The following is a 142,734-nucleotide window of genomic DNA, read 5'->3' on the forward strand; positions in this document are numbered from 1 at the left end:
TGTTGTCTCCCTAACACCAACTCCCATTGTATTTATAAACCAAGACTGTTGTATGCTTTACATTGGGTTGTTCTAGTTCTCCCCCGCCAAGAGAATTGGATCAGTCCTGTTAGTTTCGCGGGCCGCTTGGCCCCACCCCTAGGAACCCCGCCAGAGTTCCAGAGTTCCAGAGTTAGAGGGTTTCAGAGTTCCTGAGTTCGAGAGTAAGAGAGAGTGCTTGTGCCGCAGCAAAGAGACAGCAGAGTTCTGTTTGGTGATTAGTTTGGTTTAGTTTATGAATCGTTGTTCCTGAATAAAGAAATACAGCTTCCCTGCCCAGCCGTTGTCTCCGCGTCTCTGTTACCCGCCCGTGAAGCTAGCCGGGCCAGCAAGAGCTGCCGAATTTTAACAACACAAGACTTTCCTAAATATGAACCATTAGGAACAAAGCCAGCAAGCAACTGGGTCAACACCTTATTTTCCGATGCTAAGTAATTTTCTTCTATACATTGGTTGCTATTATCTGACAGAAACAAATACAGAATTGGTGATGTCACTGATGCTATTTGTTGTCCTAAACACCAGCATGGAGGGGCAAGAAAAGACTGAGGCAGAAGTCACAGCTTCTCTAGTCTTTACTGGCCCCAGGGGACCTAGGCAGCATGTGGTACCCAAGGTAAAGAAACAAAGAAGACACACAGCCATTGTTTTAAAATATAAATTCTTTACTTTCTTCCTCTGTTAACTATACTCAGTCCAGGTGCAGTGGTTCAGGTGACCAGGTTTTTAATATTCTGACTCCCTACAGGAGCTAATTCTGTGCTAAGCCTGGGTCTGGGCACAGAAAACTCACTTCTTTAATGCCAAATACTGAGTATGATGTAATCAATATCCAACACATGGGGACATAGTTGTTTGGTGGTCACTGCACAAGCTGTCAACAATGCAGGCTCAGAAAATAAGATGTAAGTAACAAGGCCCTTTTCAAAAAAAAAGTATCTTAGGACACTAAGCTTACCCTTAAATGAATTCAAAGTAAATGCTCTAGCAAAGTAAAAGCACTAGCTCCTGTGAGGAAAAGTGCATGCAGACACAATGAACTTGCATGTGTGGCTAGCTATAACAGAAAGCTTCTGAAATCCCAGTAGTGCCTCCTCACAGAGTCAATTCCAAGTGTGAGGATGAAAATGAGAACAACTCAGAGTTTAGCCAGGCTGTGGGACTTCCTGCTTCAGTAGGGTTAGGAGTTCAGTGCAATTTTCAATTGTTTCCAACAGAAAGGAGAGTAGTGGTATTTTTTTACTGCCCACTTTTCCCAAGGTGTGAGGCCTGGAGCTGATCAAGGAAGTATAATTTTCTGGTTTGAGCAGATGGAACTCAGGGTTGCTGCTAGTCTGGGGACACAGATTCCTTCACACTGCAGCATCCTTTGTGGTGAGGCTTTTCAGCCTTCCCTCCTTACTGGTAATGCTGAAAGCATTTTCATTCTAATAAAAAAAAGCTTCTTCTGCTTGAATCTCAAGCCCCCTCCCCCCCTTCATTCATTTATTGGGAGGGGGGTGGGATGGGGGAAGGAGAAAGGGAGAGAGAGAAGGAGAGAATCCCAGAGGACTACTCTGGCACATGCAATGCTGGATAAAACTTGGTACCTCATGCTTTTATGTTCAAAACACTAGCGACTGTGCTGTCTCCTGGACTGCACAGCCCTCACTTCTTAACCCCATTCTCCTTCTCCTTCTCCTTCTTCTTCTTTTTAACCAGAGCACTGCTCAGCTGTGGCTTATGGTGGTGCTGGGGACTGAACCTGGGACCTCTGGTGCCTCAAGCATGAAAGGCTTCTTGCATAATCATTATGCTATCTCCCCAGGCCCTTAGCCCCATTCTTATCATGTCTCCAATCTGTGCTGATGTTTACAGAGACAGCCCAGTGCTGCACGCTAAATTCTGACAGCAAGAATAAGCTTTACCTAAAGCATTCACATGTGATCAGGAACCTTCCAAAGGATGTGGGCAAGAGGAAAATACTTATTCTACCACTATGCAGACATCCCATCTAAAACATAACCTGGGAAGTTATAACAACACTCTGGACAGTACCAAATAGATCAAACTAACTTTTAACCGAAAACAAATACAATTCCCTTGAGGAAAATCAGATGTGAGTGGTGTGGTCTGCTAGGTAATAAATAAAATAATACCACCAGTGTTAATAAAAACTGATACTAGGCTCCCTCTCCCCACAGCTAAGCAACTGTCCCCAACTAGTTCCCAAGGTCGCACTCCTTACCTCTGAACCCATCTCCTGACCATGCAAAATGCCCACATGCTGAACCTGCTGAACACGTCTGCCTGCATCATGTTTATGCACATGAAAGGAGAAATTCTAATTTGGAAGTCAATTTTAATGTAGACTCTCTTTCCAACAGGAACTGTCCTCCCATCCTGAAGAAAACATGGAAGGTAGGTTCTAGTCACTGACTGATCCTTTCAGGTGCAGATTCCTAATAAGATGAGCAGTTCAATCCTGGCAGCTTGCCTCTGCAGGAAGCCTTGGCAACCACTTACCTCTTCCTTGTTACCAGTGGGAAGGACTTGGAAAGATCTTGTTTCATTTACAAAATTGATGTAGAGAGGGTCTTGCTACCTAAAATAAGGGAGAGAGGGTAGGGGAGGGGGAAGGTGTCCCGAGTGGATGCAGAACTGCCATAGGATGACTATGGGGTGATAAGAGTGGGGGGAGGGGGGGAGGGGCATCCTCAGGAAAGATTTTGCTTTACTATCCTGGTTAGAAATCACCTGAGAAATGGGGATGATCTCACACTTTGCACTTGATAGTCAGCCTAGCCAGTCATATGACCCAGGTCAACCATTCTCCCTCTCTGGACCAAAGTTCTCACTCATAGCAATGGGCAAAACACATCTTTAGAGCTAGAAGTAGGCTAAAGTAAGAAAATATTGGGTTGTCAGAAAAGTCATGATGAAGGGCCAGGTGGTGGTGCACCTAGTTGAATGCACATGGTACTAAACACAAGGACCACACAAGGATCCAGGTTCAAGCCTCCACTTCTTCACCTGCAGTGGGGACACCTCACAAGTGGTGAAACAGGTCTGTAGGTATCTATCTTTCTCTATCTCCTCCTCCTCTTCCAATTTCCCTCTGTCTTATCAAATAAAATGAAAAAAAAATGGCTGTCAGGAGTAGTGGATTCATAGTGCCAGGACCAAGCCCCAACGATAACCTTGGAGGCTAAAAAAAAAAAAAAAAAAAAAATCATGATGCATTTTTGCACAGAAAAATATATCATGACTTTTCTGACAACCCAATAGATGTCAGAGCCCCCTGCTTCATACTAGGCACTAAATAAATATTGAATTCATTATGAAAAACATTTCTTATAAAAAACTATAGGGTACTGGACTAAACAAAGTGATTGCTGGGGCCAAACCAGATGCCCTCAGGCATGGAATGAGAGTTTTCCTCTTTCATCTTCTCCTAGGCTTAAGCAAACAGCCCTGCTGGCTATCATGCCATCTCTTTGGCTTCCTCACTATACTCTGTGGGGCATAGGGACTCAGCTCAGTGTGATCCTGCAAAAAACCCAGATCCATTTTCTGGGTTCCATGATAGAATGGGGGACCTCCACTGAGACGCTGAGACTCAATCATGTATTTACTCTTAACAGAGGTTAGACGAATAGAAAACTATTGACTACAAGGTTGGGGAGATAGCATAATGGTCACTCAAAAGGATTTCAAGCTTGAGGCTCTGAGGTCCTAGGTTCAATCCCCAGTACCACCATAAAATAGAGCTGAGAAGTGCTATGGTATAATAATAATAATAACAACAACAACAACAACAACATCTTAAAGAGATAACAGTTGACTACAATAATTTTCATTTCTCCACATTTCTCTTAGAAAAATGGAAAGTTGAGTAGGAGCATGCTCAAAAGACTAAATCTTGGGAGAACTGCTATATTTAGCGAAGGGAGAGGTATACAGTGCTGTACACTGTCAAGCTAATATTAATGGGATCCAAAGACAGCTTAGTCTTATGAAGTGTGAGGCTCTGGGCTTAATACCAGGCACCACATGGGAGAACCATGGATAGCGGAGTGGTGCTTTGGTGTCTTTCTTCCTTCTCTTTTTGTCTCTCTCCAAAAACACAGAATACGAAATTAGACAGTATTATCAACATGCATGAGGTCCTGGGTTCCTTCCCTGGTGCTGCATTAAAAAAGAACAATATTAAGCTGCTTTGTCTAAACTTAGGAGTGAATGGACTGGGAAGTGAGTGAAAATGGAAGGAGGGGGGGCTGGGCGTTAGCGCAGTGGGTTAAGCGCCTGTGGCGCAAAGCACAAGGACCGGCGTAAGGACCCCGGTTCAAGCCCCTGGCTTCCCACGTGCAGGGGAGTCACTTCACAGGCGGTGAAGCCAGTCTGTAGGTGTCTTTCTCTTCCCCTCTCTGTCTTCCCCATCTCTCTCCATTTCTCTCTGTCTTATCAAAAAAGAAAGAAAGAAAAAAAAAGAAAATGGAAGGAGAAAAACATGGATCTGCCTGGGAAGTTAGTTTTGAATTACACTGAGAGGCAGCATAAGCCTGGAGCAGTGGCACTGAATCCATCACTTTGTTTGAATTCAGTTTAGACAAACTGTTGCTCAGTCCTGCAGTAAGCCCCCAGGAAGCATTCTGTGGTAGCAAGTTTGCTCTGTGCTCAAGTACCTTCAACTCTGCCCATGAAACAAAGTTAGCAAATTGTAAAATGTTGATTATTTCCTAATTCTGTATTATAAAATGGAGTTAGGAGCATAAGTAGTAACATGTAGCAAAACCCCGACCCTGAGTAGAACTATTGTCCTCTCAGGCACCTCTGCGTAGGCCAATCAGTTTGGAAAGTTTTTCACAGTTTTCAAGTTTCAGCGACTCTGCTTTCTGTTTCAGTCGTTCATCTCTGTACAATCCTGCCAAATTTGTCAATTCTGACTCTGAAAGATAAAAGAGGTAGTCAGTTCATGAACAGCATCGAGCTCTTGGCTTTATCTCAGTATTCCTGGGATCAAAATCAAAGCTCCTTTTATTTTATTGAATGCTTTTTATTTCCATTATTAGAGTTAATTAACACTCATTTGGGGCAAGGCAGTAGCACAGTGGGTTAAGTGCATGTGGCTCAAAGCTCAAGGACTGGCATAAGGATCCCAGTTCAAGCCTCCAGCCCCCACCTGTAGGGGGGTTGCTTCACAAGTGGTGAAGCAGGTCTGCAGGTGTCTATCTCCCTGTCTTGCCCTCCTCTCAGTTTCTCTCTGTCCTATCCAACAATGATAGCAATAACAACAATAGCAACAATAATAACAACAATGATAAACAAGGGCAACAAAAGGAAAAAAATGGCCTCAAGGGGGAGGGTCGGGGGTGGCTCAGTGGGTTAAGCGCATGTGGCGCAAAGTGCAAGAACTGGAGTAAGGATCCTAGTTCCAATCCCCGGCTCCCCACCTGCAGGGGAGTCACTTCACAAGCGGTGAAGCAGGTCTGCAGGTGTCTATCTTTCTCTCCCCCTCTCTGTCTTCCTCTCCTCTCTCCACTTCTCTCTGTCCTATCCAACAATGACATCAATAACCACAACAATGTTAAACAACAAGGGCAACAAAAAGGGAAAATAAATAAATATATAAAAAAATTAAAATAAAATAGCTTCCAGGAGCAGTGGATTCATAGTGCAGGCACCGAGCCCCAGCGATGACCCTGGAGGCAAAAAAGAAAAAAGAAACACTCATTTAGCAGCTACATTACACCTAGTTCAGAGGGTTAAAGAACACCCTGTATTCAAGGAGCCTTATAGTCTCTGTGCTCCACTGGAAAAGCACTGGACTTAGTTCTTATCAACAGAACATTTGGTACCAGACTTAGGAGACCTGCATGTGTGTGGTAAGAGGAGCCTCTTTCACAGTCTTCTTGTGAATGGTATTCAGATGGCAGTTGGAGAAAATGGAGCCCAACTGCCTGCTCCTGTCATCTGAAATAAAGACAGCTGCTTCATTCCTGCCCCTGCGTTGCTGGACCATAAGTCACACAGGATCATGGACACAGAGCCTACCTCCGGTGGCAGACTTCTATAGAAGGCCAGGTTGCTGTTGGCGTTTGTCACCCCTTCACCACAGGTGGAGTTCTGAACTCAAAGGCCAAAGGCAGCTGGGCTCTTTTAAAAGTGAAATCATCTGGATCTGGTGACCTCTGTCTCCTTCACTAAGTGAATTTCATTTTCTCTCCATTGTGGAAAGGTCATTCTATTTTTAGCCTGAATATAATCTCTATCTCCTGAGACTCAAAGATGGTTTGGCTGCCTTTACTTTTTAATTCTTTTGTAAAGTTTCTGAGACCTTTTTGGGAAGGAAAGCCTGAAAGCCGCCTCCCCTCCACTGTGTTGTGTACAGCCGGATGGCACGCTTGGATAGCTGTGCTGCTGTGAAAGCCTCCGACAGCAGGCAGCCACTCATTGTTTAAAGGACCATACTTGTGAAAATGCTATTTTAGTCATTTTGAAATATGTCTATCTATTCTTAATCATCTTGTGGGCAGATTTTGTTTTTCTTGGTGGAATGAGAGGCACCTGTCTGATTGATCAGCAGGCTGCCTGGAGAAAGGAATTAATACATAGCCGGGGGAACAATGGGTATTGGGTCCTGAATGAGTTTCTATCAACACAAAACACTGTGTGGGATTTCTGCTCACTGAGAAAGACCCAAAGTGCAGATTAAGTGCGTGCAGGATGCCAGTGTGAGGGGTGGATATGCATGAAAATCTCTCCTCTACAAAGGAGGTTCAGAGGCTGGGTCCTAGCCTGGCAGTTGCTTGGCAAGTGGCGGGTCTCCTAGGCTCTAGAACAATGTGCTCTCGCCCCTTGGTACAGTGCCTGAAGTGCCTGCTAGCCAGAACGTGCCTTGGCACAGTCATGCTTGCAGGTTATGTACTTCATGGGGGTCACGTGTAGCACCCGGATGAAAGCCCACTGCTCCTGCTTAGATCTCAACACTGACTCCATTTCTCTGGCTTCTTTGGTGTGGGAAACCTGTCCAGGAGACCTCTGTGAAATCAGTTTACACCGTTGGTCCTCTGGAGTCATAGTTATTCCAGTATGTGGAATAGAGTCAATGGCTTTGCTTTCACTTGAATTCTTCTTCTTCTTCTTTTTGTCTGTGGAATATTTCTAAGTGTCTCATTACCTGAAATCTCATTCCAGACGACACTACACACTTAGTGAATTTTACTATTTTCTATACTGAAGACCACCATAACAAGCAGATGAAAGACAAATGCACTGGTATGATTGCTATTCTAAAAACGCTAGTTTTTTTTTACGAAGTTCGTTAGAACTAACTTCAAATGCTATATAGCAGGAGTGTGGAATACCCAGCCTATGGCCTGTAAACAGCTTGTATAATCACTTTTGGTCTGGTCCCACTAAGGCAATTGCAGACAGGACTCAAAATTCAGTAAGTAACGCGAAGTGCTAATTTTTAAGTTAATAATTAAACAATGACAGCAACAACAATAACAACTAGATCACTGCTCAGCTCTGGCTTAGGGTAGTGCTGGGGATTGAATCTGGGTCCATGGAGCCCCAGGCATAAAAGTTTTCTTGCATAACCATTATACAATCTTCACAGGCCATAGCTGATAATTTTGTATAGCTATGAATGATGTTATAAATATCCAGGTGGCCCTTGGCAGAAAAAAGTTTCCCCACCCCTGCTCAAGAGGCAAAGACCCCTGTTTCAGAGCAATGACCTTACATAGGTCAGAGCTTCATGGAACTAAGTTCCACTTTCCCACTACCTTGTTTAGTGAAACTTCTTCCCACACTGCTAGTGAAGCCTTTCACCCTTCAATGAATAAAAGGTCAGTTCAATGAATATGCTGTTTTTGACAAGTCCTGTTAATATTCAATGATTTCTAAGTAACTGAAAAAATTTGGAAGGGACAGGATGAAGAGAACATCTCATTTAGCAAAATGTTTCCTTTACCCTGAGTGCGGGTGTTAAGATGTGGACCAAGCACTGAGTCATTAGCATAAAGTGACTTAGGAAAATTGCCCAGATAAGTACATTCCAGATCCCTTCACCAGAACACTGCACAAGAGTCCAGATCAGAGTCTTGACAGCAGGAAGACCCCCAGAGACCCTAACATGCTCATGATGCAGGCCCATGAGAGTGAGACCAGGCACGGCTGGGACTCTTCTAGGGACCAAAAGTCATTTGCTGTGTCCAGATCCTGCTGAACATGTTAAACTCACTCGACCTTCTAGTCCATGGCACCTCTCCAGGAGGAAGTCCATTTTATCTCCACCACACCACAAAGCCCAAGTTAGTTCCTTTCCCTTCCCTTCCCTTCCCTTCCCTTCCCTTCCCTTCCCTTCCCTTCCCTTCCCTTCCCTTCCCTTCCCTTCCCTTCCCTTCCCTTCCCTTCCCTTCCCTTCCATTCCATTCCATTCCCTTCCCTTTTGTCCCCTTCCTTCCTCCCTCCCTCCCTCCCTCTCTTTCTTTCTTTCTTTTCCTCCAGGATTATCACTGGGGCTCAGTGCTCGAACTACAATTCCACTGCTCCTGGTGGCCATTTTTTTTTCCCATTTTATTCCATAGGACAGAGAGAAAGTTGGGAGAGGTGGGGGAGACAGAGAGGGAGAGAGAAAGACACCTGCAGAACTGCTTCACTACTTCTGAAGCGTCCCCCCTGCAGGTGGAGAGCTGGGGACCTGAACCTCAATCCTTGCGCAGGTCCTTGTGCTTAGTACTATATGTGCTTAACTGAATGTGCCACTGCCCAGCCCCCCAGAGCTCAAGTTTCTACCCACTCTACTATTCTGCCCCAGGACATGGAAAGAAGTACTGAGTTGTTGGAAAAATTATGACATATTTTTCTATGCAAAAATGCATCATGATATTTCTGATAACCCAATACTTTTCTGCCCATCCAAATGAGGATTTTAGCTCAGCCCACAAGACCAGGAAGCAGTTTTTGCTTGTTAACTTGTCCATCCCAGCCCAGTGGCATGGATACTTCCCCTGGCACACACTTTGCTATTTAGATGCAGCTGTGAGGGAGTAAACAGGACAATTAGTGTTCATAGTAAGGGATTACTCATAGAAATCCACCCAGACTCAGCATTCTAAGGGAGAGCAGAGAAAATACATGAACAAAAGATTAAAAAAAGACAATGGCTAATTTTGCAAGCAAAACAAAACACCCCCCTAGCCCCCAAAAAGGAGCAATTTTCATTTGGTATTTTGCTAAGAGGGAACTTTGTTCTCAAATGGATTTACTTTGTTAAGAGGGAACCTTGTTCTCAAATGGATTTATTTTTATAACCTCCAAATGCTAAATTTAACCTTGTTGGCTGCACTTGCTGCTGGATCCGGAGGACAGATGCAGCTGGTTCTCAAATGGCACTTGTGTTGTGTGGAGGCTCCAGACAGCCACCATCCTTAAATGCCAGAAATAGATTATTAAGGGGTGTGTGCTGATAACCCTCTGTTTGGCAATTGTGGACACATGCATCATGCTTATCCACTGGATTTTTATTTGGAGAAAGCTAAAGCCCTGAAACTAGGTCTCCTAAAAATGGGGACTAAAGCCCAGAAGCCACCTTAGGCATAATATTTATCATGAGCATAGCTTTAAATGGGTGTGTATATGTGTACTTGAAAACTGTGAAGAGGGATAAAGAACAGAAAAGCCATCAGGGGAGGGGACTGGATGCGGAGTTCTGGTGGAGGGAATTGTGTGGAATTGTGCTCCTCTTGTCCTATGGTCTTGTCAATATTTCCATTTTATAAATAAATTTAAAAAAAAGAGGAAAATGTGAAATGCACATTGTCATCCAGTTCTTGGAGAAAGCAAGAAACCCTCCTAGAGAGCAAACCAATGGGGACATTTAGGACAAACATTGGCTTTCACTTGACTTGGATGGATGGATATATACACACACACATATACTTTTCTTTTTTTTTTTTCTCTTTTAGTCTAAGAGCTTTATCTTGCTACAAATTTCTTTCCTGATTTTTGGAACTTATAAAACTTAAGTTTAACAATGAGATAGGATATTTCTTGATCCTTTAGTCTTTTTTCTAACAACAAAGGAACCTTTTCTGTTTAATTCCTCCTTATATTCCACCAAGTTTCTAATGCACCTGTGAGTTTGGAGGCTTTTGTCCTATAGAAATAGAAGGCAAAAAAGGTGGGGTGATGGCACATCTGGTAGCACACACATGTTAACATGTATAAGGACCCAGGTTCAAATCTCTGGTCCCCACTTGCCGGGGGCAAGCTTTGTGAGTGGTGAAGCAATGCTGTAGCGGTCTTTCTCTCTCCATCCCTACCTCCCCCTTCCCTCTCAATTTCTGTCTCTATTAAAAAAAGAGGGAGAGAGAGAGAGAAAGAAAGAAAGGATAGGAACACTGGATTCATCAGTACAGATACCAAGCCCTAGCAATAACTGTGGCAATAAACAAAGCCTAGGGCTAGGGTATTAACCGTGATCTGAGATCCTCAATCCTCAGTATTTTCATTATTTCCATGTCCTGACAATCCTCTTTTCTTTTTTTTTTTTCCTCCAGGGTTATTGCTGGGCTCGGTGCCTGCACCATGAACCCACCGCTCCTGGTGGCCATTTTTCCCCCTTTTGTTGCCCTTGTTGTAGCCTTGTTGTGGTCATTATTATTACCATTGTTGATGTTGTTCGTTGTTGGATAGGGCAGAGAGAAATGGAGAAAGGAGGGGAAGACAGAGAGGGGGAGAGAAAGACAGACACCTGCAGACCTGCTTCACCGCCTGTGAAGCGACTCCCCTGCAGGTGGGGAGCCGGGGGCTCGAACCGGGATCCTTACGCTGGTCCCTGCGCTTTGCGCCACCGGCGCTTAATCCACTGCGCCACCGCCCGACCCCCTCCTCTTTTCTAAAGACATTTGTTGAGCACCTGTTCTGAAACATGGATTGTGCCAAGGGTCTAGGACATAAACTTACTAAGATATGGTTGTTGTCCACAGAGAACCCACAGCCCTGATGGACATGGAACTTCAATAATGTGACAACAGTACAGTGGTAGCAGGACAAACAAAGTACTTTAAGAACACAGAGGAAAGAGAGATTAAGTAGGGGGTGGAGATGGATCTTGTGGTGGGTCAGTGAGGGCTTAGTAGCACTGTGACTAAAGAGCTAATTTTACCACTGTTAAGATGTTTAGTAATTTGGAGTAATGCACCAAAGTAAAAGACTATGTCAGGGAGGGCCTACTATTGGGGGCAGGAGGTAGGGACACATGCTTTTGGTGGTGGGAATGGTATTAAACTATACTATTAACTTATAATCTTTTAAATCACTGTTTATTAAATATGTCAGTAGAAAAACAGATTGTCTCTTTAAATGCCTAGATTTCAGTTTTGAATATATATTCTTTTAATCTAAGCACTTAATGTTTCAAATTGGTAAACTGATTGAATTCTGACACTGGGCTTAAATTGTTAAAGCATTTCTAAAAATAACATTTTCTTTTTTTTTTTAATATTTATTTTTATTTATTTATTCCCTTTTGTTGCCCTTGTTGTTTTATTGTTGTAGTTATTATTGTTGTTGTCGTTGTTGGACAGGACAGAGAGAAATGGAGAGAGGAGGGGAAGACAGAGAGGAGGAGAGAAAGATAGACACCTGCAGACCTGCTTCACCGCCTGTGAAGCGACTCCCCTGCAGGTGGGGAGCTGGGGGCTGGAACGGGGATCCTTACACAGGTCCTTGGGCTTTGTGCCACGTGCGCTTAACCTGCTGCACTACCGCCCGAACCCCAACCATGGGATTTTAAAAGTAAACCGAGCTCCCAAATAACTTGGCTATAATAATAATTACCTATTGCTTTTTTTAAAAAATATTTTTTTATATTTATCTATATTCCCTTATTTATGCCCTTGTTTTTTTAATTGTTGTTAAAGTTATTACTGTTGTTGTTATTGATATCATCGTTATTGGATAGGGCAGAGAGAAATGGAAGAGAGGAGGGAAAGACAGAGAGGGGGAGAGAAAGATAGACAACTGAGACCTGTTTTACTGCCTGTAAAGGACCCCCCTGCAGGTGAGGAACTGGGGGCTCGAACCAGGATGCTTACACCCAGGATCCATACACTGGTCCTTGCACTTCGTGCTATGTGCGCTTAACCAACTGAGTTACCGCCCAATCCCTCAATTGCTTTCTTAAACTCTAAGACAGCAAGAAACCTTCCCCATTCTCTCTCTTTTAATTATTATTATTACTGGACAGAGATAGATAGAAATTGAGAGGGGAGGGAGATAGAGATGAGAAAGGACAGAGACACCTGCAGCCCTGCTTTACCACTCATGAAGCTTTCCCCCTGCAGGTGGGGGACTAGGGGCTTAAACCCAGGTCCTTGCACACTATAAGGTGTGCACTTAACCAGGTGTGACACTGCCTACCCCCACCCCACCCCATTCTCTTTAAAATCCATATTTCTCCCAGTCCTGGAACCTCTGGGACTTTGCTTGTATTTTCTTGACACTTCACCTCTTGATCCCTACCCTGTGGTACTGCCTCTGCTGACCTCAACGAAATCAATGCAACCAGTGCGGCCATGCCATATTTCACTTTGGACTGCCTCCAGAGATGCCAAGCCTGAGATATTAACCTTCCAACTCCAATAATCTGGTGAGACCTTCCCTAACACATGGGACTACCTAGTTCCATTTCAAATGGTGCATTCCCTAACAAAGTTACAGCCCCTAGATATAGACTAGGGCCTAAGGGACAGGGTCTATGTGCACAAGTATCTATAAGTTAGGGGTATATTTATACCTCAAAGTAAAAGTGCTCAATAGTCTGCTGTGATTAAACTTAATAAATTCAGCAAGCAAGTAAAAAGACCTAAAAATGACACCATAAAGTATCTAATCAAATATTTACTACTTAGGCCTAGACACCTCCTCTTCACTTCTTACCTCCACTTCACTTCCCTCAATCACTTTATCTACTCAATTAATTACAGAAAAAGAAAGTAAGAGATATCCCCTAAACTCTCTTGACAGCAACAGCATTAATGTCACCCTCTTGATAATTTTTAGAAGAAACGCTGTATACAACTGGCCGAGATATACTAGCCAAAGTATATCTATCAACTAAAGGACACTTATTGTCCCCTATGACAACCTCTATCATAATCATCAAACAAGTAAAATGCAGTAAAACTTAATGCTGGGACAGATGCTTAATGGTTATGCAAAGAGACTCTCATGCCTGAGGCTCCAAAGTCCCAGGTTCAATCCCCTGCACCACCATAAGCTAGTGCTGAGTAGTGCTCTGGTTAAAAAAAAAAAAAAAAATGCAGTAAAACTTAAGGTTAACTGAGATCCCACTTAAACCCTAGGTATACTCCCTACCTAACTTGAGACCAGATGCCATAAACTCAATACTGGCTTGGATACAACAAATGACACTCAATGATTTAATAACGGAGAGAAAGTCTAACCTTGTCAGTTAAAGAAAGGACTACAAAATGTGGATAAAGGTAGGGCCTGGTGGTGGTGCACCTGGTTGAGGGCATGTTACAATACTCGAGGACCTAGGTTCAAGTCCCTGGTCCCCACCTGCAGGGGGAAAGCTTCATGAGTGGTGAAGCAGGGCTACAAGCATCTCTCTGTCTCTCTCCCTCTCTATCAACCCCTTCCCTCTTGATTTCTGGTTGTTTATATTAAATATAATTAAACAAATTTAAAAGCTGGATAAAGGCAAGAGACTTGCTCACTTAATGATGGTCTTTTTGGTCAATACCAGGCCACCCTATCATCTGGGGCTCTAGTCAGGGAATTCCTGTATTCCCACATAGATATGATGGGCCTACACCTCTAATAAGTCCCTGTCTCCATCATCACTGGTCACTTCTATCAGGAACGTCATCATAAGCTCTCCTGTAGGCCTCTTCAGGATCTTACCCTTACTACAGAGCAGCAATGGTAGAGGCTGCTCCATTCTCTGAAGGGAGGCTGGGTCAGCCTATTTTGTCACTTGAGGAAGATTGGTCCTGAAATGAGTGCAGCCTACAATGTCCCTTGCTGTGACCATGGACTGCAAGCTCAGACTGACAGGGACTCGGAGGCTGCACAGGCTCCTGTACTAAATATGAATAAATTGGTCAGATCAATGGGGGTAAACAGTTAATGGTATTTGGGGCCAGGGGGTGGCATACCTGGCTACCTTCTCACAGTATAATGCACAAGGACCCAGGTTCAAGCCCCTGGTCCCAACCTGCAGGGGAAAAACTTCACAGGTAGTGAAGCAGTGAAACAGATGTCGCTCTGTCTCTCTCCCTATTTCCCCTCCCCCTCTCTATTTTTTCTTCTTTTTTTGGAGGGGGAGGGGGCTAGTGGTTTACAGTTGATAGTATCCTCTCAATTCCTCTCTGTTATCATCCAATAGTAAATAAAGGGGACTGGGTGGTAGCACATCGGGTTAAGTGCACATAGTATCAAGTGCATGGACCTGCACAAGGACATGCACAAAGATCCCAGTTTGAGCCCCTGGCTCTCCACCTTCAGGGGGGTTCACAAGTGGTGAAGCAGGTTTGCAGGTGTCTTTCTCTCCTTCTCTATCTTCCCTTCCCCTCACAATTTCTGTCCGATGCAACGACAACAACAGCAACAACAATGGAAAAAAGATTCCTGCCAGGAGCAGTGTATTTGTAGTCCATGCACTGAGCCCGAGTGATAACCCTGGGGGCAAAAATAAATGAATAAACCAGTTAATGGTATTTATATTTTCTGCATGTTTAGGAGCTATTCTCTCCCCTAATCCAGTTTTCTTTCTCTTCCTTCCTTCTTTCCTTCCTGCCTCCAGGGTTATCATGGGGGCTCAGTGCTGGCACTATGAATCCACTGCGCCTGGTGGCCATTTTTTCCATTTTACTGGATAGGACAGTGAGAAATTGAGAGAGAACTGGGAGATACAGAAGGGAAGAGAAAGATACCTGCAGGCCAGCTTCACTGCTTGTGAAGAGACCCTCATGCAAGTGGGGAACCGAGCACTTGAACTCTGATCCTTGCATGGGTCCTTGTACTTAGTACTATGTGCGCTACCTCTCAACCCCCAATCCAGCTTTCTAGCCCTATTCTAAACTTTAACACCACCTTCTCAGACAATATTTTTAGTCCACCAAAATGTTTGCTCTCAGGCTTAGGCAAAAATCACTAAAGTCATGGGCCCCTTGGAATATACCTAAAATAGTCTTCCTCGTTTGTCCCACCCAGAGACCTCTAATTTCATCTGCTCTATTCCTACCTTTGGGTTCCTGTTTACTAAACAATTTATCCTGCTTTATATTTTACCACCTTTCAGCCACCAAGTTGCAGATACTACTATGACACCATCTTGACTTTCCTGGGCAGATGACCTCACCAATGTGTCCTGAAGTCTCACCTCTACAGAGTTCAACCTCAGTAGGAAACAACAGAAATAGCTGGGGGTATGGATCGACCTGCCAATGTCCATGTCCAGCAGAGATGCAATTACAGAAGCCAGACATCTCATCTTCTGGATTTCATGAAGAATTTTGGTCCATACTCCCAGAAGGATAAAGAATAGGGAAGTTTCCAATGGAAGGATGGGACAGGGGACTGTGGTGGTGGGAACTGCACAGAACTGTACCCATTATCTTATAATCTTGTGAATCATTATTAAATCACTAATAAAAAAATCTAAGCTAACAAAAAAAAATCTAAGTTTGCTTTCTGAAAATTTAACTAAACCAAGTTATAAGACACAATTAGTTGTGTGTATGTGTGCGTGTGCATGTGCATATCTGCTTAACTCAAATCGGATAAAAAGTGAGTATGTTGACTGAGAGACTGGCTCCCCTTGCTATCGGTGTTCCCCACTAACACTCACTTGAGTTAAGACAAGTGGCAGACACTGTCACTTCTACTATCTCCAGAGAAGAGAACAGAGTGGAGGGCTTGCTCGCACCCATACTAACTGAAGAGGCAATCCCTGGAAGGGTTACTTTTGTCCTTGGTGACCACAAGGAACGGGACAACTGACTCAGTATCAATAACGTATAAATCTTTGGTCTGGCTCAAGATGTTAGGGTGGATCAATCAGATTTTTCTCTAGAAAATCTTGAATTAAGAAACTTTGGACCAAACTAGTTAGCAATGAGAACTTAGAAGAGGAAGTTTATGATGTAGAAAGGGGTGAACAACTAGTGGAGTTGAAGAACTTGGGTGAGTGATTAGGAGGGAAGCAATTAAAACAAAGTGTATGGCAAAATAAGGACACGAAGGACGAAAACTTGAAGAAACATAGGAAGGCAGCTAGTACAAGAGAGTAACACTGATGGGCTGAGAGCAGTAGTAATGACTCAGATAAATAGGTAACTAGTCCTAAGTTTCTAAGAACCTATTTCCTGATATTTCTAAAATCTGGCCACATGAGTCCAACCTAACCACTCCCCTTTGGGGTAGGATTCTGAATGGGCCTTTGTTCAAATTTTACTCATATAAACACATGTGACCCAAACAAAGAGAGAGGAGGGATCAGGAAGCTAGGGATAACAGGTTGGGAAGCCCAGATGTCAGCTAAAAAGCCTTTTGGGAGCATCTTACTTTGTTGTTTCTCTTTCCAACAACTTGTCTGGATATAATCAATATAATCCTTCTCTATCGTCTTCTCCAGTTCACGCAGGGATGCTCCTCTGTAGGCCTTGTCAAAGTTTTTATCCACAAAGTAAGGCACCTGCAGGTTCTGAGTTTCTCTAGAAATGGTGTATCCTAAGGTTCTGAAACAAGCAGAGAAAACTAGATAAGCTTGCTATGCTGAGCACTATCAGTCTTATCACTATCTTCACAGATATCATTATCATCTTCACCACTGCATAGGGCAGGTGCAAAAATCACTTAAAAATTTTTAATTGTTGTTATTTATTGGGTAGCAATAGCAAGAAATCGAGTGGGAAGGGGGTGATAGAGAGAGAGAGAGAGAGAGAGAGACAAAGAGATATCTGCAACATTGCTTCATCACTTGCAAAGCTTTTCCTCTGCATGTGGGGACTGGGGATTTGAACCCAGGGCCTTGTACATTGTAACATGCGCTCAACTAGGTGCACCACCACTCAGCTCCCCCAACATTCACTTTCTAATACAATTAACATTTATTACTTCCCTGGTAAAGAAGAAAGTACAATGTTGTTACTACTGCAACTATATGAGCATGTTCATATAGTGCACTTGGTCTCTATACAGTTACTTTTTTCTCTCAAAGGAATTTGCCCTTTTATATGCCAAGGCTGAAAGTAAACCACTGAATGCTTGGAAAGTGTGTCTATTGTGTAGAACTTAGGATGGTCCCTTAGGCTGGTTGAATTAACTCATGTTACAGTACACTACCTATACATAACAAAATAGTTTATACCAGCCTAGTGTCAATTCTTAGGGCAATATAAAAAAGTACTTCACACACAAGTATGTGTGCAAGGATCCAGGTTTGAGCCTCCAACCCTCCCACCTACAAGGGGACACTTCACAAGTGGTAAAGTAGGTCTGCAGGTGTCTATCTCTCTCCCTCTCTATGTTGCCCTCCTCTCTCAAATTCCTTTTGTTTTAATCAATTAAAAAAATAAAATTAATAAAGTTTTTTTAAAAAGGAAAAAATGGCTGCCAGGAGCAGTAGATTCATAGTGCCTGCACCAAACCAAAACAATAACCCTGGAAGAAAAAAAAAATAGAAAGTACGTCACATATAACTGCTAAGTAAGAACTGCAAAAACTTCAGACACAAGTCTGCAATGATGCTTTGGGAGTAACTCTGAGTATAAGATACCTAATGCTACTTCTTGTTCAGAAACATTAAGAGATCTGGTTTAAATTCTTACCATACAGGGGAGCTCAAATTCAAATTAAGGCAATGAGCAAAGCCTAACCTGATTCTGTTTAAATTCCATCCTATACTTGAACTTTTCTCAGCCTTCTCCCTTGATCTTTTGATTGAGTGGTTTTGCTGAATATCTATGAGCTCAGATCATAACTGCATCCACTTCACTCTGGGAAGGTTTCAGCAGGGCAGATTCTTGCCTGCCTTATTGGGCAGACAAGAGAGAAGGTAGTATTATAACAGGGATAAACATGGGTGGTTGGGAAATAGAGGGAATCAGGCCAGGGTGACTTGCTAGCAGTAACTTCTGAGTTTCAGCTTTCCTCTCTGTAAAAGGAAGAGAGAGTCTAGAATTATAGTCTTCAGTCTACAGTGATCACCACCAAAGATCCTATTTTTGTATCATCTTGGAGTCCACATTTTATAAGATCTTTGTCTAGTAAAGTATAATAATGAGTAATGGCATGCTTCTCATAATAAATAATTAAGAATTAACTAGTGATTCTCAAACTTTTTTATGGACCAGAACTATTCAGAGGGCTCATGAAAACACAGAAGGCTAAATCTCACAGCCAAAGTCTCTGATTCACAAACTATAGAGTAAGGCCAAGAGTTTGCATTTCTAACATGTTGCCAGTTAATGCTGGTCTGGGGATGAAACTTTGAAAATCTAATTAATTGAAGAAATTTTAAAAAATACTATTAGGGCTTATAATTTGTATGCATTAGAAACATTACAATGAGTTTCTATATTTTCAGCAAGAGCAAAGAAGTGGGTGAACTAAAGTAGTGGTTTAAATCATAGCAACAGTTTGACTATGTAACCTTATGAATGCTGTCTTATGCATGTAATTCTTTGAATTAAAAATCTTTAATGATTCAATTACTATTCCCTTAGACCCAGAAGGGTTTGTTGATCTTACCACAAGCTCAACAGGGTCCTTTCTGACTCTAACATAATGTGATAAGGATTTAATCTGAACCTGGAATCACTCCATAGATCATTCAGAAGCCAGTAGTTGCTATTCTGCAGTTGACAGGTTGATGTCACTGTAGAACAAAACAGTCCATGTCCCGAGACACGAGGCAGACTGCCTACAGTATTTTTCAGTCTTGTCACTATTACTACCTGTTCCTTTAAACATAAAATCAGTGTTTTCTACAACAAAAGGTGGGGTGAAATGCCATATACCATCAAAATCTTCAAGTCTCCCTCCCTACTTTAGTAAAAGTTAAAATTGATACAATCTGAAGAGAAACCAGAGTCTCCCCTTCCCTATTTTAAGAAATATTTATACATATTTGACTTACGATTTATAGAACAGGCTATATGGGGGATTAGCAGCCAGCAGCTGAGTAATGACAGATATAATTACTATCACCAGAACTGGAAGTAGCTGAATGAAGGCAGAATATGTAGTCTGAAAAAGGAAAAAAACATGTATAAGTGTTCTTTATAAATATAAGGTTTACTGAAAAATAGGATAGTTCTCCTACATAAAATGAATGAACAAAGCCCACACATGAGCTACACAAAATTCAAGGTTTTTCTGGGAAGACTGTACTTTATGCTAAGAAACACAAAACTTGGGAGTTGGGCGGTAGAGCAGTGTGTTAAGTGCAAGTGGCGCAAAGCGCAAGGACTGGCTTAAGGATCCTGGTTCAAGCCCCCAGCTCCCCACCTGTAGGGGAATCGCTTCACAAACTGTGAAGAAGGTCTGCAGGTGTCTGTCTTTCTCTCCCACTCTGTCTTCCCCTCCTCTCTCCATTTCTCTCTGTCCTATCCTACCACGATGACATCAATAACAACAACAATAACTACAACAATAAAACAATAAGGGCAACAAAAAGGGAATAAATAAACCTTAGAAAAAGAAATACAAAACTTTTGTTTATTTTTAAAATATTAAAAAAATTTATTATCTTTATTTATTTATTGGATAGAGACAGCCAGAAATCGAGAGGGAAGTGGGGGATACAGAGGAAGAAAGACAAAGACACATGCAAAACTGCTTCACCACTCATGAAGCTTTCCCTCTGCAGGTGGGGGTCAGGGACTCGAACCTGGATCCTTGTACATTGTAACATATGCGCTCAACCAGGTGCGCCACCACCCAGCCCTTAATATAAAATTCTTGTTCTGGAAGTTGGGCGGTAGCGTAGCGGGTTAAACGCACATGGCGCAAAATGCAAGGACTGGCTTAAAGATCCCGGTTCCAGGCCTCGGCTTCCCACCTGTAGGGGGGTTGCTTCACAAGTGGTGACGCAGATCTGCAGGTGTCTGTCTTTCTCTCCCCCTCTCTGTCTTTCCCTCTTCCATTTCTCTCTGTCCTATCCAACAACAGCATCAATAACAACAACAATAACTACAACAATAAAACAACAAGGGCAACAAAAAGGAATAAATAAATATTAAAAAAAACAACTCTTGTTCTCCCTACTGAGAGGCAGAAGGAGCCCCACTCACAACCTGGACTGACACCTGCTAGTCCTTCTAAAGCTCCCATTTCTTTTTAAGATATTTATTTATTCCTTTTTGTTGCCCTTGCTGTTTTATTGTTGTAGTTATTGATGTCGTTGTTGTTAGGTAGTACAGAGAGAAATGGAGAGAAGTGGTGCTAGGGTGTGAACCCAGAGTCTTGCACATAGTAAGGCATGTGCTACACCAGGAAAGCTATCTTTTGGCTTGTATACCATATTCTGAGAGAGAGAGAGAGAGAGCAAGAGAGAGAGAGAGGCAGAGACAGACACCAAAGCACTGCTATACCATCTTTGAGCTTCATCTTTGGTACTGTCCTTGTGGAACACCCATGTGGTGCTGAGGGCCAAATTCAGGGTCTCATGTATGTCACATATATTTTACTGGGTCATTTCTTGGAGTCCAGAACATAGACATATAGGCACTGTGTGCTGGTTAGGTCATTTGCAAGGAAAAATAGAACAAGCCAGTCTTCTTAGAACAAAGCTGATACAGAGAGGCAGGAAAACTGGAAATGATTTGTCCCAAAGAAACATGAAGAGCACTGATACATGAGCACCTGCCAGAACTCCATTCCTGGTTCCCATTGGTCATGAGGCTTAGCTGTGTTTCCTGCCCTTGAACTTCAAAAGGCTTGCTTAATTCTTTACCTTAAGCCGTGCTAGTTCTGGATAATTTTTTCTTCTCTTATTTTATTAGTGATTTAATAATTATTTGCAAGATTATAAGATAAGAGGGGTATAGTTTTACACCACACTCACCACCCCTCCAATGATAAGCACCATAGTTCTCACAAAGTTGTAGAGATAGGTTAGTTCCTTTTCTTTTCTTTGCAAGTTCATGTGTTTCAATCCCTGATATTGCATATATGAGTGAAGCCATCTGACTGCTGTCTTTCACCTTTCTTTCTTTCTTTCTTTTTTTTTTTTTGTCTCCAGGGTTATCACTCTGGTTTGGTGCTAGTACTACAAATCCACAACTATGGCGGCCATTCCCCTTCCCCCTCCCCTTTTATTTGATAGGACAGAGAGAAACTGAGGGGGAAAAGGGAAATAGAAAGGGAGAGAGAAAGACACCTGAAGAACTGCTTCACCACTTGTGAATTGTCCCTGCCGCAGGTGGGGAGTGGGGCTCCAACCCAGGTCCTTGCACATAGTACTATGTGTGCTTAACCAGGTAGTTAAGCTGCCTGGCCCCCTGTGTCTTTCACCTCCTTATTGGTTCTGAATGTTCTGAAAGGGCTTCCTTTTTTTTTTTTTTTGTAATCAAGAAACCAAGAATCACAGCTAGAAAAGTTTCTCAGTGGGTCCTGGATTTGACTCCTGCCACCATATGTAACAGCATAGTGGTATTCTGGCCTCTGACTTTCATGAAATAATCAAGTAAAATTTCAAAAAAGGAAGGAAGAAAGAAAGATCAAGACAGTTCAAAAAAAAAATCTGATCAATGATTTAAATCAGCCAGGAGAAGTAGAATTATACATATGTGAGGCCTTAGCACCAACCTCCCCCCAAAACTGGGGTGTTAGGGATAGCTCACCCCGTAGAGTGCATACAACTGGGAGTAGCTGTACAGAAAAAGCTTACTAGCAGTATAGCAACACTGTATCTCTCCCTCTCTAGCTATCATTTATTTATTATTATTATTTCTTTAATTATTTATTTTTATTTTATTTTATTACCAGAGCACTGCTCAGCACTGGTTTATGGTAGTGCAGAGGATTGAACCTGGGACTTCAGAGCCTCAGGCATGAGAATCTCTTTGCATAACCATTATGCTATCTATCCCTGTCCCATTTATTTTTTTAAAAAGGAAGAATCCACTGGGAGTAATAGAATTGTGTGGGTGGAAAGTCTAAGTGAAAACCCAGATAGCAAAAGACTTTAAAAAAAAAAAAGTTGGGAGTCAGGCGGTAGTGCAGTGGGTTAAGCGCAGGTGGTGCAAAGCACAAGGAGCGGCATAAGGATCCCAGTTCAAGCCCCCGGCTCCCCACCTGCAGGGGGTTCGCTTCACAAGCAGTGAAGCAGGTCTGCTGGTGTCTATCTTTCTCTTCCCCTCTCTGATTTCCCCTCCTCTCTCTATTTCTCTTTGTCCTATCAAATGACGACATCAATAACAACAACAGTAATAACTACAACAATAAAACAACAAGGGCAACAAAAGGGAATAAATAAAAAAAAAGTTAGCCAATCAGGAAAACTAAGATTCTGAGAGAACCACTAAAAGAATGGGTAGAGAAAGAATACCATTCTGGTCTATTTGAGTTAATTATCTAACCCTTCCCATTTATATGCTTTCTTAAAGAACATTCTTTTTTTCCCCATCAGGATTACTGCTGAGGCTGAGTGCCTGCATGATACCACCGTATTTCATTACTTTTTTTGACAGAGCATGAAAGACAAAGAGAGGAAGAGACAAAGAAGAGAGACACCCGCAACACTGCCCACCACTTATGAAGCTTCCCCCCGAAGGTAGGGAGCAGGGATTTGAACTCTAAAAGAACATTTTAGCAACATATCCCAAGGTGAACTTCTAAAATCTGAGGGCTGCTTTCCACATGTGCTATGTCCAAGTAGTTCCTTCTTCCCTTGGTACCTGTGGTTTATCTTCTTCCTCTTCTTTTTGTGTTTGTGTCCTCTCGTGTCGGTGCCGCCGATGGTAATAGTGGGTGTCATCTGTCACGTTTGAAAACATATGAATATTTCCTGGAAAAGGATGAAAAATCAGTATTTTGTATGAGATAGGATAAACACTCATTCTTTGCCTCTTCCAATATCCTTGCTCCCAACTAGGTTCTCTGAGTATAGAGAATTGTTCCATTTTATCCAGCAGAAAAATAAGACATCAGGAAAACCAAGTAATCCAGCTAGAAATGAAATGTGATCAGGTCACCTGCTTTTATGTAAATACTCCTTTGTAATTAGTGAGTGTGAGAATCCCAGTGGCTAGTAGAGAAAGGATCTGGGCCAAGAATCTGCCTGACATGCTCATATTTGCTTCCTTGCTCAGTATTAGATTATGTCACTAGCATCCTTAGTAGTGATTCATAAATTACATTTACTTCCTTGTCATTCAACCATTCCATCTTCCAATTCTCTAGGGGCACTTTCCCAGCTTTTATCTTTATATAGCTGCTATTTTACAATAATGATACTAATTGGCATTTTATTACTTTATTTATAAAGTACTTAAAACATCTACTCTTCTACAGCCCCAGGAAGTGGTGCACTGGATGAAACATTGTCAGGTTCTGAGTACCATCCCTGGCATCACATAGACCAGAGTGACGCTCTGGTTCTCTCTTTTGCTCTCTCTCATTTCATTAATAAATAAGTCTTTAAAACACAACTGAATCCTCACAATAGCCCTGTGAAGTCTGTATCCTATCTCTATTTCTCTTTCTCTCCCTCTCCGTCTCTTTCACAGCTCTACTCAGCTCTGGTTATTGGTGGTGCCAGGAATTGAACCTGGGACCTCTCACATGTATGTCCTCTGTGCAACCATTGAACTGCCTATCCTCCTAACCCATGTGAAGTATTATCAGCTCCATTTTTCAGGATAAGAAAGAGGATCAGAGAAACTAAATAATTCAATCAAAATCATCCACAGCTATGGATTAAAGATACTGCCAACCCCAGATCATATATTTTATTTTCTTATTTTTAATTTTTCTAACTAGAATACTGCTCATCTCTGGCTTATGATGACGCTGGGGACTGAACCTGTGACCTGTGGTACCTGCAGCATCAAAGTCTTTTTGCTTAACCATAATGCTATCTTATTAGACCCATCAGCTCATTTGATTGCAAATCTTACTTTTTTTTTTTTTTACCATACTTTGGGTGCTCTATTCAAGTCCTCAAGCAGTAGTTTCTGAGAGTTGGGCATGTGTGTATGTTCTTTTAATTTTGAGGTATTAACCTGTAGGAAAATGTCCTCCAAAGAAGATGTTGAATAGCTCTTCCGGAGTGATGTCGGCTTCGAAGTCCCTATAATAATTATAAGGTCTTGCTTGAGGTGCAGTGAAAGTCACCTGTTCATCTCCATATTCGTCATAGCGGAGTCTCTTGTCAGGATTGCTCAGGACAGCAAAGGCATTTCCTATTGCTGTAACCAAAACAAAAAGCACCTGAGCACACAATCTTTGCTAAACTTGAGGATAATCACAAAAGTAGCAATGGAGAGATCAGAGTTGATTGGTGCTGGATGATTTCACAGGGGTCCTCAAAGAGGAACTTAGGCCTAGAAAATTCCACAAAGCACTTGTCCTTGGAATTTCCAAAGAGCTAGCTTGATAAGCCTGAATCAATGCTGGAACCGAGACACCAGAGAACTACTGTGGAAGTGAGAGGTAACTTTTAGTCAACAGTCCTTGGGTCATCCTTGATGTCCTAGCAATTAGGATTCCCCTTACCCCCTCCCCAGGCTGCCAATCACTGCAGGTCCCAGACATGTTGGGGAAGCGCCACCTGGTCAGCACTCTCATTCATCAAAAATGTGTTTGTATTTCCTTGAGCTTATGGTTGGATACAGTTTATATGTAAGTAGAGATATTTTAATTTGAAGTCATAGTCTCCTGAATAAAATAATCAGTAAAAACTCTCCTGCTTGGTTAAAAGCAAATTCCTTATTCATCACAGTCTTATTTCAGTTTACTTAATTTTTTCCTTTCTCTTTTTTAATTGGGGGATTAATGATTTATAGTAAATACAGTTGTTGATACATGTGAAAAATTTCTCAGTTTTCTGCAAAACACTCTCATCCCCAAAACACTTTCCTCCTCCATACTTAACTTTTTAAAAAAGATTTATTTTGAGGGGTGGGGGTAGAAGTGGTAGTTTGTTGGGAGGCTTACCCAGTAGAGCACACATGTCACCAACCTTTAAGGATCTGGGTTTGATCCTCAGGGTCTCACATATGAGGTCCTGCAGGAGGGAAGCTTGATGAGTGGTGAACAGTGCTCCCCTACTCTCTCTCTCTCCTTCTTCGTCTCTAATAACAAATAAATTGTAAAAAATTTTTAAAAATATTTTGTGGCTTATGAAGTGGCACCATGGATATAGCATTGGACTCTCAAGCATGAGGTCATGAGTTCAATCCCTGGCATTGAATTTGCTCTGGTTCTCGACTTTCTCCTGCCGTTCACCACCCCCCCATAAATGAATAAAGTTAAAAAAAAATTATCTCACAAGGTGGAAAGAAAGAGAGAGAGATGTCAGAGCATCACTCTGGCATATGTGGTGCCACAAATTGAACTTGGGACTTCATGCTTGCATGTCTAGCAATTTATCTCTGTATTATTTCCTGGGAATCTTTGATCATCACACTGAATGGGTTTGGTTTACAGTAGTGCCAGGAAATGAACTTGGGACCTTGGAGCCTCAAGTCTTTTGCATAATCATTATGCTGTCTCCCCAATTCCACAAAATGACTAGAAATTTATAGATGTAGCTTCAATGTAACATTGAGGGATAGACTGAATTGATTAACACATATTTACCAGCATTTGCCATTAACTCCTTTCCCTGTGTGCAACTGTGTAACCTTTGTTCAGTGTCACTTAAACACACAATTAACGCTGCCAATCAGGAGTCGGGAGACAACTCAGCTGGTAAAGCATGTGCTTTATCTTGCATGAGGCCCTGGATTCAAACCTGCGCACCACATGGGAGAAATATAGTACAGTGGGGAGTTTCACAGATCGTGGAACAGTGCTATTTCCCTCTCTGAAATAGAAAGAATGAAAAAAGGAATTAGCCTGTGGTTGGTGGAATCCTGCATGCATGAGATCCCAACAGCGAATTAAAAAAAATATCACCAGGCTGGGTGGTGGTACACCTGGTTGAGTGCACATGTTACAGTGCACAAGGACCCAGGTTCGAGCCCCTGGTCCCCACCTGCAGGGGGAAAGCTTCACAAGTGGTGAAGCAATGCGATAGGTGTCTCTATGTCTCTCTCCCTCTCTATCACCTCCTCCCCTCTCAATTTCTGGCTGTCTCTATTCAATGAATAAATAAAGAAAATTAAAAAAAATTACCACCAAAGATATCTCAAAAGTAAAAACACATTTTTTTTTTTTTTTTTTGCCTCTAGGGCTATCTCTGAGGCTCAGTGCCAGCACTGTGAATTTTTCTTTTTCCCCATTTTATTAGCTAGGACAGAGAGAAATTGAGAGGAGAGCAGAAGACAGACACCTGCTTCACTGCTTGGTATCGTCCCTACTGGAGGTGGGGAGCAGGGGCTGAGACCCAGGCCCTCATGTGGGTCCTTGCACATAGTACTATATGTGTTTAACTGGGTACACCACTGCCTCGACCCCAAAAACTATTTATTAACATGTTAATAAGAGACAAGGGGGAGGGGAGGGAGGGAGGAGGTGGAAAGAGAACCAGAGCATCACTTAGACACATATGATGCTTAGGATCAAACTTAGGGCATTACACTTCTTTTTATTTTATTTTTATTTTTCCCCTTTTATTGCCCTTATTGTTTATTGTCGTTGTTGTTATTGCTGTTGTTGTTGGATAGGACAGAGAGAAATGGAGAGGAGGAGAAGACAGAGAGGGGGAGAAAAAGACAGACACCTGCAGACCTGCTTCACCGCCTGTGAAGCGACTCCCCTGCAGGTGGGGAGCTGGGGGCTCGAATCAGGATCCTTATGCTGGTCCTTGTGCTTTGCGCCATGTGCACTTAAACCGCTGTGCCACTGCCTGGCTCTCGGACATTACACGTCTAAGACATTACACTTCTTGTACCACCTCAAGGGGTTTTTTGGACTGCTCAAAAAAAAAAAAAAACACACACACTTTGCAGATATCCCCATTTCCTAACTCTGATTTAATTAACATTATCAAAAACACAGCCAGGGGGTTGAGGTGGTGGCATATCTGTTAGAGTGAACATTGCAACACACAAAGACCCAAGGACTTAGGTTCAAGCCTCCAGTCCCCAACTACAGAGTGGAAACTTTACCTCTTGTGAAGCAATGCTTGCAGGTATCTCTCTTCCTCTCTCCTTCTCTGTCTCTCCCCTCCCATTCAATTTCTCTCTGTCTCTATTTTAAAAAGTCAGAAAAATTATTTATGAATTTAAAAAATATTTTTTACTTATTCCCTTTTTGTTGCCCTTATTATTTTATTGTTGTAGTTATTGATGTCGTCGTTGTTGGATCCACTGCTCCTAGATGCCATCCTTTTCCCCCTATTGTTGTTATTGTTGATGTTATTGTTGTTGGACAGGACAGAGATAAATTGAGAGAGGAGGGGAAGATAGAGAGGGAGAGAAAGATGGACACCTGCAGATCTGCTTCACCGCCTGTGAAGCGACTCCCCTGCAGGTGGAGAGCTGGAGCTCAAACTGGATCCCTGCACTGGTCCTTGTGCTTTGTACTATGTGCCCCTAACCTGGTGTGCTACTGACCAGCCCCACCCCTCCTTTTTAAAATTACTTTATTTTATTTTATTATTTTTTTTAATATTTATTTTATTTATTTATTCCCTTTCATTGCCCTTGTTGTTTTATTGTTGTAGTTATTATTGTTGTTGTCGTTGTTGGATAGGACAGAGAGAAATGGAGAGAGGAGGGGAAGACAGAGAGGAGGAGAGAAAGATAGACACCTGCAGACCTGCTTCACCGCCTGTGAAGCAACTCCCCTGCAGGTGGGGAGCCGGGGTTCGAACCGGGATCCTTATGCCAGTCCTTGTGCTTTGCGCCACCTGCACTTAACCCACTGCGCTACAGCCCAACTCCCTATTTTATTTTTTTAAATGTTGTTATTATCTTTATTTATTTACTGGATAGAGACAGCCAGAAATCGAGAGGGAAGGAGGTGACAGAGAGCAAGAGACAGAGAGACATCTGCAGCCCTGCTTCACCACTTGCAAAGCTTTCCCCTTGCAGGTGGGGATGGGGGGGTCAAACCTGGGTCCTTGAGCATTGTAATATGTGTGCTCAACCATGTGCACCACTACCTGCCCCCCCTTTTTAAAGAAAGTGTTATATTTCACTTCTTGATGTTACTGGGTCATTTTTTATTACTTTAAATTTTATTTATTTATTTATCTTCCCTTTTGTTGCCCTTGTTTATTGTTACTGCTATTATTATTGTTATTATTGCTGTCATTGTTGTTGGATAGGACAGAGAGAAATGGAGAGAGGAGAGGGAAACAGAGAGGGGAAGAGACAAATAGACACCTGCAGACCTGATTCACTGCATGTGAAGCGACTCCCCTACAGGTGGGGAGTGGGGGGCTCACACTGGGATCTTTAAGCCAGTCTTTGCGCTTCGTGCCATGTGCACTTAACCCACTGCACCACCTAAAGCTCCCCCCCTTTTTTTTTAACCTTGTCAAGTTTTTATTTGATAGGATAGAGAGAAATTGAGAGAAGGGGAGATAGGTAGAGAGAGACATCTGCAGCACTGCTTCACCACTTGAGAAGCTTCCCCTCTGCAGGTAGAAACTGGGGACTTGACCCCAGGTCCTTACACATGCTAAGAAGTGCTCTCAATCAGGTATACCACCACCAGGCCCCCTCCTTTTTTTTTGCCTCCAGGGTTACTGCTGGGGCTCAGTGCCTGCACTACGAATCCACTGCTCCTGGAGGCTATTTTTTCCCTTTTATTTGCCTTGTTGTTACTACTGTCATTGTTTTTGGATAGGACAGAGAAAAATCAAGAGAGGATGGGAAGACAGAGAGGGGGAGAGAAAGATATACACCTATAGATCTGCTTCGCAGCTTGTGAGGTTACCGCCTAGCAGGTGGGGAGGCGGGGGCTTGAGCCGGGGTCCTTAGATCGGTTCTTGCGCTTTGTGGCATGTGCACTTAACCTGCCGCACTATAACCTGGCCCCCTACATTTTCTTTCTTTAAAAAGTCAGAGAAGAACAGAGAAGTAGAGTCAGAGAGAGATAGCTGACACACTGCTCCACTACTCATGAAGTTTCCTCTCTGCCAGGTTACTGTGCACTTGACTAGGTGAGCCACTACCCAACCGCTAAATTCCAGGTTTGATCCCCACACCATCAACAAGAGCTGGTGGTGCTTTGGTAAATAAAAATCCAAAATATTTACAGCAGTCAAACAGAAAAAACCTGAACAGTTGAATAGACATTCACATCCCTAAAAATCTGGAAGTTTTCTTAGAAATGGTATTGGCTTATGAGACATTACTGGGAGTGAATTAAATATATGTGAATATTTTTGTTTGCTTGTGAAATTGAAAAGTGAACTAGATTGTGAAATTGAATAGTGAACTAGATTCACAATGACATATCAGCACAGGGAGACTGTACTTTGAGTAAATTTTGACTTAAGTTTTTCTCAGATCTGTTTTTACTTATTTCTAAAAATGCCATAACTACAGAAAAAAAGAACCAAATAGTACAGTAGAACACATGTGTACCTAGCAGACTGCCACTCTATTTCTCTCAATTCTATTCATTCACAGACATACATATACTATGTAGGCATTTATTTTGCTGAACCATTGGAAATCGTTCCCAGATATTATAACACTACTTCTTTTTATAACATGATTCACATAATCATAACCACAGTACCATTATCACAGTTGAGAAAATTAACATTAATTATCATCCAGTGAAACCATGCAAGGTTCAAATATTACATTTAGCTTTAGTCACTTTAGATTCTTTTGATCTAAAACAGTCTCTCCACTTTTTTTGTTTTTTGCTTTTAGTTATGTAAAAGCTATTTTTTAAAGGCTTATTTATTTCACATGGTACATAGTTCCACATGAGAGTGAGAAAGAGTGAAAGAAGTTAAAACACCACTCAAGTAACATATGCTGCTAGGAATCGAACCAGTCCAGTCCTGGACTCTACCAGATGAGTTATTTTGCTGGTGGCTCTATTTAAGTTTCCTTTCTTTTCTTTCTCTTCTGTAAAGATTTATTCATATTTAATAAATATTTACTAGATCAGTTTAGGATCAGACCTTTGAAAGCATCTGTTGCTCCAGGAGCACAGTTCTTGTCGGGGTGAAATTTCAGGGCCAGTTTTCGGTATGCTTTCTTTAGCTCCTCATCACTGGCATTTCGTGAAACTCCCAGAATTTCATAGTAATTTCTGCATTTCTTGATCCTAAAAACATACATCAGAAACACATATGTCTATAAAGGAGCTTTTTGTACTGTAGTTAACTGCAAAATAGTATATGAACTCTCCCTTCTATCTATGAGTCCAAAACAAACCTAAATTAGAATACATTAAACATTCAGATTATTTTTTTAAAATCATTTTATTACTTATTTATGAGAGAGATAGGAGGAGAGAGAAAAAGAGAACTGGAGCATCACTCTAGTACGTGTGCTACCAGGGATTGAACTTGGTACCTCATGCTTGACAGTCCAATGTTTTATCCACTGTGCCAACTCCAGGACCATTCAGATTACTTTTTGTTTGTTTTTTAAAGATTTTATTTATTTATTTATGAGGAAGATAAGAGGAGAGAGAGAAAGAACCAGCAATCACTCTGGTATATGTGCTGCCAGGGACTGAACTTGGGACCTGATGCTTGAGAGTCCAATGTTTTATCCACTGCTCCACCTCCTGAACCACCTTTTTTTTTCATCACGACCAAGTGGGATTTATTCCAGGAATGGAAGGCTGGTTCAATATACGAAAATCAGTTAATGTCATTCACCACATCAATAAAAGCAAAAATAGCTAATTAAGCCGACCGTGCTGCCCTCCCCATCGTGCCCAGTGTGCAGTGGCTGCAAAGAGCAGCCTCCTGGGTAGTGTATGCAGCCTGTTGCTTGTATAGGCTGCTCTAAGGGACCCTGGAGACGGCCCTTCCTGCTCTGTGTTCATTTTATGTCTGACCTCCTGCTGTCCCTAACCTTAGGCTCCCGACAGGGATGTGAGGTGCTTTTGGGAATCCCCAGGGCACCGTGGCCAGAGTCCACATTGGCAGGTCATCATGTCCATCCGCACCAAGCTACAGAACAAAGAGCATGTGATCGAGGCCATGCACAGGGCCAAGTTCAAATTCCTTGGATGCCAGAAGATCCACATCTCCAAGAAGTGGGGCCTCACCAAGTTTAAAGCAGATTAATTTGAAGACATGGTGACTGAAAAGCGCCTCGTCCCAGATGCTGTGGAGTCAAATACATCCCCAACGCAGTCCCCTGGACAAGTGGTGGGACCTGCACTCCTGAGAGCCTCAGAGCTGTCCCTTAATCAATTACAATAAATCAAGATCCTGCTTAAAAAAAAAAAAAAGCAAAGCCAAAAACAACATGATTATCTCAATAGATACAGAGACAGCATTTGACAAAATCTAACACCCATTCATGCTCAAAACACTATAAAAAAAGGGAACAGATGGAAAATTCCTTAAGATAGTGGAGTTCATAGACAGAAAACCTCCAGCCAACATCATATTCAATGGACAGAAGCTGAAAGCATTCCGCCTCAGATCAGGGACTAGACAGGGCTGTCTATTACAACCATTACTCTTCAACATAGTATTGGAAGTTCTTGCCATAGCAATCAGGCAAGAGAAAGGAATCAAAGGAATATAGACTGGAAGGAAAGAAGTCAAACTATCACTGTTTGCAGTGAGGTGATATGATAGTATACATAGAAAAACCTAAAGAATCCAGCAGAAAGCTATTGGAAATCATTAGGCAATATAGCAAAGTCTCAGGCTACAAAATCAATGTACAAAAATCAGTTTTGGGAGTTGGGCGGTAGTGCAGTGGGTTAAGTACACGTGGCGCAAAGCGCAAGGACTGGCATAAGGATCCTGGTTCCAGCCCCTGGCTCCCCACCTGCAGGGGAGTCACTTCACAGGCAGTGAAGCAGGTCTGCAGGTGTCTATCTTTCTCTCTCCCCCTCTGTCTTCTCTTCCTCTCTCCATTTCTTTGTCTTATCCACCAACAATGACATCAATAATAACTACAACAACAAAACAAGGACAACAAAAGGGAATAAATATTTTTTAAAAATCAAGTGTCATTTCTTTATGCAAACACTAAGTCCAAAGAAGAGGATATCCTGAAATCATTTACTATCACAGCAAAATCAATAAAATATTTAGGAATAAACCTGATCAAAGAAGTGAAAGACTTGTATACTGAAAACTATGAGTCACTATTCAAAGAAATAGAAAATGATACCAAGAAATGGAAAGATAGTCCATGCTCATGGATTGGAAGAATTAATAACATCAAAATGAATATTCTACCCACAGCCATATACAAATTTAATAAAATACCCATCAAAGCCCCACCAAGTTTCTTTAAGAGAATAGAAAAAAATTACAATAATTTATCTGGAACCAGAAAACACCTAGAATCGCCAAAGTAATCCTGAGGAAAAGAAACAGAAATGGAGGCACCATACTCCCAGATCTTAAACTATATTATAAGGCCATCACAGTCAAAACAGCCTGATAGTGGAACAAAAATAGGTACACAGACCAGTGGAACAGAATTAAAAGCCTAGAACTAAACCCCCACACCTATGGACATCTAATTTTTGATAAAAGGGCCCAAATTATTAAATAGAGGAAGGAGGGTCTCTTCAATAAATGGTGCTGGAAAAACTGGGTTGAAACATGCAGAAGAATGAAACTGAACCACTTTATCTCATCATAAACAAAAGTTAACTTCAAATGGATCAAGGACCTGAATGTTAGATGAGATACTATCAGATACTTGGAGGAAAATATTGGTGGAACACTTTTCCACCTAAACTTCAAAGACATCTTTAATGATACAAACCCAATTGCAAGAAAGACTAAAACCAAAACAAATCAATGGAACTACATCAAATTGAAAAGCCTCTGCAAGCAAAACAAGCCATCACCCAAATGAAGAGACCCCTCACAGAATGGGAGAAGATCTTCACATGCCATAAATCAGATAAGAGACTACTAACCAAAATATATAAAGAGCTCACCAAACTTAGCAACAAAAAAAGCAAATGACCCCATCAAAAAATGAGCAGAGGATAAGAACAGAATATTCACCATAGAAGAGATTCAAAAGGTCAACAAACATGAACAATTGCTCCAGGTCACTGACTATCAGAGAAATGCAAATAAAGACAACAATGAGATACCACCTTCCTGTGAGAATGTCATACATCAAAAATGACAGCAGGAACAAATGTTGGAGAGGTTGTGGGGACAAAGGAACCCTCCTGCACTACTGGTGGGAATGTAAATTGGTTCAACCTCTGTAGAGAACATTCTAAAGAACCCTCACAAGGCTAGAAATAGACCTCCCATATAACCCAGTAATTACTCTACTAGGGATATATCCTAAGGACTCCATAACACCTAACCAAAAAAATATGTGTATACCTATGTTCGTAGCAGCACAATTCGTAGTAGCCAAAACCAGGAAGCAAACCAGGTACCCAACAACAGGTGAATGGCTGAGAAAGCTGTGGTATATTTACACAATGGAATACTATGCAGCTATTAAGAACAATGAACCCACCTTCTCTGACCCATCTTGGATGGAGCTAGAAGGAATTATGCTAAGTGAGATAAGACAGAAAGACAAAGATGAGTATTTGTAGATCCCACTCATAAACAGAAGTTGAGAAAGAAGAACAGAAAGGAAAACTCAAAGCAGAATCTGACTGAGTTTGGAGTATGGCACCAAAGTAAATATCTCTGGGTGGAGGGTGACAGTAGATATTCAGCTTTATTGTGGGCGGGGGCACGACACAGACCTTTGGTGGTGGGAATGGTGTTAATATACACTCCTATTAACTCAGTCTCACAAATCACTATTTAATTAATATGAAAGGGGAAAAATGGATTGAATATCTCAAACTTTCTGATGCATAGACTATAGGCTGAGTATATGTTCCTTCAATCTAAGCACTTAAAATTTCAAATTGGTAATCAGATTGAATTTTAACAGAGGGCTCAAATTGTTAATACAATTCTAATAATGACTTTTTTTTTGAAATATTAAATCACCTATAAACTTACACTAGGGAGAACAGAAGCAACTGGTGGCATCACTTTATAAGATACAGCTATATGTAAACAACATTAAAGGACATAAATTATGTATGAGGTCTTGTATGATACAGCAAATCCTAACAGTGGGATTTTCAAAGTTAACCCAATTGTCAAATAACTTGGCTATAGCAGTAACTATCTATTGCCTTCTTTTTAAAAAATTTTTTTTATATTTATTTTATTTATTTATACCCTTTTGTTGCCCTTGTTGTTTTATTGTTGTAGTTATTATTGTTGTTGTCGTTGTCGGATAGGACAGAGAGAAATGGAGAGAGGAGGGGAAGACAGAGAGGAGGAGAGAAAGATAGACACCTGCAGACCTGCTTCACCGCCTGTGAAGCGACTCCCCTGCAGGTGGGGAGCCGGGGTTCAAACCGGGATCCTTATGCCAGTCCTTGTGCTTTGCGCCACCTGCGCTTAACCCGCTGCGCTATAGCCCGACTCCCCTATTGCCTTCTTAAATCCCAAACCAGCAGGAACCTTTCCCATTTTCTACAAAATCCATATTTCTCCCGTTCCTGGAACCTCTGGGCTGGGGCACATTTTCCTGCATGCTTCTCTCAATTCATACCAATTGATACTGTATCTGCTGATACCAACCAATTCAATGCAACTCGTACCTCCTCGACATGGTTCACTTTGGATCGTGTCCAGAGAGGTCAGGTGTGGAATGTCAACCCTTCAGCTTCATTACTCTAGTGAGACCTTTCCTAGCTCATAGGATTCCTTAATTCTATAGACCATGGCCCATGAGATAGGGCTTATGTACACATGTATCCACAAGTTAGGGGAAATATACACCTTAAAGCAATAGCACAAAATAGTTTTCAGTGAGTCAATAAATGCAGCATGCAAGTAGAAAGAGCTAAAAAAAACTTCATAAAGTACCTAATCAAATAGTTTCTACTTAGATCTAGACAACTTCCTTACCTACTTCCTACTTCACTTCCCTCAATCACTCCAAAGCTAACCTTGTCAGACAAAGTAAGGAATACAAAAGCTGAATAAGGGCAAGAGACTGGCATACTTTAATGATGACTCTTTAGTCACTACCAGGCCACCCCATCACCTGGGTCCCTAGTCAGGGAGTCCTGAGATTCCCACACAGACATGATGGACCTAGACCTCTAACAGATCCCTCTCTCCACTGCCACTGGTCATCTCCATCAGGCATAACATAATGGACTCCTTTGTGGGCCCCTACAGGATGTTGCCCTCAATGTGGATCAACAGTGGTAGGGAATGTTCCATTCTCCGAAGGGTGGGTGGGCAACACACTTTACTACTTGAGGAAGATGGGTCCCGAAATTAGTACAGCCTAGAATGTTCCTGGCCGTGACCATAGAATGTGCTCAGAACTACAGGGATGCAGAGGTTACATAGTTTCCTGTGCTGAACATGGGCCCCAGATCAAATTAATGGGGTTTACAATATTTATATACTTTCTCCATATTTGGGGGCTACTCTCTTCCCTAATTCAGCTTTCTAGTCCTTTTCCCAACTATGACATTATCTCCCCAGACAGTAACCTAAGTCCACCTGCATGTTAGCTGTCAGATTCAGGCAAAAACTAGTAAAGTCACGGGCCCCTCAGAATATACCTAAAATACACCTACTGGCTTTTTTCAAAATGAAGACCCCAAATATTCATCTACAATATTCTTGCTTCTAGGTTCATGATTAGTCAACAATTCATTCTGCTTTATATCTTAACTCTTTTTCAATTACCAGATTTCAGGTGCTACCATGATGCCAGCCTGACTTCCCTGGGCAGACGACTCTATCAATGTGCCCTGGAGCCCCACATCCCCAGAGACCTGCCCTCACCCCACCCCCACTATGGAAAGAGAGAGACAGGCTAGGAGTAATGGATTGACCTGCCAATGCCCATGTTCAGCGGGGAAGCAATTACAGAAGCCAGATCTTTCACCTTCTGTTCCCCATAACGATTCTGGATCCATACTCCCAGAGGGACAAAGAATAGGAAAGCATTTAAGGGAGGGGATGGAATAGGGAGTTGTACCGGTGGGAATTATGTGGAAATGTACCACTCTTACCAATATGTCCATATTTCCATTTTATAAATAAAAAAAAGTTTTAAAAAATATTGGATACTGAAGGAAAAAAAGAAAGAAAACAACACCCCCCAAACTCCACTGTATTTTTTTGTTTTTGTTTTTTAAAATATTTATTTATTTATTCATTCCCTTTTGTTGCCCTTGTTTTATCGTTGTTGTATTTATTATTATTGTTGCTGTTATTGATGTCATTGTTGTTGGATAGGACAGAGAGAAATGGAGACAGGAGGGGAAGACAAAGAGGGGGAGAGATAGACAGACACCTGCAGACCTGCTTCACCGTGGGTGACGTGACTCCCCTGCAGGTGGGGAGCCGGGGCCTCAAACCGGGAACCTTAAGCCGGTCCTTGCGCTTTGCACCACCTGTGCTTAACCCGCTGCACTACTGCCAACTCCCCAGTACATAATTATTAAGGAATGGCAGTGAAGAAGGCAAATGTGCTGCCAGGGAAATGGCTCAGCAGGAAGAGTACAGAACTTGCACACATGAGGCCCCAATTCTGATCCCCAGCACTGAATATGCCAGAGTGATCTCTGGTCTCTCTTTTAAAATAAGACAGAGAGAAATTGAGAAGTAAGGGGAAGATAGAGAGGGAAAGAGAAAGAGAGACAGAGCAACACCTGTAGCTCTGCTTCACCACTCACAAAGCTTTTCCTGTGCAGATGGGGACCAGGGGCTTGAACCTGGGTCACTGTGCATTGTAACGTGTGTGCTTAATCGGGTACGCCACCGCCTGGCCTGCCAGTTTCCTTTGAAAACACAGGTTAAGGGCCAGATTGAAAGTGTCTCTTGGTCTCTCTCCCTTAATATCTTCCCCTCCCATCTCAATTTCTGCCTTGTCAAATTTAAAAAAACCAACCAATTAACCATAAATAAAGGGGTTTATTTCTCGACTCTCAATTCTATTTGATTGAACTATATGGCTATCTTTATTAGTATATGGAGTCTTTATTACTGTGGCTTTGTTTTAAACTGGGAAGCTATTACTGTAACTTTGTCTTATTTTATTCATTTTTAAAAATATATTTTATTTATTTCAATTTTAATGAGACATAAAAAAAATGATACAGAGAGATAGGCAAGCACTGCTCATTTCTGGCTTCTGGCTGTATAGGGGACTGGACCTGGGACTCTGGAGCCTCAAACATGAAAGTCCTTTTGCATAACCAGTATGCTGTCTAACCCACCCACTGTAGCTTTGTTTTATTTCTTTTTCTAAATTTTAATCTTTCTCAATTTTTTTTATTTTTTAAATTTTATTATTGATTTATAAAAGTATGAGATAACATGGGTATAATTCCACACCATTCCCACCACCAAAATTCTGTGTCACCAGTAGTTTTGTTTTAAACTGAGAAGTGTGCTTGTTTTAAACTGCGGTGGGGAGTGGCTAAAGGATAGCTCACTCAGTAGAGTATATACCTTACCAAGCATGAAGTCATGGATTCAAATCCTGGTACTACATGAGAGCACCCTGGACAACATGGAGTGGTGTCACTTCCAGAATCTTACCTCTCTTCTTCTAAAATAATGAATGAAAAAAAAATGAATGAAAAAACTAGCTAGTGGAGGCCTCACTATGCAAGCAGCTCTGGTATCATGTTAAAAAAGGGGGGGGGGCAGGGTAACTTACCTGATAGTGTGCCTGCTCTGCCATCGTGCAGACTGGCCCTCGCTGTCCTAGAGGAAGCTTGGGCATTGTACTTCCCCATCCCCCCGTTTCTCTATCATTGTCTCTATCTATCTGAACAAGCTGACTTAAAGCAGTGAAGCACTGGCAATGACAAAAGGAGAGAGAGAAAAAGAAGTGTTAGTTTTTTTCAAAATTGTTTTTTGACTATTCTGGGTCCCTTGCGTTTCCACATAAATCTAGGAATCAGCTTTTTTTTTGGGGGGGGGGAGAAAGAAAGAAAAGACAGTTGTGAATTTGACAGGGTTTGTATGTCTTTGCTAATTTAATCCATCCACAGACTTACCTTTGTACCCCGAGCAGCTGCTCCTCAGTATAAATGGTATTCCCTTCACTCTGCCGAGCCTGACCCCACTCATTTTCAGACTTCTTTTCCTTTTGTGTCTTCATGCAGTTACAGCAGCCACAAAAATTATGACTTTCAGGAGGCCTGTCCTCTGGGTATTTGTTTCTTCTGACTGCATCAATGTAAGCTGCAAAGCAACAGCCCCTCCATTAGGCCTCAGTGTGACCTGCAAATCCACTCTGCTACCTCAGCTCATAGGCTGGGGCTGCTTGTAGCCATGAGCAAGTGACTATGAAAGCCAGGGTACCAGCAGCACGCTGACTTATAAACTGAAAAGCTATGTAATTTGAGAAGACAATACAGAAAATATGGAAGTAACCATAAAAAACAGTATGAAGCCAGAAATATGAAACACAGTAACAACCAGCATACCTAGAATGATCAGTTACCAAATAATCTTGATGCAAAGTTAGAAACGGTATTCAAAAGGTAACTAACTGCCCAGTGTTTTGTCTCCAAAAGTAGTTGAGCACTAGAGGAACCCTTAGACCGCTCGGCCACACTACCACTGACGACTAGAGGAACCCTAATTCTCTCATGAAGAAGTCAAATTCTCAGGAGTCCGGTGGTAGCGCAGCGGGTTAAGCGCAGGTGGCGCAAAGCACAAGGCCCAGCGGAAGGATCCCGGTTCAAGCCCCCGGCTCCCCACCTGCAGGGGAGTCGTTTCACAGGCGGCGAAGCAGGTCGGCAAGTGTCTATCTTTCTCTCCCCCTCTCTGTCTTCCCATCCTCTCTCCATTTCTCTCTGTCCTATCCAACGACAGTGACATCAATAATAACTACAACAATAAAACAAGGGCAACAAGAGGAATAAATAAATAAACAAAATTTAAAAAAGAAGTCAAATTCTCTGCAGTCCATGTCAGAAAGGATATTCTTCATAAAATAACATTTTTGTTGCAATGTCTCCCACTGCTAAGAAATAAAATAAAAGATGAGTTTAATTCTTTTTAGTGAACCCTTATAGAACCAATATTACAACAGTTGGCTAAAGCAGGTTAAGATCTACTCCTGACTATAAACAGGCTATAATTTAAAGAATTTTAAAGGAAAGGAATGTAATTAGTCTTAATACCTGCAGATGTAAAGCGGGTCATAGCAAATCTGTCAAAGAAAGGAGTGTGCCTGGGGTGGAGAAGTGACGCACCTGGTTGAGCACATGAACCTCCGTTTAAGGCCCCACCCCAGTACCCACCTGCAATGGGGGAGCTTCACGAGTGGTGAAGCAGAGGGCAGTTGTCTCTGTGTCTCCCTCAGTTCTCCTCCCCTCTCCATTTCTCTCTGTCTCTATAAAAAATAAATACTAAAAAGAAAACAGTGTTTATGTCCTGTCTTAAGTATTTGAGAAAGGCTTTAAAAAAATCTCTTTCCTGGGAGTCCGGCAGTAGCGCAGCGGTTTAAGGGTTTAAGCACATGTGGCGTGAAGCACAAGGACCAGTGTAAGGATCCGGATTCGAGCCCCCAGCTCCCCACCTGCAGGGGAGTCGCTTCACAGGCGGTGAAGCAGGTCTGCAGGTGTCCGTCTTTCTCTCCCCCTCTCTGTCTTCCCCTCCTCCATTTCTCTGTCCTATCCAACAACGACGATATCAGTAACAACAATAATAACTACAACAACAACAAAAACAACAAGGGCAACAAAGGGAAAATAAATCAGTTTTTTTTTTTAAAAAAAATCTCTTTCCTGCTGCGTGTCTCTTAGTGATGAGTCAAGGTGCCTTGTCCAGGTTTGTTTTTTTTTTTTTTTTTTACGATGCACCTACCCTGCCTCCGCAGCCTCATCTCCTATTGGTAACCTGCTCGCTTGCAGTCAAAACTACTTTCATGTCAATAATACTTTCTCTTTTCTCTGTGTCTTTGCAGACTCTTCCTTCTGCTTGCACCACTCTTCCTCTAAGCAGCCCAACTACCTCTGGGGCACCCCCCATATCATCCTATGTAACACTTTCTCCATGAAACCTCCTCCTGACACCCAGGCCAGTGCCTTGCCAGTGTGTTTCCTAAACTTACAACAACGAGTTTGCTGTATTGCACAAAGACTCGCTTTGTAATTGATTGTTTCCTTGTCAGATTCTCTCAGTGGGCCGAGAACTCTGTGAACTCAAGGGCCTATGTTTGACAAATCCCTGCTGCAAGATCAACAGAGCAGAACTGTACTCTGATCAGTACAAGATCTGGTTGTAGGATGGAAGAGGTCGTCCTAATGATCCTTACGCAGGCTGCAGGAACAAGATCAAATCAAGTCCGAGGGTCAGAGGGCCCAGTCTGATGTCAAGGATAAGGGCGAGGTAAGCAAGTTACTGTAGACATCCCCCTCCCACCACCAAGGGGCCGAACCTCTGCCAGGGGCCCTGGGAGGGCACATGCCGGGGGCTGTGCTGGGGGCCGGAGGCAAAACATCCTCACAGATGATTCTGGGTTGCAGCTCCAGCCAGTGGCCCCACACCCCCATCCGAAGCCCACTGGGTCTCAGCATCTTCTTCCAGGCCTCTATCCTTCACTCTGGGCCCAGGTTCTCAGCCCTCAGGCACTTATCAGGCTTCTCCCTGACTCCGCTCTGCCCCACCCTCCTACGAGGACCTGATACCTTCAGTCCAGCGCTCCCCACTGCCCAGAGTCGCAGCCATATCGGTTCCCACTCAGCAGGTCTGCAGAGCACTCCCCCGCGCTGGAAGCTGAAAGGGAAGGTGGGGGGGTAATTCAGGGCATGCTGGTCTTTGTAGTCTAACCCATAGGCGATTGCTGGGCGTTGAACTACAGCTCCCGATAGGCTCCGCGCGAGGGGACGTCGCAGATGCAGTGATGAAGGGGAGCTTGACTTTTGCAAGGGAGGCCTGTGAAAAGTATGTTATTGCTAGATGACTGTAGTTTTGTTACTGGCTCACGGCCGGCGGAAAACCGTGGCACCTACAAAACTGCTCTTTTCCTCATTTGTGGAAACTGCTGTTTTCCTCATTTGTGGAGTGAGGATAATGGCTTCAGCCCTGTCGTTAACACAAGGGTCATTATAGGAGGCGATGGGATTAGATTCTTTCTGGGACTGGCATGGTAAACAATGGAATGAAGGATGATAGCTTGCTTTTCTTCTCTGGGACACCTTTAAAAGATGTATGCTAATGGCTGTCCTGTGCAAGGTGTGTGCTAAATCCTGCAGAGACGAGTTGAATACTCCAGTCCTACTAAAGAGCCAATAAAATAGAAAAATAGAGTAGATTTATGTGGTTAGAAGGCACTATTTGGAGGCTCTTTCTCTTCCTGTTCCTGTGATACAACATCATTAGAGGGACCGATAGAGGTCAGGGGTAGAGAAAGAAAAAAAAAGAACAGTATAGCCCTTATCTTTGCTGTTCTTGCCCCTTGTTAATTCCATTGTAGTCCAGGGACCCTCTGAGGCTCTCTTCTACCCAGTCTTTTCTTTGGGCCTTTCTCCTCCACCTCCTTTTCCTCCTCTTCCTCCTCCTCCTCTTCCACCACCACTACCACCACCACCTTCTTCTTCTTCTTTTTTTAATATTTATTTATTCCCTTTTGTTGCCCTTGTTGTTTTATTGTTGTAGTTATTATTGTTATTGATGTCGTCATTGTTAGGACAGAGAGAAATGGAGAGAGGAGGAGAAGACAGAGAGGGGAGAGAAAGATAGACACCTGCAGACCTGCTTCACCGCCTGTAAAGCGACTCCCCTGCAGGTGGGGAGCCGGGGGCTCACCGGGATCCTTCTGCCGGTTTTTGTGCTTTGCGCCACGTGCGCTTAACCTGCTGCGCTACTGCCCGACTCCCCCACCTTTTTTCTTCTGAAAATGAAGAAATATACCTGCTTTTCTCTACTCAGGTTTTCATGGAAACTAGGAAATAAAAAAGCACCTAAATATATGAGTATGGTGTCTTTATTGACTCATGCCTGAAGGTTTTGCAAAAGGGAGACATGATCATGCTTATTCCCAAACCAAAAAATTACCTGGAGTTCATTGGACTCTTACCCAAGAAAACCAAATCAATTATGTCAGTTATAATATCAATAAGCAACTGCTGAGGCAGCTAGACTTGGGTGGGGAGATGTACAAGCCTAGACACAAACTGAAAGAGTAAAAGCTTCTGATGGTTTATAGTTCCAGTCATTCCCTCCAGTCACAGCCCTGGGATAGATGGGCATTAGTGTGCTCACAGAAAAGTCCTGAATAAGTCGCCTGTGCTCTGACAGACAAGGGAACTGATTAAGGACAATTACCAAATATAAGAAAGAAACTTATTTGGCATAGGGATATGGACAGGAGAAGGTGACTTGCAGTCTGGAAACCAAAGATTAGGTCTGGAGCTACTCACATGCCAGAGTATCATGAAATTAGGGGTATCTGATTGGCATTGGGGTGCTAGAGAACTATAGCAGGCATTTGCCTTGAGAAGGTACTATGAATTATTGGACTACTTAGGAGTAGAGTCCATGTTCAGGAATTCTGGGTAAAATTTGGTCATCTGGAGTCTCTTGGAGATGTCCTAGCAGACAGCAATATTTGTGTCATCTTCTGAAATCTAATATCCTTTTCTAGACAACTCACTTATTTCTAGATAAGTGAAGAATGAGTTAGCATTATGACCTCAGATATTGTCGTGCAATACACATTAGCATTTCCATATAGATTTTTATATGCATTAACATTTTTTCCAGGATTAACGTAGAACTCCAAACCTCAACATGTAGAATACTTCTTTGTCAACTTTTGCTTAATTACATGAACCATGGACTGCACATTTTTCCCATTGTAGGGGCACAGCATGTAACACAGTGGTACAATGCATATTTGACTCTGAATACAGTGGATTTTTGCTGGTGATACTGTGTTTTGTGCTGTGCCCTTCATGATTGAGATGCTACCTCATCTAATCCTGGAAGGAAGATACTGAGTAAATTACCCTCCTGTCTAGCAGGGCCTGTGTCCCTGAGCTGATGTGTTAGTTGCCCTCCTGTAGTGTGAGGGAAGAAACTGGGGAATATCAGCAGTAACCACTCCACCCCACCCCTACCACCTGCTCCTGCATTGGGACCATGAAGTCCTGTGATAGAATAGAGAGGAAGTTGTCTTGTAAATGTCCACCATCCTGTTGTCTAGACATGGAGGAAGAGATCTGATCACAGCAGGGGCTGTGAGGCTACACTCGATTTCCTGTCAGAGATGGGGACTTGTATTTACATAAGTAGAATCTTCCCGCAGGGCTCCCTCTAGTATAGTTTGCTAAGGAATATAATCCAGCATGAAATGAATTCATCCTCAACTCCTATTCAAAGGATGATAATATAGCAACAGAAAAATCCATGTGTCTCGTGTGGTACTGCAGTGTCTGTTTCAGGGCAAAAGCCTTTCAATCCCCTGTTCATATCCATTCACTCCTAAATATTACTTAGAATGAAATGAAAAGGTCCTTGACTTGATTAGTCCACTGTGATAAACAGCTTAACTAAGTGCCCATGGAAGTCAGAAAAACAGTCACGATCCTAACAGCATCCAGTACTTCTAGACATTGTTATGTCACATGGAGAGTTCTATTTCAAAAGCTGACTAATATATTTGTTTGCAGTGTATTTTTAATCAAATGTCTTATTAAAAATAACTATAGATGGACTTCCGGAGACGGGGCTATGGGCAGCAGCAGATCTGTCTGTCTCCTCTCCTCTCCTTTCCCGGATCAATTAGGAATACCAAAGGAGACCACCTGGGACCACAACAAGACAGGAATAGAATGACTACAGGAAGCCACCAAATCACCGGTGAGTGCAAACACACATTGCTGATGACAGAGAGGAGCCTAGGGAGAGACTAAGTGGCTGGTAACAGTCCGGCGGTTTATCAGTTGAGACACCACCTCCAGTCTGTTCCACCAACAAGGGGACAGCTGAAGGGAAGAGAGGACTCCCCAGAGACTCACCAAGTGCAACTCTGAGTCTCCATTTCTACTGACCTCAGAATCTAGAGTAGCAGCAGGGAGGGACACCAGGGGACAGAGATCTAACCAGGAAATTCAGGAGAAGACATATACCTCGGTGGCATAGCTGTGGGGCTGTGAAAGTCTCTTTGCATAACCACTGGACTATCTCTGCCACACCCTGCCTTATCTCTTGGTCAGGAGTCAGTGATAAAGTTAAGAAGCCTACTTATAGTTTAGAAACCCTCAGGCTCCCATATCCTACAGAGAAAAAAAAAAAGAGGCTTTTAAATCACTGAGCTCCAACTCAGGGATTAAAATACTATTGAAACAACTGTTAACTTCCACCACTGTGAACCCTTTAATTACCTTACTTAGACAAAAGTCAATTCAGGAAATAGTGATCAGTAATTTGAAAAGTACTAAGAGAGGGAACTCATAACATAATATATAAAATGGGTAAACCAACAAGAAGAAATATTGGAGAAACGAACCAGGACAACAGTCCAGCTAAAAGCCCCCCAAAGGGTGAAGCACAAAATAACAAGTTCAACATCCAAACATTAGCTAAGGAAATAATCACAGGAGTGAGTAAAGAGTATGAAAGAATTCTAATCAGAAATACAGGAACAACAAATGAGACTCTGGAAGAAAACACTATCTCAAGGTTATTATAGAGCTGAAAGCTGAAATAGCTGAGCTAAGAAGACAACTAGATGAACAAGCTAACACAGTATCAGAACAGGGTAACAAAATAGATGAACTCCAGAAAACAGTAGAGGGCAGAGAGAATAGAATCAATGAGGCTGAAGACAGAATTAGCAAGATCGAGGACGAATTAATGTTGTATGTTTTACACTGGTTTGGTCTAGCCCTCCCCCTGCCAGGAAAATTGGTTTAGTCCTGCTAGTTTCGCGGGCCCGCTTGTCCCCGCCCCAAGGAACCCCGACAGAGTTCTAGAGTGACAGAGTTCGAGAGTTCTTGGCGCCGCCATGTGAGAAGGATGCAGGAGAGTTCTGTTTGGTGATTAGTTTGGTTTAGTTTATGAATCGTTGATCCTAAATAAAGAAATACAGCTTCCCGGCCGAGCCATATGTCTCTGGTCGTCTCTGTTACCCGCCCGTGAAGCTAGCCAGGCCTGCTGAAGCCAGCCTGTCGAAAACAACAAATTAGAGACAACTAAAAAAGAAGTAAGAGATCTCAAAAAGAGATTAAGAGATGCTGAAAACAACAACAGAGACCTATGGGATGACTTCAAAAGAAACAAAAACACATTATAGGCTTACCAGAGGAAGAAAGAGAGGAAGAGGAAGAAAGCATTCTTCAGGCCATAATAGCTGAAAACTTCTCTAGTCTAGACAACATCAAAGACATAAAGATTCAAGAAGCCCAGAGGGTCCCAAACAGAATTAACCCAGACTTAAAGACACCAAGACACATCGTATTTAGAATGGAAAGGAATAAGGATAAAGAAAGCATCCTGAAGGCTGCAAGAGAAAAACAGTCACCTACAGAGGAAAACCCATAAGATTAGCAGCAGACTTCTCCACACAAACACTACAGGCCAGAAGAGAATGGCAAGATATCAATCAAGTGCTCAATGAGAAAGGTTTTCAACCAAGAATACTATATCCTGCTAGACTGTCATTCAGACTAGATGGAGGCATCAAAACCTTCTCAGACAAGCAACAGTTCAAAGAATCAACTATCACCAAGCCTGCCCTGAAAGAAGTTCTGAAAGGTTGTCTATAAACAATCAGACCATCATAAATAGGACATATATCAGAAAACTCTAAAACTCTACAAGAATGGCGTTAAAATATCTTCAAACTTTGATATCAATAAATGTCAATGGCCTGAATTCACCTATTAAAAGACACAGAGTACGAAGATGGATCAGAAAATACAACCCAACAATATGCTGTCTACAGGAAACCCACCTAATTCAACAAGACAAACGCAGACTTAAAGTGAAAGGATGGAAAACTATCATACAAGCCAATGGCCTACAAAAAAGGGCAGGAACAGCTATTCTCATATCTGACACGATAGACTTTAAAATAGATAAGATTAAAAAAGATAGGAATGGACACTATTTAATGCTCAGAGGATCAGTCAATCAGGAGAACTTAACAATTATTAACATCTATGCCCCCAATGAGAAGCCATCTAAATACATCAAACATCTACTGAAAGAGCTACAGCAATATATTAACAGCAACACAGTCATAGTAGGGGACTTCAACACCCCACTCTCTCAACTTGACAGATCATCCAGGCAGAAAATCAATAAAGACATAAGGGAGCTAAATGAGGAGATAGATAAACTAGAACTATTGGACATTTTCAGAGTCATTCATCCCAAGAAACTGGAATACACATTTTACTCAAATCCACATGGGTCAGTCTCAAGGATAGACCATATGTTAGGCCACAAAGATAGCATCAGCAAATTCAAGAGCATTGAAATCATCCCAAGCATCTTCTCAGACCACAGTGGAACTAAACTAACACTTAACAATCAACGAAAAATTAGTAATAGTCCCAAAATGTGGAAGCTCAACAGTACACTTCTTAACAACCTCTGGGTCAAAGAAAAATCAAGGAAGAAATCAAAATGTTTCGAGACTTCAATGAAAATGAAGACACAAGCTATCAAAATATTTGGGACACAGCTAAGGCAGTACTGAGAGGCAAATTCATAGCTATACAAGCACACATTAGAAAACAAGAAAAAGCACAAATAAACAGCCTGATTGCACATCTTAAAGACCTAGAAGAAGAAGAACAAAGGAACCCTAAAGCAACCAGAAGGACAGAAATCACTAAAGTTAGGGTAGAAATAAATAACATTGAGAATAAGAAAACCATACAAAAGATCAACGAAAGTAAATGTTGGTTCTTCGAAAGAGTGAACAAAATTGACAAACCTTTAGCCACACTCACAAAACAAAAAAGGGAGAAGACCCGAATAAATCAAATACTAAATGAAAGAGGAGTTATCACAACAGACACCGCAGAAATTCAACATATCATGCGAGGCTTCTATGAACAACTATATGCCACCAAGCTAGAGATCCTGGAAGAAATGGACGATTTCCTAGATACCTACCAACTTCCAAAACTAAGTAAAGAGGAAGTGGATAACATGAACAGGCCCATCACAACTAATGAAATTGAAACATTTATCAAAAATCTCCCCAAAAATAAAAGTCCTGGACCAGATGGTTTTACAAATGAATTCTACAAAACCTTCAAAGAAGAACTAATACCTCTACTTTTAAAAGTCTTCCAGAAGATTGAAGACACTGGAATACTCCCTGCCAGCTTCTATGAAGCCAACATCACTCTGATACCAAAAGCAGACAGGGACACAACCAAAAAAGAAAACTACAGACCAATATCTCTGATGAACATAGATGCTAAAATACTGAACAAAATTCTAGCCAACCGGATACAGCAGTATATTAAAAAGATTGTTCATCATAACCAAGTGGGCTTTATCCCAGGCATGCAAGGTAGGTTTAATATATGTAAATCAATCAATGTGATCCACCACATCAACAAAAGCAAGACCAAAAACCACATGGTCATATCAATAGATGCAGAGAAAGCCTTTGACAAAATACAACATCCCTTTATGATCAAAACACTACAAAAAATGGGAAAAGATGGAAAATTCCTCAAGATAGTGGAGTCTATATATAGCAAACCTACAGCCAACATCATACTCAATGGTGAAAAACTGGAAGCATTTCCACTCAGATCAGGTACTAGACAGGGATGCCCACTATCACCATTACTATTCAATATAGTGTTGGAAGTTCTTGCCATAGCAATCAGGCAGGAGCAAGGAATTAAAGGCATACAGATTGGAAGAGAAGAAGTCAAACTCTCCTTATTTGCAGATGACATGATAGTATACATGGAAAAATCTAAGGAATCCAGCAAGAAGCTTTTGGAAATCATCAGGCAATACAGTAAGGTGTCAGGCTATAAAATTAACATTCTAAAGTCAGTGGCATTCCTCTATGCAAACACTAAGTTAGAAGAAATTGAAATCCAGAAATCAGTTCCTTTTTCTATAGCAACAAAAACAATAAAATATCTAGGAGTAAACCTAACCAAAGAAGTGAAAGACTTGTATAGTGAAAATTATGAGTCACTACTCAAAGAAATTGAAAAAGACACAAAGAAGTGGAAAGATATTCCATGTTCATGGGTTGGAAGAATTAACATCATCCAAATGAATATATTACCCAGAGCCATCTACAAATTTAATGCTATCCCCATCAAGATCCCAAGCACATTTTTTAGGAGAATAGAAAAAATGCTACAAATGTTTATCTGGAACCAGAAAAGGCCTAGAATTGCCAAAACAATCTTGAGAAAAAAGAACAGAACCGGAGGCATCACACTCCCAGATCTCAAACTGAATTATAGGGCCATTGACATCAAAACTGCTTGGTACTGGAACATGAACAGACACACACACACACACACACACACACACACACACACACACAAGACATAAAGAAGTGGAAAGATATTCCATGTTCATTGGTTCGTAGAATTAACATCATCAAAATGAATATACTACCCAGAGCCATCTACAAATTTAATGCTATCCCCATCAAGATCCCAAGCACATTTTTTAGGAGAATAGAACAAATGCTACAAATGTTTATCTGGAACCAGAAAAGACCTAGAATTGCCAAAACAATCTTGAGAAAAAAAGAACAGAACTGGAGGCATCACACTCCCAGAGCTCAAATTGTATTATAGGGCCATTGTCATCAAAACTTCTTGGTACTGGAACATGAATAGACACACTGACCAGTGAAATAGAATTGAGAGCCCAGAAGTGAGCCCCCACACCTATCGGCATCTAATCTTTGACAAAGGGGCTGAGACTATTAAATGGGGAAAGCAGAGTCTCTTCAACAAATGGTGTTGGAAACAGTGGGTTGAAACATGCAGAAGAATGAAACTGAACCACTGTATTTCACCAAATACAAAAGTAAATTCCAAGTGGATCAAGGACTTGGATGTTAGACCACAAACTATCAGATACTTAGAAGAAAATATTGGCAGAACTCTTTTCTGCATAAATTTCAAAGACATCTTCAATGAAATGAATCCAATTACAAAGAAGACTAAGGCAAGTATAAACCTATGGGACTACATAAAATTAAAAAGCATTTTCACAGCAAAAGAAACCACTACCCAAACCAAGAGACCCGTCACAGAATGGGAGAAGATCTTTACATGCCATACATCAGATAAGAGTTTAATAACCAACATATATAAAGAGCTTGTCAAACTCAACAACAAGACAACAAATAACCCCATCCAAAAATGGGGGGAGGACATGGACAGAATCTTCACCACACAAGAGATCCAAAAGGTGGAGAAACACATGAAAAAATGCTCCAAGTCTCTGATTGTCAGAGAAATGCAAATAAAGACAACAATGAGATACCACTTTACTCCTGTGAGAATGTCATACATCAGAAAAGGTAACAGCAGCAAATGCTGGAGAGGGTGTGGAGTCAAAGGAACCCTCCTACACTGCTGATGGGAATGTCAATTGGTTCAACCTCTGTGGAGAACAGTCTGGAGAACTCTCAGAAGGCTAGAAATGGACCTACCCTATGATCCTGCAATTCCTCTCCTGGGGATATATCCTAAGGAACCCAAGATATCCATCCAAAAAGATCTGTGTACAGATATGTTCTTGGCAGAACAACTTGTAAAAGCCAAAACCTGGAAGCAACCCAGGTGTCCAACAACAGATGAGTGGCTGAGCAAGTTGTGGTATATATACAAAATGGAATACTACTCAGCTGTTAAAAATGGTGACTTCACCATTTTCAGCCGATCTTGGATGGACCTTGAAAAAATCATGTTGAGTGAAATAAGTCAGAAACAGAAGGATGAATATGGGATGATCTCACTCTCAGGCAGAAGTTGAAAAACAAGATGAGAAAAGTAAACAGAAGTAGAACCTGAAATGGAATTGGCATATCTCACCAAAGTAAAAGACTCGGGTGGGTGTGGGTGGGTTGGGAGAATACAGGTCCAAGAAGGATTCAGAGGACCTAGTGGGGGTTGTATTGTTATATGGGCATCTGGGGAATGTCATGCATGTACAAACTATTGTACTTACTGTTGAATGTAAAACATTAATTCCCCAATTAAAAACATTTTTAAAAAAGGCATGAAAAAAAATAACTATGCTAGTGCTGGGTGGTGGCACACCTGGTAGAGCATACACATTATCATATGCAAGGACCCTGGTTCAAGCCCCCATTCCCACCTATAGAGTGGTGAAACAGTGCTGTCTCTTCCTCTCTACTACTCTATCTCCTCCTCTCTCCATTTCTTTTTTAAAATTTTTTATATTTATTTATTTATTTTCCCTTTTGTTGCCCTTGTTTTTTATTATTGTTGTAGTTATTATTGTTGTTGATGTCCATTGTTAGATAGGACAGAGAGAAATGGAGAGAGGAGGGGAAGACAGAGAGGGCAAGAGAAAGATAGACACCTGTAGACCTCCTTCACCGCCTGTGAAGCGACTCCCCTGCAGGTGGAGAGCTGGGGGCTGGAACCAAGATACTTATGCCGGTCCTTGTGCTTCACACCATGTGCACTTAACCCGCTGTGCTAATGCCCGACTCCTCTCTCTCTTAATTTCTTTCTGTCCTATCAAAAAAAGAAAGGAAGGAAGGAAAGAAGGAAAGAAGAAAGTCTGCTGAGAGCAGTGGAGTCATTATGTAGGCACTGAACCCTAGCAATAACCCTAGTGGCATATATATATGACTCTGAAGTTCACATGCAGAATATTGGTGCATGGTCCTGGAAACGGAAGTAGCCTTGAGCAGAAGGGAGAGTAAAGGCAAGAGGTCCAGGTCTTCGTCTCCACCTCCCAGTCATCAGTCCAACCCAATAAGCTCCAGCAGACACCCTCAGAAGAAGGGGAAACAAACACTGATCCTGAAGTAGATTCTGGGTGCAGTATTCATCATTGTCTGCTATTCTTCTTCTAGCGTTTGCCCATTGTCTGCTATAAATGCTAACTAGTACTTTTTTAAAAAACTTTTTTTTATTTATAAAAAGGAAACACTGACAAAACCATAGGATAAGATGGATACAATTCTGGGAGTCGGGCGGTAGCGCAGCAGGTTAAGCGCAAGTGGCGCAAAGCGGAAGGACCGGCATAAAGATCCCGGTTCGAGCCCCTGGCTCCTCACCTTCAGGGGAGTCACTTCACAGGGGGTAAAGCAGTTCTGCAGGTGTCTATCTTTCTCTCTCTCTCTCTCTCTGTCTTCCCCTCCTCTCTCCATTTCTCTGTGTCCTATCCTACAACAATGACATCAATAACAACAACAATAAAAACAACAAGGGCAACAAAAGAGAATTAATTAATTAATTAAAAGATTTTTTTTTAAAAAAAGAGGGGTACAATTCTACAGAATTCCCACCATCAGAACTCTGTATCCATCCCCTGCCCTGGTAGCTTTCCTATTCTTTAACCCTCTGGGAACATGGACTCAGGATCATTATGGGGTACAGAAAGTGGAAGGTCTAGCTTTTGTAATTGCTTCCCTGCTGAACATGGGTGTTGACAGGTCGATCCATACTTCCAGCCTGTCTCTCCTTTTCCATAGTGGGGCAGGGCTCTGGGGAAGCAGAGCTCCAGGACACATTGGTGGGGTCGTCTGCCAGGGAACTCTGATTGGCATCATGGTAGCATCTGGAACCTGGTGGCTGAAAATAAAGAGTTAAATTCATCCACATTAAACTTGGTGAAGTCTCACTTCTCAGAGATGTGGATCTTCTGACAAGGCACAGAACTTGCATTTGGCCCTATACAATACCTCAGTCTCATACTTCTTGTTCTTCAGCTTGGTGCTGATGGCCCTGATGACCTGGCCATCAGCACCTTGGCCATCATGCTCTGGGGCTTTCCAAAAGCCCACATGCCTGTCTGGAGGCTGAGATGGGATAGTGGGTGGTCAGGCATGAAATGAATATCCAGTGGAAAGGGTTCTCTCCAAGGTCCCCTGGACCAGTCCATACATGCAACAGGCTGAAGACCAAGGAGGCTGCTGTTTCCAGACATTGCACACAGTGTGGGAAGCACAGCTGGCTTAATTGACTATAAGGTACTATTACTATTTTTGCAAGCTCATGCATTTTAGTTCTCTATATTCCACATATGAGTGAAACTATCTGGTAATTGTCTTTCATTTATCTCACTTAGTACCATCACTGCCAGTTTTCTGCCTCCTCTTTCTTTCTTTCTTTCTTTCTTTCTTTCTTTCTTTCTTTTTTTTTTTGCCTCTAGGGTTATCGTTGGGGCTCAGTGCTGGCACTATGAATCCACTGCTCCAGGAAGATATTTTTAATTTTTATTGGCTAGGACAGAGAGAAATTGAGAGGGGAGGGTGAGAGAGAGATAGACACCCACAGATCTGCTTCAACACTTGTGAAACAACATCCCTGCAGGTGGGGAGCTGGGAGCTGAAACCAACATCCTTGCACAGGTCCTTGAACTTTGTACTACGTGCGCGTTACCTGGTGCACCACTGCCCAGCTCCCCCTTCCTCCCCTTTTAAGATTTATTTACTTTTTTGTTTGTTTTTTTAACTTTATTTATTTCCTTTTGTTGCCCTTGTTGTTTTATTGTTGTAGTTATTATTGTTGCTGTTATTGATGTCATCATTGTTAGGACAGAGAGAAATGGAGAGAAGAGGGGAAGACAGAGAGGGGGAGAGAAAGACAGACACCTGCAGACCTGCTGCACCACCTGTGAAGTGACTCCCCTGAAGGTGGGGGGGAGCTGGGGGCTTGAACCGGGATCCTTATGCTGGTCCTTGCACTTTGCACCACCTACGCTTAACTCGCTGCACTACCACCTGACTCTTGATTTATTTACTTATTAATGAGAAAGAGAGAGAATGAGAGAAATAAGAGAGAGAGAGAGAGTGCACATGCACAGTCAGGAAAGAGAAAGGTCCAGAGCAGCATTCTGGCACATGTTGTGCTGGAGATTGAACTCAGGATATCATGCATAAGAGCTCAACAGTTTATCTACTGCACCACCTCCTGGGCCACCATCACCTCCAGTTCTGTCCATTTCGTCCTTAATTGTATATTATTTGTTTGTTTGTTTTGTTTTTTACCAGAGCACTTCTCAGCTCTGGCTTATGGTGGTGCAAGGGATTGAACCTAAGATTTTGGAGCCTCAGGCCTGAAAGTCTTTTTACATAACCACTATGCTATCTCCCCTACCTACATTCCCATCTTTTTGATGGTCAAGTAATATTTCATTGACTATAAATCCTATATCTTTTTTTATCTGGTCATTTTGTGCCTATATTTTGGCTGTTATGAATAGTGAAGTTATGGATGTGAAATCCCCAATTCTTATTTCATTTTACTTTACCACATAACCTGTGAGGTAGACAGAACTATGTAGGGGCCATTCTCCCCTTAATATATATTAATACATGGGAGAAATGTAAATCCAAAGAATGTAGAAGACTTGCCCCCTAGTCACCTAATTATCTCTGGTTCCCACCCAGAGTGATCTCTATCCTGAAGAGTATGTTCGTTTTCCTGAACATCTAGAGTTCCTAAAACTGTTGAATATAAAAACTAGGAAAGGCAATAATGGTAGAAGGTACACTAGCCACCTCACTCTAAAAGTAAAATGGTTTTGAACATGCATATAGTTAAAAAAAAAAAAGAGAAAGAAAAAAGAAATGTACATGGTGACATAGACCTAAAAGAAATAAGGCAGCAGGCCAGAAGATAATTTTAATGCAAGGTAGGAAGAACCAGTACACTTTGTGATTTCCTTGCTGTTGCCTATAGCCTACTCCTTCCTATAACTTTGAGAAGGTGGAAGTAGTAGGCTGTATTTCTAGAGTGTCTGCCCATGTAGGGCAAAGTCTCTCCTGTTGGAAATTGATTCCAGATTTGGAGTAACACTAGTGTCTCTTAGACTGGGAGTAGATGTCAAACAATAAAATAATTTATGTATGGTTCACTGCTTCTACCAGCTCCATCTTCTTCCTCCTTATAATCACAGGTCAGCTGCATTGTCCTTGAACCCATGGAAACCCCAGGGTTGCTTCTAAAGAACCTGTAAAATAAAAACATAATGAATGAGAGTTAACTTCTTTTGAAAAAAAATTATTGATTGATTCATGAGAAATAATAAGAGAGAGAGAAAGAACCAGATACCACTCTGGTACATGTGCTGCCAGGGATTGAACTCAGGACCTCATGCTTGAGAGTCCAATGCCTTATCTATTGTGCCACCTCCCAGACCACAGAGTTAATTAACTTCTTGAGAGTAGGGTAGTGAACCGGATAAAAGAGCCTAAAAGTCTGTCCTTTTCAGCTAAAGAACTAGAGACTAAGTTAGAAGGAGAGAGAAGGGAGGAAGGTAGAAAGAAATGCACCTTCTCTGCTGAGGGGCATCCTTTGCTATTATTCGTGTTGATATTCTTCATGGAGATGAGGGTGATTCTGTCTTTTTCTCCATTGGCTGTGGAGCAGCTAGAGACCGGAGAGAAAGAGGAGTTAGAGGAGGAACTTGTGGAGCAGAGAAGGAGGGTCAGCAAACTTCGGGGCAGGTTGGTAAAATTTAGACCTATGTTGCTGTTGTTTTTTAATTTTATTTAAGATTTATTTATTAATAGGAGATAGATAGATAGATAGATAGATAGATAGATAGATAGATAGATAGATAGATAGGGAGAGAGAGAGGGAGAGAGAGATCCCATTCTCTATCCCTCTGGGAGCATGGACCCAGGGTTGTTGTGGGTTGCAGAAGGTGGGAGGTCTGGCTTCTGTAATTGCTTCCCCGCTGAACATTTTTTTTTTATGTACAAAATATTTTAGTATTTATCTTAAAGAATTACTGTTAGGGCCCAGTGGTGGCACACCTGATTGAGCACACATTTTACAACGTGCAAAGACCTGGGTTCGAGTCCTGGGTCTCCACCTGCAGAGGGAAAGCTTTGCAAATGGTGAAGTAGGGCTGCAGGTGTCTCTCTGTCTTTTTCCCTCTCTATCACCCCTTTCCTTCTTGATTTCTGGCTGTTTCTATCCAATAAATAAAGATAGTAAAAATTAAAAAATTAAAAAAGGATTGCTGTGAAGAGTTCAGGTACATTTATAAAATGTCCTCTATGGTGCTTACCACATAGTAGCTACTAAATAAGTACTTTCCAAGTTAAGAAGGAATGTCTTGGATGGGAGTGTGGATCGGCCTGTCAACGCCCACGTTCAGCGGGGAAGCAATTACAGAAGCCAGACCTTCCACCTTCTGCACCCCATAATGACCCTGGGTCCATGCTCCCAGAGGGTTAAAGAATAGGAAGCTATCAGGGAAGGGAATGGGATATGGAGTTCTGGTGGCAGGAATTGTGTGGAATTGTACCCCTCTTATCCTATGGTCTTGTCAGTGTTTCTATTTTTTTAAAAAATTTTTTACATTTATTTTCTCTTTTGTTGCCCTTGTTGTTTTCATTGTTGTTGTACTTATTGTTGTTGTTATTGATGTCGTCGTTATATAGGACAGAGAGAAATGCAGAGAGGAGGGGAAGACAGAGAAGGAGAGAGAAAGATAGACACCTGCAGACCTCCTTCACCGTCTGTGAAGCGATTCCCCTGAAGGTGGGGAGCCGGGGGCTCGAACCAGGATTCTTACGTTGGTCCTTGTGCTTTAGGCCACATGCGTTTAACCCGCTGCGCTACAGCCCGACTCCCCAGTGTTTCCATTTTATAAATAAATTTTTTTAAAAAAGAAGGAATGTCTTTATTTAAAGGGCATATTACCGGACTGGGAGTAGCTTGCCCAGTAGAGCATACACTTTATCATGCATAAAGACCCAGGTTTAAATAATTTCTTAAAAAAATTTTAAATTATATTTATTTATTGGATAGAGACAGCCAAAAACTGAGACAGTAAGGGGGAGATAGAGAGGGAGAGAGAGCTACCATGGGAGGGGGTGGGTTATGGGAATTGGTTGGTGGGAATTGTGTGGAGTTGTACCCCTCCTACTTTATGTTTTTGTTCACTAATCCTTTCTTAAATAAAAAATTTAAAAAAAAAAAGAGAGAGGGAGAGAGAAAGAGAGAAACTTACAGCACTACTTCACCACTCAAAAAGCTTTCACCCTGCAGGCAGGAACCAGGGCTTGAACCTGGGTCCTTGCACATTGTAACATTTGCACTCAACCAGGTGTGCCACCACATAGCCCCAAGACCCAGGTTTAAGCCCTTGACCCTAAATAGGAGTACCATGCAAAGGGGAAGCTTTGCAAGTAGTGGGTTAATGCGGTGGTATCTCTCTTCTTCTCTCTCTCTCATCCTCTGTCTAGAAAAAAAAAAAACTCAACTAGCAACAGCAGAATTATGCAAGCATGAGACCCCAGCAAAGCCTTGCCAGCAAAACAAATAAATCAAGGGTATATTAGAATCTGAATTCATATACTTTTCCCTTTAAAAATATTTATCTCTGCCCCTGGCTCCCCACATGCAGGGGAGTCGCTTCACAAGCAGTGAAGCAGGTCAGCAGGTGTCTCTCTCTCCCCCTCTCTGCCTTCCCCTCCTTTCTCCATTTCTCTGTCCTATCCAACAACAATGACATCAATACCAACAATAATAATAATCACAACAATGATAAAAACAACAAGGGCAACAAAAGGAAAAAAGTAGCCTCCTGTGAGTCGGGGGATAGCGCAGCGGGTTAAGCACACGCAGCGCGAAGCGCAAGGACCAGCATAAGGATCCCAGTTTGAGCCCCGGCTCCCCACCTGTAGGGGAGGCGCTTCACAAGCGGTGAAGCAGGTCTGCAGGTGTCTATCTTTCTCTCCCCCTCTCTGTCTTCTCCTTTCTGTCCTATCTAACAACGACGACATCAATAACAACAATAACTGCAACAACAATAAAAAAACAAGGGCAACAAAAGGGAAAATAAATAAATATAAAAAAATAAATAAAAAGTAGCCTCCAGTAGCAGTGGACTAATGGTGCAGGCACCAAGCCCCAGCAATAGCCCTGGAGGCAAAAAAATTTTTTCTCTATATTTCATGAGAGACAAACAAAGAAAGGCTGGAGCGTCACTCTACACTGGCACATGCAGAGTCTAGGATTGAACTCATGATCTCATGCATGACAGTCCTGAGCCCCCCCCACCTAGTCTCAGCTCCCCCTTCTGCTTTTCAAGAAAGGGTTATAGAGGCTTGGCCCTGGGAATGAAGCGTTCTAGTCTACTTCTATATATATATTAAATCTTTATTTATTGGATAGACACTGCCAGAAATTGAGAGGGAGGGGGTGATAGGGATAGAGACAGAGAGACACCTGCAGCCCTGCTTCACCACTTGTGAAGCTTTCCCCCTGCAGGTGGGGACTGGGGATTCGAACCTGGGTCCTTGCGCACTGTAACATGTGCGCTCAACCAGGTGTGCCACCTTCCGGCCCCTAGCCTACTTCTTACCAGCACATTGTTTCCTTTCTGTCTCTGTCTGTCTCTGTCCTGCCCACCCCAGCACTGGGCTGGAGTATGTGTATATGTGTTTCTTCCCTTACACCTTAGTCTATATGCATATGTATACACGTATACATACATATATATGTGTTTGTTTATTTATTTATGGGGGTGTTAATAGTTTACATTATAGTTGCTAACACACAGGAGTAATTTCTCATCTTCCCGTGATAGGTGTCTGCAAAACACTCTCACCCTCAACTTAGGTCCCCTTCCACTATCATTCACTACGACTATGCCCCACCTCCCACCCCCACCTCCAACAGTACTCTGCCTTCCCTTCCTTCCCCAGAATCCCATGCTTTGGTGTAATATATCAAACCCAGTCCAAGTTTTACTTTGTATTTTCCCTTTCTTACCTTTCAGATAGCCCTGAATTTCCTGGTTTCTGGGGATCTGTAAGAATCCAAAAGCATAAATAGGGAGTCATATGCTGGAAATCTAAAACTCAATGTGGCTCTCAAAGCTCACCCGAGTGGCCCCTTCCAACTCGGCTTGTGTTGCTAATAGGCCACTCCTCTCACTTCAGGGTGGTCGTCAGTCCCAGAATCTAGCTCTGGTTTCCCCCAGAAAATAGGGTCAAAGGGGAGCCCTGGTAGTGGGACACCAGGTTAAGCACACATAGTAAGAAGCACAAGAACCTGTGCAAGGATCCTGGTTGGAGCCCCCAGCTTCCCTCCTGCAGGGGGGTCGCTTCACAAGTGATGAAGCAGGTCTCCCCGTATCTATCTTTCTCCCTCTCTGTCTTCTCAATTTTTTCTGTCCTCGCCAAAAAAAGGGGGAGGATCCCTAAGGATTAGAACACATACCTTCAGATTCCTTGTTCTTCCGACACTTAAACCTTAGACTGACCACGCTGACTAGGACAATCACCACTACTACCAGGATGACGATGAAGCTGATAACACCTGAAGGAGTGAAGAAGTGAATGGTGTGTGTGTGTGTGTGTGTGTGTGTGTGTGTGTGTGTGTGTGTGTGTGTGTGTGTGTGTGTGATCTAAATCCTCTCCCAGGCTCTGTATTATATAGACAGGCTTGAGAACAAAGTGAAGTCCCCTAGTCTGCTGAGCATATAAACTCTCACCCATCTATTCCTAGTCAGACTAGGCTCTAAGGCCCTTTCCCATCCTCCCATTAGATATGGAGCCCAGAGAGCCAAAAAGAGTTCCCTGGAGGGTAGGGGAGGCTCCTTGTTTTAAGTCCTTCTCTATCAACCTGGAACAAAGTGACAATATCTAAGCTTGTGTTTTCAGACCTAAAATCCAAGTCAGTTCATTGATGGGATCCCCTCTCATGCCTCCAACTCTCTCCTCACTTACCAAATGCAGCCACAGTGAGCACTGTCTCTGACGTGGGGCTGGGCTGAATGACCAAATCTCTTGTCCTTAGGCTCATTGTGGTTGTTTTGGGAGTGATGTTCTGAGAGGTGTCTGAAATAGAGCAAGGATGGTTATATCAGTCATCTGATAGGGACTATCAGAGAGAGAGCCAGGGGCCTGGGTTGTGGTGCAGATAGTGGAGCACATGTATTACCATGTATAAAGTCCCATGGGTTCAAGCCCCCAGTCCCCACCTGCTGGAGGGAAGCTTTCATGAATGGTGAAGGAAGGCTGCAGGTGTCTTGCTTTCTCTCTGTCTCTCATCCTCTCTATTTCACACCCCCATTTAAAAAAAGAAAGAAAGAAAGAAAGAAAGAAAGAAAGAAAGAAAGAAAGAAAGAAAGAAAGAGTGAGAGAAAGAAAGAGGGGGCTGGGCAGTAGCACAGCGGATTAAGCGCACATGGCACAAAGTGCAAGGATTGGCATAAGGATCTTGGTTCGAGCCCCCGGCTCCCCACCTGCGGGGGGGGTCACGTCACAAGAGGTGAAGCAGGTCTATCTTTCTCTTGCCCCCTCTGTCTTCCCCTCCTCTCTCAATTTCTCTCTGTCCTATCCAACAATAATGACAGCAATAACAACAACAACAACGATAAACAACAAGGGCAACAAAAGGGAAAAGGTGGCCTCCATGAGCAGTGGATTTGTAGTGCAGGCAATGAGCCCCTGCAATAACCCTGGAGGCAAATAAAATAAAATAAAATAAATTTAAAGAAAGAAAAAGAAGAAGAGAGAAGGAAAAATGGCTGCCAGGGACTGAAGTCATGCAGGCACAAAGCCCCAGTGATAACCCTAGTGATGTGTGTACATACACATGCAAGGGGTGGGGGAGAGGGAGAGAGAGAGAAGGAGAGAGAGAGACCGAGACTCTCTCCACCTCTCCCAGTTAAAGGACTATGCAGAGAGAGGTCTTGTATCACAAAAATGACATCCTTTCTGCCACTCCAACCAGATCACTTGAGGAAGGAGGTGAGAACTGAGGTGATTATGTGATGAGCATTTCTGGGTATTCATGTTAATGGTTCTAGAGGACTCTGGAAGGTTCAGGATGCTTTCCTTATTATGCAATTCCTACCACCCCCATGGGGCCTAGAAGAAAGGGTCTTATGCTGCACAGCTAGGAACCCAGACTGGGTAAGGTAGAGCTAGCTGTGTTTTTTTCCTCAAAACTGACCTGACAAGCCAGGTTGTTAGGTAAGGGACATATATTTGGTTTTGATGCTTTTGTAAAATGGTCACCTGCTTCTTTGTCCCTTCTCAATGACTCATCTCATTGTAGTTCAGCTTATTATCTCCTTCCTTCCTTCCTTCCTTCCTTCCTTCCTTCCTTCCTTCCTCCCTCCCTTCCTCCTTCCCTTCCTTCCTTCCTTCCTCTTTCTTTCTTTCTTTCTTTCTTTCTTTCTTTCTTTCTTTCTTTCTTTCTTTCTTTCTCTCTCTCTCTCTTTCTTTCTTTTTCTTTCTTTCTTTCATCTGGGTTTTCGTGCATGCATGAGTTCACTACTCCACACTGCTTTTTCATCAAGCTAGAGAAGATACCAGAGCTTCCACCAGAACCACAGCACCTCCTATGTCATGCTGAGGTTTGACCTTAGGTCACACACATATCGCAAAGCAGATACCTCACCTTGTGAGCTATCTCTTCAGCTCTGTCCTATTCCTTAGCTTCACCCTCTCCTTATATAAGTCTGAATGTCCAAAACTCCCAACGCCAAGGACTAGGTTGCAGGGAAGACTAGTTGTACCTCTGCTTGTGCACCACGGCTGTTGTTGCTGTTGCTCAGAACACCATCAGTACCTGCGTCGTGAAGCAGTGACTGATAAGGAGGTGTCCACCCCTCCTGGCTCTTGCCCCACCTTCCATGAGCAGCATGTAGAACAGCATATTCCCTGGCTTTTTCTATCCCTTTAATCGTTCTGGGCCTCCCTGTAGCATTTTTCTTTTTCTTTCTCTTTTTAATTTTTTTTATTATCTTTATTTTTTTGGATAGAGACAGCAAGAAATTGAGAGGGAAGAAGAAGAAAGAGAAACAGAGAAACATCTGCAGACCTGATCATGCAGACCACTCATAAAGGTTTTACCCTGCAGGTGGGGACTGGGGGCTTGAACCTGGGTCCTTATGCATTATAATGTGTGCACTTAACCACATGTGCCACCACCCAGCTCTCCCTTTTTTGCCTCCACGGTTATTGCTGGGGTTTCGGGCCAGCATCACAAATCCATTGCTCCTGGAGGCTATTCCCCCCCCCCTTTTTGTTGCCCTTGTTGTTTTATGGTGTTGTGATTACTATTACTGTTGTTATTGATGCCATTGTTGCTGGATAGAACAGAGAGAAATGGAGAGAGATGGGGAAGACAGAGAGGAGGAAAGAAAGATAGACATCTCCAGACCTGCTTCACCGCCTGTGAAGTGACTCCCCTGCAAGTAGGGAGCCAGGGGCTGGAACCAGGATCCTTATGCCGGTCCTTGCGCTTTGTGCTGCCTTAACCCGCTTAACCCTCTCTGCTACCTCCTGACCCCCTCTTTTCTTTCTTTTCTTTCTTTCTTTCTTTTTTTTTTAAAGCCAGAGCACTGCTCAAATCTGGTTTATGATGGTATCAGGATTGAACATGGGAACTTTGGTGCCTCAGGCATGAAAGTCTGTTGTGCAAATCACTAAGCTGTTCCCCTACCTCCTGCAGCAGCTTGCCCCCTGTGTCTATGCCTTTCCCAGCCTTGAATCTAGGAGACTCCTGCCTTCACTGTGACCAGAGCCAAGCTCCTGTCTCCACTCCCAACCAAACTTCTCTCACTCTCTCCTGAGCCAGGGTGCGACTGATTTAAATACTGTCTTGAGACTCCTCATTGTTGGACAGAACCTGAGTCTCCTAAATAAGTCAGGAAAGACCTCCCACACCCAGTCAGGCAATGGCGCACCTGGTTGAGCATACACATTACAATGAGCAGGGACCCAGGTTCAAGCCTCTGGTCCCCACCTGCAGGGGAAAGCTTCAAGAGTGGTGAAACCTGACTGTAGGTGTCTCTCTTTCTCTCTCCCTATCTCCTCCTCCCCTTCCAATTTCTGTCTCTAATAATAAATAAAATATTAAAAATAATAATGATAAATAAATTAATTTTTTAAGGAAAACCTCCCACACCCCAGACAGGACCCAGTGCCCAGACCTCACCCAGTGCCGATGTGTGTTTCTGTGTCTGGGCCTGGGTCAGGCCCGGCAGGGAGGAGTACTGGCCATATGTGGTGCTCCATCTCAGCTCCATCTTGCTGGTTTCCATGGGGACCTTTGAGGCCAGCTCTGGAGTCACTGTGCATAGAAATATGTGTGGGCCTGCTTAGGGCTTCAGCCAGTTTACTGGAGAGAAGCATCTTTTATCCCAAATCCTTTACTGCTTCCAACTCCAGAAGGAACCCTTCTTTCCTTCACTTCTGGAATTCTGTCTGTGCAGTTTCCAGTGGCTGAAAAATGCCCACCACCCTCCACTCTGGGTGTCTTCCATAGCCCCAACATCAGCATAGCCCTGCTCACCCTGCTGGGGAACTGTCTGTGTAGGGTCCTGCTCAAGTGTCTGTGCCACACTCGCCTGTATTCTCCCTTGGAATAGAGACTGTGCCTCTCTCCTGCGGGACCCTCCCTGGGTGATGAGCCGACTGTGTGTGTGCTCTGAGAGGCAGAGTACCTGGGGTACCAGTGTTGGCCAGAGTGCTTGAGATTCTGGGCTCCAAGGAAGGGCTGTCTCCTGGAAGAACAGAGGCAGATAGGGCACTGAAGGTGGGATAAACTTGGTGATACCACATTCCCTAGCCCATCTGAAAACACTTGGGTTCCCAGCAGGTTCTGAAGGACTGGACTGAGGGCTGGAGAATGTAGAAAGGGGGGACCAGCCCCTGGAGAGTCATACCCACTCACTCACCTGTGCTGGCAGAATTTGGCTTTTTGGTCACATTGAGACTACTGAAGTTTCCTGAAACAGAGCACCACAGGACAGAGGGCCACCCTTTTCTTTCCTTTCCTTTCCTTTCCTTCCCTTCCCTTCCCTTTCCTTTCCTTTCCTTTCCTTTCCTTATTTTTCTTTCTCCCCCCACCCTCCCCAGGCATTGCTCAACTCTGGTTTATGGTGGTGCCAGGGATTAAAGCTGGGACTTCAGAGCTTCAGGCATGAAAGACATTTTGCATAATCATTATGCTATCTCTCCATTCCCATCTGTAGCCTCCTCTTGCTTTGTCCCCTCCCACCTTCCTTGGAGCTGGGCAACCCTCCACAACCAAGCACTCACCTCTCTACTCTCCCAAGGCATTTTACACCATCAAGCTGAAAAAAGCTCCCAGATGAGTTCAACCTTGGATGTCCTGGGAGTCCTGTCTGTGGCCCTAACCTCTTGAGGTCAAGGACAAACTGGCCCAGAACCCCTCACACCCATCATTCTAGTTCCCAGGTCTAGATACCAGAGGAGGTCCTGTGTTCTTGGCCTTACCCTGAGGTGTAGGTAGTTGTATTGCCGTGGGCTGGGGGTGGTGACCTGGAAGGAAAGCAAAACACACAGACAGGCTAGGTGAGCCTCCTGCCCCACACAGAGCTTATAGAAGAACACAGGCCCTTGGGTTTCCTAGAAATCTATGCTGAGGGCTCACACGCTTGGCAAACGATGCAGGATGTGGCACCAGCTCACAGTGCTGGCTTCCTCTGGGCCTGTGACTCAGTGGTACCATCACTACTACCTCTGGCTCCAGTGTATTTTCCTGTCTCCAGTTGCACATGGGCTCTGTTTATTTTAGTTTAGCTTCTAATTTTTTTTGTGTTGTTGGGGTCTTCACCACTCCTGAGATAACATTTCTTAATTTACAGAGGAGGATTCAGGAAGAGGGAGAGTAAGAGGGAGAAGGAAGGGAAAGGGAAAGGTAGGGAGAAGGAGGAAAAGAATAATGAGAAGAGAGACAGAGACATTATGGTACAGGAGCTTTCTCTGATGCTGTCTGTGGCACTCCCATGTGCCAGGGTTTGAACCTAGGTGGTGTGCATAGCAACTTATGCACTCTACCTGGTGAGCACCCTGCCCCATGGTTTTATATCAATTCTTTTTTTTTTTTTTTACCCTTGTTGTTTTATTGTTGTAGTTATTATTGTTGTCGTCATTGTTGGATAGGACAGAGAGAAATGGAGAGAGGAGGGGAAGACAGAGAGGAGGAGAGAAAGACAGACACCTGCAGACCTGCTTCACCGCCTGTGAAGTGACTCCCCTGCAGGTGGGGAGCCGGGGTTCGAACCGGGATCCTTACGCCAGTCCTTGTGCTTTGCGCCACCTGTGCTTAACCCGCTGCGCTACAGCCCAACTCCCGGTTTTATATCAATTCAACACAATATCAGGGGTGAATTATTTCAAACTAGTGAAAAGATAGAGGGCCAGGGACCTGCATCTTTGCACTTGTGTTCTCATTACACCAACACTGGGCCATTGGTGTTCCACTGTGTATGTCACCACTGTGTATGGTCCTGCCCCTAAGGAAGGGCATGGGAAGATGTGGGGAATGAGGAGGGATGGATGGGGTACCATCTGGGCTTTCTCTCTGGCCTCCCCCAGTTGGAAGAAGGCAAGTTCTACGGGAGGGTGGCAGGTCCACTTCTCTCACGGACAGAGGCTGCATCAGACATGGTAGTTGTTGGCCAGACCCAGACAGCAGTCAGTTGCCAAGTCGCCCATGTTGACTTTGACTGCACATCGTCACCCACTCATGTGGGCCTCTGTGCAGACGTGTGCACGTGTTAGTGCCTGCCCCCGTCTGTGTCTTGCTTTGTGTGTGAGACCTGAAAGGTCAGCCTGTGTTTGCTCATTTTCCACAATGAAATCATTCTTGAAACCTGTGAACAATGTGAAAGGAAAACAGTGTGGGGAAATGGAACCACCCAGTTGGGTTCCCGTCTCTGCTCTTGGGCCCTCATCTACCTAGGTCCCTCATCACATGGAAACTCCAAGCTCAGGCCTAGGTGGACAGGGACCACCAGGGGCCAGGGGCCAGGAGCCCGCCCAGCCAGTGGCATCCTGCTGATGTGTTTATTTGCCTTAGCCACTGCTTTCCTCTGTGGAGCTATCACTTGGATTGTGTGGAATTAATTGTTTCCAAAGCCAAACTTGCCCAAACCCTGGCCAGGCTTTTTCAGATCACTATCTCTGACACAGCCCTTGTTCCCTTGCTGGGTAGTAGATGAAGAGGAGAGCTAACACACATAGGTGTTCCAGGCTAGACAGAACTCTTCCCAGCTGGGGTGAACCTGGGCAAACCATTTTTAACCAGAGCATATTCTGAAAACACCAGTCACTTAGGATCATACACACCTCAGTGTAAATTCTGTGAGATTACAGCTGTAGCTGTTCATAAGGACACAGCACACTGCCTCCCCCATGTTTCTTTACAAAGAAATGTGTTAGAAGGAGTTTCAAAGTCACAAATTCATGGGTGGTAGCGTACCAGGTTAAGCTCACATAGCTCAAGGACCTGCGCAAGGATCCCAGTTGGAACCTCTGGCTCCCCACCTGCAGGGAGGTTGCTTTGCAAGCAGTGAAGCAAGTCTGCAGGTGTCTCTTTCTCTCCCCCTCTCTTTTTTCCCCTCCTCTCTCAATTTCTTTCTGTCCTATCAACAACAAAAATGGGGAAAATGGCTTCCAGGAGCAGTGGATTCGTAGTGCAGGCACCGAGCCCCAAAGATAACTCTGGACACAAGGAAAAAAAAGTGTTGGGGCCAGATGGTGCTGCATAGAGCACACACATTACCATGCTTGAGGACCTAGTTCAAGTCCCTGTCTAAGCCTGCAGCCGAGGGAGTGGGAGATGGGAGCGCTTCATAAGTAGTAGAGCAGTGCTGCAGGCATCTCTCTTAAAAAGCAGTGATTTAGCCACCGGTGGTGGTGCATCTGGTTAAACACACGTTACAATGCACAAGGACCCAGGTTCAAGCCCCCCAGTCCCCACTTTCAGGAGAAAAGCTTCATAAGTGGTGAAGCAGTGCTGCAGGTCTCTCTCTCATCCCTTTCCCTCTCAATTTCTGGCTGTCTATCAAATAAATATGATATATATATATATATATATATATATTAAAGCAGTGATTTTGCTGCCTCCTAAGCGATCATGAGGATAAGAAGGTGTGAGTAAAGCTCTTCATGCAGTGTGTCTGACAAGTAATCCATTCCCAGTAAATGCTATGCATTTATCCTTTTTGCCCCCTTCTCTCAGATCTCCCAAGGTTTAAGTCCAGAGTGTATCCACAGTCAAGTCTCTCCATGGGCTTGGGAGTGCTTAGAGGGATCACTTTGGTAGCAAGACATTATTTATTTATTCATTTATGAAGAAGATAAGGAGAGAGAGAGGGAAAGAGAGAGAGAGAGAGAGAGAGAGAGAGAGAGAGAGAGAGAGAACCAGAAATCACTCTGGTACAGGGATTGAACTTGGGACCTCATGCTTGAGAGTCCTATGCTTTATCCGCTGCTCCACCTCCCAGACCACAGCAAGACATTATTTGCACTGAGCTCTGGGGGAGGCAGGGTAGGAGGCTCAGTGTGAGAGAGGCTCAGAGGAAGTTAAGTGGGGGTCCTGCCAGTGATGGGCAACAGGCAAGGAATTAGGGGAGAAGTGAGGCTTCTCTGAAAGCCCACCTTTTAAGCCTCATCTTTGATTTATTTATTTATTTATTTATTTTTACCAGAGCACTGCTCAGTTCTGGCTTATGGTGGTATGGGGAATTGAACCTGGGACTTTTTTTTTTCCCTTTTGTTGCCCTTGTTTTGTTGTTGTTGTTGTTGTTATTCATGTCGTCATTGTTGGATAGGACAGAGAGAAATGGAAGAGAGGAGGGGAAGACAGAGAGGGGGAAAGAAAGACACCTGCAGACCTGCTTCACCGCTTGTGAAGCGACTCCCCTGCAGGTGGGGAGCTGGGGGCTTGAACCAAACCGGGATCTTTACACTGGTCCTTGTGCTTTGTGCCACCTGTGCTTAACCCACTGTGCTACCGCCCAACTCCCCAAACCTGGGACTTTGGTGCTTCAGGCACGAGAGTCTCTTTGCATAACCATTATGCTATCTACCCCCCCCCCCCACTTGAGCCTCATCTTTCATTCACTTCCTACCTCTGCAACTCCAATAGTCTAGACCCAGAGCCCCAGATCATCTTGGGCTGAGGAGCTAGGAGTTAGTGGGCAGGAGGACCAGACTTTGACACCCCCAACCCAGACCATGGACTTTTAGATAGCGAGTCGGCAGGAGGCAGTCCTCCTGGCACTTAGAGCCTCTCTCCCACCAGTCTAGAGCCGTCACTTTTCCCTGTCCAGCCATTCTAGTTCTCTCTCCAGTTGTTTCAAGCTCATGAACCCCCCACAGGGGAGCCATGGACAGTGCAGTGGAGGTGGGGGAGGGATGACCAAAGGGAAGTCACTGCCCTGTGAGTCAGACTCTCCTGGACTTCTCATGGTTCCCAGCAAGAAGACTCCCCGACCTGCTTCAGCTCTCACCCACTACCAGAGCTGCATCTGAGGAGTGCAGTTTGGAGTCCTATGCTCTCGAGGACACCTCACCTACCTCCTGGCTGATCGTTTGGCACATCCTCTCTGGTTAAGAGTTCTTTGGATGCAGCTGGACTTTCTTGCTCTGATTTGAGCTTAAAGTTGATATTGGGGATTTCCAGGTTGCTACTACTCATGTGGCAAGAGTTTTATAAAGGAACATCTGCTAAATTCATGGTGTGATAATTTTGTGCTAACACAGTGGACAGAATGGTCACAATCAGTCTTCCATCCAGACCTGGGGGCTTGTTGGGGCAGCCATAGGCTTTTCCAGCCCAAACATACCCTGGGAGGGGCTCCAAGATCTCAGTCTAACACTGAGGTAGCCCCAGCCAACATTCCAGGTAGCCAGCCTCTTGGGTGGGGGGACGGACCCTGTTCAGCCTAAAATCTCCCCCCAGGAGGGTCTAGCCATGTCTCTGTTTTACCCCTGCCTAGTAATGGTTACCTCCCCAACCAACTGATTCCTTTCACAAAGAGACCGGAATTTCCCTCAGCTTAGCCTGGATGGAGAACATGTGGTATGACCATACCAAGAGAAGGGACAGGTGCCTGACTCCAGCAGCCAGTGCCTCTTACCTTGGAGTAGGAGGAAGCCCAGGATCACCCAGCACAACCGAGTTGCTCCAAAAGTCCCCATGTCAACTGGGTCTGAGGCGGGCAGGCAGCAGCTCACTGGAGGCTCTGTCCATAGTGGAGAAGAGAGAGGGAGTGCTGGGGTGGGGCAAGGGGTGGGGACTGGCTCTCAAAGCTTCCTGTCAAAGAATAGAAGGAAACAGATTGGGACCAGCTCCAGGGGCCCTGCTCAGCCTAGCAGCCCAGATGAGGATGTGAAGCTGGAATACTGGACACAGGGCTCTGAGCTTGTGCACAAAGACCAGCAAGCACAGCTTGGCCCTGGGCCTCCCAGAGGTATGGCAGGTCTCTCTGCACACCACCCGGAGGGTTTCCTGAAACCTAGCTCCAAGCCCCCCCCCCCCCCATTTCAGAACAAGCTGTCCTGGCTCATGATTGAGCTCTGTGGCCAAGCTCAATCCACCCATGCTCTGTCCACGGAATTCTCCACATGCCTGTCCTTCCTCAGCCCCCAGTGGGGGTTGGGGGGGGGGGCACTAGCAGCAAGGCTCACAAGCATTGTTATTCTTCACTGAAAAGCTAGAGGGCCCAGATCCAAGCATCCTTCTTGCTGGCCCTCCTCTCACATTGGGCACCATGTTTTTGTTTTTCTTTACATTTTCTGGGGGGTAGTTAATGATTTACAGTCCAATTGTTAGCATGTGGGTATGTGGGTGCCATTCCTCATCTCCTCATGACAGGTGTCTGCAAAGCATCCTTGTCCCCAACTTAAGTCCTTTTCTACCATCGTGCACCAGGATCCCAAAGTTCTCCCCTCTCAGCCCACCCTCCCCTGCCCGGAGCCTAATCCCTTCCTTCCTTCCCCCAGAGTGCTTTGCTTTGGTCCAAACCGAGTCCACGTTTTACTTTGTATTAATAGGCAAAGAGAAATTGAGAGGGGACTGATTCACCATTAGTGAAGCTTCCCCCCTGTAGGTGAGGACCAGGGGCTTGAACCTGGGTTCTTGTGCACTTGTAATGTGTTCGTTCAAACAAGTGTGCCACTGCCTGACCCCTCAGATTTTCAGACAATAGACATAAACTGCCAACCTGCTGTGTGTGCGTGTGGGGGGGGGGTTGTGACATTTTGCCATGATTTTTCAGGGATGTTAAAGTTTGAACCCAGGGTCTTAAATTTATGAGGTAGTCTGTGTCCTAAGGACACTGTAAGAAGTATTAGTGTTGGGGGGCTGGGCAGCAACTCAGAGGGTTAAGCTTACACGGTGCTAAGTGCAAGGAACAGAGTAAAGATCCCAGTGAAGTAGGTCTGCAGGTGTCTATCTTTCTCTCCCCTCTCTGTCTTCTCTTCCTCTCTCAATTTATCTCTGTCCTATACAACAGCAACAACAACAATAAAAATAACAACAACAGCAATAACAACAAGGGCAACAAAATGAAAAAAAAAGGTCTCAGGAGCAGTGGATTCCTAGTGCAGGCACCAAGCTCCAGTGATAACCCTGGAGGCAAAAAAAAAAAAAGTATTAGTGTTGACCTCTCTACAATAGAGAGGGCTGTGGGAATGTTAAGGACATGGAACTATAGAAATAAACATGGATATCTTGGTGATGTATCTAAAGGAAATAAATACAAATATTTAAAAAGAACTATATATACTTATGTTCATAGCAACACAATCTGTGCTAGCCCAAACTCAGAAGCAACCTAGATGGCCCACAACAGATAAGTGGCTAATAAAGTTGTGGTATATATACACAATGAAATACTAACTCAGCTGTTTAAAAATGATGGAGTTGGGGCTGGTCGGTGGCACATCCAGTTCAGTGCACATGTGTCCATGTGCAAGGACCTAGGTTCAAACCCTTGGTCCCCACCGTGAGAGATGAAGCAGTGCTGCAGGCCTCTCTCTCTCTCTCTCCCTCCTTCTCCCCCTTCCCTCTCAGTTTCTCTCTGTCCTATAAAGTATAATAAAAATAAAATTAAATAAACAAAATTGAGAAGCTTAGAAATAGTACACAGTCTTACCTCTTTAATATGGTTCCTTTCACTGTTGTGGATTTCCTTGCAATCTACATATTGCAGTCTGTAACCATATGCACATACATATGCAATTGCTTATGATTGGAGCCTTTTACTCCCTATTTTTAAAATTTATTTAACACTGGTTTACAATATTATAAAATCTCAGAAGTATAGTTTCACACTTATATGTGTATATAACTCACCACACTACCAAAGTTCCAGTGTCACTACACAAAAAAGACCCTCTGCATCATTACATAAGAGACCCTCTACTTACCCCCACTACTATTATTCCCTCCAATAACCACCATAGCTTTCACACAGTCTGAATCAGTTTGATTACTGTGATAGTTATTGTTTTTGAAAATTCATATTTTAGTTGTTTATATTCTACATATGGATGAAACCATCTGGTAGTTGTCTTTCACATTTTTTTAAAGATTATTATTTTTATTTATTGAGTAGAGACAGCCAGAAATTGAGAGGGAAGGGAATGGTAGAAAGGGAGAGAGACACCTGGATCACTGCTTTACCACTTGCAAAGCTTTCCCCCTGCAGGTTGGGACTAGGGGCTCAAACCCGGGTCCTTGCACATTGTAACATGCACACTCAACCAGATGTGCCACCACCCAGCCCCTTTTCACTTTTTTTTTTTTTTAAATGAGAGAAATACCAGAGCACTGTTTTGCTCTGGTTTATTGTGGTGTTGAGAACTGAACCTGGGACCTAATCTCTATGATGTCTCCCCAGCCCACATTTTGCACTTAGTTACTTATTTCTTTCTTTTGTTCCAAAAGGTGCAATGTCATCTTTTTAAAAATTATTTTTAGAATACTTTTAAAGATATTTAAAAATAATTTTTATTTTCTTATTATTGGATATAGAGAGAGATTGAGAGGGGTAGGGGAGATAGGGAGAGAGGGGTGTTGTATGCTTTACATTGGGTTCTAGTTCTCCCCCACCGAGAGAATTAGATCAGTCCAGTTAATTTCGCAGGCCCGCTTGGCCCCGCCCCGAGGGACCAGGGGAGAGGGTTCCTGAGAGTGCCAGTTTTTCAGAGGGTTCCCCAGTACGAGAGTTCCTGAGTTCCTGAGTTCGAGAGGAAGAGAGAGAGGGCCAGAGGGTTCCCGAGAGTGCGAGAGTTTTTCAGAGGGTTCCCCAGTACGAGAGTTCCAGAGTTCCAGAGTTGGAGAGTTCCTGAGTTCAAGAGTAAGAGAGAGTGCTTGCGCCGCTGCAAAGAGACAGCAGAGTTCTGTTTTGTGATTAGTTTGTCTTAGTTTATGAATAGTTGTTCCTGAATAAAGAAATACAGCTTCCCTGCCCAGCCGTTGTCTCCGCGTCTCTGTTACCCTCCGTGAAGCTAGCCCGGCCGGCAAGAGCCTCCGAAATTTTAACAACAGAGGGGTTTGAGCAGTGGCACAGCAGGTAATGCTCACGTAGCACGAATCTCAAGGACCGGTGTAACGAGTCGCCGCCTCCCCACCTGCAGGGTGGTCACTTCACAAGTGGTGAAGCAGGTCTGCAGGTGTCTCTTTGTCTCTCTCCCTCTATCTCTCCCCATCCTCTCTCAATTTCTCTCTGTCCTATCCAATAAAATGGAGAAGAAAATGCCCACCAGAAGCAGTGGATTCATAGTGCAGGCACCGAGCTCCAGCGTTAACCCTGGAGGCACAAAAAGAGGGAGAGAGAGACACCTGCAGCCCTGCTTCACCACTTGTGAGGCTTTCCCCCTGTAGGTGGGGACCAGGAGCTTGAACTTAGGTCCTTGTGCACTTAACCAGGTGCACCACCACCTGGCCCCCACAATGTCATCTTTTTAGTGAGAATGTATTTCACAGCTTCTTTATCTAGTTATCTGTCAATATATTCCATATTTTGCCTATTGGTAATAGTGCTTTTACAAACATAGGGGAGCATATATTCCTTCAAATTAGTGTTGTATCCAAATTTTTAAAAAGACTTATTTTATATAAGATAGAGAATTTCAAGGGAGAGAAAGGAAGAAAGAGGAAGAGGAAGAGAGAGAGAGGAAGAGAGAGAGATATGTCAGAGTTTCATTCTGTACACACAGTGCTGGGACTTGAACCAGCAGCCTCAGGTATGTAAATCCTGGTTTCCCCAGCACCTTTTCTTTTTTTTTTTTTGTGCCATTCCCCCCCCCCCATTTTATTGCATAGGACAGACAGAAATTGAGAGAGGAGAGGGAGATAGAGAGCGAGAGAGACTGCACCACTTGTGAAGCCATTCCCCACAGGTGGGCCCAGCACCTTTTTTGTTTGTTTGAAAAAAAAAAATTTTTTTTTAAATTTTAAGCAGTCACAAATGGAAAGAAAAATTTGAAGCACATTTCATATAATGTTTTTCTCAGGAAAAAAAATAACTACCAATAAAGTATCAGCAGAGGTGGGATAGCGGTGCACCTGTTGAATGCACACATTATCATGAGCAAGAAACAGGGTTTGAGCCACCCCCCCACTCCACACCTGCAGGAGGGAAATTTAATGAGCAGTGAAACAAGTCTGCTGCTCTCTCTCTCTCTCTCTCTTTTGCTCTCTCACACACACACACACTCTCTCTCTATCTTTCTCTCGCTCTCCCTGTCTCTCTCTCCCTCTCCTGCTTTCCCCCTCCCCTCTCATTTTCTCCCTTTCCTATCTAGTAAAAAAGAAAGGGGGAAGAAAAAAAATGGCTGCCACATGCAATAGATTCATCTTGCAAGCACTGAGCCCCAGTGATAACCCTGCTTGTGAAAAACAAACACACCACTCTATTTTAGTGTATATTTCCTACAAGTACAGTAGGACAGTCTCTTGTCTCTTTCATGTACACAACACAACAATCAAATTAGGAAATTAATATTGTGTGGTCCGGGAGGTGGTGCAGTGGATAAAGCACTGGATTCTCGACCATGAAGTGTCAAGGTCAATTTCCGGCAGCACATGTACCAGAGTGATATCTGGTTCTTCTCTCCTCCTATCTTTCTAGTGAATAAATAAATTCTTTAAAAGAAAAGAAAATTAATATTGATTCATTATACCTTCCTATTTGCAGGTGTGTTTCAAATTTTGACTATTTTGTAGCAATTTGTAGAATTAATCCTTTTTTTAAAGACTTTATTTATTTATGAGAAAGACAGGAGGAGAGAGAAAGAACCAGACATCACTCTGGCACATGTGCTACTGGGAATCGAACTCGGGACCTCATGCTTGAGAGTCCAAAGCTTTATCACTGCACCACTTCCTGGACCACATGTAGAATAACTTCTTACGGGAATACCTCTTTGATTCTTTAGAGAGCTCCTCATTTTTTCTTTGACTTCAGTGACCTTTGTAATTAAATTTTTTTTATTTACTTATTTTCCCTTTTGTTGCCCTTGTTGTAATTATTATTGTTGTTGTTACTGATGTCGCCATTGTTAGATAGGACAGAAAGAAATGGAGAGAGGAGGGGAAGACATAAAGGGGGAGAGAAAGGCACCTACAGACCTGCTTCATCACCTGTGAAGCGACTCCCTTGCAGGTGGGGAGCTGGGGCCTCGAACCGGGATCCCTATACCGGTCCTTGGGCTTTGTGTAATTTTTTTTTTTTTTGCCAGCAAGGTTACTGCTGGGGTTTGGTGCCTGCTCAATGTACTGCTTCTGGTGGCCATTCCCCCCCACCCTGCCCCTTTTTTCCTTTATTTGATAGGACAGAGAGAAACAGAGGGGTAGGGAGATAGAGAAGGAGAGAGCAAAGAGACACCTGAAGTTCTTGCTTCACCACTCATGAATCTTAGCCCCTACAGGTAGGAATGGGGGCTAGAACCCACGTAGGTGAACATGGTAATGTGTGCTTTACCAGGTGTGCCACTGCCCAGCCTCTGACCTTGCTTCTTTTGAAGATTATGGCTTATTTATTTAAATGGTAAAGTGTTCCTCAGTTGGGTTTGTCTGATATTTTCTCACTTTTTAAAATCTTATTAGTGATATAATATTGATTTACAAGATTCCAAGATAACAGGGGTATAACTCCACACTTTTCCCACCACCAGAGTTCTAAATCCCCATTCCCTCCATTATAAGCTGTAGCACTTCTCCTTAGGTTTCAGATAATGGGTTAACTGTTACTTCTACATCAATCTGTTTATATTTATATATATTTGCCAGGTTTTTAACATTTTAAAAAATATTTATTTATTTATTTATTCCCTTTTGTTGCCCTTTTATTGTAGTTATTGATGTTGTTGTTGTTGGATAGGACAGAGAGAAATGGAGAGAGGAGGGGGAGACAGAGAGGGGGAGAGAAAGACAGACACCTGCAGACCTGTTTCACCTTCTGTGAAGTGACACCCCTGCAGGTGGGGAGCCGGGGGCTCGAACCAGGATCCTTATGCCAGTCGTTGTGCTTTGCGCCACCTGCGCTTAACCCGCTGATCTGCAGCCTGACTCCCTGCCAGTTTTTTTTCTATAGCACCATCTTCTCCTCCTTTCCAAGTCACACGTATACCTGTTATTACATCCAAATGTCCCTCCATTTTTCCAAATTCTCCAAGTCCTGATGGAGTTGGATTTCAGAGCCCTCTTGTCATCTTCTCCCTATCATTTCTCCCTCACTGGGAGTATAAACCAGAATTCTCTTTGTGGTGCAGAAGGTGGGAGTTCTAGCTTCTGTAATTGCTTCTCCAATAAACATTGGCATTGGCAGGTCGATCCATACCCCCAGCCTGTTTCTATCTTTGCCTAGTGGGATAGAGCTCTGGAGAGGTGAGGTTCAAGGACACACTGGTGAGGTCATCTGCTCAGGGAAGTCAGGGTGGAATCATAGTAGTATCTGAAACTTAGTGGCTGAAAGGTGGCAAGACATAAAGCAGAACAAAATGATTAATGAACAGGAGCCAAAAAGTAGGAATCAAGCAGATGAGGATAGGGAGCTTAAGGTGGAAAGAAGTGAAGTCTATTTTTTAGGTATATTCCTAGGGGCCTATGACTATTGTAGTTTTTTCTTGAGTTTGATAGCTAACATAGAGTTGGACAAAAATATTGTCTGAGAAGATGGAGTCAGAGCTGAGAAAAGGGCTAGAATTAGATTAGAGAGAGTTGGGCAGTAGTGCAGTAGGTTAAGTGCATGTGGCTCAAAGCACAAGGACTGGCATAAGGATCCTGGTTTGAGCCCCCAGCTCCCCACCTGCAGGGGAGTCGCTTCACAAGTGGTGAAGCAGGTCTGCAGGTTATCTATCTTTCTCTCCCCCTCTCTGTCTTTCCCTCCTCTCTCCATTTCTCTCTGTCCTATCCAACTACAATGACATCTATAACAACAATAATAACTACAACAATAAAACAACAAGGGCAACAAAAGAAAATGAATAAATATTTAAAAAATTTTAAAAAAGAAAATTAGATTAGAGCAGAGAGTGGCTCCCAGTCTTGAAGAAAATCTGTGAATAAAGTTAAGTGTTTATCTCAATCACCAGACCCAGAGCCTATATATATATATATATATATATATATATATATATATATATATATATATATATATATATAGCACAGAAGCCTGTGTAACCTCTGAATCCCTGTTAGTCTGAGCTCACAGTTCATGGTCTCAGCTGGGAATATTGCAGGCTGTACTCATTTCAGGACCAATTGTCCTCAAGTGGCATGGTAGGCTGGTCCAGCCTCCCTTCAGAGAGTGAGGCAGTTCCTATCATTGCTACTTTATAGTGAGGGCAAGGTCCTGGAGTGGCCCACGAGAGGGCTTATGCTGATGTTCCTGGTGGAAGTGACCAATGTTGGTGGAGAGAGGGATCTATTAGAGATCTAGGCCCATTATATTTGTTGGAATCCAAGGATTCCCTAACTAGGGCCCCAGATGATGAGGCAGTCTGCTATTGACCAAAAAGGCTGCTATTAAGTGACCCAGCCTCTTGTTATATATATATATGAAACACTGGGAGTCGGGCAGTAGCGCAGCGGGTTAAGCACACATGGCACAAAGCACAAGGACTGGCATAAGGATCCCGGTTCAAGCCCCTGGCTCCCCACCTGCAGAGGAGTTGCTTCTCAAGTGGTGAAGCAGGTCTGCAGGTGTCTATCTTTCTCTCCTCCTCTCTGTCACCCCCTCCTCCATTTTTCTCTGTCCTAACAATAATGACATCAACAACAACAATAATAACTACAACAATAAAAAAGGGCAACAAAAAGGAAAATAAATAATAATAATAATAATAATACAAGGAAACACTGTGTTCAACAATTTGTTTGGCTTTGTATGTTAACTCTCTTTTCAGCCAACAAGTTCCAGATGCCAGCATGATGCCGACCAGACTTCCCTGGACAGACAACCTCACCAATGTGTCCTGGAGCTCCGCTTCCCCAGAGACCCACCCTACTAGAGAAAGAGAGAGGCAGACTGGGAGTATGGATTGACGAGTCAATGCCCGTGTTCAGTGGGGAAGCAATTACAGAAGCCAGACCTTCCACCTTCTGCAACCCACAATGACCTTGGGTCCATACTCCCAGAGGGATAAAGAATGGGAAAGCTATCAGGGGAGGGGATGGGATATGGAGATCTGGTGGAGGGAACTGTGTGGAGTTGTACCCCTCCTATCCTATGGATTTGTTAATGTCTCCTTTTTTAAATAAGTAAATAAATGGAAACACTGACAAGACCATAGGATAAGAGGGGTACAACTCCACACAGTTCCCACCACCAGAGTTCTGTATCCCATCCCCTCCCTTGATAGCTTTCCTATTCTTCATCCCTCTGGAAGTATGGATCCAGGTTCATTATGGGATGCAGAAGGTGGAACGTCTGGCTTCTGTAATTGCTTCCCTGCTGAACATGGGCATTGACTGGTCGATCCATACTCCCAGCCTGCCTCTCTCTTAGCTTCTTGCTCTTATCCAGCTTTTGTAGTTCTTTCTTTATCTGATGAGCTTAGACTTTCTCCCAGTTGTTAAAGCACTGAGTGTCATTTGTTGTACCCAACCAGAATTAGGTTTATGGGATCTATCTTCTTTTGGCTTTTCTGCTAGATTGCCAAGCTACTTTGGTCTAAGTCTGACTGATTAGAGAATTTATGATGCCTTCTTTAGGCACTTCTGGATTCTGGGCTTATCAGGTCTAAATCTAATCACAGAGGGCTATTAAGTACTTTTACTTTCAATTATATAATTGCCCCTTGCTTATGTATACATGTACACTTGTACTCAGTACCCTAAACCCTAACCTGTATCTAGTATCTGTAACTTTGTTAGATAATGTGCCATCTAAAGTGGAAGTAGGTAGTCCCATGCATTCACAAAGGTCTCACTAGATTAGAGGAGTTCAGTGGTTGACATTGGTGTCTCTGGCAACAATCTGTAGTAAGAACTCACTAGCAGTATAATGTGACATGGCAGCACTAGTAGCGTTAATTTAGTTGAGGTCAACAGAGGCAGTATGATGGTAAGGGAACAGAGAGGAGAAACATCAAGAAATAAGGGCATAGTCCTAGGGGGTCCCAGGACTAGGAGAAATAAGGATCTTAAAGAGAATAGAAAGGGTTCCTTATAGTCTTCGAAAGAGTTTAAAATAGCAATAATTATTATTATAACAATGTTAGTTGGGGGTTTGTTCTTCTATGAAAAAAAGAAGAAGCAAAGAAAATCCAATGATTAGCATTTACAGTAATATACTTGACTTTATTTGCTTTGTTTCCTTTAGGGGTTTCTTAGATAATAACAGGACCAAATGATTTTGATCTATCTGGCCTATCTGATATTTTCTTGTGGTTAGATTTAAGTCATGTAGCCTTAGTAAAAATGTCACAGGAAGGACAGTTTACATCCTATCAACTGGTACAGATTTTGATTTGTTCCACTACTGAGATGTTCACTTGATTACTAACTTAACACCTAGGGTGTTTATTTCCTGCATAAATTGATGATGTAAAGCATCAGAAATGTTTCCTTTGCTCAGAAGTAAAAAAAAAGAAGAAGAAGAAGAAGAAAGAAAGAAAAAAATTAGTGTCTTGGCAGGGATGAACTCCCTCAGAAGGCTCAAAATTGCTCTTTCCCCCTGTGAAGTAAATTCTCTCTCTCTCTCTCTCTCTCTCTCTCTCTCTCTCTCTCTGTGTGTGTGTGTGTGTGTGTGTGTGTGTGTGTGTGTGTGTTGGTAGGATTCAATGTATTCCCTGATTTTTAAAAGTTAATGATATGTCACTTCTATTTCATAAAAGACTTGCCTTAGAGACTGTTTTTTGCAAATATGAAGAGGATTTTCACCTTTGTGAAAAAAGCTGAATAGCAAAATAGTGCAGCCCAGAAGGTTGAATTCTCAAACATGAGGTCCCAAGTTTCATCCCCTGCATAGCATGTGCCAGAGTAATGCTCTGGTTCTCTTTCTCTCTCAAAATAAGTAAATAAAATATTTTTTAGAATTCTTTTAAAAATTTTATTGTCTTTATTTATTTATTGGATAGGGTTAGCCAGAAATTGAGAGGAAGGGGGAGATAGAGAGGGAGAGAGACAGAAACACCTGCAACCCTGCTTTATCATAATTTTTTTAAAGAAAGGAAAAGCAGAGTCTGTTTTTCAGTGAGCCAGTCTAGAGGACTGGAGCCTCTGGTGCAATAAGGGTGGCTCTGCCAATCTCTTTCACTGACAGCTGTCTCATGCAATCTGCTCAGCATTCTTGCTTTTGCTATCTGTTAGTATTGTTCAGGTAGTTTTGGTTTATTTACTTGTTTGTTTGATCAGAGCAATGCTTAGCTCTGGCTTGTGCTAATATGAGAGATAGAACCTGGGATGTCAGAGTCTCAGGCGTGAGAGGTTTTTGCATGACCATTATGTTATCTCCATGGCCCTCCTATTACTTGGAGTTTTACATGCTACTTTGCAGGTTACTTTTTAGACTTGGGAACACTAATTTTTTTTTCATGAATTCACAGTAAGTTTTTCATTCCAGTTCAGTTTACAAAAGAGATTCATAGCAACACTGCTTTCAGGCAGCAGGAGAAACTTCTACACTGAAATAATGCAGATGCTACACACTGTAATCTTTATTATTTGCGGCATAGAGGTAGTCCAGTGATAGAATATATACCTCACATGTGTGAAGTCCTGGGTGGGTTTGATCCCTGACACTCCCCCCACAAAATTTATTATTTTGATATCCCAATTGTTCCCATTAGGGCACCAGGAACCCTTTCTGCATTCTTTCAATATGTCTCTATTATCCTTTGAGCATGAGCTTACTTTTTCTTTTTCTTTTCTTTCTTTCTTTCTTTTTTTTTTTATTTCCACCAGTGTTATTGAGGTTCTGTACCTGCATGATGAACCCACCACTCTCAGAAGTCATTTTCCCCCTTTTTCCCCCTCTATTTCTTTCTTCTTTTTTTCAAAGATTTAATTTATTAATGAGAAAGATAGGAGAGAGAGAAAGAACCAGATGTCACTCTGGTACATGTGCTACGGGAATTGAACTCAGGACCTCATGCTTGAGAGTCTTGTGCCTTAGCCACTGTGCTACCTCCTGGACCACTCTTTTTCTTTCTTTTATTTGATAGGACAGAGAAAAAGTGAGAGGGAAGGATAAAGAGAGGCACGTACAGCACTGCTTCAGTGTTTGTGAAGATTTCCCCTGCAGGTGTGGACTGGAAGCTTGAACCCAGATCCTTGCTAATGATAAAGTCTGCTTAACTGGGTGTGCCACTGATGGTCCCGTGAGCTTACTTTCAAGGATGATGAGATATACCATGATCACCTGTCCTTTACCTGCCTTGGCCCTGGAATCAGCCATTTCTCCAGGAAGCCCTATTTTATTTTACTTGTTTGTTTATTTATTTATTTATTTATTTATTTTTATTGCTACCATGGTTATTGCTGGGGTTCGGTGCCTACACGAGTCTACCACTCCCTGCAGCCTCTTTTTTTTTTTTTTGGTAGTACTGGTTTCACCACTTTTCCTCCCTGTAGGTGGGGAACAGGGGCTTGAACCCCAGTTCTTGTACATTGTAAAATGTGTGGGCACTTCAGTTGTGCACACCCAGCCCTTTGCTTATTCGTTCATTCATTCATTCATTCATTCATTCATTCATTTACAACTCTGGCTTATGGTGGTGCTGGGAATTGAACCTGGGACCTCAGAACTTCAGGCATGAGTTTTTTTTAATATTTATTTATTTATTTTTCCCTTTTGTTGTTCTTGTTTTTCTTATTGTTGTAGTTATTGTTGTTGTTGTTATTGATGTCGTTGTTGTCAGGACAGAGAGAAATGGAGAGAGGAGAAGACAGAGAGGGGAAGAGAAAGATAGACACCTGCAGATCTGCTTCACCGCCTGTGAAGAGACTCCCCTGAAGGTGGGGAGCCCGGGGCTCGAACCAGGATCCTTCCGCTGGTCCTTGCGCTTCGCGCCACCTGCGCTTAACCCGCTGCCCTACCGCCCGACTCCCACATGAGTGGTTTTTGCATAACCACTATGCTGTCTTCCCTGCCACTCTACATTCTCTTAGTGGCAAATAACATTTGAGATCCAGCTGGTACGTACTCACGGTGTATAGAGGGTAGTTTCTCCAAACGGCGCAATAGTTGTCTCTCTGCCTTTCTGTCTTTCTCCCTCTATCTCCCCCTTCTCTCTGAATTTCTTTCTCTATCCAAAAACAAATATAAATATGTTTTTAAAAAGGTCTGTAAAGGGTATAGGATTTCTTTTTTTTTAGTTAATTAATTTATTTATAAAATGGAAACACTGACAAGACCATAGGATAAGAGGGGTACAATTCCCACCACCAGAGCTCTGTATCCCATCCCCTCCCCTGATAGCTTTCCTATTCTTTATCCCTCTGGGAGTATGGACCCAGGGTCATTATGGGGTGCAGAAAGTGGAAGGTCTGGCTTCTATAATTGCTTCCCTGATGAACATGGGCATTGACAGGTCAATCCATACTCACAGCCTGTCTTCTTTTTCCCTAGTGGGGCAGGGCTCTGGGGAAGCGGAGCTCCAGGACACATTGGTGGGGTCATCTGCCCAAAGAAGTCTGGTTGGTATCATGGTACCATCTGGAACCTGGTGGCTGAAAAAAGAGTTAACATATAAAGCCAAACAAACTGTTGACTAAGTTCCCTGCATCTTATATGCCAATATCTTTATATCTCTCCAGTGTGGGGGTGATGGTGTGGAAGGTCCCAGAATCTTTTCATCTTTGGTTGCAGTTATCAAATCTTGAAAGCCAAAGCCTTCTTGCTCTGAGAAAGATTCTTGATCAGAGGAAGATGCTTGATCAGTTTAGCACTATGAACCTACCTAAGAGGCTCCATGACAACGAAAAGTCAAAAGGAGGCCGAGGGACAGAATCAGTGAAAATTGGAGGTCAGGTGGTAGCGCACCTCGTTAAGCACACACACTACAGTGCACAAGGACCAGGGTTCAAGCCCCTGATCCCCACCTGCAAGGGGAAAAGCTTCACAAGTGCCAAAGTAGAGCTGCAGAAGTTTCTCTATCATCCTCCCTCTCTATCTTGACCTCCTCTTTCAATTTCTGTCTCTATCCAATAATAAATAAATAATAAATAAATAAACAAAACAAGTAGTTTCTTTAAAAAAAAATTAAAAGAAACAGTGAAAGTTTCTGGCTAAGGGCCAGGGAGATAGCTCAGCCTGTTAGAGCGCCAATTTGCATGCCCCAGAAGCTGCAGGTTCAGTCCCCAGAACTACTTTATACCAGAGCTGAGCAATGCTGGGTTGATTTTCTCTGTCTACTTTTTTTCATGTTCTCTTTCTTTAGAAATAAATGAACAATAAATCATCTTTTTAAAAAAGAGAACTTGTGACTCAGAAATGCCCTCTTACAGATGCTCACTTACAAGCCTTTGGGACTAAAGACAGGATGACAGGTAGGATTCTTCTGGATTCCAGCCCCAGTCAGCAAGCTCCAGTCTGGCACCTGCTGTGTAGATAGTTACACATAGGGCACAGATAGGAGTGTTCTTGTGGGACAAGGGCTAAGAAAAATGAGCTCCTCGCATCAGTAACATGAGACAAAGTGTGACAAATGTCAACTGCAAGGTAAGGCCCCAGCTGCAGGCTTTAAGGAAAAAGCAAGCTGCTCAAGTGCAGTGGTTTGAGTTCATATGTGGAGGAAGTGCTACTTGAACTAAGATAAAAGACAATTAAGGTTTAGATAAGAAGGGGTGAGAAGGAAGGGAAAGGTCAAGAAGCAGGTCTCTTATTTGTAGCATTTTAGCTCTTCAAAAAAATTAAACAAGTGTGACAAATTAATATAGGGACAGCTAGATGTTAAGACACTGCTTTGTTTGCAATATTGCAACAAAAAAAAAAGTCAAAGGACAATAACTTCAGGAAATACGGTGGGGTGGGGGTACAGTTCAGGTGTTTGGGATCTGGTGGAGGGGGGCATGAAAGATCAAGGTTTCAGCAGCCTTAGGGGCTGGGCCCAGGGTAGTTCTGATGTTCCAGGAAGCGAAAGCACGGGAGGGCTGGTGAGGGCGTGTGTGCAGAGGGTGTGTGTCCTGAGAGCCCAGAGACGTGGCAGCTCCGGGTAGGGACCCGGCTGGGCAGCAGGCTTTTTTCTGCCAGCCAGTCTCCAGTCCCGAGAGAGCCTTTCACAGATGGGACCATGCACCAGGTAGACCCTCAGTGAGCCCCCCCTCTTATCAGGCTGGCCTCCCAGCAGGGGCCCCATGCCCTCACCAGCCTACTTTCCTTTTCCTGTGAACATCCGGTGTTGCCTTTCCTCTGCCCCCTGCCTGGGCCTGCCCCCCTGCCTATGACCTGCGCCTCACACTGGCACAGAGTCTCAGATTTTCAAGGGAGGGGGTAGGGGTTGGGGCTTCCCACCTGTGAAGAGGCCTGTTTAGGGGGTGGGATGGGATGGGTAGTATGACTGAAGGACTGAAAGGAGGGAGGTTTGGCCTGGCAGCCATTCCTGGACCCCAACTGTGTACCCATGGGCAAGGTCAGATTGAGGGTTCAGAGTGATCCAACTGGGAGGGGGTGGTGAGGGTGAGGGACTTGAGCCTGTGGTGACCTCACCAGCTGGCAGGGGCAGGGGGTTACAGTTTGGAGGTTTTGCTACCTTCACAGCAACCCTCACCCTGTACCCAGCACTTAGCCAGATGAAAACAAAGAACATGGCCTCAGTTTTAGGGAGAAGAATGTTAGGCCCCTAGAAGTGGTAGGGACTGGCAAATTGTCTCCTTAATTCATCATGGACAGAGCCAGGAATCCACACTGGGTGCCCCCTCCCCTCCAGCCCCATGAACTTGATATTGAGACCTGGGGGGGGGAGAGGATTTGTTACCAGCTAGAGTATTCTTCCTGCCACATGCCAAACTTCTGGTGTTTGTGCCTTCTTTTCATCTTGCAAATGAGGGGGAGTGGGAACTTTAGATGTTGGACATAATGACTCTCTTTTCCCAGATCTTTAAAGAGCAGCTGCCCACTGCCGAGGATGTGGCCAGCCACCCATAATGCTAAAACTGCTAACCAGGACACAGGATCCATTCAGGAATCTTGCTGGCGGCCTGGGAGGAGTAGGGGAATGGGATGCAACTAGTGTGTGTGTGTGTGGGGGGGGGGGGGGGTCAGGCTCGATTCCGTGTGCCAGACTCTAAAAGAAGGCCCTCTCTTTGTCTATGTCTCTATATTAACTTCTTTTTCTTTATTTCTTGTCTTCATTCTGTCTCCCTCAATTGTCTTTTCCCCACTACTGTGTGTGTATGTGTGTGTTTTCTCTATTCTTGTGCTGTCTCCATGTCCTTCCTTTGTCTCTGTCTTTGTTTCTGTTTCTCCCTCCCTGATGCTGGTTCTCTTCCTTTGCCTCCAGGGTTATCATTGAGGCTTGGTGCCTGCACTACAAATCCACTGTTCCTGGAGCCATTTTTCCCATTTTTGTTGCCATTATTGTTATTATTATTGTTGTTGTTGGATAGGACAGAGATAAATTGAGAGAGGAGGGGAAGACAGAAGGGGGAGAGAAAGAGACACGTAAAGACCTGCTTCACCGCTTATGAAGCGGCCCCCCTACAGGTGGGGAGCTAGGGGGGAACCAAGTAGGATCTTTGAGCTGGTCCTTGCATTTTGCACTATGTGCACTTAACCCAGTGTGCTACTGCCCCCCCCTTAAAGTCTGGCTCTCTCTCTGGGTCTTTTTCTTTGTGTGTGCATGCCATGTCACCTTCTCTCTCTCTCTCTCTCTCTCTCTGCTACTCTCTTTGCAGATTGCTCAGCCCTTCTGGACTTCTCCATCTGTGAACAGCTCAGGGTGGCAGGAGGCCCAGAGACAGCTGACAGAGGTGCTGGGAGGGGCCCAGGAACGACCCCCAGAAGGCGGAATGCCACTGCTCACAGTCATAGTTGCTGCCTTTGTCCTCGTGGCCATTTGTATTGTGGTGGCAGTCCACTTTGGGCCGAGACTACACCAGGGCCATGCCACTCTGCCCACAGAACCCTCAGCTTCAAAGCCAGAGGATGGCATCTGTCTCATCCACTGGAAAGTGCTGGGCACCTGGGACAGTCACCCAGAGGCCCAGCAGAGGCCACCTGTCCTTGGCTCTTGTTCTGTGCCAGATGGCCCTAGACTTGGCCTTGATGAAGTCACATATCTGTAGGAGGGAGGCTTTGGAAAGCTGGCCTGATTTGACTCTGAAGCAGAAACTGGACAGAGAATCAGGGCAAAATAAAAATAGGCCCTGAACAACCCAGCTTTGGAAGAGCATGTGTGGACTCAGCTGAAGTTATATATTTATAGAGTAAGTCCTGCTGTGGACAGGAGAACCAACAGTGGCATGAGGGTCCTTCCCAGAAGCATGCTACTGTGAGCACTACCAGCATCAGAGGCCACGCACACAGGGAGCACCAGGCTCCTCAACCCCCTCTAGTCCCTTATCAATTTCATCCTCCCCCTTTGGTGTCATAACCCAAGAACCCCACCCAAGATCACCAGGAGAGGGAATGGCAGGGCCAAGGCTCCATCCAGGCTCTCTTCTGCTTTCCCTGGTGTCACTAGACAACACAAGACACTGCTAGAGCCCACCTTGTCATATGCCACCCAGGCCCCAAAGCCAGGCCCTCTGAAAGCCACCAAGTGTCCCTGGGAGAAGAAGGGACAGGATTTTAATGTCCTGACCATATGGGGAAGCCCAGGGCACAAGCTGCCAGTCTCTTCCTGACTCCCCCACCATCACCCGTGGAGACCTAGGGGACCCCATCTCCTACCCACCAGCCTGTCACCCTTCACCTTGATAGACAATGAGGCGGCAGTTGTGCTGGCACTCAGGGTCATCATCCAGGATGTTCTCAAGTGTCCGGCAGAAGAGTTTGGCCTGTTCCAGCCGGTCTTCCCTGCTAAAGCCAGCTCGGCCATGCTGTGACATGGCAAACAGGGTCTGCAAGGGGGTGGCATACTCCAGTACACATGCACCCGCCTGGAGGAGGTAGGAGGAAGGCCAGACTCAGTCAGAGTTCAGGCAGACCACCTCTGCCACTGGCTAGGCCTCCAGACCCCCAGACTGTAGAGACCCTTGCCACACCTCAAGCATTATTCATAGCTCCCCAAATGGTTTTTGACTGAACCCTACTTGCCTTTCCAGGATGAAATGGAGACAGTGTAGAGGATTTCATTCTGTCCATTTTCTGTTAAAACCACCTGGACTTTATTGGAGCAAATTGTTTCCCAGAACTAAAACCTTCCATGTGGTAGGGAAATAAGAAAGAAAAAGGGGCTCAAGGAACCGTATCTTTAGAGTAGTGGGGAGGGGATCTGCAGGGGAGCAGCAGGAACATGCAGAGGAGGTTGAGAAGGCGCAAGAGGCCAGGGAGGCAGGAATGAGTCTCCCAGTGGCTCTCTGCAAAGGCACTACTTTCCCTGACTCCCTTGAACTCCACTCACATGCAGTCAAGAACATGTGGACAGGTAGGCATCAGTGGGGATCTCTGGATGCTGTATCCTGGGAACACCCGAGGGCTCTCCCCACAGGAAGAATCCTGCCTAGTCAGGCTGGGAGTATGGATCGACCTGTCAACGCCCATGTTCAGCAGGGAAGCAATTACAGAAGCCAGACCTTCCACCTTCTGCACCCCACAATGACCTTAGGTCTATACTCCCAGAGGGTTAAAGAATAGGAAAGCCATCAGGGGAGGGAATGGGATATGGAGTTCTGGTGGTGGGAATTGTGTGGAGTTGTACCCCTCTTATCCTATGGTTTTGTCAATGTTTCCTTTTAATAAATAAATAAATAAATAAGAATCCTGCCTAGTCAGGGAGGCTGGGAACTGTAATGTGTGCAAAGGGCAGACTTGCCTCTGGTGAGACAAACGAGAGGCAACTGTAATGTTACCAGCTGTTCCTTCTTGTGGGCAAAAGAAATGTGACAAACCTTTATGACACCTGGAACTATGAATATTGTACCAACCTTAGGAGGAAAAGTCACTCTTATCTCCAGTTTACAGTTGAGGGTATCAAGACCCTTAGGCAGACAACAGGTACCAAATGATCGAGTCAGGGTTTGAATTTGATAACCTCAGATGCTACACCCCAAGCACCACATGGAGGACAGGATGGCCATGTTGAGAGATCCCAGGCTGGTGTCTAGGAGTTGGAATGACTGGTGTGAGGTCACAGTGTTCTCAGGTCCTGGGGGCAGAATCACTGAGACAACTGGGGAGAAGGGGCTGTTTCCTGTTTCATGAGTTTAACTCTCTCATTCTTGGGGATGCCAACTCCTGTTGACAAGTGTGTGCCTGTGTATGGAGCTTTTCTCCACAGTGAAGCTGTGTACAGAAAAACTTACTGGACATTTGTGGCCAAAACAAATGAGAGACTAGGAGATGCCATGATGTTCCCAGTTCAAACCTCTGGTCACCACATTGGAGCACCGTGCAGAGAGAAAGCTTCATAAGTGGTGGAGTAGTGCTGTAGCATCGATCCATCTATCCCAACCCCCTTTTTGCCTTCAGGCTTATTGCTGGGTCTTGGTGCCAGCACAACAAATCCTATACTCCATGTGACCATGTATCCTTTTTTCTTTGTTCCTTTTTCTTTATTTTATTTGGTAGGACAGAGAGAAATTGAGAGGGGAGGGAGAAATAGAGAAGGAGAGAGGCCTGCAGCCATGCATCACTACTTGTGAAGCTGCCCACCTTCAGGTGGGGGCCCAGAGCTTGAACCCAAGTCCTTGTATATGGTAACATGTACTCAACCAGGTGTGCCACTACCCAGCCCCATCCCTCTGCCTTTCAACCCCTGTCTGAAAAAAGAGTCTGGCCAGGAAAATGGAATCATGGAGACATAAAACCCTAGCAGAAAACAAACAAACAAACAGTGTGAGGGAGGGGGCCAATCCAGGCTGGGATGGGTGGAATTGGCAGATATGGGAGTCTGCCTTCCTAGGTGGGAGCAGTTTTGCCCCAGGTGTTGTCGAGGTGACTCAGTTCTTACAGCGATGAGATGGTGATTGGCAGAGTTATCCAAGGTTTCCTGGGATATCCCACCTCCTCACATAAATCCACTGCCTCTCTTTGCTGGCACTCTCTGGGTACAGTAATCTGGAGACCCCTGTTTTTCTCCTGGATGCAGCAGTGCCAGTTGTGTATTGAGGGTGCTGCCTGACCCTATGTCCAAATGTGGTAGGTCCTACCCACCCTGAGGTGATACGCACTGGCCTTGCCTTGCTTGAAGGTATGAGGATGTATGCTAGTGTAAGCAGATTTGGACACTGAGGGTGAAGAATGCCCATCATTTGTAGCAGCCAATCTGCCCAGGGGAAAGATGGCAATCTCAAATAGGCTGTCTCAGGAGCATTTAAAAAGGAGACTGCTGGGAGTCGGGCGGTAGTGCAACAGGTTAAGCACACATGGCGCCAAGCACAACTGGATCCCAGTTCCAGCCTCCGGCTCTCCATCTGCAGGGGGTTTGCTTCACAAGCCGTGAAGCAGGTCTGCAGGTATCTATCTTCCTCTCCCCCTCTCTGTCTTCCCCTCCTCCCTCCATTTCCCTCTGTCCTATCCAACAACAACGACAGCAATAACAACAACAACAACCATGACAACAATAAAACAACAAGGGCAACAAAAAAGGGGGAAAAATAGCTTCCAGGAGCAGTAGATTCGTGGTGCAGGCACCAAATCCCAGCAATAACCCTGGAGGCAAAAAAACAAGGGGGGATTGCTTGGTTGGGGAGATAGCACAGGCATCCTACCTGAGGCACAAGAGGTCCCAGATTCAATCCCCAGCACCTCTGCTGCGGTCGAGGTCACTGTGAGATTCCTGTGTCTCACCTATGGACATGCTAGGCAACCTTCTCACTAGCTCTTGCTCCAGGTTCTACTGTGGCCCCCACCTTCCCTACCCCAGGCTAGCTGGGTCCTATCTCTCCACCAATGCTCACTATGGTTTCCTCATGCCCTTTCTTAATTCTATCCCACCCCCATTTTTTTTTAAATACCAGAGCACTATTTACCTTCTCTCCATTCTCCTGATGAGGCTCTCCACTGACCGAATGTGACCGCAAACTATAGGACAAGGAAATCAGTTGATGCCATACTAGGGCAGACAAAGTGGAGAAGGTGTATGTGTTGGGGGTGGGAGGAGTGTCTAGTGGGAGAGATCGGTCTCATACTTTAAATTCACATGGCACATTTATGTAATTACAGTTCTCACAACACCTGTGTGAGGCAGGTAAGGCAGAGATTATGATCCCATCACATAGATGAGAACACTGAGGCTCAGTGGGGTGAAACAACTTGCCTAACGCTACAGATTCATTCTGATGTGCTGATCCTGGAACATACTCTGAAGGTCCCTGTAAGAGGGATCACAGATGAAAGACGCCAATCCAGGGTCTTAGGGAATCACCAGGGATTTCAGCAAGTTAACCCTGGGCCTCAGAAGATGTCTGTGCGCAGTGGGAGTGGCTGCTCCATGCCACTGATGAGGAGCTCGGGTTCTTGGGAGAGCGTGCAGGAGTCAGTCGCCTCAGTGGTCTCCACGCTGCCCACGGATACCTCCTCCGTTTCCTCCTGCCGCAGGTGCCGGAGAATCTCTTGGGACAGGGAGAAGCCACTTCCATCTGAGGGTTCTGGAAGGGGTTGGGGAGAGCAAAGGAAAGTAGTGTGAGTGCCTTGCACCCCCACCCCTGTAGTTCATAGGTCTGTGAGGATCTTCCTGCTCCCTATCAATGCCCTTGGCCACTGGGGCTTAAATGTCATGGGCTCCCAGTGATATAGTGACTTTCAGCAATGATGCCCAGAAATGGGCAGAACCCCACCCAAGATCACCAGGAGAGGGAATGGCAGGGCCAAGGCTCCATCCAGGCTCTCTTCTGCTTTCCCTGGTGTCACTAGACAACACAAGACACTGCTAGAGCCCACCTTGTCATATGCCACCCAGGCCCCAAAGCCAGGCCCTCTGAAAGCCACCAAGTGTCCCTGGGAGAAGAAGGGACAGGATTTTAATGTCCTGACCATATGGGGAAGCCCAGGGCACAAGCTGCCAGTCTCTTCCTGACTCCCCCACCATCACCCGTGGAGACCTAGGGGACCCCATCTCCTACCCACCAGCCTGTCACCCTTCACCTTGATAGACAATGAGGCGGCAGTTGTGCTGGCACTCAGGGTCATCATCCAGGATGTTCTCAAGTGTCCGGCAGAAGAGTTTGGCCTGTTCCAGCCGGTCTTCCCTGCTAAAGCCAGCTCGGCCATGCTGTGACATGGCAAACAGGGTCTGCAAGGGGGTGGCATACTCCAGTACACATGCACCCGCCTGGAGGAGGTAGGAGGAAGGCCAGACTCAGTCAGAGTTCAGGCAGACCACCTCTGCCACTGGCTAGGCCTCCAGACCCCCAGGCCATAGAGATGAAGTCTTGTGAGGTGCTACCTGATGAGGTCTGTGCTTTATAGCTGTTTTTTGCCGTCAACACTCCACACCTGAAACCAGGGCCATGGCTGTGCTGAACACATCATCCCAAGGCCTTGGGAAAAGGTTCACAGAGCTAAGATGTCAACTGTTCCTATGAAAATCAAGTCTGGGGGCTGATCTCTGGAGTTCAGCCCACCCATATGAAATGTTTCAGATGTTTTCACAGCCTTCACTGAAGACAGCTTTATGGTTAAGAGCATGGTACATTCAGATTGAAATTATCTTCTTTCTCTCTGTCCAGGTCTCAGTTTCCTCACCTCTAAAGCAGGTGAGGTGGTAAAGAAAGCTCTCTGGACTGCATGGTGACCCAGGTTGAAGCCCTAGCATCATATAAGAAGTACTATAACAGTGGCACCTACTGCTTTGGGGTTGTCTCTGTTTCTCTTTCTCACTCTACCTGAATGAAAAAATGGCCCGTAGTGATGAACTCAGGAATATGCAATGCCCCAATTCTACCATAAAAACAAAAACAAGATCAGGGGAGGGGGTGGGTTATGGAGATTGGGTGGTGGGAATTGTGTGGAGTTGTACCCCTCCTACCTTATGGTTTTGTTAATTAATCCTTTCTTAAATAAAAAAACAAAAACCAACCAAACAAACAAACAAACAAAAACAAGAGAGCTAGGTGGTGGTGCACACATCACCATGCATAGGATTTGGGTTCAAGCCTACAAGGGTAAGCTTCATGAATGGTAAATCAAATCAGAGTGTGGGTGTCTCCCCCACCCCCATCCCCCACCTTCATGTCCTCTCCCTCTCAGTTTCTCTCTCTCATAGCCAAGAGCAGAGAGGGAAAAAATGATCACCAGGAGCTGTGGATGTGTGTGTAGGCACTGAGTCTCAGTGATAACCCTGGTGGTAATAAAAAAAAAAAAAAATGAATAAGGGGCCAGGTGGTGGTGCACCTGGCTGAGTGCATGTTTTACTCTGCCCTAGAACCCAGGTTCAAGCCTCTGGTCCCCACCTGCAGGGGGAAGGCTTTGTGAGTGGTGAAGTAGGGCTGCAAGTGTCTCTCTTTCTCTCTCTCTATCCCCCTTAATTTCTGGCTATCTTTATCCAATAAATAAAGATAATAAAAAATTATTTTAATGAATAAATGAGATAGCTGGGTGATAGTGAACCCAGTTGAGTGCAAGGACCTGGGCTTAAGCCCCCACTCCCTACCTGCAAGGGAGAAGCTTTGTGAACAGTGAAGCAGGAGTGCAGGTATCTATCTTTCTCTCTCTTTTTAAACTTTTTTTCCCACCTCCCCACTTTCTCTCTTTCTAGCTCCCCTTCCCTTTCAATTTCTTTATGTCTTATCAAATAAAATAGAAAGGGGGGGAGAGAGAAAGGGGGTCAGATGGTGGAGCAGCAGGTTAAGCGCACATAGTATGAAGCACAAGGACCTGTGCAAGGATCCTGGTTCAAGCCCCCAGCTCTTCGCCTGCAGAGGAGTTGCCTCACAAGCAGTGAAGCAGTTCTTCAGGTGTCTTTCTCTCTTTCTCTCTATCTACCCTCCCCCTTTCAATTTGTCTCTGTCCTAGAAAAAAAAAAAGCCTCCAGAAGCGGTGGATTCATAGTGCCTGCACTGAGCCCCAGCAACTGGAAGCAAAAAGAGAGAAACAATGGCTGCCAGCAACTTATGCCCCAGCAATAATCCTGGTGGCAGTAAAATGAACAAATAAATAACAAAATAAAGTAAAAATAAGAAGCAGGGTTCTTAACAGCTTCTGCCTCACAGGGTGCTGGTGAGGTTTCCACAAAACAGACAAAGCACTTGGTAGTATCCAACATGCAGTAAGTCCTTGATAAAGTTTATCATTGTTTTAAAATCTATTTATTTATGTATTATTGTGTAGAGACAGAGAGAAATTGAGTGGGAAAGGGGAGATAGAGAGAGGAAGAGAGACACCTGCAGTCAGTCCTGCTTCACGGCTTGTGAAGCTTTCCCCCTGCAGGTGGAAACCAGGGGCTTGAACCCCAGTCCTTGTGCACTGTAACTGGGTACGCCACTGCCTGGCTCCTCATCATCATCATTGTTTAGAACTGAATTTTGAGAGCTTCTTTGGAGGTTCTAGCAGGGAAGCATAGCTACTTGTATACCCTCAACCGAAGACCAGTCAGTCTCTATTCGGGGAAGGCCATCCTCTTCAGCGGAGCGCGCAGCTTTGGGAGGGACGCACATGGAGCGGTGAGGGAGGAAGGGGTCACCCACCTAGCCAGCCAGATCAGCCGAATCAACCCTGGTGACCAATGGGGTGACAGATGTCACAGCCAGATAGCCCTCACCCCCTAGAACCGAATCTTACCAAGCCTTGTGGTCAGTCAGGGAAACTGAGACTCAGAAGAAAAATGAAAGCTTTTTGGTGCTTGCTAAGGCCCCCAAGTTCTGGGGTCCTGAGCTGCACGGCCCCCCAAAACCTCCCAGTTTCCTGCATACTCACCCGTTGCCCATTCGCCTTAAGCTCATAGATGCTGTTGGTGTAGACCCGGCGCTTAATCCCAGCACGGTCGGCGCTTTGCTTAGGCAGCTCATCCAGAAAGCAAATGTTTCGGTCAACCATAGTCAGATCATCACGTACTGCACAGTCCAATGGGAAGAGGATGTACAGCCGGTGGCTCCCCTCACCCTTCAAGATGTTGTTGTGGCAATGATTATAAGCTTGGATCCTGGTCTGTAGCCCTGCAGCAGAGAGAGCCCAGAAGTCATTTAGTCATTCCTGCTGGCCTTGTGTCATCCTCAGCCTAGGACAGAGACCCAGGCCACGGATTCCCATAATGTGTGTGTATGTGGGGAGAGAGTTGAGGCGCCAGTCACACACACACACTCCCACCACCCTTCTTTCTGTTTTACAGCACAAAAGATGAAACCCAGAACCTTGAGGTAAGGTGCACTCTTTACCACATGTGTTATTTCTCTCTATCTCACTTGTCCTTTGTCCAGATTTCTGTGTGTGCTCCACTCCTGAGCCCTCCTTTTAGAGCTTAGAGAAGCAGACACGCTGGGACATGACAGTACCATGCATGGAGTTCTGGTATTGAACCCTAGTATCACATTAGAGCACCATGCATGAGAGGAGCTCTGTGGCTGGTAGAGTCGTGCTGAAATGTCTCTCCCTTTTGCTCCTCTTTGCTAATCTCTTTCTTCCCCTCCCTCCTCTCTCTCTGAAAAGGAACGAAAAAAAATTAGTCTGTGAATGCCTCTCAGTGATGGCATTGCACATGTACATGCAGCCCTGGGTACTAGCCCTTGTGCTGAAAAACAAAGAGAAGGGTGATGGAAGTAGGTGTGTGGGGGATGGTCCTGAATGCTGAAATCCTTGGCACCCATTGTAAGTCAGACCTGAGCAGTGTTCTGGCTTCTTTCTCCCCTCACCTCCCTTCACTCTCTCTCATAAGTCTATCTATCTATCTATCTATCTATCTATCTATCTATCTATCATTTGATTGTAAACCAGGCATAATAATGAGATCCTCTGTGACTACTGGATCACTTTGGTTATTTATTCATTTATTTATATATTTATTTATTTATTACTGGATAGAGACAGAGATAAATTGAGAGGGGAGGGGGATGTTAGAGAGGGAGTGAGAGAGAGGCATCTATAGTCTTGCTTCACTGCTCATGAAGCTTTCCCCTGCAGATAGGGACTAGGGGCTTGAACCTGGATCCCTGTGTGCTATAATATGAGCACTTAGCCAAGTGCAACAGTGCCTGCCCCCTCTGGATTACTTTGGAATGTGAATGATCTGTGAAACATTGAAGTGCTTTGAAAATTATAAAAAGTTCTGGAGACATGAGAAGTGGTATGTCTTATGTGTCTCGTAGATTTGGGAATGAGGCATAGAAGATGACCCACCTGGCAAGATCAGCCGCAGATACCCGATATAGTATGACCATGCCAGCCCATGGGCCACATTCAAGTTCCTCTTTTCACATATTGTAGAGATCTCAGCTGAGGACAGGTCCTGGGGACAGCATGGCAAGTGTCAGGAATCTCCATGAAGGACAACCAAGGTCCTTTCCCTCCATGTAGATTTTCCCACCTGGTATTCACTTGCTCCCTTCTCTGTCTTTGATGAGCCCCTGGTTCCAGAACAATCTGGGCACCATCCCAAGGACCAACCTCTAGACTAGCCCCACTCCTAGTACTGAGTTTGGAGTAGGTCACACCAACCACAGCCTCCATTTGGTAACATCTCCCACCTCCCTGTGTGTCATACCTTCAGGCCAAAGAGGATGTTCAGAGCCTCTGAGAGGCCCAGAAGGGCAAATGTCCAAGTGATACGCAGGCTGGCCTCTTCTGGGACCAAGAAGCAGGCAAAGCAGGCCAACATCAGCAGGGCTCCAGTGCGGATCGGGCAGCCCAGGCAGGCCCGCAAAGCCTTCCAATGGCTACCCTGGTACCTGGAGTAGGTGTGGCATAGCTCCTCTGCCATGAGGCATGCTCTCTTAAAGAGCTGTCCTACCTGCAGTGAGGCCAGGTGGAGTATCAGCCACCAGAAGCTGTAGCTTAAGGAATTCTCCCACTGGATGGCCAGCAAGCAGGCTGCCAACAGGATTAAGGCTACGTTTTTGGCTCTGGAACCCCTGGGCCGTGGGATGGACGGGTGCAGGTCAGATTGAGGCATCTGTGAGGACCAAGAAATTCATAGCCATGTTCCCCTCTCTCTCCTGCTGCACAGGGACTGAGGCTTTGGTTGTCTAACCTGCCCCTAGTTCTCCCATTCCCTGGTGACAGCTATACCTGGTGTCTGCTCTTAGGGATGCCCCCAGGGACAGAATGGGCACCCACCCAGCATTCTTGAGCACCTGTCCCAGAGAGGGATGTGCTGAGAATAGAACAGGTAGTAGACCAGAAGGTGGTGCAGTGACAGAATTCTAGACTTGCATCATGGAATCTGAGTTCAGTCCCTGATGTTGATACTCTGGTTCTCTCTCTCTCTCTCTCTCTCTCTCTCTCTCTCTCTCTGTGTGTGTGTGTGTGTGTGTGTGTGTGTGTGTGTGTGTCTGTCTATCTGTCTGTCTCTGATGAACTAAAGAAAATTAATCTGTCTTTTTTTCTCTTTTTCTGTTGTGACTGGAACTTCACCACTCCTGGCTGACTTTTCAGATAAAAAGAGACAGATACCACAGCACTGAAGCTTCCTTTAGTACAGTGGGGGCCAGGCTTGAATCTGGGTTGTATGCAAGACAAAGCAAACACACCAGGTGAACTGTCTTGCAGGCCCAAATAAAATAAATGGAGAGAGTACAGAACTGGAAGAGCCCACACATATATACTCCATTTCCAAGAGACAGCAAGGTTTGGTGCAGAAGAAGGCAGTTTCCACTCCAGACCTAGACCTTACAGTGTTCTGTGAGGCCACCCATATTGGGGACCTGGACTTCCCTCTCTCTGGCATCTGCCACAGGGAGGAACTTAGTCAGCAAAGCAGAAAAGCAGCAGAATTCAGGGGACAAGGGGTATCAGAAGGCTGCTAACCACCTGTGGGTTCCTGGGGAGACTAAGCCTGGGAGCACTGGGAATTCTGACTGCTCCACTCCTGATCCTACCTTCAACCTTCCAGACTGCAGGGTTTTTTCTAGAAGATGACCCAGAGAGAAGTCTTGGCACAGGGACTTCCAGTGAGGAGTGGCAGCTTCTCTGTGTGCAACCTGAAAGTAAAATATTAAAAACAAATGAAGTGCTCATCTCAACCACTCAGTCTTGGCATTCTACCAGACCATAAGCAGCTAGGGGTATGCTGTGGAGGGCGGGGGACTTCCAGTCCCCCCAGGGAGCTGGGAAGAACCCTCCTTCCAAAGTCTGGACAAGCCATACCCCCTCTAGAGAAGGTCCCAGTTTCAATGCACTTTGCTACCCCTAAGTTTAGGTTTTCAGAACTCCCTTAAACTCCCTCAGTAGCTGCAACCCTGCAGCCCACCTTTCCCTGACGCCCCTGCGGTCGACCCCACGCCACCGCCCTCCCCAGCCCCTGAGCAGGACCCCACACTCACAAACTGCACTGTGCTATCTGGCACCATCTGGTCGTCGTGCTCTGATTTTCAGAAGCAGATCCTCTTTTTCTGCAGACTGTGATATCAGCAAGGAGGCGGAGAAAACACAATGATTTCCTGTAACAGTGGCCTTTCTATAAAGGGCCGGATGCCAGTGGAAAACCCTCAGCAGAGGTTGGTGTCTGGGCTCTGCACAGAAAACGGCCACGCCTGCAGGAGGCTGCCCTTGGAAAAACCCGAGGTTCCAAGCCAAAAAGTCAGCCACTTAATAAGCATAGTAAACGCATGACACACAACCAGAAAGAATAAAGAGCTTGCCATCCTCCAGAGACTAGGCCAGGTTTATCAGATATTTTATTTAACTCTAACAGTAGGTATGATGCTATCTCTGTTTCCCAGAAGGGGTAATTTGATACCAGTACAGGAAATACTTTTTTTTTTTTTTAATTTTTAATTGCCACCAGGTTTATCACTGAGACTCAGTGACTGCACCATGAACCCACTGCTCCTGGTGCCCATTTTTCCCCTTTTATTTATTTACCTTTTAATCTTTGTTTATTGGATAGAGACAGCCAGAAATCGAGAGGGTAAGAGGGGATAGAGAGGGAGAGTGACAGAGAGATACCTGCTGCACCACTCACAAAGCTTTCCCCCTGCAGGTGGGGACCAGGGGTTTGAATCCAGGTCCTTGTGCATTGTAACATGTGCACTCAACCAGGTAAGCCACCACCTAGCCCCTTTTCTTTCTTTCTTTTTTTAATATTTAAAATTTTTTATTTATAAAAAGGAAACATTGACTAAACCATAGGATAAGAGGGGTACAATTCCACACAATTCCCACCACCAGAACTCCATATCCCAGCCCCTCTCCTGATAGCTTTCCTATTCTTTAACCCTCTGGGAGTATGGACCCAGAGTCATTATGGGGTGCAGAAGGTGGAAGGTCTGGCTTCTGTAATTACTTCCCCGCTGTTTTTTTTTCTTTTTTAGAATATTTCAATTAATCAATTAATTTTATTGCCAGCAGGGTTATCACTGGGGCCCAGTGCCTGCACAACATATCTATCCACTGCTCCTAGAAGCCATTTCTTCTTCTGCTCCTTCTGCTTCTTCCGCTTTTTCTTCATCTTTTATTTACTCATAAGACAGAGAGAAACCAAGAGGGAAAGGGGAGAGAGAGAATAGAGATTCCTACAGCCCTACTTCACTACTCATGAAGCTTCTCCACTATAGGTGGTGCCGGGATAGCCTGAGGGTGCTTCTTCCCAAGCAAGTGCTCTCTGGGTTGGAGAGAACTCAACTGGAGCCAATCTAGGCTGCTGCGTGGGAGAGAGATCAGGAACTTGTGCAGAGCTAGGAGATACACTCTCGGAGCCGGAAAGCAATTCCAAGTGTTTCTACTCAGAAAAGCAGCTTGTATATATACTAGCCAAGTAGGGTGGAAACAGGGTGTGACATAGAGAGTGTGGAGCGAAAAGACAGTGATGGAAATCAGGGTGACTATGAGAGGGGGCAGAGCAAAAAGACATCGTGAACCAGTGGGGATTAAACCAATGCCCTGAGGGAGGGTGGTGCTTAGTTAACTGGTTTATGTAAATAGACCGCAGCTTTAAGTGGGATCAAACCAATGCCCTGCAGGCATGCTGGTGCTTAGTTAAGTAGGATTAGAGACAGAAGCTTTAAGCTGGGGGAGCTGGCATACTACCCAATAAGATGGGGATTGTTTGAACCTGGGTTCTTACAAGTGGTGATGTATACTCTCTGTCAGATGTGCCATCTCCCAGACCTTATTTTTTTCCTTTTTAATTTTTGTTGTGATAGAGACCAAAGTTGACAGGAAAGGCAGAGATAAAGATTGGGAGAGAAAGAGCGAGATCTGCAGCTCTGCTTCATTGATTATAAAGTCACCCCCCCCCCCCCCCCCCGCCTTCAACTACAGACTGGAGTGTGAACTCTGATCACACTTGCCCACAGCAATATGTGTGCTCCACTGGGTTCACCATTGCCCAACCTGAGAATAATTCATTTGTCTTGGGTCCCTGGCTGGTAAATGAGGGGCTTGAAGCCAAGTGTAATGCTCCAAAAAACCCAGCTTGTTTTGTGCCTTGACTTTTCAGGCAGGAAGGAGTGGAAGGTGCCAGGACTGACTTCATGTTACAGTTTTCCTAGGGGTAGGTAGTGTCTCTGGCTGCTCCTGGCAAACCAGTAAGCTGACTGGCTTTGAGACTGGCCTAGACCTGGACAATGGGACCAAGTGCTGCTATATATAATTCGCTGTCATCCAGGTCAGCAGGTCCTTGCCCAGACCTTTTGCCACATCACAGACAGACACAGAAAAATATACCACACTCATATTTGTCACTGGCCTCCTGGTAGCAACATAGTTTCGTGAAAATGCTCTCCATTTGGAAAATAATTTCCTGAGAATAGAGGGAAATTCCTAAACTTTCTTTCACAAAGGGGTCTCCTGAGGGCTCAGCTCCTTCAAAACCAAAGGAAGTCAAGGTTGGCCAGTAAAGTCCTCCAGGAGGAGCAGCTTCACATCTGTCACAAGGCCTGACTGTGCCAAGTAGTGCTGGGCCCCCAAGAAGAGGCTCAGCTGCCCTCAACCCCTAGCCCCTGCCTGTTATTTATCCTGCTGCTTTTTTGGGGGGGGGCTGTTCAGCACCAACTATGGAAAATATAAAATAATAGTAATAATAATCTGACAATAATAATAACCTGACAATCCTCCTCTAGGATTCTAGAAAGTCTTATCAAGAAGTAATCAAACAGGGAGTTGGACGGTAGTGCAGAGGGTTAAGCACAGGTGGCGGAAAGCGCCAACGACCAGCCGAAGGATCCCGGTTCGAGCCCCTGGCTCCCCACCTGCAAGGAGTCCCTTCACAGGCGGTGAAGCAGGTCTGCAGGTGTCTGTCTTTCTCTCCCCCCTCTCTGTCTTCTCCTCCTCTCTCCATTTCTCTCTGTCCTATCCAACGACGACGACATCAATAACTACAACAATAAAACAACAAGAGCAACAAAAAGGAATAAGTCAATGAATAAATGTTTTTTAAAAAAAAAAAAGAAGTAATCAAACTGGGAGCTGGGTGGTGGTGCATCTGGTTGAATGCATATGTTACAATGCGCAAGGACCTAGGTTCAAGCACGCGGTCCCCACCTGCTGGGGGAAATTTTCACAAGTGGTGAAGCAGCGCTATAGGTGTCTTTCTCTCCCTCTCTACCCCTTCTTCTCAATTTATGGCTGTCTCTATCTAATAAATAAAGATAGTAAAAATATTTAAGTGTGGGGTAGATAGTATAATGGTTATGCAAAGAGACTCTCATACCTGAGGCTCCAAAGTCCCAGGTTCAAGCCCCCACACCATTAGCCAGAGCTGACCAGTGCTCTGGTGAAAAAAAGGAAAGAAGGAGGGAAAAAAGGACAAGCAAGCAAACAAAAAATATTTTAAAAAATAAAATAATTTTTAAAAAGAAGTAATCAGACTGTAACTGGGGAAATGACTCAACTGATAGGGCATTGAAAATATATATATATATTGTTGGGCAGTACGTCAGCTTCCCCCTGTTTAACACTGAGGTCTATTTACATAACCAGTTACCTGGGAACCGCCCTGCCTACAGGGCATTGGTAATCCCCACTGGTTCACACTCTCTTTTTGCTCTGCCTCCCCCAGTCACACCCTGTTTTCCACCACTAGTTTGTACTCTCTTTTTGCTCCACCCTCTGTACCTCACATCCTGTTTCCTCCCTTCTATTTCCTTCTTGGCAAGTATAAACACAGCTGCTCTTCTGATTAAACACACATGGGATTGCCTTACCAGAGTCTCTCTCCTGCAATGCTAGCCCTGCACAAGTTCCTGATCCCTCTCCCACGCAGTAGCCTAGGTTGGCTCCAGTTGAGTTCTCTCCAACCCAGAGAACACTTGCTTGGGAAGAAGCACCCTCAGGCTATCCCGGCAATATATGGGGGGAGTATTTAATTTTTAGATGAGAGACACACAGAAAGACCAGAGTACTGCTTAGTTTGGGGTCATGGTGGTGCTGGGGATTGAACCTGGGACTTCTGACCCTCAGGCATGAGAGTCTTTTTTTTTTTTAAGATTTTATTTATTTATTAATGAGAAAGATAGGAGGAGAGAGAGAAAGAACCAGACATCACTCTGGTACATGTGCTGCCGGGGATTGAACTCAGGACCTCATGCTTGAGAGGCCAATGCTTTATCCATTGTGCCACCTCCCGGACCACGCATGAGAGTCTTTTGCATAACTACTATGCTGTCTCCCTAGCCTAGAGCATTTAACTAGTTGTATACTTGAAGTTTCCTGCTCAATTTCTGGTACCACATATACCAATAGTGCTCTAGTTTCTCTCTTACTTCACCACCCCTACTTATGTGGAGCACTTTCTCTTATATATAATGAATAAAAATTAATCTTAAAACAATCAATGTAGGGCTGGAAGGAAGGAAAGAAGGAAGGAAAGAAGACTCAAACCAATTTACTAGATAGTGAGCTGTGTTGACACCTATCATGGGGAGAAATGAAACTGTACTGTAAATCAACATTTCCTCAAAAGAGAACAAGAATAAAATCTTACACTGAACACTGTAAAATTTCTGTCAGTAAATAATAGTTGGATTTAATTGTATCTGATCAACCAATTTGTACTGTACATTTCAACAAATTGATCACAGCTAATTCAAGACTACCTGGATTATAGGATTTGTAAATTATTTATATCTTAAGAAATCTTACCCATTCTCACAGAATGTTCATCTAAGTTAATATTTTTGTGTACTATTTTCAGTTTTTAAAGAGAACCTATTCTTAAGCTTGAATAAGAGTGCTTGGAACTAGGGGCCAGGCAGTGACACACCAGGTTAAGCACACATAGTATGAAGTTCAGGGATTCTGGTTCCAGCCCACTACTCCCCACCTGAAGGGGGGTTGCTTTATAAACAGTAAAGCAGGTCTGCAGGTGTCTCTCTGTCTATCTCCCTCTCCCCTCTCAATTTCTCCGTCCTATCGAATAAAAATGAAAATTGATAGCCAGGGGCAATGAATTTATAGTGCCAGCACTATGGCACCAAGCCCCAGCAATAACCCTGGAGGCAAAAAAAAAATTTTTTTTTAAAGAAAAGGCGAGAGACAGAGACACCTGCAACACTGCTTCACCACTTGCAAAACTTTCCCCTTGGAGGTAGGGACTGGGGGCTCAAAACTGGGTGCATTGTAATATGTAATCTCAACCAGGTGCACCACCACCCAGCCCCTCCAAGAGGCAGTTTTATTTATTTTTTTTGTATTTTATTTTCTTTTTATTTATTTTTTTAATTTATAAAAAGGAAGCATTGACAAAACCATAGGATAAGAGGGGTACAACTCCACACAATTCCCACTGCCAGATCTCTGTATCCCACCCCCTCCCCTGATAGCTTTCCTATTCTTTAACCCTCTGGGAGTATGGACCCAAGGTCATGTGTGATGCAGAAGGTGGAAGGTCTGGCTTCTGTAATTGCTTCCCCGCTGAACATAGGCGTTGACAGGTCGATCCATACTCCCAGCCCAAGAGGCAGTTTTAAATGACTAGTAAAATAATTTATTTTGCAGGACAGAGAGGGAAATCACAAAATGAATCTTGGACTGGGTGTAGTGTATTGCACAAGGCAAAGGACTCTGGGAAAGGAGAGGGAGGAAGGGGTGGCAGGAACCTTGAGGTCCTGTTGCATGATGCACAGGGAGATGAGAAATTGCATGTGTCAACAACTGTACTGTAAGCCACTAACCCCCCCAATCAAAATAAAATTGTAAAAATGGGCAGGGGAGATAGCATAATAGCTATGCAAATAGATGCTCATGCCTGAGGCTCTGAGGCCCCAGGTTCAATCTCCCTCACCACCATAGGCCAAAGCTGAGCAGTGCTCTGGTAAATAAAATAAAACAAAATAAAGCCAGGCGGTGGTGTATCTGGTTGAGCCCACATGTTACAGTGCACAAGGACCTGGGTTTGAGCCCCTGCCCCCCAACTGCATGGGTAAAGCTTCATGAGTGGTGAAGCAGTGCTACAGGTGTCTGTCTCTCTCCCTCTCTATCTTCCCCATCCTCTCAATTTCTGGCTGTCTCTATCCAATAAACAAATAAAGATAATAAAAATAGTGCGTACTTTGGCAGCACATATACTAAAATTGGAACGATACAGAGAAGATTAGCATGGCCCCTGCGCAAAGATGACACGCAAATTCGTGGAGCATTCCATATTTTTTTCAGCCACCAGGTTCCAGATGCCAGCATGATGCCAACTAGACTTCCCTGGACTGACACCAATGTGTCCTGGAGCCCTGCTTCCCCAGAGACCCACCCCACTAGGGAAAGAGAGGCAGACTGGGAGTATGGACGGACCAGTCAACGCCCATGTTTAGCGGGGTAGAAATTACAGAAGCCAGACCTTCCACCTTCTGCAACCCACAATGACCCTGGGTCCATACTCCTAGAGAGATAGAGAATGGGAAAGCTATCAGGGGAGGGGGTGGGATATGGAGATCTGGTGGTGGGAATTGTGTGGATTTGTACCCCTCCTATCCTATGGTTTTGTTAATGTCTCCTTTCTTAAATAAATAAATAAAAATAAAATAATAATAATAAAAGAATCCCTTGACTGTAATATCTCAGATATTGCAATACTGTCTTCCTCTATTTATTTGAACCATACTTAGATGAGACTTTTAGTGACTTCTTTGATTATTTAAGTACAGTAAAATTTTTATCCTGAAAAAAGATAATAAAAATAAATAAAATATTTTTCTAGCTATAGTAAATAAAAGTCAATAACCTTCTTTAATATTAACATCTAATCATTGTATATTATAGTTTGTATATGAAATTATTTGTAAATAAAAGTAAAATTTTTTTTCACCTCCAGGGTTATTGCTGGGGCTCAGTGCCTGCACCACAAATCCACTGCTCCTGGAGGCCATTTTTCCCCCTTTGTTGCCCTAGTTGTTCTATCATTGTGGTTATTATTATTGTTGTTGTCATTGATGTCATTGTTGGATAGGACAAAGAGAAATGGAGAGGGCAGGGAAGGACAGAGAGGGGAGAGAAGAAAGATAGATAGATAGATACCTGCAGACCTGCTTCACTGCTTGTGAAACGACCTCCCTGCAGGTGGGGAGCCCAGAGTTTGAACTGTGAACCATACGTTTTTGCACCACATGCGCTTAACCTGCTGTGCTACCACCCAACATCCCTGTTTTTATTTTTTAAATCAAAATCTCCTCAGTAAAGTGGTTAAAAAAAATAGTCAGACAAGGGCATCAAAATACCTAGTTTTAGAGGTTTGTGGCAATGCTGCTCACACTAGAAGAACAACCAAAAATTATCTTAATATCGACAAAAGAGGATGAGTTAATGAAATGATGGTTCATCCTGAAATGAAAAATACCCACTGTGGTCCGGGAGATGGTGCAGTGGATTAGGCTTTGGACTTTCAAGCATGAGGTCCCAAGTTCAGTTCCTGGCAGCACATGTACCAGAGTGATATCTGGTTCTTTCTCCCTCTCTCTCTCTCTCTCTCCTGTCATTTCTCATGAATAAATAAATAAAATCTTTAAAAAAAAGAAAAAGAAAAATACCCACTAAGAAAGCTAATGTGAGCCTGGATGCTGATGACAAAGCACTGACAAGGGTCAGTCTGTGTAGTGGGAATCTGGGTGATTTTTATTATTATATTTTCCTCTTTTGTTCATTATCTTTCCAGTGTTTCTTTTTCCAAACTTGAATGTTTTATTCTATTATGCATAAATATACATAGTAATAATAACATATCTAGTAATATATATTGTGCAATGGTATATATAAAATCTTTTTAAAGGCAAGAACCTCAGAACACTTCCATTCTGGACAGCTGGCATCTAAGGAGGAAAGTGAGGGTCACAGCATGAAATTTGGCTGGATCCCAGGCTGCCTGACTCACAGGCTGCTTCTCTGAGCCCATGTCATGGTGTGTCCACACTTTGTTCCTCAGCCTGCTTTTGCCTGGGTCTTCCTTCTTATTTCCTGCCAGTTATTTTTCCCCCTAGATATCCTCAGAAGTGCTGGTTGGGGACATACTAATATCTTTCTTTTTAATTTTATTATATTTTATTTATTTGTTGGATAGAGACAGAAATTGAGAGGAAGTGGAGATAGAGAGGAAGAGAGACAGAGAGACACCTTCAGCACTGCTTCATCCCTTGTGAAGCTTTTCCCTTGCAGGAAGGGACCGGGCCTTTGAACCCAGGTCCCTGTGCATTATAACATGTACACTCAACCAGGTACACCACCGCCTGGCCCCCAATATCTTTCTTTTTTTCATTTTACTTATTTTTTTATTATCCTTATTTATTTCTTGGATAAAGACACCCAGAAATTGAGAAGGAAGAGGGTGATAGGGAAGGAGAGAAACAAAGAGACGCCTGCAACACTGCTTCACCACTCACAAAGCTTTCCCCCTGCAGGAGGAGACCAGGGGCTTGAACCTGGGCCCCTGAGTATTGTGACATGTGCTCAACTAGTTGTGCCACCACCTGGTCCCAACCAAGGGCATAAGATGAATTTTGCTTTCAGCCTTAATCTCAAATTCTTGACATGTTCCATGTGTTGTGGCGCAGACTGAGAGGAGAGGCACCCCCAGCACTGTTTCACTGCTTATAGGAAGCTTCTCCCCTACCAGTAGAGACCAGGGCCTAGAACATGATGCCTTGTGTGCTCTACTGGTGAACCACCACTTGACTCCTTAAGGACCTTTCCACACAAGTATCAGGGACCTTTAAACAAGTGATTTTGTGGGGAAGAAAAGCCTCCTTTTATGGTAGGAAAATTGCCAAACAATGTGATTATTGCAATAACTATCTATTGTCTCCTTAAACCCTAAGACAACAGGAATCTCCTGCTTCCTCTATACAGCCTATGCTTCTCCCAATCCTGGAACCACTGGGGTGGGGCTCACTTCCCTGCATGTTTCTCTCAAGTCATACCAAATGATACTGTATCCACCGAGTCCAACCTAATCAATGCAACAAGTACCATCTCAGCATGCTTCACCTCAGACTGTGTACAGAGACATCAGGCATGGATTGCCAACCCTTAACCCTCATCACTCGGGTGAGACCTTTCCTTTCATAGTATTCTCTAATTCCATTCCAGGAGGTTCACTTCCTAACAAAGTCCCAAAACCTAGATATAGGCCAGGTCCCATATGATAGAGCATATGTTCACATGTATCCATAAATTAGGGCAAAATATATACCTGAAAGCAAACATATACAATAGTCTGTAGTGAGTCACTATCAAGTTCATAACAAAATAGTGTCCACTTAGACTTAGATACCCTTCTCACCTACTTCTTATTACAGTTCTCTCACTCCAAAGCTAACCTTAGCAAAACAAGGACTGCAAAAGCTGAATAAGGGCAAGAGACTGGCATACTTTAACAATGACTCTTTAGTCACTATCAGGTCATTCCACCAGCTGGGGCCCTAGTCAAGGAGTCCTGAGATTTCCAAACAGACTTGATGGGCCGAGGCCTCGAATAAATCCCTCTCTCCATTATTACCAGTCATTTCTAACAGGAACAACAAAATAGATCCCTTTGCGGACCCCCATAGGACCTTGCCCTCAACCTAGATCAACAATTGTAGAGAATAATATTTCATCCTCTGAAGGGAGGATGGACAACATACTCTATCCTACACCTGAGGAAGATGGGTCCTGATATTGGGGCAGCTTGGAACGTTCCTACTCATGACCACAGAATGTGAGCTCAGATCTAGAGGGATGTAGAGGTTACATAGGCTCCTAAGCTAATTATGGGCCCCAGATCACATCAAATCGATGGGGTTTACTGTAATATTTATACCCCTTTCCCATATTAGGGAACTGCTCTCTTCCCTGATTCAGCTTTCTGATACTTTTCCCAGCCATGACATCATCTGCATATCAGATTTCAGGCTCAGGCAAAAACAAACAAACAAACAGTATAGCTACAGGCCCTTTGAAATATTACTAAAATATGCCCACTAGCTATCTACAAAATGGAGGAAACCCCCCCCCCAACACTTCGTCTGCACTATTTCAGCCTTTAGGTCCATGATTGTTCAACAATTTGGCTTTGTATATTAACTCTCTTTTCAGCCATCAGGTTCCAGATGCTAGCAGGATGTGAACAGACTTCCCTGGACAGACAACCCCACCAATGTGACTTGGAGCTCCACTTCCCCAGAGCCATTCTCCACTAGGGAAAGAGAGAGACAGGCTGGAAGTATGGGTTGACCTGTCCATGCCCATGTTCAGTGGGGAAGCAATTACAGAAGCCAAACCTTCAACCTTCTGCATCCCACAATGATCTTGGGTCCATACTCCCAGAGGGTTAAATAGGAAAGCTATCAGTGGAGGGGGTGGTATACAGAGGTCTGGTGGTGGGAATTGTGTGAAGCTATACCCCTCTTATCCTATAGTTTTGTCAATGATTCCTTTTTATAAATAATTTTTTAAAAATTTTAATCTTATGGTCTTGTAAACCATTATTAAATCACTAATAAAAATGAAATTTAAAAACAAAAATTAATCAATTTATCTGTAAGAGAGGAGAAAGAATAAAGCTAAAGCATCACTCTGGCACATACAATGTTCAGTGCTTGCACTACAAATCTACTGCTCCTGGCAGGCATTTTTTTCATTTTGTTGCTCTTGTTGTTGGATAGGACAGAGAGAAATCTAGAGAGGAAAGGAAGACAGAGAAAAGGAAAGAAAGAGACACCTGCAGACCTGCTTCACCGCTTGCGAAACAAACCCCCCTACAGGTGAGGAGCCCGGGGCTCAAACAGGGATCCTTACGCTTTGTGTCATGTGTGCTTAACTTGGTGTGCTACCGCCCAGCCCCCTATTTATTGTATTTTTATTGCCACCAGGGTTGGTTATCACTGGGGCTCAGTGCCAGCATTATGAATCCACTGCTCCCAGCAGCCACTTTTTTTTCTATTTTATTTGAAGAGGGGAGATATAGAGGGAGAGACACCTGCAGACCTGCCTCACCACTTATGAAGAGTCCCTTTCAGGTGGTGAGTAGGGGCTTAAACCTGGGTCCTTGAGCATGGTGATATGTGTGCTTAACTGGGTGTGCCACTGCCCAGGCCCTAGGATCAGGGTTCAAGCCCCTGGTCCCCACCTGCAGGAGGAAAGCTTCACAAGTGGTGAAGCAGTGCTGCAGTTATCTGTTTCTCTATCTTTCCCTATCCTCCTCCCCTCTTAATTTCTCTCTGTCCTATCAAATTGAATAAATAAAATTTGAGAGCCTGGTGGTGGCACACCTGGTTGAGAGCACATGTTACAATGAGCAAGGACCTGGGTTCAAGCCCCCGATCCCCACCTGCAGGGGGAAAGCTTTGCAAGTGGTGAAGCAGTACTGCAAGTGTCTCTCCGTCTCTCTCCTATTCTATATCCCTCCTCCCTTCTCCATTTCTAGCTGTCTCTATCCAATAAATAAATAAATAAATAAATATAATAATAACAATAAATAAAGTATAAACAATTATTTTCAAAAGGAGTAAGGGAGGTAGGGGGAGACACCAGTAGGATCACTCCACCAGCCATGAAGCTTCCCCTAGTGATGTGATTCTCCTATGTTGTATAGGCACTCAACTCTGGCATTGTACTAAGTACTGTGTTAGCTATGTTATGATCCCTCTATATTTAACTTTTTGAAGAACCACAATACTATTTCAACTGCACTATTCATTACTTTATGTTGCCACCAGTAAGGTATGAGAGATCCAATTTTTCTAGATCCTAGGCAATATTTATTCTTAACTATATTTTTATATTTTACTTATTTATTAATGAAAAAGATAGGAGGGGAGAGAGAAAGAACCAGACATCTTTCTGGTACATGTGCTGCCAGGGATCAAACTCAGGACCTCATGCTTGAGAATCCAACGCTTTATCCACTGTGCCACCCCCCAGACCACTTAACTATCTTTTTATTATAGCCATCCTAGAGACTGTGTCTCACTGTGATTTTGATTCGTGCTTCCTGATGGCTAATGATATCAAACACTTTTTATGTACTTATTGCCATTGTGTATCTTTTTTGGAGAAATGGGATTGAACCCAGGATCTTGTCCAGGCAAGACGTGAGCTCTACCACAAACCTGCATGGGCTTCAGTTTTTTGAAAAAATTATTTTGGTATTTCATAATTATATGTGATGTTGGCAAGATATATATATATATATATATATATATATATATATATATATATATATATATATATATTTTTTTTTTTTTTTTTTTTTTTTTTTAACCAGAGCACTGATCAGTCTGGTTTATGTGGTGTAGGGGCATTGAACCTGGAACTCTGGAGCATCAAGTATGAGAGTTTCTTTGCATAACCATTATGCAATCTATCCTCCACCCAAAACATATATTTGTATATGGGACTTAAATATTTCTGTATGGATGTTTATGTCAAATAAGGTTGTTACATTAATGTTAAGCACATAGATATCAGTTTCATTTTAACTGAGGGAGTCTGAGAGGAATTTGTGGTAAATTGTAGATATTTTTTTCCTTTTAATTTTTTATTAATGATTTGAGTTATAAAAATATAAGATAAAGGGTATAATTCTATACCTTTTCCACCACCAGAGTTCTGTATCCCCTCTGCTGGAAACTGCATTATTTCTCCCAAGATCACAAATGTGGGTTGACTATTATTTCTATAACTATCTATCTATATTTATATATATTTGCCCATTTTTTTCTATGCTCCTGCCTTCTTTTCCTTTCTAAATCACACCTATTACTTCAGAGTGCCCTTGAATTGTAGATCTTTTGTCATCTACCAAGATGACTATATGATATACTATGATGTCTTTTCATGAATTGTATTCATTTCATACTAGAGCTCTTTACATATTCTAGGTATAAGTCCTTTGTCAATATATTATTTACAGTTTTATTTCTATCTTGTGGGTTGTCTTTTTGCATTCTCCAAAGTGTCCTTTGAAGCATAGTTATTGTGATAAAATTTAATTATTTATCTTTTCTTTTGCTGCATGTCCTTTTGGTGATATGGCTAAGAAACTATTGCCTAATCAAGGTCGTGAACATTCATTCCTGTCCTTCTGATTTTAATAGTGTTAACTCTTACAATCTAGCTCTTTGTTTTGCTTTTTCCCTTTGAACTTTTTATCTGTGATGTCAGGGGTTCACAGCTTTTTGATTTTTTTTTTTTTCCCTTCTTACTACAGAACTTCTCAGCTCTACTTATGGTGTTATAGTGTTGGTGCTGGGAGTTGAACCTGGGACCTTTGGTGCTTAAGTTTTTTGCATAACAATTATGCTGTCTACCCAGCCCCACAGTCATTCTTCTGCATTTTGATAGCTAGTTATCCCAGCATCATTTGTGTAAACAACAGCTATTCTTTTTTTTCTTTTTTATAAGTCAAGAAACTTCTTTTTAATATTTATTTATTTATTTCCTTTTGTTGCCCTTGTTGTTTTATTGTTATAGTTATTATTGTTGTTGCTATTGATGTCACCATTGTTAGGACAGAAAGAAATGGAGAGAGGAGGGGAGACAGAGAGTGGGAGAGAAAGACAGACACCTGCAGACCTGCTTCACTGCTTGTGAAGTGACTCCCCTGCAGGTAGGGAGCCAGGGGCTTGAACCAGGATTCTTATGCTGGTCCTTGTGCTTTACACCACCTGCCCTTAACCTGCTACACTACTGCCCAACTCCCAACAACAGCTATTCTTTCTCCACTGAATAGTTTTGGCTTACTTGTCCAAAATCAACCGACAGCAAATGTGTGTTTATTTTTTTGACTATTAAAACATGTGGAATTTATTTTTCCTAAAATTCTGTTTCATGAATTTTTATTTTATTAGTGATTTAATATTGATTTACAAAATTATGAGGTAACAGGGTTATAATTCTGCACCGTTCCCATAACCAGAATTCTATGTCCCCCTTCCTTCCATTGGAAATTGCTGTTGTTCTCCCAAAGTCACACACATGGATTGACTACTATTTCTACCTGTCTATCTCTCTCTATGTATATTTGCCCATTTTAAAAAATATTTATTTATTTACTTACTTCCTTTTGTTGCCCTTGTTGTTTTATTGTTGTAATTATTATTGTTGTTGTTGTTGATGTCATTGTTGTTGGATAGGACAGAGAGAAATCAAGAGAGGAGGGGAAGACAGATTGGGGGAGAGAAAGACAGACACCTGCAGACATGCTTCACCGCTTGTGAAGCAACTCCCCTGCAGGTGAAGAGCCGGGGGCTAGAACCATGATTCTTATGCTGGTCCTTGTGCTTTGCATCACCTACGCTTAACCTCTGCACTACTGCCTGACTCCTTTGCCCATTTTTTCTATGGTCCTGCCTTCTTTTCCTTTCTAAGTTCACATACACCTACTGCTACTTCTGAATGTCTTTCCTTTTTTCCTCTTCTCTCTCCAGGTCCTGATGGAGTTGGAGTTCAGAGCCCTCTGGCATGCTTTCCCCAACATTTCTCCCACTCTGGGAGTATGGACCAAAATTCTTTATGGGGTACAGAAGGTGAGAGTCCTGGCTTCTATCTGCTTCTCCACTGAACATGGGCATTAGCAGGTTGATCCATACTCCCAGTCTGTTTCTTTTTCCCTAGTGTGGTAGGGTTCTGAAGAGGTGAGCTTCCAGGACACATAGTTGAGGTCATCTGTTCAGAGAAGTCAGGATGGAATCATAGTCACATCTGCAACTTGTTGGCTGAAAGGCGGTAAGATATAAAGCAGGGCAAAATGTTTAATAAACAAGAACCAGAAAGTAGGAAAAGAGCAGATGAGAATAGGGATCTTAAGGTCAACAGAAGCTACGGAGTTTATTTTAGGAATGTTCCAAGGGGCCTATGACTTTCGTAATTATTGAGCTTGATAGCTAACATACAGGTGAACTAAAAGTATTATCTGGGTTGAGTGCACACATTATAGTGCACAAGGACACAGGTTCAAGCCCCTGGTCCCCACCTTCAGGAGGAAAGCTTCACAAGTGATGAAGCAGTGATGCAGATGTCTCTCTCTCTCTCTCCCTCTCTATCACCTCCTCCTCTTTCAATTTCTGACTATCTTTATCCAGCAAATAAATAAAAATTTTAAAAAAATATCTGGGAAGATGTAGTCAGAATTGAGAACAGGGCTAGAAAATTAGATTAGGGCAGAGAGTAGCTCCCAAACTTGAAGAAAATATATAAATACAACTAACTATTTACCCCAAGGCCTATATATATTCACATTTAGCACAGGAGCCTGTGTAACCTCTGAGTCCCTATCGGTCCAAGTCCACAATATGTGTGAGTTTATTGAGGAATCTTCAGTTCATTCCCATTGATCTATAATCTAGCCTTAAGTTAGTTCACATGATCATGATTACTGTAAATTTGTGGTAAATTATAAAATGAAGAAGTATGAGACCTCTAGTTTCGTTCTTCTTTCTCACGATTGTTTTGGCTATTCTAGGTTCCCTAAACTTTTCTATAAACATGGCTGAGTGGTGGCACTCTGGTTGTGCACACATATTACAGAGTGCAAGGACTCAGATCCAAGCCCCTGGTCCCCACCAGCAGAAGGACTGCTTCATGATAGTAAAGAAGTGCTTCCTCTATCCTTCTCTATCACTCTACCTCCCCATTTCCTTCTCAGTTTCTCTCTGTTTCTACCCAAAATTAATAAATAAAAATATGTGAAAATTCTTTTCTTTTCTTTCCTTTTTTTAAATTTTTTTAACCAGAGCCCTGCTCAGTTCTCTGGCTTATAGTGATACAGGGGATTGAACCTGAGATTTTGGAGCCTCAGGCATGAAAGTCTCTTTGCATAATCATTATGCTATCTACCCCAGCCCTTAAAATTTTTTCCATATAAATTTTAGGATCAGCTCCCCATCTTGGATAGAGCTTGAAGAAATCATGTTAAGTGAGATAAATCAGAAAGAGAAGGATGAATATGGGATGTTCTCACTCATAGACAGAAGTTGAAAAATACTACCATGACACTGGCTTGCCTTCCCTGGGCAGACGACCTCACCAATGTGTTCTAGAACCCCACCTCCCCGGAGCCCTACCTGACTCGGGTATGTAGAGACAGGCTGAGGGTATTCATCAACCCATATCCAGCAGAGAAGCAATTAGAAAAGCCATAACTCCCACCTGCTGCACCCCATTAATATCTTTGGTCCATACTCACAGAGGGATAAAGAACAGGGATGCTTTCAATGGAGGGGATGAGATATGACATGCTGACGGTGGGAATTCTAGGAATTATAACCCTATTGCCTATAATCTTGTTGATCATTATTAAATCACTAGTAATAAAAAAGAAGTTGAAAAATAAAAAAACACAAAGCAGAATTTGGACTGGGTTTGGTGTATCTCAAAGTAAAGGACTCTGGGGTGGGGGTGAGGGTCTGGTCCTGGAACTTTGTTGTTGTGCGAGGGCCACGGAGAAGAGAGAGAGGAGGGGTCCGGAGCAAAGAGGAAACACAAATCTTTATTTGCGCTAGCACCTCAGAGTTGGGTGCTAGAGAAACAGGTTGGGCCACGTGGAGGTAGCAAAAATGGCTGCCTCACACAGTAACCTTTCCTGCGTCTGAACACCGGAGTGAAGCGCTGGCAAGAGAGCGAGGTGTGGAAGAAGAAAGGCTTTTATAGGAGTAGCTTTCGCGAGAATGGGAAGGGGGAGGAGTAACCATAGCACTCCAGGATAGGATGATAACTCTCGTGAGAATGGGAGGGGGGAGGAGTAACCAAAGCACTCCAAATATCGCAGGGATATAGACAATGCCCTGAGGGCACAACATGGCTCAACAGGCACTCCGAGAATGTCCCAACTCTCGCAGGAACTAGCAGTAGCCTGAGGGGACAACATAGCAGATGTGACTGCATCAGCACAATTTCCCAGCATCTCCCCCTTTCCTTTTATCTAATGCCCAGGGCAACAGTGTGTAAAGTCTATGAACTACTCAGGGTCAGTCTATGAAAAACCAGCAGCGTGAAGGGAAGGAAGCTGCTGTAAAATTGTCTAAAGTGTCCAAAGGGTATATCAGCAAGTCCGGTAGAAGTCTCAGTCCAAAGTAGGTGGCTAGGGGGAGAAATGGCAGGGGATGAAATGCTGCATGAGGAAGGTCAGCCTCTGGAATTCCGCTTTTCTGTAGATTGTGAGCTGGAACCGCCAAAACGTGACAGGCAAAGCAGAAACAGGAAAGGCAGACAGACAGTAAAAAAGTTCTGTCCTTGGAGTCTGTGAATCAGGTTCTTCAGATCGCGTCAGGTGACATCTAGGGTTTTGGGGGGGGGCGTGCCACTGTAGTCGTGCCATCTAGTGGGTGATGTCAGGGTGTGCAGGGGGCCAGATGGTTTTTTCCGGGATTCGTGTGAAAGAAACATAAACAATCTGCTTCTCATGGTTAGCAGGGCATCTGATTTGAATGCTTTATAGAAAAAGAGGTTTGGTGCCTTAGCCAACTGAGTATTGGGGGATGTATCTTTCCTATTCATTTATTATTATATATTCATGGGGAAAAAGAACTTATCTTTTAACAAAGAATCTAAGGTGTAGGGAAGCAGGAACTATCTTATCCCTTTTTTTTTTTTTTTGGCATCTTGCCTTTTGTTGCCCTAGTTGTTTTATAGTTGTAATTATATTGTTGCTGATATTGTGGTTGTTGGATAGAACAGAGAGAAATGGAGAGAGATGGGGAAGACAGGGGGAGAGAAAGACACCTGTAGACCTGCTTCACCTGTGAAGTGATTCCCCTGCAGGTGAGGAGCCAGGGACTCAAACTGGGATCCTCAAGCCAGTTCTTGCACTTAGTGCCACCTGTGCTAAACCTGCTGCGCCACCGCCCAATTCCCAGGAACTATCTTTTAACATAAACTCTATGGCCATGCCAATAGCAACCTTGAGGGCACATGTGGCTACCCACATGTCCCCCTGTCTTATATCATGTTTTGATGTTTGGCAGGCTTTGTTTTGTGGCAGGGTGGACTATGCCTGTCTTAGGTTGGGGAATCAGCCTTCCGTCTTACCCGTCATTGGAACACCTGGTCATTTTTGCCCAGTAGTACCAGGTGCCCTGTCTTAGGTTGACTGGATAGCGCTAGTTTCCTCTTATCCGTCATTGGCTAGCCAGCCCTCTACATGGTGGATGTTCTGATGGAGGGGGGCAAATCCTCCACAGCAACTCAATATTCTGCCATGTCCAGCCTATGATAGTGAGTTTGTATAGGTTGCATCTTTATGGCATCAATCTGTTGCCGCAAAAAGGCCATGAGCTTGTTAAGAATTATAGGACCATGGTCTGGGAGGTGTCACAGTGGATAAGGTGTTAGACTCTCAAGTGTGAGATCCCAAGTTCGATCCCTGGCAGCATGTGTACCAGAAAGATATCTGATTCTTTCTCTTTCCTCCTCTCTTTCTCATTAATAAATAAATTAAAATGTTGGGAAAAAAAAGAATTATAGGACCTATTGTGAGCAGAAGAATTAAAACAAGCTAGGGTCCCACAACTAAGGGTAGACAGGTAAGGAAGGGGGAATGTATCCATTGGTATGAAGAGGTAGGATCATATCTTAAGTCTAAGGGAAACAGTCAGTGGATGTGATGTCCAGGGGAACAGCCATTTGTCTTTGAGGGTAGTAAAGGATGTCCGTGGCATGGGTGATGTAATAAAGGGAAACATCTTTAAATTGTTGGTTGACAAAGGCAGGCCTATGGTGGCAAGACAAGATACACCAGTTAAGTGTACAAGAATATGTGAATGTTGTTAATTCACATAGGTTGGATATGGAGGAACTTCTTACAGTTTAATACCTTACCATATGAACAGATGATTCCTCATATGAAGGCTTGATAGCTGTCCCCCTGAAGGGACAACATGGCAGATGTGACTGCATCGGCACAATTTCCCAGCAGAACTTTATGTCAGAGGACCTAGAGGGGGTTGAGTTGTTATGTGGAAAACTGAGAAATATTATAAAAATACAAACTACTTATTTTTTTTACTGTTTTTTTTTTTTTTTTTTTTGTCTCCAGGGTTATCGCTGGGTTGTGGTACCTGCACTACGAATCCACTGCTCCTGGACGCTATTTTTCCCATTTTGTTGCCCTTGTTTATCGTTGTTGTTGTTGTTGTTATTGCTGTTGTTGTTGTTGGACAGGACAGAGAGAAATCAAAAGAAGAGGGGAAGACAGGAGAGGGGGAGAGACCTGCTTCATCTCTTGTGAAGCAACGCCCCTGCAGGTGGATAGCCAGGGGCTCAAACCCGGGTCCTTACTCTGGTCCTTTCGCTTCATGCCATATGTGCTTAACTCACTGCGCTGCTGCCTGGCCCCCCTTTTACTGTATTTTATTGTCGACTGTAAACCATTAATCCCCCCAATAAAGAAAAATAATAGTAAAAAATTTAGGGGGTCGGGCGGTAGTGGCACACCTGGTTAACCACACATGTTGCAATGCACTAGGACCCAGGTTCGAGCCCCCATTCCCTACCTGCAGGGGGAAAGCTTTGCAAGTGGTGAAACAGGATTGCAGGTGTCTGTCTTTTTCCCTCTCTGTCTCCCCCTTCCTCTCAACTTCTGACTGTCTATCCAATAAGTAAATTAAAAAAATGAAAACACTGACAAGACCATAGAGTACGAGGGCACTATTCCACCCAATTCCTACCACCAGAACTCCGTTATCCCATCCCCTCCCCTGATAGCTTTCCTATTCGTTAACCCTCTGGGAATATGGACCCAGGGTAAGTATGAGGCGCAGAAGGTGGAAGGTCTGGCTTCTGTAATTGCTTCCCCGCTAAACGTGGGCATTGACAGGTCGATCCATACTCCCAGCCTGTCTCTCTCTTTCCCTAGTGGGGTGGAGCTCTGGGTAAGCAGGGCTCCAGGACACATTGGTGGGGTTGTCTGCCCTGGGAAGTCAGGTTAGCATCATGGTAGCATCTGGAACCTGATAGCTGAAAAGAGTTAACATACAAAGCCAAACAATTTGTTGAATATCAGCCTTCTCCCTTTCTAAGTCACACTTATACCTATTGCTACTTCCAAATGTCTTTCCTTTTTTCTCTTCTCTCTCTGGATCTTGATGGAATTGGAGTTCCGGGGCAGGGGTAGATAGTATAAAAGTTATGCAAAGAAACTCTCACGCCTGAGGCTCCAAAGTCCCAGGTTCAACACTATAAACCAGAGCTGCTCTGTGTTCTGGTAAAAAAAGAAAAAAAAAAGAAGGAAGGAAGGAAGGAAAGAAGGAAGGAAGGAAGGAAAGAAGGAAGGAAGGAAGGAAGGAAGAAGGAAGGAAGGAAGGAAGGAAAGAAAGAAAGAAAGAAAGAAAGAAAGAAAGAAAGAAAGAAAGAAAATTGAAGTTCAGAGCCCTCTGGTCATCTTTCTCTAACATTTCTTCCCCTCTTTCTGGGGATATGGACCAGAATTCTTTACAGGGTACAGAAGGTGGAAGGTCTGGCTTCTGTAATTGTTTCTCAGCTGCACAAAGGCACTGGCAGGTTGATCCATACTCCCAGCCTGTTTCTCTCTTTCCCTAGTGGGGCAAGGCTCTAGAGAGGTGAGGTTCCAGAACACATTGGTGAGAGGTCATCTACCCAGGGAAGTCAGGATTGAGTCATAGTAGCATCTGCAACATAGTGGCTGATATAAAGCAAGGCAAAACAATAAAATTAAACAATAAACAGGAACCAAAAGTAGGAATAGAGCAGATTAAAAGAGGCATCTTAGAGTGGAGAGAAGCTAGGAAATCTACTTTAGGTATGTTCCTAGGGACCCATGCTTGAGCTTGATAGTTAGCATGGAGGTAGGCTAAAAATATTGTCTGGGAAGATGTAGTCAGAGTTGAGAATAAGGCAATATCATGTTCTTAACCATATTAAATCCAAGAACACAAGATATCTCTCCATATGATCAGATCTTTAATTTCCCCTAGCAATTTATATTTATATGTACGTGCATATATTGTAATATAGCATGTTTATCATATTTATGTATATAGAATGTGTTTTTTACATCTTTTGTCAAACATCTTCACAAATATTCAATTTTTCTGGAATTTTTTTATTCCAGGATATATACTAGAATCTAGATAGTTGATTCCATGATAGTTCCATGGAAGGAGGTTAATGGAGTCAGACTCAAAGCCATCAAATCTCTGTTTTCCATCTACACCATGCCTCGGCCTCACGTGAGCTTAATGTGCAGCTTGATGATACGAGAATGCAGCATGAAGCCCTGCCAGTCTATCTTGGCGTTACTCTCGATCGCACCCTGTCATTTCACGAACATTTCATAAAAACTGCAGCAAAGGTGGGTGCGAGGAATAACATCATTGCAAGACTGGCCAGCTCCTCATGGGGCATGAGTGCTTCCACACTACGATCATCATCTCTGGCATTATGCTATTCCACTGCAGAATACTGTGCCCCAGTATGGTTCCGTAGCCCCATGTCCACTTGGTCGATTCCAAATTATATTCCTCCATGAGGATAATTTCTGGAACCATCTGTTCCACCCCGGTTCCATGGCTGCCAGTTCTTAGCAACATCGCCCCGCCAGATATTCGTCGGGATGCGGCATCATCTAAGTTCATTTCCCACGTCTACGCTCGACCGGACCTGCCAATATACACGGATATCTTCGCCCACCCTGTCCAACGCTTGACGTCTCGTCACTAAATCTGGTCCCCTACGCCTACACTGAACTTCTCTGTTCCAGTCTCTTGGAAACAGAGTTGGCAGTCAGCTGAGGTAAAGAACAAACACCTCATCACAGACCCCTGCAAGCGTCAACCCGGCTTTGACCTAGCACGTTATGATTGGGCCCTCCTCAATCGCTATCGAACAGGCCATGGCCGGTGCACCACTATGTTCCATCGCTGGGGAGCCAGAGACGACCCGAACTGCCCCCGCGGCTACAGACAGACTATGACCCACATAGTCAACGACTGCCACCTCTCCAGATTCAAAGGAGGTCTTGAAACTTTACATCAGGCTCAACCTGACGCTGTTGACTGGCTACGGAAGAAGGGCAAGTGCTAGAAGAAGAACCTGCTAGAAAGGTGACTTGAGTCCTTGATAGTCTAAGAAGACAGACTGGCAATGCCAAGAGCATGGCTGTCTGTGGTGATGATGGTGGTGGTGATGGCTGTAGTAGACCAGAATTCTTTACAGGGTACAGAAGGTGGAAGGTCTGGCTTCTGTAATTGTTTCTCAGCTGCACAAAGGCACTGGCAGGTTGATCCATACTCCCAGCCTGTTTCTCTCTTTCCCTAGTGGGGCAAGGCTCTAGAGAGGTGAGGTTCCAGAACACATTGGTGAGAGGTCATCTACCCAGGGAAGTCAGGATTGAGTCATAGTAGCATCTGCAACATAGTGGCTGATATAAAGCAAGGCAAAACAATAAAATTAAACAATAAACAGGAACCAAAAGTAGGAATAGAGCAGATTAAAAGAGGCATCTTAGAGTGGAGAGAAGCTAGGAAATCTACTTTAGGTATGTTCCTAGGGACCCATGCTTGAGCTTGATAGTTAGCATGGAGGTAGGCTAAAAATATTGTCTGGGAAGATGTAGTCAGAGTTGAGAATAAGGCAATATCATGTTCTTAACCATATTAAATCCAAGAACACAAGATATCTCTCCATATGATCAGATCTTTAATTTCCCCTAGCAATTTATATTTATATGTACGTGCATATATTGTAATATAGCATGTTTATCATATTTATGTATATAGAATGTGTTTTTTACATCTTTTGTCAAACATCTTCACAAATATTCAATTTTTCTGGAATTTTTTTATTCCAGGATATATACTAGAATCTAGATAGTTGATTCCATGATAGTTCCATGGAAGGAGGTTAATGGAGTCAGACTCAAAGCCATCAAATCTCTGTTTTCCATCTACACCATGCCTCGGCCTCACGTGAGCTTAATGTGCAGCTTGATGATACGAGAATGCAGCATGAAGCCCTGCCAGTCTATCTTGGCGTTACTCTCGATCGCACCCTGTCATTTCACGAACATTTCATAAAAACTGCAGCAAAGGTGGGTGCGAGGAATAACATCATTGCAAGACTGGCCAGCTCCTCATGGGGCATGAGTGCTTCCACACTACGATCATCATCTCTGGCATTATGCTATTCCACTGCAGAATACTGTGCCCCAGTATGGTTCCGTAGCCCCATGTCCACTTGGTCGATTCCAAATTATATTCCTCCATGAGGATAATTTCTGGAACCATCTGTTCCACCCCGGTTCCATGGCTGCCAGTTCTTAGCAACATCGCCCCGCCAGATATTCGTCGGGATGCGGCATCATCTAAGTTCATTTCCCACGTCTACGCTCGACCGGACCTGCCAATATACACGGATATCTTCGCCCACCCTGTCCAACGCTTGACGTCTCGTCACTAAATCTGGTCCCCTACGCCTACACTGAACTTCTCTGTTCCAGTCTCTTGGAAACAGAGTTGGCAGTCAGCTGAGGTAAAGAACAAACACCTCATCACAGACCCCTGCAAGCGTCAACCCGGCTTTGACCTAGCACGTTATGATTGGGCCCTCCTCAATCGCTATCGAACAGGCCATGGCCGGTGCACCACTATGTTCCATCGCTGGGGAGCCAGAGACGACCCGAACTGCCCCCGCGGCTACAGACAGACTATGACCCACATAGTCAACGACTGCCACCTCTCCAGATTCAAAGGAGGTCTTGAAACTTTACATCAGGCTCAACCTGACGCTGTTGACTGGCTACGGAAGAAGGGCAAGTGCTAGAAGAAGAACCTGCTAGAAAGGTGACTTGAGTCCTTGATAGTCTAAGAAGACAGACTGGCAATGCCAAGAGCATGGCTGTCTGTGGTGATGATGGTGGTGGTGATGGCTGTAGTTACTAGAATTGCAATTAAGAGCACTGACAAAAAGTCAGGTCAACATTTGCATTCTTTCCATCCTCACGACCTTTTAATGAGATAAAAGGGATTAGCACTCCTACTTAAGTTATGAGGAAACTGAGGTTCAAAGAAGTTTAAAAGGGGGAGTCGGGCAGTAACACAGCAGATTAAACTCAGGTGGCACAAAGCGTAAGGATCCTGGTTTGAGCCCCCGGCTCCCCACTTGAAGAGGAGTCACTTCACAGGCGGTGAAGCAGGTCTGCAGGTGTCTGTCTTTCTCTCCTCCTCTCTTCCTTCCCCTCCTCTCTCCATTTCTCTCTGTCCTTTCTAACAACAACGACATCAATAACAACAACAATAACTACAACAACAAGGGCAACAAAAGGGAAAATAAATAAGTAAATATTTTTAGAATTTTAAAAAAGAAGTTTAAAAGGGGGGCCGGGTGGTAGCGCAGTGGGTTAAGCATACATGGCACAAAGCGCAAAGACCTGTCTAAGGATCCTGGTTCAAGCCCCCGACTCCCCCTCTGCAAAGGGGTTGCTTCGCAAGCAGTGAAGCATGTCTGAAGGTGTTGATCTTTCTCTCCACCTCTCTGTCTTCCCCTCCTCTCTCCATTTCTCTCTGTCTTGTCCAACACTAATAACCCTCAAACATTCCATTCCCATGTTGCTATATTTCCGAATAAGCAGACTATGCTCAGAGCATTAGCAAAATCCCTCTCCTCCCCCAGTTTTTCTCAAAAACTTTGGTATTTGGACCCTTGGACCCGGGGAGGTAGCACATTGGTTATTAAAAAAAAAATCCCCCCAGTCCTGGAACCTCTAGGATGGGGCTCAGTTTCCTGCATGCCTCTCTCAATTCATACCAAATGATAATGCATCTGCAACCAGTACCACCTCAGCATGCTTCACTTCAGATTCTGTCCAGAGATGTCAGGCATGGAATATCAACCCTTCAGCCTCATTACTCGGGTGAGACCTTTCCTTTCATAGTATTCTCTAATTCCATTTCAGGTAGTTCACTTCCCAAAACCTAGATATAGACCAGGTTCCGAGAGATAGAGCATATGTTCACATGTATCCATAAACTAGTGCAAAATATATACCTGAAAGCAGAAGTACACTAGAGTTTGCAGTGAGTACCCCCTCCCCCAACACTTCCTCTCCACTATTCCAACCTTTAGGTTGCTCTACAATTTGTTTGGCTTTGTATGTTAACTCTCTTTTAAGCCACCAGGTTCCAGATGCCATCAGGATGCCGGCCAGGCTTCCCTGGACTGAAGACCCCACCAATGTGTCCTGGAGCTCCGCTTCCCCAGAGACCCACCCTACTAGGGAAAGAGAGAGGCAGACTGGGAGTATGGACTGACCAGTGAACGCCCATGTTCAGCGGGGAAGCAATTACAGAAGCCAGACCTTCCACCTTCTGCAACTCACAATGACCGTGGGTCCATACTCCCAGAGAGATAGAGAATAGGAAAGCTATCAGGGGAGGGGATGGGTTACCGAGGTCTGGTGGTGGGAATTGTGTGGAGTTGTACCCCTCCTATCCTATGGTTTTGTTAATGTCTCCTTTCTTAAATAAAAAATAAATAATAAAGTCAAGCCCACCCCAACTTGTGCCCTCTTCGAATCCTCTTATCTGACAGACATAAAACACTATAAACTCCTAAAAAAAAAAATTAACAAACATGGGTGTTGACTGGTTCATCTATACTCTCAGCCTGCATCTCACTTTCCCTAATAGGCTGGGGCTCTGGAGAAGTGGAGCTCCAGGACATATTATATTGGTGGGGTCATCTGTCCAGGGAAGTCTGGTTGGCATCATGCTGGCATCTGGAACCTGGTGGCTGAAAAGAGAGTTAACACACAAAGCCAAACAAATTGTTGAACAATCATGGACCTAAAGGCTAAAGTAGTGCAGATGAAGTGTTGGGGGGTACTCACTACAGACTATTGTGTACTTTTGCTTTCAGGTATATATTTTGCCCTAGTTTATGGATACGTGTGAACATATGCTCTATCTCACGGGACCTAATTTATATCTAGGTTTTGGGGCTTTGTTAGGAAGTGAACCACCTGGAATGGAATTAGAGAATACTATGAAAGGAAAGGTCTCACCTGAGTAATGAAGCTGAAGGGTTGTCATTCCACACCTGAAGTCTCTGGACAGAATCTGAAGTGAAATATGCCGAGGTGGTACTCGTTGCGTTGATTAGGTTGGGATCCGCGGATGCAATATTATTTGGTATGAATTGAGAGAAGCATGCAGGAAAGTGCGTCCCACCCTAAGGTTCTATGACTGGGGGAAACATAGGCTCTATAGTGGAAATATGAGGTTCCTGCTGACTTAGGGTTCAAGAATACAATAGCTACTTATTGTTATAATCACATTATTTGGTAATTGGGTTAACTTTGAAAAATCCCTTTGTTAGGGTTTGTTGTATAATACCCAACGTCACCATAATTTATGTCCTTTGACATTTTGTGTATATAGCTATGCCACTGGTTGCTTTTGTTCTCCCTGGTCTAGGCTTTTGAGAGAGTCAACATATCAAAAACTCAGCCTATGTATTAAAATGACTCAGTCTGTGTTTTAAAAAGTTTGAGACATACAATCAATTTTCCCCTCTCATATTAATTAAACAGTGATTTGTATGACCACAAATTAATAGGAGTATACATAAACATCATTCCCACCACCAAAAGACTGTCCCATCCCACCCACCCACCCACTCCCACCGCCCCGGGAAGCCAAATATCCATCCTCATCCTCACCCCATGGTTTTTACTTTGGTGCCCTACTCCAAAGAGAGAGATTTTTATGCCTGAGGTTCCAAAGTCCCAGGTTCAATTAGTTGTACCACCATAAGCCAAAGCTGAGCAATACTCTGATAAAAACAAATAATTTTAAAACTACTTTAGCTATTTATTGATTTTGGATAGAGACAGAAAGAAGTTGAGAGGGAAAGGGAAGTTAGAAAGGGGGAGAGAGGCACACATGTGTATACCACTACTTCACCTCTTATGAAGCTTCCCTCCTGCAGGTGGGAACCAGAGGCTTGAACCCAGGTCCTTGTACACTATAATGTGTGCTCTCTACCAGTTGTACCACCACCTGGCCTCACAAACATCTTTGATAATGTGAACTGCTTAAAGTTACCCACCCTTTGCCTGATCACAGAGAAATCTCCCCAGAAAGTTTTCTTAAATTCCATATAGGAGGAGGGTCTTGCCTTCTGCCCCGAGTCAGCCCAGATCTCTCCCATTTGATCTCCTACATGCTTTATTGTTACTGCTGGTCTGGGGGTTGGACAGCCTATAAGCTCTGGCAAGGTAGGCTTCAATCTGACTAGCTCATTGCTGTGGTACAGAAGCCTGTCACATAGCAATGCTCTGTAAATGATCATGAATAATGAACAAGTAAGCAAGCAAGCAAACAAACAAACAAAAGGTACCCAGAAGACTTAAGCAATCTCTTCCAATATCTGAAAGGCTGTATTAGGCAGAAACTTCTTTGTAACCACAGAAGGCAGAACAAGGACAAGTCTATAACAGAGTCAAAGTTTGCTTTTTCACCAGAAAGAATCTTCTAGTAAACAGACTGCTTGGTGAGGTAGTCAGCTGTGGTTAGCAATTGGGGGTTATAAGACATACTCTGTAAAGATAGGAGTTCTAGGCTGGACAAAAATTGAGGGCCCCATAGGTCCCAGGCAAGTGGTATTGTTGGAGTAGTAATAAAGTATCTTTCTGGTGGATGAGGCAGAAGAGGTGGGCATTCTGTTCCTTTCCCCGCCCCTTCAGGAATTTCTAATTCAGGCTGGATGAGCAGAGCTGAGCTGGTTCACCCTTCCACACTTAGCCTCAACCCATCTTTTCTCAGTTACTGAAGTCTTTGTGGCTGGCACTGGTGACACCTGGTGGTCAGCTGAACTAGGACAGAGGCAGCCCCTGAACCTAACTGTCCATCTATTTATGGCTGTATCTCAGGGCCTAGGACAAAGCTGGGCGTAGAGCTTATTCAACTTTTCAGGAATTAATGAATGAATTACTAAATACAGACTGTAAAAAATAGGTGTTGTCTTTCTGGGCATGGTGAATCAAGTGGTTCAGTCAGGACTGCGCGGGGGGGTGGGGGGGGAGGTGGGGGGACCTAAACAATTAACTCACTCAGGAAAATACAGACAGAAGGACCTCTGAGCTCTCTCCTCCTACCTGCCCCACTCCCCTGTGCCAGTCCTGTGTCCTAGGGGCATCTGTGAAGTGAGTGTAGGGTCTATTTTGGGAAAAGGCTGAAGTTAATTAAAAGCTGTTCCTGCCTCTGAGCTCAGTCACGCTCTGGAGCTATGAATAGAGACCCATGAGCTGGAGGTTGGAAGTGTATGAGTAAGGCTCCTTTTAGAGAGAGAACACTGAGGCCCAGAGAGGAGGAACTTAAGTTCCTACATGAGGGCCAGGACTCCCAGCTGCAGTTTATTAAGTCAAATTTTACCTTAAGTTAGATTTCAAATAGAAGCACAAGGAAGGAAGCAGTTGATATGGATCCTAAAGGAGCAATATGTGTACCTAGGTCTGATAAGCAGGACTTACTGAACATTGAAATACATACACACACACACACACACACACACACACCCCTTTCCTTCCAGCTGAAGAACTGAAGCACCATCAACAAATAATTACTGAGCCTCTCTCTTCTCTGTACTTTGACATAGGAGCTTACATTCTGCTTGGGAGACAAAGACAGAGAGCAATACTCCACTTATAAGCATTTATGTGCAACACCAGAGTTTGGGGCAAACAAGAAAATGTTGATCTTTCAAGCACTCTGAAAGGACTGGAGGAAGAGTCTTTAGGTAAAGGAAAGTGATGTAGAGGGAAGGAGGAAAAAAGTCCTGTGGCTTTCTGAAAAAGTAGATCTCAGGGCTGGGTGGTAGTACACTTGGTTAAGCACACGTTACAACGTATACTGTCAAACTGTTCAGTCAGGAGTTTATGTCAGAAATAAGGAGATCTTTAAATTCCCATTACCCCTGGGAACAAAAGAATTGCCCACAAAGATCCTTCCTTCTTTTTTTTTTTTTTATTGGATAGAGACAGAAATTGAGAAGGGAGGGGAGAGATAAAGAAGGGAAGAGACAGAGAGACATCTGCAGCCCTACTTCACCACTTGTGAAGCTTTCCCCCTGCATATGGGGACCAGGGGCTTGAACCTGGGTCCTTCTGCACTGCAATGTGTGCACTTAGCCAGGTGCACCACCGCCTGGCCCAATCCTTCCTTATAATGGTTCTGCAAAATACTTTAATGCCTGAGGCTCTGAAATCCCAGATTCAACCCCCAACACCACCATAAATCAGAGCTGAGTAGGGCTCTGGTTTCTCTCTCTGTATCTTTATCTCTGTAATTTTCACTCATTAAAAAATGATGGTGTGGGCGCCGGGTGATAGCGCAGTGGGTTAAGCACACATGGCGCGAAGTGCAAGTTCCGGCATAAGGATCCCAGTTCGAGCCCCCAGCTCCCCACCTGCAGGGGAGGGGGGGTGTTCCCTCACAAGCAGTGAAGCAGGTCTGCAAGTGTCTTATCTTTTTCTGCCCCTCTCTGTCTTCCCCTCCTCTCTCCATTTCTCTCTATCCTATCCAACAACAATAATACTAACAATAATAATAGCCAGCAAGGGCAACAAAAGGGAAAAAAGCTTAATAAAATTGTAAAAAAAAATGGTGTGAGGTTTACAGTTAATATTTATACACTTTTCCTATATTTGGGAGCCACTCTCTTCCTTGATCCAGCTTCTAGACCTATTTCCAACTCTGACACCATCTCCCTAGACAATACCTTTACCTCTTGTTAGCATGTTAGCTGTTGTGCTCAGGCAAAAATTAGTAAAGTCATGAGCCCCTTGGAATATACCTAAAATAGACTTCCTAGCTTTTTCCGAAATGGAGACCCCAAATCTCATCCGATATATTTTCACCTTTAGGTTCCTGATTATTAAGCAGTTTGTTCTGCTTTACATCTTAATGCTTTTTCAGCCACCAAGTTTCAAATGCTACCATGACAACAACCTGACATCCCTGGGCAGACAACTTCACCAATGTGTCCTGAAACCTCAGAGCCCTAGCCCACTAGGGAAAGATAGAACTAGGCTGAAATGATGGTGTATTGCACCAAAGTAAAAGACTCTGGGGTAGTGGGGAGGTTCAGGTCCTGGAACATGATAGAAAACGAAGACCTACCTAGTGGGGGGTTGAATTGTTATGTGGAAAACTGAGAAATGTTACACATGTATAAACTACTGTATTTTACTGTCAACTGTAATTCATTAATCGCCTAACAAAGGCATAAAGAAAAAAAAAAAAGAGTAAGCAAGGAAGCCAGGTGGTGGTGCACCTGATTAAGTGCTCACATTACAATGAGCAAGGACCCAGGTTCAAGCTCCTGGTCCCCATCTGCAGGGGAGAAACTTCACAAGTGGTGATGCAGGGTTGCAGATGTCTCTCTGTCTCCCTCTCTACCTCCTCTTCCCCCTCTCAATTTATCTATTTCTATGTAATAACAAATAAATAAAAATTTTAAATATTAATTTTTTAAAATTAATAAATAAACCATGAGGTTTTGATGGATTAAAGGGGATGGGAGTGCTGGCCGATCTGGCCTTCCTACTAGGCGTGAGTGCTGATCTGAATCAGGCAAGAGTCAGTGGAAACCGAGAGTGGATTTGAGAGAAGTGAGAGACCAGAAGCATCCACAGGCCCCCTGGTGATCTCTGGCTGTGAGATAGAAGAGAGGGGGAGATGAGAGCAGGGGCTGGGCACTCAGGAACTAAAGCCTGGCTAGGGACCTCGGGGGAGTGTGCGGAGGGAATAGCCAATGCAGAATCCCAGAGGACACATACTGACTGGAGAGGGGACCGCATGCCATGGACACCAATGGCGCCCCGCTGGGGTGCGAGCTGAGTGCAGCGCTGAGCAATCTTCCACCCACCCCACCCCTTCTCGGATCCGCCCAGGCTGCTGGAGCTCCCGGCATGCCTCTGGGCAGTGACCTCATGGGGCTCGGGTGCCAAGGCCTCGGCTTCCACTAGATGGCGCCGCTCCTAGGGGTCCGCCTCCGCCACGCGAGCCATGCACGGCTCCAGCAGGGGAGGCGCGGGGTGATCTGACCAGCCTGCTAGCGCCTGCTCCAGGGTGTCTTGGGCACGGCAGATTCCTCCCCTGCTCCAGAGTTCAGCGCCGCTGAGCTGAGATCACTGACTGGCTGGCTTCCGCCCTCATCTCTGCTCTTTTGCTCAGCACAGGTGTGCAAAACAGAAATCATCCTTGGAAGCATTCTTATACTCAATCCCTTCCCTGACCCGCGCCGTCTCTCTCCCTCTCTCCCTCTCTCCCTCTCCCCCTCTCCCCCTCTCCCCGTCCCCCTCCCCTCTCCTTTCATATTTTATTTTAATGAGATTTTAAAATTTTTATTTTGATAGAACAGAGAGAAATTAAGAAAGAGGGGAGATGGAAAGAGAGAGATACCTGCAGCATTGCTTCACTACTTGTGAAGCTTCCCCTTGCAGGTGGCAGTGGGGGCCTTGAACCTGGGTCTTTATGCATGGTGATACATGCACTTAACCAGGTGTGCCACTACCCGACCCACGCCCTCTCTCAGACCCTCTAGCATGATGACTGAAGGAACAAACTCTAGGATCAACTCCCAACAGTGACCTTAAGGATACAAATTTTCCCATGCTCTAATTTCCCTTAAAATTAGAGGAAAGTAATAATACCTCAGAAGATTGTTAGAAGGACTAACTGAAATTATCTTTTTGACTATAAAACGAGTGGCCAGCCCCCTACACACAATCAATAAAGAAAAAAAAAAGTGATGAATAAATTAACAGTGATTTTTAACACTTCTCTCTGTATTGCCAGAATATAATTAGTGAGCCCAAACTTTTATTTTTGAAGGATTTATTTAGTTACTTTATTAGAGAGGAGGAAAGAGAATGAACTGGAACACATATGATGAATCTCTGGCACATGTGATACTGGGGTTTGAACTCGGGAACTCATATTTGAAAGTCCAATTTCTTCTCTACTGTATCACTTCCCATGGCTATGAGCCCCAAATTTCAGACTTCAATGCTTTGAGGATCTAGCTCAAGCTCTTAGCTTTGTCTGCAAGTTCCTTTCTGTCTCACTCATGGTCACTTCCCATTTCTTTTTCTTCCACATGCTTTGTTGGTTTTATGATAAACTCTGTTTTCCCCTGATTATTCTTTCCTCACTCTCTATCTACCCAAACTCTCCTTGCCACTTAACATCCATCTCAAGTCTTCCTGTTGCATATTCCCTAACAATCCCCCAAATTTTAAATGCCCAGAACTGACAATAACAAAAAACAGGATGGAATAATGAAAGATTAAGTAATAATATGTCACAATTAAAAAATGTTTGAGCTGGGAGTCGGGTGGTAGCACAGCGGGTTAAGCACAGGTGGCGCAAAGCACAAGCACCGGTGTAAAGATCCCAGCTTGAGCCCCTGGCTCCCCACCTGCAAGGGAGTTGCTTCATAGGTGGTGAAACAGGTCTGCAGGTGTCTATCTTTCTCTCCCTCTCTCTGTCTCCCCCTCCTCTCTCCATTTCTCTCTGTCCTATCCAACAACGACGACAACAATAATAACTACAACAATAAGACAACAAGGGCAACAAAAGGGAATAAATAAATAAATAAACTGAGCTTTCTGTGTTTATATCTAGGGACAAAAATTATCCTGCTTGTGGGTAACTGGCTGGGAGGAGGTTGGATCATACTATTAGATGAGTTCAAGGGCCTGGGAGGTGGTGCAGTGGCTAAGTCATTGGACTCTCAAGCATGTCCTAAGTTCAGTCTCTGGCATAGCATGTACTAGAATGATATTCTGGTTCTCTCTCTCTCTTAAAAAAGGTAGAGGAGGAGGAGGAGGAAGAGGAGGAAGAGAAGACAAGGAAGAAGATAGAAGGAGCTTCTCCTGTTCCTTACATCACAAGGTGCTGAGGCCTCAATTAGACCACCTCCCTAGGATCAGGTCAGATTTGCAGACATATCTGCTTTACAGGTTCTTAGAGACAGGTGGTGCACACCCATTAGAGCAGTTTTTCCAATAATGGGAGTGGATGTCACTGAGTCATCTGTCAATTCGCACCTGAAAATCAGAGGACAGAATATGTGAAAAGACCAGCCAGATCTGGAGCAATGCAAACTGACAGGGGTCAAAGCTCGAAGCTCCTGTAGAAAATCTAGACCCCCAGTAACCTGGGTTCATCATCTGAACAGAGGACATGAGGTTAGGGTGTCAGGGGTTTAGGCAGGAGGACAATGGAAGAAAGATGGGGGTGGGTGTTGCCCCCTCTAGTTGAGGTAATTTAAATCCTTAGGGTTCCTGGAGTCCCAGAGAAACACCAAAGGGCATACTAGTCGATAGGCCCCATAGGAGGACTTGTGTTGGAGGTTCATTTGAGTGAAAATAAGAAAGTGTCAATTAAATCAAAGAAAGAAAAAGGACTCCCAGCCCCCCTGACTCAGGTCTCAGACTTTCTAGATCATCAAACACTCAACTTCATTGAACACACCAATCTTCTATCATGAGATATGAAGGCTGTTTGTACTTATAATTATCATTGAGAGGACCATCCTTTAAAAAAAATCCTTGGGAGGCTCCTTAGTGACTTGAAGATACAATTCTAGGTGTGAACATGCTGGTTTAACACCATTGCCAAAATACAGCTGGGTCTGCTCAGCACCAGATTTTAGGTGTATCCTTGGGAGAAAAAGTTGCTGGAGTGAGAAAGGGTGGTTAGGAGGAGGTGATGGCCTGTACTTGGAAGCTACTCCTAGAGACTCCTAGGAAGGAAAATAATGGTGGTGGAGGGTGTGTGTGTGTGTGTGTGTGTGTGTGTGTGTGTGTGTGTGTGTAGGGTGGTGGTGTACCAGGTAGAGTGCACACATTACCATGTGAGAAAGCTTCACAAGCAGTGGAGCCGTGTGGCAAGTGTCTCTCTCTCTCTTCCTATCTATCTCCCTGTTCTCTCTCAATTTCTCTCTTTCTCTATCAAAAAGATAAAAGGGATGGGGCGGGGAGTTGGGCAGCAGCGCAGTGGGTTAAGCGCATATGGCACAAAGCACAAGGACTGGCATAAGGATCCTGGTTCGAGCCCTTGGCTCCCCACCTGCAGGGGAGTCACTTCACAAGCAGTGAAGCAGATCTGCAGTGTCTGTCTTCCTCGCTCCTTCTCTGTCTTCCCCATCTCTCTCCATTTCTCTCTGTCCTGTCCAACAATGAAGATGATGACATCAATAACAACAACAATAATAATAGCTACAGCAGTAAAACAACAAAGGCAGCAAAAAGGGAATAAATAAATTTAAAATAATAATAATAAAATAAAAAGGGATGGGGCAAAGAAGGCAGGGAAATGACTACCAGCAGTTGTGGATTCATAGTTCAGACACTGAGTCCAGCAATATAAACCTGATGACAATAAAATAAATAAATAAATAAGAAATAAAATAACCCTGGGGCCAGTGAACACCCCATTCTGGTTCCCCTGTGGCTGTCCCAGGTCCCCCACCCCCAATCTCCAGAGAAACTTTTTCACAAGGGAGGAAATTTTATCCCTGGGGTGAAAAACTAGGGGATAAAATGAACTCCAGTTGGAGTCTGTAGTATAAAACTGTGAAGTGTCCAATTGTGACTCAGCATTGAATTTAGCAGAGGATTGTATTAAATGAGTGACATAATTTCATGTAACTCTCACTTAAGTCCCAGAACCTAGGTGTTTTCTTTATTCCAAGTTCGTGTTCAGGACACGTGCGCACACACACACACACACACACACACACACACACACACACACACACACACACACGTGGTCTGGTAAAGGTCAAAGAGCTAGCAAGTGAGGAAAAGAGCACAAGAGACCGAGTTTTTACCCAGTCTCAGCCTTGCTGGGTGGGCTGCCTGGGTTGGAGCCAGATTTGGTAGGGATGGAAGAGAGGGTAGGAAGTTGGAGATTGGGGGAAGGACACATGGGGCTGGCTAAGTACCAACCTTCTCTAGGAACTGATCCTGGATTGTGGGGTACTTCCACAGAGACCCTTCCCATTACTGTTGACGTTTGACCTTTAGGTGGCTCCAGGTAGGTTGGAGGAGTGGCTGCACTGGGAGGAATTGGGGAATTAATTCCTTTCTCATCCACAGAGGGACAGTGATTGATGATGAGGGATACTGAAAATCCCAGTGTGGGGGCTGGAAGTGAGAGAGGGTCCTCCCACTCCACTCCCTCCCCCCCCAAAAAAAAAAGAAATCATGAAACTGTGGGGAGGCTGCAGTAAGCCCAGGAGGGGGCAGCGGGGCAGTTCTGTGAATGCAGGCAGCCTAGAGTTAGAGAAAGTCTCTGCTGGTTGCCCGGCCCCAGCGGGAGCCTTCAGGGCCAGCATAGCCCTTTTGTTGCCTTGTCACTTTGAGTATTTCAGGATCCTCAGCCTCCTTTTCCTAACACCCGGTAATTGTTAGCTGCCCTTACCAAGCACCGAAGCCTCGAAGCCTCGGTTCAGTACGTGGTAAAAGCTCCGCAAGTCTAAAACTTCTTAGGGTCATCATCCTGCATTACTTAACCACCACTGGAAGCCTAACCATGAAATCCCTCTGGGTGTGGTGAGGGATCAAAGGAAGCATAAGGATCCTGAATTTGAAAATCCCTCAGGGGGCTCCCAGGCTCCCCAGCTAGAGAGGTCTTTATGATGTTGATTAAGCCCTAGGCAGCAGTCCAACTCCAAACTTAGTCTAGTTAACCCCAGCTCTCCTTCTCTACAAGAGGTAAGTACCCCTTGGGCTTTGGCTGGAGAGATAGAAAGATCTAGGTGAAAACAGGCAAAAGCCACATGTCTAAGCTCATTCAAGTGAAAATATTTCTTCTGATACCCCTTCATCTGCAGAGAACAAGTGGTTCTCCAGAGGCAGGTGTAGAGCAAAGAAAGAGTGGGAGGTGCCCTCTTCCCCAGGTGCTCCCCCATATTGTCCTCTCTCCACATAGTTTGACAGACTATGCCAGGAATGGGGACCGAGGACCTACAGACGGTCTTAAAAGTGACACACCCAGGAGCTGGGCGGTAGTGCAGCGGGTTAAGCGCACTTGGCACAAAGTGCAAGGACCAGCCTAAGGATCCCAATTTGAGCCCCCGGCTCCCCACCTGCAGGGGAGTCGCTTCACAGGCGGTGAAGCAGGTCTGCAGGTGTCTATCTTTCTCTCCCCCTCTCTGTCTTCCCCTCCTCTCTCCATTTCTCTCTGTCCTATCTAACAACAACAACAATAAAACAACAAGGGCAATCAAAGGAAATAAATATATTTTTTAAAGTGATGCCCCCTCTTCACTCCTTCCACACGAACTAGTAAATACACCAACAACAAAAAAATGTTTTACATCCTTCATGGACATTGTTGTTCTCACATACTTGTGACAGGTGTTTCTTTTTTCTTTTTTTTTTCCCCCTCCTTTTTACCAGAGCACTGCTCAGCTCTGATTTATGGTGATGCTGGGGATTGAACTTGCAGCCTCTGAGGTCTCAGGCATGAAAGCCTTTGACATGATCTTGGTACTATCACCCCAGCCTGTACAGGTTTTTTGTTTGCTTGTTTCACCAGAGCACTGCTCATCTCTGGCTTATTGTGGTGTGGGAGATTGAACCTGGCACTTTGGAGACTCAGGCCTGAGAGTTTCTTTGTATAACCATTATGCCATCTACCCACCCCCCAGACCCCCCTTATGACAGGTTTTTCCAACCTCCAGGTCACCCAACTGGTTGCCACCATATGTTCTGGTTTGTGCAATAATACCGACTTTATGACTGAAATCACCTTTAATCTCATGGCTTCTATTTGCTGTTAGGGAAGATTTGAAAAAACTTAGACTGACAAACTGTGGGTGGGGAGCTATTCCACCGAGCCTGTGTGCCTTAAATGGAATAAAAAGTTGGACGGGGCAGGGTAGACAGCATAATGGTGATGCAAACAAACTCTTAAACCTGAGCCTCTGAGGTCCCAGGTTTAATCCCCAGCACCATCATCAGCCAGAGCTGAGCAGTGTTCTGGTAAAACAGGAAGGGAAGAGAAGAAAAAAAAAAAAAAGTTAAATTGGAGAGGGCAATTCTCAGTCCAGTTTTGGTGTTAATTTTCATTGCTGACAAAAGCTTCACAAGCCAGAATCTAGGGCTTTATAGGCCTGAGTCTGCCTGGATTCCATTTGTTTGAGGGTGTAGATAACACCCTTCAGGGGGGTGCAGTTATAATCACACACAGTGTGTTTTGGAGCAGCCTGGACTGAGTGTCTTATTTCTCAGTACTGTCGAGGGGAAGCTATTCCTTGGAGCCAAATGTCATAATAGCCTAAAAGACCAGGATTTAGTACACACAGCACTAGTTTATGTCCTGCTGTGTCAGGGCAGGGTGGTGGCACATCTGGTAGAGTGCATGTTACAGTGCGCAAGGACTCTGGTTCAAGCCCCCAGCCCCCACCTGCAGGAGGGAAGTTTCACAAGTGGCAAAGCAGTTCCATGGGGGTGTCTCTCCCCATTTTTCTTTCAATTTCTGTTTCTACCCAAAATAAATAAATAAATAATAAAGACCTGCTGTGTAAAAAAACATAAATAAATAAGTAAATAAATAAATAAATAAGTGACACCCCCATACAAAGTTCAAGTGAATGGGGTGAAAGGGTAGTAGGAGGAATTGCGATTCAGTTGCAAGAGGGATTTTATTTACCTGCTGACAGCAACCTTAAGTGATCTACTTAGACCTTTTCTTGTTGGAGATCTGTAAGAATAATAGCTGCCTGATTAGATGTCTTGTGCTCTCAGACACTAACTAGTCCATCAATTCTTACAAAATGCTCTTGGGCAAGGGAGATAATTAACTGTTTTACAGATGGAAAAATTGGTCAGAGTTGAGGAAGTCACTTGCCATGTGTGTATATGTAGTATAGTAGTAGTAATAATAATAATAATAATAATAATAATATATTGCAATTTTTTTTCATCGGGGTGATTCACTGGGGCTTGGTGCCTGCACAACTCCATTGTTCCTGGCTGCCATTTTAATAATGGTGAGAGACAGAAAGAGAAGAGACAAAGAGAAGAAAGACACCTGGGAGTCGGGCTGTAGCGCAGCGGGTTAAGCGCAGGTGGCGCAAAGCACAAGGACCGGCATAAGGATCCCAGTTCGAACCCCGGCTCCCCACCTGCAGGGGAGTCGCTTCACAGGCGGTGAAGCAGGTCTGCAGGTGTCTATCTTTCTCTCCTCCTCTCTGTCTTCCCCTCCTCTCTCCATTTCTCTCTGTCCTATCCAACAACGACAACAACAATAATAACTACAACAATAAAACAAGGGCAACAAAAGGGAATGAATAAATAAAATAAATATTTTTAAAAAAAAAAGAAAGAAGGTCACCTGTAGGATTGCTCTACCACTTATAAAGCTTGCCCCCTATAGGTGGGGACCAGGGACTTGAATCCTGAGTCTTTACACATGTAATTTGCGTGTTCCACTTTATGAGCCACCACCAGGCCCGTGTATGCACTTTTTAATTTGGTGCTGAAGAATGCTCTCGGAATCTCACACATGCTTTCAATTGCTGAGTCTCCTCCCCAGCCTGCTTACTTTCTTGCTTTCTTTTTCTTTTTAATATTTTATTTATTTATTTTATTCATGAAGATGATAGGAGGAGAGAAAGAGAACGAGAGAGAGAGTGAGAACCAGACATCATTCTGGTATGTGTGCTGCTGGCAACTGAACGCAGGACCTTACGCTTTATCCGCTGTGCCACCACCCAGACCACCTTTCTTGCTTTTTTCTTTCCTTCCTTTTTTTTTTTCTTTGTCATCACCTAGGCTTCATGGTTTTATACTGACATTTTCAGACAAAAGAAGAAGCAGAGAGAGAGAAGGAGAGATACTGTAGCACTGAATCTCCTAGAGCCATGTAGCATACCTGGGGAGACTTGAACCTGAGCTGTATGTGTAGCAAAGCAGTCACTCTCTTAGGTGAGCTATCTCACCAACTTTAGTCTCTTCTTTTTTTTTTCTTGGTGGGGGGGGTGTTCTTTTCCTTCCAGATAGAAGGTGAGAGACAGACTGAAGGAGAGAGACACCATAGAACTACTCCACTGCTTATGGGACTTTGATCTTGCACGGTGTTCCCATGTGGTAACCAGGCAGTGGAACCCAGGGCCTTAAACATGGCAAATATGTTTGCTCCCAGCCCTTTTTATTTATTAGCTAATGTATTTATTTTTAATGAGAGAGAGAGTTAGCTTAGTGTGAGAGACGGCTTGCATGCCTGAATAGTGCAGTCCTTGGGACCACCACATATCAAAGCTGAGTGGTCCTCTGGTTTCTTGTAAAAATCAGTAAGTAGGGGGTCTGGCGGTAGCGCAGTGAATTAAGCGCACATGGTGCGAATTGCTAGGACAGGCACAGAGATCCTGGTTCAAGCCAGCGGCTCCCCACCTGCAGGGAGGTCGCCCCACAAGGGGTGAAGCAGGTCTGCAGGCATCTATCTTTCTTTCCCCTTCTCTGTCTTTCCCTCCTCTCTTGATTTCTCTCTGCCCTGTCTAATAATGACAACAATAACAACAACGATAAACCACAAAGGCAATAAAGGGGGGAAAAATAGCCTCCAGGAGTAATGGATTTGTAGTGTAGGCACCGAGCCCCAGCAATAACCCTGGAAGCAAATAAATAAATAAATAAATAAATAAAAATCAGTAAATGGTAAGTAAATAAATAAGGCAGACAGACAAACAGACCAAGTCACCACTCAGCCATCTATAGGGTTCTACTCACTTTTTACTTGTTGCTGTCATGGAGTGCCAGGGACATTTGCCAGATATTATTCAACAGAAGGGAGCTAGGTAGTAACACATCGAGTTAGGTGCACATAATAAAAAGCATAAGGACCTGCACAAGTATCCCAGATCAAGTCCCCAGCTCCCCACCTGCAGGGGGGTCGCTTCACAAGCAGTGCAGCAGGTATGCAGGTGTCTCTTTCTCTGCCCCCTCCGTCTTCTCCTCTTTTCTCAATTTTTCTTTGTCTTATCCAACAACAACGGCAGCAGCATCAACAACAGTAACAGCAACAACAGTGGAAAAAAGATGGCCACCAGGAGCAGTGGATTCATAGTGCAGGCACTAAGGCAAATAGATAGATAGATAGATAGATAGATAGATAGATAGATAGATAGATAGATAGATGTAAAAGGTCATAACTGTGGTGGTACAGAGCATTGGTTTCTGAGTGGACAGTCCAGACTGTGCGCAACTCTGTCTCTTGGAAACCACACTCAGGAGGAGCGTCACTGGCCCTCTGTAGATCTTCTCACCCACATCTCCAGGACTCTGTTACCTCATTGGAATCTTTCATCACCACCACATAGCCCTGTCAGTAGAGACTATAGGGGGACGTGGCCTCTCTTTAACCTTGGGTATAGTTGGCTGAGGGTTAAAAAAAAGAAGTACAGAAATAACTCACAAGGCCAGGAGGTGGCTTTGTGGTGAAGCGCATGCTTTGTGAGGTCCTGGTTCAATCTCAAGCACTATAGGAGAACACGAAGGACAGCACTACAGATGGAGACAGGCAGAGAACTCTGTGGATGATCAAATGATGTGTTCGTGTCTCTTCCTATTTCTAACACCACCCCCACCCTGCCACCCCTAAAGTCAATTACTAAATATCAGGAATAATACTTGGGCTAGGTGTCAGGAAGTTGGCTCAGTGGTAAAGCACAGGACTTGCATTCACAAGGACCCAAGTTCTTTTTTTCTTTTTTTGTCTCCAGAGTTATTATCGCTAGGGCTCAATACTGCCTGCACTATGAATCTACTGTTTCTGGTGGCCATCTTTTTTCCATTGTTGTTGTTGCTGCTGCTGTTACTGTTGGATAGGACAGAGAAAAACTGAGAGGAGGAGAAGACAGAAAGGGGGAGAGAAAGATGAGACACCTGCAGGCCTGCTTCACCTCTTGTGAAGTGACCATCCCCTGCAGGGGAGGATCTGGGGGCTTGAACCAGGTCCTTGTGCTTCACACTATGAGCACTTAACCCAGTATGCCACCACCTGACTCCCTCTTTTTTTTTTTTTTAATCTTTTATTAGTGATTTAATAATGATCAACAAGATTGTGGGATAAGAGGGGTACAATTCCCATCACCAGAGTTTCATATCCCATCACCTCCATTGGAAGCTTCCTATTCTTTATCTTTTGGGAGTATGGACCAAACAAAGATTTTTATGGGTTGCAGAAGGTGAGAGGTCTGGCTTCTGTAACTGCTTGTCCACTGGACATGGGCATTGACAGGTTGATCCATACCCCCAGTCTGTTCCTCTCTTTCCCTAGTGGGGTAGGGCTCTGGGGAGGTGAGGTTCCAGGACACACTGGTGAGGCCGTTTGCCCAGAGAAGTCAGGTTGGCAGCATGGTAGCATTAGCAGCTTGGTGACTGAAAAGCATTAAGATGTCAAGCAGAACAAATTGCTTAATAATCCAGAGATTAACGGTAAGAAGTGAGCAGATGAGATTTGAGGTCTTCATGTTGGAAGAAGCTAGGAACTCTAGCAATGTCAACAATAACAAGGGCAACAAAATGGGAAAAAATGGTTTCCAGGACCAGTGGATTCATAGTGTAGGCATTGAGCCCCAGCAATAACCCTGTAGGCAAAAAAAAAAAAAGTGGTGTGTGTGTGAGTGTGCATGCACACACACAGGACATGGTTCACCTGGCAGAACACATGCTTTACCAAGTGTGAAGACCTGGGTTTGAATCCCCAGCCACCACATGGGAGCATCTGCAAGGGGGAGACTTCACCATTGGTAGAGCAATGCTATAGTCTTTTTCTCTTTCTCTCCCTCTCCCTCTCTTACTTCCACTCCTCCTTCTTGCTCTCTGCCTATCTCACCTCTGAAGCTGAGGAGTCATGCAGTCACTAAGCCTCAACAATAACCCTAGTGGCAAAAAGAAAGAAAGAGACAAAGGAAGGAAGGTAGGAAGGGTGTGGTTCACAAAGCAGATGTCCCCAACCCTCCCAAAAAACGCAAGCATGCCTGACTTCCTGTCTGCTCTGCATCAGCAGGTAGCCACAATGAACTTGCTTTGGTTACCCTGTGAGTGACTTCTCAATTCCTCCAGACCTATGGGCTTGACAGTATTTAGAATGACTTGGTATTCTCAAAGAGCAATTTGGATGCCAGCTGTACTCTAAAAGGTATCGAGAGGCTTCTGGAGGCAAACAGGAAGAGCTGGCATAACAAAGCAGCTTGCCCTGACACTTTCAGACTCTGATCTCCAGTGCAGGGGTATAGGAGGCCACACGTGCTTGCCCAGCTCACAGGCATGAGGACACGCTTTCCAACTGCTTGCGAAGATAGTTCTTCACTCATACCTGCTTACCTTCTGCATACTTGTAAGTTAGGTTTCAAATGACATGTTACCCGCTCTGTAACTCCTGCCCTCTAGAACTCCACAGTCTGGATTAGGATCACTTCTTTGTGTTATACATCTCCTCACTTTGTGTTTATCCTTATCAAAACCTCAGTTATAAAAATAAAAATAACAGTTGTCTGGGAGGTGGCGCAATGGATAAAGCATTGGATTCTCAAGCATGAGGTCCTGAGTTCAATCTCCAGCAGCACATGTACCAGAGTGATGTCTGGTTCTTTCTCTCTCCTCTATCTTTCTCATTAATAAATAAATAAATAAATAAATAAATTCTTAAAAAATAAAATAAAAATAACATCCACCTCATAGTATAGGTAGGAGGATTCAAATGAGGCAAGGCCTAGAGGCAGAGTTTGGTATAAATTATGGTGGTTGGTGCATGGGAGGTTTTGTGGTGGGAGAGCTTTGGTATTTCATGGATGTGGCCCCAAGTTTGACCCCCAGCACCACATATGCCAGAGTGCTGCTGTGGCCACCACCTTGTCACTAGGCCTGTCTCAGCCTCATTCCCCTCATCTGTAACAAGAGGCCCACAACAGTACAGAAATAATGACTTACATAAGGTGCTAAAGTGAAGTGTATGGCATACTTATCAATAAATTGGATGATTAAGGTTCTTGTTAAAAAAGAAAAGTGTGGGGCCTGGGTGGTGGCGCACCCAGTTAAGCACACAGTACTAAGCACAAAGACCCGAGGATTCGGGTTCAAGCCCCCAATTGAACACCTGCAGGGGACACTTCACAAGGGGTTAAGCAGGTCTGCAGGTATCTATCTTTCTCTTCTCTCTCTCTGTCTCCTCCTTCCCTCTCAGTTTCTCTCTGTCCTATCCAATAAAGTGGGAAAAATGGCTACCAGGAGCAGTGGATTTATAGTGCTGGTACCAGGCACTAGCAATAATCCTGGAGGCAAAAAAAAAAAAAAAGTGTCATTTGGGAGTCAAAGCTTTATTATCTCTGTGTTTCTTTGCAGGGGAGTCGAGCAGTAGCGCAGTGGGTTAAGCACAGGTGGTGCAAAAGCTCAAGGACAGGTGTAAGGATCCTAGTTTGAGCTCCCCCCCCCCCCCCCCCGCCCCTGCTCCCCATCTGCAAGGGTGTCGCTTCACAGGTGGTGAAGCAGGTCTGCAGGTGTCTATCTGTCTCTCCCCCTCTCTGCCTTCCCCTACTCTCCATTTCTCTCTGTCCTATCTAACAACATCAATAACAGCAATAATAACTACAACAACAATTAAAAAACAAGGGCAACAAAAAGGGAAAATAAATATTTTTAAAAAATGAGACAGGAACTGTAAAGTTAGTAAAATATATTTCCCCCTATATCTTGGTGACCAAGGATCTGGTTCTGGGTTCTAACATTAATCACTACTGGTATTTTTGATTGTTTGTTTGGTTTGTTTTTTTTAATGACGGCACTGCTCATCTCTGACTTACGGTAGTGCCAGGATTGAACCCGAGGCCTCGTAGTCTCAGGTTTGAAAGTCTTATGCATAACTATTATGCTATCTCCCTGGCTTGTTACCACATATTCTGAAAGATAAAGTTTGGTCCCCAGTATATGTTAGGTTGTCTCTCTCTACCTCTTGCCCTATTTTGTGTTTCATCTCTTTAGCCATTCTGCTTCCTAAATGCAGAGCCATCTCTAAGTCAGTCTATTTCCTGCATTTCAAGTGAGGCTGGCTGCAGAGGAAGGATGCAGTTCCGGTCCTCTCTCTAGGCCCCACTCCATTGGAGGGAGGCAGCTGCCCTTGTGGCGACATTGTGGACCCCCACAGAGCCCCAGACAGCAGGGCGGTGCACCGCGGTGAGAGTGGCTTCTCGCTGACTAGTATATAATGAAGCCCCGCCTCTCGGCCCGCGTGCCTGTTTCCCATTGGCTGACTGTTACTGGAACAGGAACCACCGCATAGGAATGGTTCTAGGACATCTGTAAAAATAGACGTTCATAAAGTGCTTACGTTCACGTGGAGCTTTGTCGCCAAATCGCAGTCCTTTCCTACGAGCAATGCTACTGTTACAAGGTCGTGGGACTACCCTATTGAAAGTGGTCTGCTGTCTCCTTTAAGTAAAATTGACTTCAACCAAAAGTTGAATTTCTTTTATGGAAGCGAGAGAAACCAGCATCCCACGGTCTGGCTGGGCAAAATCTGCCTTGAAGCCTTTGGAATGTGCTCACTTTATTTTCCTTCCCTGATGAGTAGGAGGAAAGGCAGATTTTGGAATCTATGGAGTGGCACAGAGAGACAAATAATTCTATGTCTTTTCTTGTTTGTCTTAAATTCCAAAAGCAAATCATGATTATTATTAAAAATGTAAATAAGGTGGAAGTATGTAAAGCAAAAAGTGAAGGCACCTTCTCACATCTCCCATACAATTCTACAGAGATAATTTAAGTAACCACTGAACCACTGTTAAAACTTTGGTTTTGTTTTATTCAGATTTTTCCTATGTACATTCTAACAGCTATACAGCCAAGATTTCATGAAGATTTTTTTAAATGTATCAAGGTAAAAATTAGAATAAATTGTGTAAATCTGAAGTACACAGTTACATGAATATTGATATATGTATGAATGAAAACTAAAAAAAAAATTACAAAGATAGAATGATATCAACCACATTTCACTGTAGCTTTTTTAATAAATGTATTTTTTAATATTTATTTATTCCCTTTTGTTGCCCTTGTTTTTATTGTAGCTTTATTGCTGTCGTCATTATTGGATAGGACAGAGAGAAATGGAGAGAGGAGGGGAAGACAGGGGGAGAGAAAGACACCTGCAGACCTACTTCACTGCTTGTGAAGCGACTCTGCTACAGGTGGGGAGCTGGGGACTCGAACCAGGATCCTTAAGCCGGTCCTTGAGCTTTTGCACCAGGTGCACTTAACCTACTGCGCTAACACCCAACTCCCCTTTTTTTTTTTGCCTCCAGGGTTATTGCTGGGGATCAGTACACCAATCCACTGCTCCTGAAGGCCATTTTTCCCATTTTGTTGCCCTAGTTGTTACCCTTATCGTTGTTATTATTTTTATTGTTGCTATTGCTGTTTCTGTTGCATAGGACAGAGAGAAATCGAGAGAGGAGGGGAGACATTCAAGCATTTCTCAATTCCCCACCTCCTCTCTAGTTTACAAGGGGGGGGGGGGTTAGGGACTGTCTTTTGATTAAATGACCAGGCAGTTTATTTTTCAGGCTAAAAGTCCCCAAGATTGTTGCCACATGGAGTGTGGGCTGAGCTTGCAGGAAGAGATCCACCCCTCTGCTCGTATATTCTCATCCCAACCACAAGGCCCACAGGAAACAGCAGTGATTGGGGGCTATGAGAAGTTGAAACAGGACACTGGTTCTAGCTTCACAAGGACCGAGCTTGTAGACTTTACTCAGTGAGAAAAAGTTGACTGGGACCAGTATTTTATAAACTTGCTTTTCTGGGAAAAACTATCATTATCATCACAGTAAACTTTATATCAATATATAATGCCATCTTGATATACACTTTTTGTTATACAATCTCAGATCCTATGAAGCTGCTAGCACTACCCTGTCACCAACCCCAACATTTTACTGATGAGAAAAACCAAGTTTCAAGGTGTCAATTAAATTGCACAAACTCCAGACTATAAGTAGACAGCAAAATAGGGTTCAAACTAGCTGGTTGCAAAAGCTCTGGTTCTAAAACCACTATATCACGTACTACACAACCTCTCAGTACCACTGACCTGGGTAAGGGAAGAAGTGTGTACAACCATTTCCTTCTCCTTTGACTATTTCACCAAAAGGAAGTTCGCAATTGTGTAATAACATCTTCTCCAAAGATGACAAGGATGGCATTTCTCCTTTTTATGTGAGTCTGAATCTCTCCAAACTGGGTTTAGAATATGTCAGTAGTA

General features: G+C 44.0%; 5 protein-coding genes, 2 non-coding genes and 1 pseudogene across 18 annotated transcripts in view; 3 read left to right on the forward strand and 5 right to left on the reverse strand.

Annotated features, from left to right (window-relative positions):
• Window positions 1–683: 683 nt before the first annotated feature.
• On the reverse strand, window positions 684–41,193 carry DNAJC18 (DnaJ heat shock protein family (Hsp40) member C18). 5 transcript variants are annotated; one of them, XR_009546452.1, is made up of 10 exons: window positions 41,077–41,193; window positions 38,434–38,620; window positions 30,326–30,471; window positions 24,291–24,476; window positions 22,965–23,074; window positions 19,202–19,311; window positions 16,627–16,799; window positions 4,820–4,966; window positions 2,545–2,623; window positions 684–2,421 (listed from the first exon to the last, which is right to left on the reverse strand). XR_009546452.1 is itself a non-coding variant. In XM_060179188.1 (9 exons), the coding sequence occupies exons 1-8, from the start codon at window positions 41,114–41,116 to the stop codon at window positions 4,842–4,844; spliced, it is 1,077 nt and encodes a 358-aa protein (XP_060035171.1). In that variant the 5' UTR covers window positions 41,117–41,193; the 3' UTR covers window positions 684–2,623; window positions 4,820–4,841. The 5 variants fall into 5 exon arrangements, 3 of the variants coding, with proteins under 3 accessions (XP_060035171.1, XP_007517661.1, XP_016041259.1); XR_009546449.1 differs by having other exon boundaries at window positions 2,545–3,136; XM_060179188.1 differs by having other exon boundaries at window positions 684–2,623.
• On the forward strand, window positions 31,051–31,184 carry LOC132537349 (small nucleolar RNA SNORA70). Its single transcript, XR_009548797.1, has one exon. It is a non-coding gene; the product is annotated as a small nucleolar RNA SNORA70 (small nucleolar RNA).
• An 11,261-nt stretch (window positions 41,194–52,454) lies between the features above and the next one.
• LOC132537350 (small nucleolar RNA SNORA70) lies at window positions 52,455–52,573 on the reverse strand (annotated as a pseudogene).
• A 1,644-nt stretch (window positions 52,574–54,217) lies between these two features.
• Window positions 54,218–68,612, reverse strand: ECSCR (endothelial cell surface expressed chemotaxis and apoptosis regulator). 7 transcript variants are annotated; one of them, XM_060178974.1, is made up of 10 exons: window positions 68,480–68,611; window positions 63,825–63,869; window positions 63,263–63,313; window positions 62,933–63,088; window positions 62,521–62,655; window positions 59,298–59,408; window positions 58,789–58,887; window positions 58,339–58,375; window positions 54,882–54,978; window positions 54,218–54,559 (listed from the first exon to the last, which is right to left on the reverse strand). In XM_060178974.1, exons 1-10 carry the CDS (start codon window positions 68,538–68,540, stop codon window positions 54,551–54,553), a joined length of 801 nt encoding a protein of 266 aa, XP_060034957.1. In that variant the 5' UTR covers window positions 68,541–68,611; the 3' UTR covers window positions 54,218–54,550. The 7 variants fall into 7 exon arrangements, with proteins under 7 accessions (XP_060034957.1, XP_016041236.1, XP_060034997.1 ...); XM_016185750.2 differs by having other exon boundaries at window positions 63,029–63,088; window positions 68,480–68,610; XM_060179014.1 differs by lacking the exon at window positions 62,521–62,655 and having other exon boundaries at window positions 63,029–63,088; window positions 68,480–68,612.
• A 13,871-nt stretch (window positions 68,613–82,483) lies between these two features.
• On the forward strand, window positions 82,484–85,080 carry SMIM33 (small integral membrane protein 33). The gene is made up of 2 exons (XM_060171377.1): window positions 82,484–82,516; window positions 84,691–85,080. Exons 1-2 carry the CDS (start codon window positions 82,484–82,486, stop codon window positions 85,078–85,080), a joined length of 423 nt encoding a protein of 140 aa, XP_060027360.1.
• Window positions 85,081–89,088: 4,008 nt separating this feature from the next.
• On the reverse strand, window positions 89,089–96,515 carry STING1 (stimulator of interferon response cGAMP interactor 1). The gene is made up of 7 exons (XM_007517536.3): window positions 96,370–96,515; window positions 95,926–96,027; window positions 94,593–95,000; window positions 94,229–94,337; window positions 92,813–93,051; window positions 90,044–90,230; window positions 89,089–89,547 (listed from the first exon to the last, which is right to left on the reverse strand). Exons 1-7 carry the CDS (start codon window positions 96,394–96,396, stop codon window positions 89,354–89,356), a joined length of 1,266 nt encoding a protein of 421 aa, XP_007517598.3. The 5' UTR covers window positions 96,397–96,515; the 3' UTR covers window positions 89,089–89,353.
• A 6,017-nt stretch (window positions 96,516–102,532) lies between these two features.
• LOC132537147 (U6 spliceosomal RNA) lies at window positions 102,533–102,635 on the forward strand. The gene has a single exon (XR_009548610.1). It is a non-coding gene; the product is annotated as a U6 spliceosomal RNA (small nuclear RNA).
• A 19,511-nt stretch (window positions 102,636–122,146) lies between these two features.
• The window catches only part of PFDN1 (prefoldin subunit 1), a 964,801-nt gene continuing 944,213 nt past the window's right edge, over window positions 122,147–142,734 (reverse strand). For both annotated transcript variants that reach the window (XM_060179224.1, XM_060179215.1), the window contains exon 5: window positions 122,147–122,184. In XM_060179224.1, the coding sequence (XP_060035207.1) occupies window positions 122,166–122,184 (19 nt within the window). In that variant the 3' untranslated portion in view covers window positions 122,147–122,165. The remainder of the gene's footprint in view (window positions 122,185–142,734) is intronic.

Source organism: Erinaceus europaeus, chromosome 2, assembly GCF_950295315.1.
Source record: "Erinaceus europaeus chromosome 2, mEriEur2.1, whole genome shotgun sequence".
Lineage (NCBI taxonomy): Eukaryota > Metazoa > Chordata > Mammalia > Eulipotyphla > Erinaceidae > Erinaceus > Erinaceus europaeus.

What these genes read in the sequence shown, in the direction of transcription:
- ECSCR (XM_060178974.1), bottom strand. Translation starts at nt 68,540, where the DNA reads ATGGGGACTTTTGGAGCAACTCGGTTGTGCTGGGTGATCCTGGGCTTC. An exon ending in GAAGAACAAGGAATCTGAAG is followed by an intron (nt 58,376 to 58,788) that starts GTATGTGTTCTA and finishes GGATTCTTACAG; the next exon opens with ATCCCCAGAAACCAGGAAAT. An exon ending in AATTCAGGGCTATCTGAAAG is followed by an intron (nt 54,979 to 58,338) that starts GTAAGAAAGGGA and finishes TCCGGTCTCTAG; the next exon opens with CTGCTCCACAGCCAATGGAG.
- SMIM33 (XM_060171377.1), top strand. Translation starts at nt 82,484, where the DNA reads ATGAGACAAAGTGTGACAAATGTCAACTGCAAG. An exon ending in TGACAAATGTCAACTGCAAG is followed by an intron (nt 82,517 to 84,690) that starts GTAAGGCCCCAG and finishes CTCTCTTTGCAG; the next exon opens with ATTGCTCAGCCCTTCTGGAC.
- STING1 (XM_007517536.3), bottom strand. Translation starts at nt 96,396, where the DNA reads ATGGTGCCAGATAGCACAGTGCAGTTT. An exon ending in TCTGCGGCTGATCTTGCCAG is followed by an intron (nt 93,052 to 94,228) that starts GTGGGTCATCTT and finishes TCTCTGCTGCAG; the next exon opens with GGCTACAGACCAGGATCCAA. An exon ending in TTAAGGCGAATGGGCAACGG is followed by an intron (nt 90,231 to 92,812) that starts GTGAGTATGCAG and finishes TACCTCCTCCAG; the next exon opens with GCGGGTGCATGTGTACTGGA.
- DNAJC18 (XM_060179188.1), bottom strand. Translation starts at nt 41,116, where the DNA reads ATGGCTGCGACTCTGGGCAGTGGGGAGCGCTGGACTGAAG. An exon ending in AGGAAGAAGATAAACCACAG is followed by an intron (nt 19,312 to 22,964) that starts GTACCAAGGGAA and finishes TTCCTTTTTCAG; the next exon opens with ACTACATATTCTGCCTTCAT. An exon ending in TATAGCCTGTTCTATAAATC is followed by an intron (nt 16,800 to 19,201) that starts GTAAGTCAAATA and finishes TGCTTGTTTCAG; the next exon opens with AACCTTAGGATACACCATTT.